Source organism: Ammospiza caudacuta, chromosome 6, assembly GCF_027887145.1.
Source record: "Ammospiza caudacuta isolate bAmmCau1 chromosome 6, bAmmCau1.pri, whole genome shotgun sequence".
NCBI classification, from domain to species: domain Eukaryota; kingdom Metazoa; phylum Chordata; class Aves; order Passeriformes; family Passerellidae; genus Ammospiza; species Ammospiza caudacuta.
The window spans coordinates 16,298,773-16,442,951 of record NC_080598.1 but is presented as its reverse complement, the minus strand read 5'-3'; the positions used below and the strand labels follow the sequence as shown (position 1 = coordinate 16,442,951).

The 144,179-nt window shown below is 37.2% G+C and overlaps 1 long non-coding RNA gene across 1 annotated transcript; it reads right to left on the bottom strand.

The window, feature by feature from the left end:
- Positions 1–37,342: 37,342 nt before the first annotated feature.
- Positions 37,343–143,177, bottom strand: LOC131559523 (uncharacterized). The gene is made up of 3 exons (XR_009274891.1): positions 142,963–143,177; positions 38,015–38,145; positions 37,343–37,478 (listed from the first exon to the last, which is right to left on the bottom strand). It is a non-coding gene; the product is annotated as an uncharacterized LOC131559523 (long non-coding RNA).
- Positions 143,178–144,179: the final 1,002 nt, after the last annotated feature.

The window sequence follows — 144,179 nt, the reverse complement described above, 5'->3', positions numbered from 1 at the left end:
TAAATTTCTCCTGAAATTCCATAAAGGAATTAACATATTTGTTTCAAAATACAGCTTGGACAATACACTGTGCAGTCAGAGGCAGTATGTTAACAACAAGAAGAAATTTGGCTGTACCAATAAACTTTTGTATCTTTTGATATAGGACCATGCAGAAAATTGCCAAGTGGAGTTGTAAGTAAAATGCTGAATTAAGTTTATGCAGGCAACTTTCATTGATTTACAGCTTTCAGGCCTTGAATTCTGACCCCTAGTAACATTCTTTTAACCAAGTTATTTAGCATACAAATCTCAAATAATATGAAATTTTCTGTTTCTGATTATTAGGTTCAGAAAGCAGTTAAACATTTGTGTTCCCGAAGAAAGAGGCCAAGTATATTTGTAATATTTTAGATTATGTGTTTTTAAATATTTCTGTTTCTGCTGCTATTTTTGTGCTCAGTTTTTCAGGAGTGTGTACACAAGTAGAACAGAATGTCAGAGCCTGAAGTGGCAATTCCAAGCAATAATAGCTTTTTCAACTGCGCTGTTGTTGATACATCTGAACGCCTGTCCAAGTCTCTATGGATTCCGTGACGCCTTAGGCAATCTTGTATCTCAAATGCACCAATCTGCCACACGTGCAGACAAAGCCTTTGAGTACCTGCCCTAAATATCTCTCAGGCTGCCGGTTCATGATCCAGTGACACACACTGCTGTGGGACTTGTCGTGCTGAGAGTGAGAAGAGCTCAGAGCTGAGCGTCCCGCTCCTCACGGGCAGTAAATGCCACAGGAGGAGTGGCCTGGTTTGTGTCCCTGTGCCCCAGTCGAACGGTCCCACAGAGGAGCTGATGGTCCTCCCACCTCTCCTCCCTGTTTCCAGGGCAAAGAGTGGTCCTGGGTTCATGCCAGCAGTGGTCAGCAGAGAAAAGTTCCATTCTGATGGCTTGTCAGTCCTAAATGCCTTCAAACAGGATGTTTATTGGCATTAGGGTAAAGCAGATGATGAATATGAAAGTTCTGTGCATCATGAAATTGATATAAATTAGTTATGAACACATTTACTCAAAGTTCTGAAAGAGCTTTCAGCAGGCAGGCAGCAGAGCTGTTTGAAAATTATGGGAGAGATTTTGTGAGAGAGAACAACTTTTATCAAAAGTATTTTGTTCTCTTGCTGCATTTAAAACCCATAATTTATAGTCATTCTTTGGCTTGGTTTGCATTATTTAATATAACTAGCTCATTGATATCTTGGAGTTTTTTTGGTGTATAAATGTCGGTGTGGGAAATATGAAGAATGTGAATCATGTATGGCTGTCACTATAGTCCAGAGTGGCTTGTCATTTGTGGGCAGGTATTTTTTGACAACCTGCATAAAGAAATCAGAAGCAAGTATTTGGCAGATGTACAAGCTAATATCTTGCTGGTTCCTTTTTTTTTGACCAGCCTAAAGACATTTTAGGGGTAGCAATAAATACCTAAAGCTGATTTTAAAATTATTCTCCACTTGTTAAACTTGAAAATAGATAGCACATTTTTGTTCTCTTGTTACTTAAGAAAGTTTTTCCTTTGCTGTCACACACCAAAGCAAACATTTTTCATAGGGTCTTAAAAGAACACTACAAATAGATATACTAGCACTGATCCACATTTCATGCTGGTGACTTCATATCAGTTAGTTGTAACTAATGTCACTGGAGCTATTTCCAAATTATTTACACTGACAGAAAACCAGAAGCAATGAAGTTATAACCAATACCTATGAAGATGAATTCTGCTCTACTCCATCTAAAAAAGTGATATTAGCTTTAGGTTTCAAAATCACAGTCCTGTTCCTGCAAGCAGTACTTTCCCCTTTTTTCTCACCTCTTCAGCAGCTCCCCAGAATAATGACTGAGTCCTGTGTCCATATGTGCTCTTGAAAGGTCCAACACAGCTACTGCTACCAAGAGTGAGTCAATGCCTATTTTGATTCTTTCAACAGAGTGCCCTAGGGATGCAACTTTTTATTAGCTACAGGCAGCTTTCTTAAAAACTTTGATTAAAATATGACTAAAGAGGTATACTGGCAATTTTGCTTTTGTTTCTATTTAACCAGATAAAAAAAATGTTCTGCTGAATTGCACGACTTCATGGACCATATTTCACGTTCCTCATTGAAATGTGGTTAAAATAATCTTGTACTTAACCGGTTCCAAACCTTCAAACAGCAATGTGTTTGGCTTTTTTTTTTTTTCATGTGTCAGCTTAAAAGATTTTTTTTTTCCCCTTGGTCTGTATTTATCAAATACTTACATATATAAAACATTCATTAATTAATATGAGCACTGTAATTCATATAAAACAATTATAGCATTTAGAGTTTTCTGAAAAGCTACTATTGCTGCCTTAGCCCTTTTAAAATATATTCTCCCCAAAGGACAAAATGTGATCTATTAATATGTATGCATTATTACTTTTTTGTAACTCTGACTGCTGATGTCTCTGAATATGGAAGCATTTAGAGGTTATAGACGGTCCGTTAGTCGGCTTGCAATTCTAAGTGCAATATTTTCTAAAACCTAAAAAGCATTATTAATTACCCTCTGTCTATATTAGAGAGTATAATATATTTTCTTCTGGAGATTTCACATTTCCTGTGATCCTGCAACAGCAATACTTGAACTTGTTAGGTTATTTAGAATAATTGGCAACACAGGGATAAAAATTTCTGGTTGACTGCTAATTGCACAAATTAATAAAAATAATTCATCTTACATCACTCTAGCCTTTAAGCAGCTTTCTTACTTTTTTTTAGGATCCAGTGATTCTGAGATTATGCATTCCCAGCAGAAGCAGTTTACCTTCTTGCAACTGAAGGGTAGGATATTTATGTGGAAAGGCTTGTAAAAGGAAAAATTGAGCTGATTCAATAATGCATACATTCCTCCCAAACTAGAATGAGGTATTTTTAATTTATTTTATATTTTCTACTTTATTCAAAAGTATCTTGTGTCCTTGCTGCTTAATTGCCTTGATAAAAAACATTTGTTATGCAGGTCTGGAACTCCAGGGAAGTGATTGGCTCCTTTTAAATGTATTAAGTGTAGTCAGTTTGCTTTTTATAAATGAAATAAAAGAACTACTTATAAAAAAATTTCAATTCTTCTCCATGATCAGTCTATTGTCACATGCATTTGGCATTCATTATATGTTAGCCCCAGGCGCCTCCAGTCTTGTACTCAGGCCAGCAGTAATTTGGTTTATAGAGATCATATGGCAGGGAAACAGACCTTGAAAGACAGAACTCTAAGAAGCATATTTGATGAATTTCCTATGATTTGAGTCTGGGTTTATTCTTTCCTGTTGTGGAGCAGACACCCTACAGCACACGCGCTGAGGCCCGATGCGCCTGAGCAAGGGGCCAATTAAATGACAATATGCGCACTGTTTTTTTGCACATCTCGGGTTGCATTTCCTATCAGAGAAAGGGAAGGGATGATGGGAGGGGGGAGGAGAGGAAGAAAAAAGGGGGGCTTGTAAAGGATCCAAATATGGGCAGGAAACCACACAGAGTGAAGGTTGCCTTTGTCATTAACAATTAATGTAACCACGAATGCTGGAAAAAAAATCTGCTGCGGCTGCGAGTGGCAGTGGCACAGCCAGTGCAGCACGTCTCCCGTCTGCCCTCCTTCCCAGCCAGCCTGGCATCCTGGGGCAGCCAGCTCCAAGGCCTCTGCTGCTCCAGCACATCAGCCAGCACCTAGTAACTCCTATACCCAGACCAACTATTTAACTCTTATACCCAGGTCTCCATCACGTTCTGAGTGTGCCTAACAGGTAGTGGAAGCCACAGATCCAGAAACTGATCTCAGAAATTTCCACAGTCAAATGGTTTTTTTGCTGTTAGCTCTTACCCTCTTGATTTGCATGCTAGAGATGTTATAGGCTGACCTATAATACATTTGGATGACATGGGAGGTGCTTCATACAGGCCACTGAAAGCCAAATTAGGCCTGAGCTAAGTGGTGAGGCTGGGTTTTGATACACTTATATACCACATCATTCTGGTCACAGCATTGATGGGATGCCACAAAAAGAAAGGTAATAACCACTGTGAGTGAATAGATATAAGTGTAGATCTAAACAGGCTGTTATACTTCCTACTTGGGTTCTTGTTCAACCTTTACACCTAAGCAGCACAACCCATGCACATGTGCACATATCTAGGGAGACTTTCACTCTGGGTTTTATTTAATTTAAAGGTCTTAATTTCTTTGATAATGTCCAGAGACTGTCCAGGTCCCTTTGGGCTTTGTTTTGTTTTTTTTTTTTTTTTTTTTGATTGATTTTAATTCCTTTTCCCTTCCTCACTTCTCCTTTCCTCTCTCTTTCTCTTCTTTCCCCCCCACCCCCCAACTTCTTCTAGTAGTTTATAAATGCCACTTTTCATTAATGTGACCAAAATGTCATCAAGTAGTTTAATGCTCTTTAATGTCCTTGTATCGTTTACGTTTTTTGAACAGTGTGGAAATGAATCCCATCTGTGGATTTGCTAACATCAAAAAAGTTTGACAGGCTATTTAGACGTGCTACTTCACATTGCATTAGCATGTACAATGTCAGAGAGGCAGGAGCCTGAGTGAGGCCATACCGCACCACCTCACTCTTGACCCCTCCTATAACTGCTCTGAAAGTGGCAGGTCACTTACCTCAGAAAATGAAAGTCAATTGTGAAGTATCTCAGCCTGGACAGGAGCCCAGAGGCCCCAGGAAAAGTGTGAAGCCTAAATAAAAAGAGGCAAAAATCTTTCTGGAAAAAAAAAAAAAGAAGCACCAAAATCAAACCCATCCTCTCTTCCTTGCTGGTGCCAAGAGATCAGTATATCATCAGCTGGGCAAGTGTACATGTCCTAACATTGTCTGATGTCTCATTTTTTACTTGTAATGGGATTTTTTTTGTTTTTCTTTCGGGTGGTTAAATGCTTCCAAAGGCATATGGTTGCGTTTTTCAGGCTACTTTTTTATTTGTTTCCTCTTGCATGTTGGCCAACCAAAAAAATGTTGATGCTAAAATAGGGGATGCTGAGCTGTCTTGTCAAGACTGTCCTCACCCTTGAAACGACTTACCAAGCTCTTTTTTCACTATTCGAAGTGATTATTAAAGTACTCCCTCTGCAATACTCTCTGCAAGTTAGTACACATCAGAAAGGAATAATTCCTTATTTTTTACCCTTTATTGCTGTAGATGTCTCATAAACAAGGCTCATGGATTGAACTAACTGTTTAATATGTGATGGGTGCATTTTAAATTTCTTTGGCTTTTTGCCATGAGAGTGACATGGCCCCCATCCTTTTAAGGCATTACTGTAAAAAGAGAGGTGGCTTTTTATTTCAGGAAAACAAAAGCTTCTGTTCTTCCTGAGACACAGGGAACAGCAGAGTGCATTTTAACTGTTAATCATTATGGATAAATGGATAATAATTTCCACCTCTGAATGCACTAGGATTTACTTGCCAGTTTTTTTAACCCTCACCCATACTGCATTTTCATATGCAAATATAATTTAATTTTTAAGTTAGAATGTAAATAAATAACCTTGTATAGTGGCACCAAGTTTCAAAGCCAAGGTAATCTCTTACGAGCATGAAATAAAAATGCCTTTAAGGCAATTATTGTAAGTGCACAAGTCCTTTAGTCTTTAGCAGCCAGGTTTGAGTGAGATAAAACACAATTGTGCTGTTTAGTAGCGTCACAGTGGAAAAGTAAAACACAAAGTATGGAAACAATAAACAATGCACCTTATTTTACTCTTTAAATTGGTAGAGTTGCGACAATTTCACTAAAGGCAGGATGAAATTGGCACATTAGGATCCAAAATTAGGATCTAAACATGAAGGAGGAGACAATCAGGTTACGTTTATATTCATTTAGCAAACACATGCATTTGACATTCCATTCTAATTGTTTGATCTCATGGTTTTTATGCTAAATGTGGATAAGTGAGATGGACCCTTTCAGATTTTTTTAATGCATTTCAGGCAAAAGAAAGCAATGGGTTTTCCTTATACATTTCATAGGAGACACAGAAACAACACTGAAGTTTATTTTGGAAGCATTTACTAAGTAGGAAAATCCAATCTTTTCACTCATGGTGGCTCACATTCTCTTACTGTTCTGATGTCTGAAACAAAGCTTTGAGTCTGTCCAATGCAGGAAGAATAAACTAAACAGTCACAAAGGTGGTTCTAGCAGAAAGCTATGAGACTTCACTGAAAATGTAGTATGCAAATTATGGGTCTGCTATCAGCATGAGAATTTATGGTTTTTGTAAGCGCATACATAAATCTGTATAGAGAGCAGAGAGATTCCTCTGGAAAACCATGAAGAAACCTCAAAACTTACCATCGGAACTAAGCTTTTTTTGAAGCTTCAGTGTGAGACAAGCCATTGTCTATCAGATTTAGATGCTTGTGTCTTTCTGAACGTGCTTTGGGGACTTTTGGAATAATTTAGTTGGTAGTTGGAGCTGAGTGGGGCACTGAATGCAGGGCCTGAAAGAGCTCACTGCTCACTTCAGGCTGATATCACACTGGGCCTTGCTTTCTGTTGTTAATTACACCCCAGCCAGTGGATATGAAATTATAGCCCCTTGAATAGCGGCAGTGAGCAGTGTGTGTGCAGCCATTAGTACTCATTAAAAGTGAGATCAGAAAGGGACCTTAACTCTGTCCTTTGCTGTGGGCTAGGTAACAGATCCAGCCTCAGCTGGCTTGATTCTACTTTGGGCAGTAAGTTAGCAGAAGTGGCATGCGAGTTTTCAGGCCATAATAACGGGGGAAAGAAAAAAAATCTGATGTGATCATAGGTAGACATATATAAAAAATTTTCTGTCTAGAAATTTAAAATTAAATGGGAATACACTGGTCATAATGCAGATGAAGACAAGCCATTTGTAAGGAATAAACTGTGTAACAAACACAGGAGGTAGAACATTTGACTGCATTTCTCCTTGAATATAAAAAATCAAATTCCAATTCTCAACAACTACTAGCTCTCTAGGCTATATGAAGAAAACAAAATAGAAAAATCTTCTACCCAAGTTGGAAAAAATTCCTTTAACCCTCATGCAAAACTTGATGGAAATGAAGAAAAATACTAATGTCTGTAGCATTTTTAGATGATAACTTGAATTTCTGTGATGAATGAGCTTGCTGACAGTTGAATGTTACACAGAAAAAAAATAAACTTACAAATGAAAACATTTTTCTCATTTGAAAGTTTCTATTAGAAGTATTCAATAGCTTGGTTATTTATTGAAAAGCATTCATTTTTAACAGAATATTTGTTTAATCAAAAGCTTCTCATTAGATTCCATAGAGCACTTGATTTTAAGCTTAGATATGTTCCATCAAAAATGAAAATGTGAAAAATGGGAGTTGTTCATAGGCTGCTGACAGTATTTTGGTATGTAGCACAAACTACAGTCACTTCAGAATAGTTTGTAAAGGCAAATTCATCTGTACTGGATTAAAGGGATATTATGGGAGAAGGCTCAGCAGCACTTTGCCTGTACCTCTGATATGTGGCAAATTTTGAGACTTCTGTAGCAGAAAAAGAAGGACAGAAAAATAGCTTTAATACCAGTTTTAATGTTATCTCCTAGCAATATTGGAGATTGTAGGACGAAGTGGCAGGAAATCAGACATGGTGTTCCCTCCATAATTTTTGCTTCTGAGAATACAAAACTAACATTCTTGTATCAGCAGATGGGGTTTGGGGTGGTTTCTACTGTTGCAGGGTACATTTGTATACCTAAAGTGACTATTTTAAATTACTATTTCATTGAACATAAAGTAAAATACACTGGTCTAAAGAACTTGATTTGTTTTGGGCAACCTGTAAGAGGCATCATGTTACAGAAAACTGTTGAGGAGAAATCATTACATTTATTGTTGTCACTGCATAATAGTGAATGGTTTTTGCTAGGTCTACAACTGTCATCTCCATCCTCCTCTCTTATGATTTATTTCATTTTCTATACAGTCATCAAAATATTGTTCTAGGCACGAATGCCCTGTTTAGTACATAACAGTGAGTTTATACAAATGAGTTGTAACCTCAGAATTATTGGGATTTATTTGTGCATAAAGAGGTAAGCAAATGTTAGTGTGACCTTAATTCTTTGACCATCACTACTTGATGAAAAGCCTTGGTTAAAAGCTAGTTAGGAGGCTAATTTGGTTGTGGAAGAACAGGACAACGAGGACTTAGAGAGTATGTGTAGGAACCCACTCTGTCAGCTGCTGCTCCTGCCACTTCAGCATACAAAAAAATTGAAGAAGAAATCCTGCAACTTCTTTCTGATCTTGTACGTAATGTTGCAATGTAGCTCCTATTTTCCTTTAAAAAAAAAGAAAAAGAAAATCAATTGGTGAAGCAGGAGGCAGATGGGGATACAAAAGGAAGGGTAAAGGACAAAGAGAGAGGAACATCTCAAGTATTAAAGAACTTGTATAAGTGGGTGCAGTGAGGAACATCTCTTGTCCCAATGTATAAGAACTGATTCAGCCTGAACCTCTGTTTCTCACTGTATCAATCACAAGTTTTTCACTTTGGTGGGCTTAAAGTAGTCCTCTGGGTCTTTGGAACATTTAATGGAATCACTTAGTTAAGATACTTAACTAAGTATACATCATGCTTAATGAGAGAGAACTTTCTTTTCATTCCAGTAATATTCTGAGGACTCACTACATTTGAACAACTTAAAAGAATCAATCTTGATGAGAGTCCCTCTTCCTTGTTAGAATACTAAATCTGGTAGTAAATAATGTTTTAAAAATTATTGTATATTTGGGAGAGCAGATAATACTTTCTTTCTCTGATGACATAAAAAACATATTGACTTACTACATTATTGTAACATCAAAACATACTTAATATTATTTTATACTTTAAAATATTTCTCCTGTTTCATTTTAAAAAATAATTTGTTATGGGACTCTATCATGACATTTATATGACAGAGACAAGAAGAGACACATATGAATTTTGCTTGAAAACCATTTCAGGAGTTGTCTTTAAATAAAAATGCAAGAAACATACAGACCTAAGTGATTTTATGTAGAATATTAATTAAAGTGTCTCCCCTCTACCCCTTATATGGAAATACAGTAAATATTTAATCCAGAGGGGTCCATACAGCGTTGACTTTGCACTCCTTGCATGGCCACAAAATAGCATTCTACAAAGTATTTAAGAATTACAATAAAAATCAACAGAGCTTTTTAATACATATATGTATGTGTTCATGCATCATGGAAAGAGAGTAGAACACGAATATTTCTATAATTATCCATCATGTATGCATTCCTAACAGTTTGTAGAAGATTGCTTAAGCAAAATTCCACAATGTCCATAGAAAGAACCCGGTAGACAGAATATAATGTTTTAACTCTAATTGCAATACATAAGGTCTGTGCTGGTTTCAGCTGGGGTAATTTTCTTCCCAGTGGCTGGTATTTGGGGGGCTGTGTTTGGGGTTTGTGCTGAACACAGAGTTGATAAGATGGGGATGTTTTTGTTGTTGCTGAGCAGGGTTTGCACAGAGCCAAGGCCTTTTCTGTGCTGCTGCACTGGTGAGGAACTTTGGGGAGCATGGGAGGGTGGAAAGAGGCACAGCTGGGACAGGTGACCCCAGCTGACCAAAGGGATATTCCAAACCATCTGACATTCCCAGTACATCAAGTGGGGGGAAGAAGTAGGAATTAGGGACATTTAGTGCGATGGTGAATATCTTCCCAAATCCCTGTTACGGCAATGGGGCCCTGCTCTCCTGGGGAGGGATGAACACCTCCCTGCAGGGGGGAAACAAGGATTAATTCCTTCTTTTGCTTTGTTTGTGTGAATAATTTTTGCCTTCTTGCTGTCTTTACCTCAGCCCATGAGTTTTGCAGCTTTTACTCTCCCAGTTCTGTCCCTGGTGTCACTGGTGGGGATGTGAGGGAGTGGCTGTGAAGGCCTTGGTTCGTAGCTGGGGTTAAACCACTATCAAGGAATCAAAGTTCCACTATGTTTTTCTCATGTCTAGAACTAATTTATTGAACTTTAAACTAGACTTTAGGACCTTTACCATCTAACACAGTTTCTTAAACCATTTAAAATGTATTTCTACCTACTTAAAACTGTAACTACACTTACTTAAAACTTAAACCTACTCTTCTGCTTCACATCTATGTAGTTTAATATATCTTAATTTCTCTAAAAACTTTAATTCAACCCCTACATTCACTCTCTCTCTCTGAAGAACTCAGAGACTTACATTCCAGCATCAAGGTCTCACAATATCAAGTCATGATAATTCCTTAGACTCAGATTATCTGGAACACTTTAATATCAAGGCTTATAGCACTTCTGAATGGACAAAAAGGTGTTGGAACCCAGCTGAAATGGCTGGAAAATTTATTGAAGAGGCATCGTTTAGCCCACCTGGCAAAATACATTTCTGATGAAAGTATAAAACCCTTTGACATTTTAGCAAGTTGTAGTACTTTTTAAGAACTGCAAGAGTATTTTACGGGGAATTGGATTCATATTGAAAGGTAACCTTGAAGACTCAAAATGAATTGGTTCTTATTATGATTTACACACTCTAATAAAGCTGTCAGCATTTTGGCTTCTCTTTTTAGCAAAACTTTAAGGGTCCCTGTGAGCTGCTTTGAATTAATCTTGGATTGGAGATTCTCTCTCAATCCCAGTGGAGGTAGTAGTCTGTGATTCATAGCATGCACCAAGCTGGAGTCTCCTATTCCTATTTGGATTTGTCAGTTTACCTGAATAGTTTTCTTTCTTGTAAAATGCCATAAAAAGTCACTTGATTTACTGAATTCCTGACAGGATTCCATGGTTAGTATTAGATTTCCTCTTTAAAAACACAACTGAAGTTGTAAAATTGACTAAAGAAGAAGCTGGTTATTGTGAACAGAAATGCCTGAAGCATGACGAGAGCATCAGGAAATACACCCCTGAAGCTCACAGCATTTGATCTGAACTGTACTTTAAGGAAGAGGGAGTGTGCCTCTTCTGTCATCTCTGCTTGGGACCCACTGGCTAGTCATCTTGAACTCCATGCCAGAAATCCCAATGACTTCAACAAGAACCAGACTGGCCCATATTTTATAAAAGAAGGTAAAATGCATAGCAGAAAGTTGGCTAAATTCTCTATGCTTTGGTATAATTTCCACTAACAAAATGGTCATTCTTCCTGAAGACCAATAAATCCAAACAACATTGCAAATCTTGGCAATTTCAAAGTCTGAAATGTCTGTCTTCACCTTCATTTGTGGCTATTTCCAATGGATGGGAGGATCTCAGAGATGCAGTGATTTACTTCATTTTAGACACAATGCTTCTCCTTCCCTTAGAACTGTGACTATACAATATGAGAGCCTTTCTTCTTCCCATGGTTTCTTTTTTTAAGATGTTAAAAGGAAGAGAATATGAATCCTTGTGTTACAGAAATAATTACAGCTGCATCAGTGAAAATGTAATTTTACTAGCTCTGTGCTACCAGAATGTTAACACTACTCTAAAAAAGTGCAGATATCTGCATCCATGTCTGAGTTTAACTGCTTGGAAAACTTTGGAATAAATATGAGGGTTCTCCCACCCCTCCAATAGCATGATGTGAGAGCTGCCACAGTACTAGTTTTGTTTCAATACAAGACCTGCACTGTGAGCCTTTGGTGGCTGAAAGGTAAATTACATTCATGCAAAACAAAACTGATGAACTACTGAAAGCTGTAGCTGTTGAAATAAATTCCTGTGTGCTAAATTTATGGGAACTATGCAGCGTGTACACCACAGTGCATTCACTTGCAGCTTCAACTTTCAAACGACTTTCATTACCACAATAAGCAGCAATATTGCAGAACAAGGTCCACCAGTGATGAGTATAAAGCCATAATTTTGTTGTTGGAAATATATACTAATCAGCATATATTAAACCTTGCGTGGATCAAGGAGCATTGCTTCTATATTTATTTTCATTTACTATTCATTACTGACATAGAAGTAATAGCAAGGCCTGAAGGCTCGGTTTAAAAGGTACTTCACTGTATTAACACTTGTTCACAGATTTCATCTTGCAGCTTAGGGCCTCCAGTGCCAAGATTTCCTCCAAGATTTCTCAGAGTCTGTTTGTCCTTTTCAAATGTACTTGTTTTCTCCGTGGCAGCATTTCCTGTTTATTTTCTACATGATTCTGACTTATTACACTGACCAGCTATTGAGGAAGACTGAAAAAAGGAGACTAAAGAATGTGTAATGTCTATTTTTCTCTGCATTATAGAAAATTTTGGTGTTTGGATTTCAGACCAGGAAGATGATTATTCCATTCTATACCCCTGTTTTCTGGAGGGTTTTGTTGAATTTTGGGTCACTGTCTCACATAAAAATTTTCAGTGTGATGCTAAAAGTGTTTCTTATATTTCTTACATCAAATAATAGAAAAGACAGCAATTATTAGACAGATCACATCCATTTAATACAGTTTTCTCACATGGTATTTCTTATATTCTAAAACCAGTGAGTTCTTAACAGCTTGCATACATGCTAATAGTTGAGATATAATTGTTAAAGTGCAGATACCGCAGATATGACATTTTGCACACTTGATTGGAAAAATACAGATTACTGAACAGACAAGACCAAGTTAAATTTGAATCTAAGCCCTGTTACACAGAATAAAGTTCTCCTTACCAATGGACACCGATTAAGTGAACACAATCATGCTTAGTAGCACTGTCAGCCCACAAAAACAAAAAGGATTTTTATTTTGATTATTTTTAAAGTTTAATGACAAATCCTTTCCCTTCTTCACATTAAAAAATAAAGGCTGTGCTGGAATCCCATTAAGGGACTGCTTTAGAGCCTGGTTCTCTGAGGCACTTACATTGTTTAAATTTTAATTTCTAGTCTGAAATTTTTATTTAAAACAGTACTTACAAACAAAAAAAAAAGTTTCTCATAGTCTGTGGCTCCTACTCTAGCAAAATCTTCTAAGCTTTTACCTGTCCCAGTGTATTCTTTGCCAGCTCCCAAAGGCATGCTTTCCCTTCCTCTGGCCTCCTTAGTCAGGGCTGCAGTGCTGTGGGAAAGCACTCTGCTTAATGCCCTCCCATGGTACTTTGACAAGGAATAGAATATATGAAAAGACAGAAGAGCTACATTCACCTTTGGTGTAATGACACGGAAGGCAATTCAAATGGCAGTCAATGAAGCAGCAGCACAGATAAATTCATTTAATGCAGCATGCTGGTTTAGGAAATTTCTGTCATGGCTATAATGTTGAGAGAAGGGACTATAACCACTACTTTATTCTGTGAGTCTCCACCTCTCTGGTGCTGTGAAGTATAATTTTCTTTGTAATTAGAAAATATTTGTAGAGTAAATTTGTGTTCATTGCAATTGATTTATTCGTTGCAATTTTCTGGTCTGTGCAAATCAATATTTAAGCTGCTTTGAGTAAAGAGATGGATCAGATGTTACAATTCTCTTTCCTAACCAGATGTAAAAACCCTCAGAATTAAGATGGGTTACATGTGGACCGCTGTCCAGAGAGCCCCATAACAGATTTCAGCATCTCGTGGTTACTCTCCTGTATTCCATTTTTGCAGTAGAAACACTGTAAGCAGATGTCTGTAACCAGATGTGTCCCTTGCTCTCTGCTTGCTCACTTCTTGCTTATTCCTAGTGCCCAGTGGGGTGCTGTTACTGAGAGAAACAGATCAAATAGTTTAAAAATCTTCCAAATGAAATGTGAACATGTATTGTTTCCCTCTGATCTTACACAGGCTATTCTCTAGGTTTAGGATTTTTAAAACTACATTAAGATGTAATTTCTCTGAAAAGTCTTGCTAATTCCTTTTGGGGTTTTTTGGGGGTTTTTTTGTTTGTTTGGAGTGGGGGTTTTTTTTGAGGGTTTTTTTGAGGGACTTTTTGTGTGGTGTTTTATTTTGGTGGTGGTTTTTTTTGCTGTTGGTTGTTGTTGCTGGTTTTCTTTGGGGTTGGTTTGTTTGCTTGTTTCAGTTTGGCTTTTTTGTTTTGGCCTTTTTTTTTTTTTTTTTGTTCAATGTCCATTGGAGTTTTGGTAGATTTATGTGATTTTCAGTTCTTATATACAAAAAAAATTATTTTCTCTGAGGGTGGTGAGATATTAGGACAAGTTTCCCAGGGAAGTTTCGGACATCCCATTCTTGGGAATGTTCAAAGCCAGGCTGGATGGGGCTCTGAGCAGCCTGCTCTAGAGGAAGGTGTCCCTGCACACAGCAGAGGAGTTGGAACTGAATTATCATTAAAGTCCCTTCTAACACAAACCATTCCATGATTCTATCATTTTTGCAGGGAGCCTTTAGAGAACCTGCAGTAAAAGAGATAAATTCCTGTCCAGCAGATACCCATATGGATGACTAACACATCAAATACAAATCTAAAATCCAAACAACCAACACAAAACATAATTCCTGGTTTAGAAACAACAGGTTTGATTTGGAGGCTGCAGATGGCTTTCCTGCATGTCTGTTATTCTGTTCTTTTCTCTGACTTTGCTGAATACAGCTGGGATAAGAGTTGTTAGTGCATTGGTCTTGTTCTTCAAGTTTAATGCAGTCTACATTTGGGTAATGCTTGGGAAATAGATTGTATTCCACAGGCACAGTTAAGGAATAAAGCTGTAAGAAATACTGAATACAGTTATATAAATGTCAACAAGAGGGAAAAATTCCGGTTTAATGCAGATATTCCCAGAGAAACCTGTTTGTCATTTCTCTTTTATATTTTGAGATCTGTTTGGTGTCTCGGCACAAAAACTGAATACTGTCACTGAATACTCAGAAGTCATAATGCAGGGATATAATCCCTTGTATTTATTCACAGATCCCTGAGTGGATCAACAACAGCTATGTCCTTGATCTGGGCATTTGGAAGGTGATAGGATCAGTGGAATTGTCTGAGAATGTGTTGAGCACACAGGCAAGGTACTGCTTTCATCCTGCTCACTGAGGCATTATGACAGCAAGTATCTATCCCTTGGTAATATTTCCATCCCTTTCTCTCTGTAATAAAATACTTCCGAATAAATGGAATTATTTTGAAACTAGCTATGCATTGTTTCTGCTCTAAATCAAAACATGTCTATGATATATTTCCAAACCCACAAAAGCTATGGGAGAAACTGAAGATGCTCATAAAAAAAAAGGATTGATACAAAACTTTACTCAAAAAATAGCTTGGAAGTTATGGCATGCCTTGCTAGGATTCTTCACACTGTTATCCTGTCCTGGTAAAAATGACAGCACCATCAATAATTCCCTAATCACCTCAGTCGTTAGAATATCCCATCTGCCTCCTGCTGAATCAAGTGTGATGCTTGGGGTTTAAATGGAATGCAAAAGAATTTTGTTCTCTTACTTTCTCCTTTCTAAACTTCTAGAAAAAAGGGCCACCAGAGAGAAAGCTGTTGAGAGTCAAGGGCTTTGGTCTGCTCTGAACAATTCAAACAGCCTATATTTCCCCAATGACTTTCCCATATGGGATATTTTCCCTCTCCCAGTATTTGTTCTCTCCAAGATGAGTGAACCATGGAAGTTGTATGGGTTTTACTCTGTAATAAGTATCTTAAAAGTAATCATGATAGGTTTAGATTTTTTTTTAGATGTACTAAAAACCAGTATGTTTGTCTGATGAGGCACAGTTCAACTATTCATTGATTTCTGGCAAGATACACCATGAGTTAATATGTCATCCATACTGAGATGAAAGACATTGATAACTAAGAAATTGTGCTAATTCACAGCCACTAATAGAGAGCATCTGTTTGAAATTAATAGAAATGCAAACAGATAAAATATGACACCCTATTGATGTCTCAGGACTACACTGTTGTATATTTTCAGCACACAAATTTTCTGAAAAAAATAATTTGTGGTACTCTGCTCTCCACTGACCTGTATCCTCTACTTCTGTTCACTCTAATTGGCACTTACAGGTCTGGGCCCTTAAAACTGGCACAAAAATGAATTAATGTGATGTGTTTTAAGCTTCTGGTCTTATCACGGTTTAATTGCAAGAATAAATTAATTTTGAATATTTTTATATACTTTAAAAACCCTCTTACTTTAAGAACCAGAAAGGGGTGATCATTCCATTCTCATTACATCCCCAAAATTGCCATGAGAAATAAAATAATTAATATCTGTGCTTATTCTTTATCATTAGTCTTTGTCCTAAGAATGGATTAATGAGAATATTCAATGAAAGACAGAACATCCTGGCATTCACTTCTGTGAAAACTCATCCTCGTGTCAAAGACTGTAATGAGGACTGAAAGAAGCGTACAATTAATTCACAGCAACCTTAAGGTTACAGTGAGAAAATAGTACATCATTCCAGACTGATGACCAAGATCAGCATATGAGAAAATGAAGGATGAATATGAGAAGACTGAAGGAAGAGCATTTTAAAGCTGAATTATAAAGCCTTTGCTTGATGGTGTGTCATTTCAAAATCCACATTTGCTTTTATTGACTACAGTTTTCACTCCATTCAGTTTATTTCCACCTCTCCTTCGCAGATGTTCCTTCAGAACTAAGCAATTATCTAGCAAACTGATTTTCTTCACCTCTCCCACGTAAGAGGCTGTCAAGAAACAAAAGATGAAACTTCTTGTATTCCACAAGAAAGGCTAAGAAATAAGAACACTATGAAGACCTTTAGAGAAATTTCCTTGGCACCTATGATTTTGTGACAAGCATAATCTCCTTTTGGCCCCGTATATATATCTTTAGGTATTCTTTGCTGCAGTGATTAAACCGTGGGGTTCTGTTAGAGCTGTGGTGATGTTTGGTCAAAGGTTGGACTCCATGACCTGCGAGGCCTTTTCCAACCTTAATGATTCTGGGATTCTGTTAGGGCTGCTCATTTTCTGAAGGGTTCACAGCCACGAGGAGGAACAGACACTGATTAGTTCAGTGGTTTCCTAAGGCCTTGTGTTGTGTCAGTTGTGGGTATTATTTCTGATCATTGTCCTCACAGTGGTGTGAGTGTTGCTGGCTTTGAGTGACAGGTACTGATATAAAATAATATATAGAAGCAAGAAATTAAATGAGCACATCTCCTCGAAAAATGTTTAAAATGGGTGCTTTGCTTTTGATTAATAATTAACATTGCTTAGTTTCTCTAGGCCTAAGGGAATTATTACAGCAGCACGCCTGTTCCATTATACTTCAGGTACTACCAGGTTTTTCATTATTAAGCCCTGTATTTTCAGTTTGTTTGGTAATGTGGCTATAAACATTGATTCCAGCCGTGAACTTGCCAGGAAAAGATCTCAGCTTAGCAGAGACTTAAAAAAAAATTATTTTAATTTTTAAATAGTTCAGCTACTTGATAGTTAGCAGGGGGAATGGAAGCCTGGGATAACTCTTCAGAGAGAGAGATAGTGATCAGAGCAAGGCCTTCTCACTGAGTATTATGCTTTATGTTGTTTGTTTCCTGTCACAAAAAAATGCTGCTGGAAGATAAGCAGAGAAAGTTGGGGTGAGGAGCGTGACAAAGGAGAGACTTCATATCCTTAATGAATATCTGGTTCAGTATCAGAATAATCAGAATAATAACTAATTACTGTAGTTCCTTGTGGCTCCTGATATGGAGGTCAGAGCTTAATTTAAATCGAGAGAAAAAAAATTGCTGCCCGGGGTTGGAGAGAAGAATTTTTACTTATGGACCATCACTAAGAAATGTGGCACCCAGTGGAAAGATAAGAGGCAGTGAGCACAAACTGAAATACAAAAAATTCTTATTAAATATAAGAAAAAATGCTCTGACTGCAGGTGGTCAGACATTGACATAGGTAGTCTAGAGATGTTGTGCTTTACCCTTGGAGCAATTTAAAGCCTGACTGGGCATGGTCCTGGTCAACCTGCTATAGCAGACCCCTCTTTGGGCAGGGGACTTGGGGTTAGAGAATCTGCACAGGTGCTTTTCAGCCCCAGCTGTTTTGTGCTTATTTGAATAATAATACTACTATTAATGAATGGATCTGGACCAAGATTCAGACTTTGGTGCTTTCTCAGCTTTGCATTGCCTTCTGCCTGGTGGAACAGCCTGACTGAGCATAGAGATCGACAAACATCTCCGTGGATGCTTATGCCTCTAAAACTTTGGTGAATTTTAACCCTCCTGCTATCCATGTCAACTACTCAAGTAATACAGAGTTACTTTATAGTTTCCTATGCCAAACTGTCTTTGAAAATCCTTTGAAGGCCTTAACCTGGCTGCTTTTTTTGCCTTTTCTTCTTTTTCTTTCTCAGTGATTTCTAGCGGGATCTGCCCTTGAAGTGAGAAGGCGGGTGCAAGAGGAGGCAAGCATTTCACAAAGATACTGGCGAGATAGTTGGGAGACTTTCTGCTCTTTTCTTCCTGTAACAAACCCCAAAGGGCTGCAGAGTTCCAGAGGTGTAACCAACAAGTGAGACAGGACTGAGATTTTGAATCCTACTGCTAGAATTGTCCATGTATGGAGCACTGCCCTGTCAGTGGCTCAAATGTAGAAATAAGAACAGAGGCTAGCTGTAAGCTGAGTAAGATTCCAGAGGGTTTAATGCAACTTTTACTGAAGTAATGTTCTTCATACTATTAACTGCAGAAACTCATGTTCTTCCCTATTATTCCAAGGATGAAAGATCTGACCAATGTTGAAGAGCATTTTCCCAGCATTAGAGACCTCCAGAAGGAATAAGACAGTGATTGTTGAAGGGTTTGCATCTTCCCATTCAACAGCAGCTTCATGTTCTGACCCACAAACTTGACAAAAATCTCTACCTTGTCAGAAGCCCAGCATGGGAACCTGGAGAAAAACCCAATTTGACATAAACAGGCAAAAATGCTACTATGCTGGAGAAAATTAGTGAACCAAACCCTTCACTTAAGATAACATCAAGGAAAACGTGTAGTGATGAATTAGTTACATCATATAGGTTTATTCTTTGACAACAATCCCCTCTTTTTCATCCTCTCTGAGCCTTTCTCTAGTGCAAAGCAATGAGACTTTGAAAGCTGCACCCCATTCCTTGCAGGAATTAGCCAAAACCACAGCCCAAGGTGGCCTTTGAAAACTGAAATTTCCTTAGACCACAATGGAACTGGTGAGTACATTTTGACACAACCTCTCTTTGATTTCTTCACTTATATTTTAAAAATAAGACTACTGTAAAACTTAACTTCTTTTCCCCCACCTTCACCTTTTTCAACTCTGGAGTAACACACACAGACACAGCAGTGTTCCAAGCAAGGGGGTTTTTTTTGTGTGCGTGTGCATTAAAACGGTACATTTATTTAATGAAGTCACCTTGGGGCTCAAACCTCATCTTGAAATCACAGTATAAAAAATTTAATACATGTATTGTGTGTGTGTGAGCAGTTGCCACTGAAATCTGTGAAAGGAAACTGAAAATATCTGCTGCACACATACTTAATAAATATTTTTTTGAATTTCTGTGATGATTCAGTGTCTTAGCACTATGATTCTGGTAAAAAAATTAGTGAGCTTTGTAAGGGGTTTTTACAGTGAAATATTCAGTACAACCTTCTCTTCATGACTTTCCTTGCATGCGTTTATGGTTTGTTAAAGTGAGAATTGCTTCCTTGTGTGTTTGTGCAGTGTTTAGCACCAAAAAAAACCCCACACAAAATATCTGGGGGATCTTTGCTCTATTTTGGAGCATGTAAAATTGTAAATAGTAATTGACAAACCCAAAAGCAAGTTACATTTAGTAAGGTAATCGCAGAGAAAATCACAAATTTAACTAAGGATTGTAACATCTCATTGTATGCTAATACAGTTCTTGTAGGTACTTTGACAGCTTGGAGAATTCAGATCACATTTAGGATCCAAGTTCTCTATGCAGTGCAAGGGCTAAGTACCAAAGAGAAAAATTCAAAAGAATGTAATTCACTTGTGGGAATAAGGAGATGATGGTGGACCAAATTGGCCAGAGCAGTTGATGTCAAATAGCAAGGAAGGATCATGGCTTTGATTCTGCCCCTTGAACAGAAGTTCTTAACTCTATGGTTAGGTGCTTTGTCTAAAATAGAATTTTCTCAAAAAAGCAGTAAGGGAAGAGTGTTTACTCACATGCCTATTCAATTCTTCAGAAGTAATTATTTATTAAAGTGAAGAGGAGCCTGGTTATTTTTTTCTACATCCTTGACTAAACACCCTAAAGCAATGGGCAACAGATTTGATATTTTCTTTGGCTCTTTTGTTGTACAGTACATAGTAAAAAACACGTTTTCTTTGAGCTTGTTCTATGGAGAACAAAACCTGGATGGCAAAATAAGCAATCTCACCTACACTGATGATAAAACACCTTTCAGCTGCTTTCTGGGAGGGAAACCAAGCCCACCTGAGTGTAATTTTGGAGGGCTGAGACTGTGCATTTGTCAAGGGAAAAACCTTTAGCATACTTCCCTCCTTCCACACTATTATAGCAGATTCTTCTGTTGTATGTATATGGTTACTCTTCAAATGGAATGAAGAACTTAATCATCCTAACAGAAATTAATTTTCAACTTTACTGGCATTGAAATCTAATCTTTGTCTGGAAACAAACCTTTCCTGAGCAGTACTTTACAGCTAAGGAGCAGAAATAAACCTCTGTGGCTTTCAGTAAACTAGAACACATTTAACTGAGTGCCCTAAGAGAGACTCTCATCCTAAAATCTGGCTCCAAGCAAGGAAATACACCTTTTGTGGAATGTGCTGAAGCTAAAGTATTGATCTTAGGACTGAGTTACCCATATGGATGCTGTTCAACACTGTTCTAGTGGTACCATAGAAGTGAACACAAAAATGTGCTCTGCTAAAAAAAAAAAAAAAAAAAGAAAATCTTATGCATCTCTGCTTTTTAAAGTGTCTTTGTGAGAGACACTTTTTTTGGATGTAACAATAAATTCTATGAATGGGAGCTGTGAGTCTGCATGCATGTGTTAGTTTCACATAGTACTGAACACAAATATCTGTTCCAGAGCCCTTCTGGGAACAGATTTATTAAACAAAAAGAATAACTCATTTTGTGGAAGGCAAAACATTGTCTACTGTCAATGTTATTACAAATAAAGCTTGAATTGTTTCTTTTCAGTTTTTATTTCAGTTTATTGCATTTCCTTCAGTTAGTGGCATTCTGGTGAACGTGATGAAAATCTTGCCTCCTGCAAGAGTACGTGTGTGAACCATAACCGAAATCCAGTTTTGTCAAAGTTTTTGGAAGTGTGAATGTTCATAGAACATTCAGAATAGTTTGGCACAATCTCCAGTGTGAACACACATGAAAATACTAGTTAATACTATCAAAATGTGACATTTTGTTGTTTCTGTTTTCATTTATAGATCCTGCCTGTTCTGCAGCTGTTCCTTGTTATACAAGCTGACTAGAAACTGAAGAATAAACATGAGGAAGAAAAGAATAATAGTACTATCTTAACCTGCTCTTTTGATTTTCCAAGTTCACACATCAGCCCTTTGCACTAAATGTGTGTCTGTCTAGTACAAATCCCATCCAAGAGCAGTTCCAGGTAACATAATTCTAATTAACAGACCCAGCAGACCGATGTTCCCCACAGAAGTAAAAAATCACCAAACGTCTGTTATTCCTGACTGGTCTGTTTTATTTTGTTAAAACCAACCCAAAAACTCACATCTGAATATTTTCAAATCTACAAATACAGTTTTGCTGGAAGTAGGGAAAGGGGAGAAGAGTAATTGGTATGGACCAAAGGTGCTTGGTGGATAAAAAGTTTCTAATGAGAAGTTATTACATGCCAACTTCTCTTGATAAGTTTTTTGCATGGGATTTTTAAAGGGCAGAACTTCCCACCTGTCTTATGCTGTGCTATAAAACACCATAACTCTAGATGGAAGGTAGGGGGGTTTGTCCACAATGCTGTTAGCTGAGCTGTACAAGCATTGATCCTTATTAGATGAAAAATATGAGAAATGTCATATTCCATAAGGTGTCAGTGTTCCTTATGCCCCTCAACAGTGCTAATGCCTCCATGCCTCCTGGGTGGGAACAATCCTGTTCTTCACCTGCTCAACACCCACACTACACAGAGAAATTATTGGATCCTTTCAAGCAAAACATTAGAAAATTTTGCATGGGAGCAGTGGTGGAGGGATGAGATCAAGGAGGCTTCTTGAATTGTTCAGCACAAACTGAAATGTGCAAGTCGGTGGTCTTCAGGACAGTACCTGCTTCAGTATTCTAAATGGCTAGATGGGAATGATTTCTTTTTCCTTCATTAAATTTGGGTCCTCTTGGACTCATGGCTTTTGAAATACTGAGCAAAATGGCTGTACCTTCACATTTACCACATGAGCCTGGAGTGGGGCTCTCCAAGTGAACTGTTTCTAAAATGACACAGTTTTGGTTCTTAGTAAATCCACTTCAAAACCAGTATCAATGACTACCGAAGAGCACTCAAATCAAGCTGAAACCGATCGTAGCTTGTGGTTCTGAGATGTCCATTGCAATTCTAAGTACTGGATTGTTTGGTAGGTTTTTTTCAGGCTTGGTGAGTTGTGTTTGAAAAGGCAATCTAGGGAGTGTTTCACGGTGCTGTCTGTCTCAGTCTGTATGAGGCAGAATTGATTTCTTACATTGAGCAAAATGTCTTGCTATGGAGAGAGACATTGAAACTTTGAAATGCTTTTTTCTCCTGTTTTGGAAATATAACATCAAGGTGTGGACTCCAAAACTGCTGGATTGGTGGGGTGTGAAGTCTTTTCATTCAGGAAAAAAAAATAAGCATGGCTAATAACACTTGTTAATGGCTAATAATAAGAAAATAGGCATGGCTAATGGGTGAGGGGGACCATAATTTATGCAGTGTACATATAATAACAGACTGTTCCTGCTGAGATGCAGTAGAATAAGCAGAGAGTAATAAAAAGTAGGATAATTTTGAGTTATTAGCCCAAATTTTAGGAGAAGGAGTCTCTCAACAGATGACATGTGTGTCAGAGCTGGGAACCAGAGCCAACAGGCTGCATCAATCACAGGGTCAATTGTTCTGATTTTAAGAGAAGGAATTGTTTGGGCAGCCTTCGAGAGCTTCACATAAGTATCAGATTGTAATTCCAGCTTTAAATTTCTTACTTAAACCAAACCCCAAGTCCAACCCCCCTGGGGGTCTCTCAGCACTGCTAATGCACCCGTCAGTGCACATTCCAAGCAGCATGTGTATCCAGCAGACAATAGGGATTGTTGTGGTGGCAGGCAAAGTATGCAGTGGGTTGCAGTAGCAGGGATCATATCCCATATATTTTTAATATGATGTATGGCTCATGTTTCAAAAACTGATTATAACTAAAATTAGGGTATAAAATATTTGACTTTGATTAATATTTGCATCCAATCTAATGCCTTCATTTGTTCTGTAGTTTCATTTGAAACAATCCTATGTACAAAATGTTATGTCAGCTGAAGCTTAGCAACTGTTATTTATCTCTTATAGTCTTGCTGGAAACTTCTCAGCAGTTTACAATATTTAGTTAGGATATTTGAAGAGACCTAAAGGATTATTATAAAGAAGCAAAGCTAGGTTTGGCAAGGAGCCTTTCTTTTGTCTCTGAAACCTTCTGCAGTAAATTTAGAACAGAAGAGCAGTTCTCTGGAGTAAAAATATATGTATTGCTGGCTACAAGTGTATGTTTGCTGCTTCACAATTTTAGAATTAGATGATGGACTTATTTAGTAGACATTGGAGAGTAAAAAGTAAAACCTCTAATTTAAAACATTCCACATTACCACATTCCAAGAAAAACATGGACCGGTGAACAAAACCAGCAGTATTGTAATAAGAAAACAACTAGGTGCATTTTTTCCAAAACCTAAACCCAGAAATCTAAATGTATGAGTTACTGGCTAAAAAATCCCATTTTCATGTCTCAGTTTCTTCATGAACTGAAAAAAAAACCCAACTCAGACTTCAGAAAATTAAAAAAATAAGATCTAAGACTCCAGGTCAAGGTTTAGAGCACAGTTCTGATATTATAAAAATCTTTTTTGAACCTTAATGTTGCAATTTTTTTGTTAATTTAAAAATGTGTGGGTTTTTTCTTTAGAGGTGATTTAATGTTAAAGCATTTTTTAATGTAAAGCTAGGATCCTTGTGGTGATTTAAAAAAATCATTTTAATACATGACTCTTCATTTAGATGCTCATCGTTAGCTTTAAGCACAGGGTAACATTCCAGCCCAGCTTTCTACAGCATCAGCTTAATTTGAGTTTTACTGAATCCTAACTGCAGTAATGCATAGAAGTGAGACTGCTCTTGAATCCCTGCTCTTATGAAGGGTGCTAAAGCTGCTTTGCTTTGACTTTCTTAAGGGATTTGCAGAACAAGAGGATCTGCACCTGTGCAAGAGGCACAGATAGAGGCAGACAGGTAGAGATCCTGGAACACAACTGCAGAGATACTTGTTTGTATTAATGGAAGGCCCTGAATATGGATAAAAACCATTGTGAGGAAGGCAGGGCATGTATGTGCAAGATTTTGGAAATCTGAGGTACAATCTCCTCCTCCTAGACATCACTGTCCTGCTTGGTGTAGCTCACCCTCTCTTGAATATTTAAGAAAATAGTTGTGATCAGAGATGGATCAATAGCTGTGTGAATGACATGGATAGAAGGAAGGATGTAGCACTGAGGGGTGCTTTGGAATCAACAAGGCTCCACACAACTGCTCTGATTTTGGCAGGAGAATATTCTTTTCCAAACTCATAAGGACTTGCCTCCTGTAGTAGGCCATGTCTCTAGATAAGCAACAGCTGCTTTCTATCAGGCAATTTCTCTTATGTCTAATCCTTCTTGCTTTATCCACATGGAAGGAACAGAAGGGATTGGACTACTACCCACTGGTTGGTACATCTGTATGATTCTACTGGTATGTGCAGATCTCTAACACGTTACAGTCAGTCACTTCCCTGTGGCAGCTTTCATGGATCCCTGCTCCAGATTTCACATTTAGTTATTTTCCTGTGCCCCAGAATATCTCATGAGGGCAAAATATTTTTTTTAAATAATATGTCACTTTTGAAAGGGTGATGGGGCAAAGGCTCCTGGATCCAGGCTTGCTCAGCTGTTTGAGCTCTTGCTGTTTATGGATAGATCAATATTAATCAGAAGGACACTGCATGTAAAATATAATCATCTTTGTGATTATATCCTTTATCTCCCTCTTGAAAATCTAGTCAAAAGGCAGCCTCTTTACTATGCTCAGTGCTTTGTACAACTTCATGACAGACCAGAAAAAAACACCAAAATGTGGTGTGTCAAATGCAGCTCCCTTGGGAGGGTCAGTGTGACTGCTCCATTATGTGCCCTGACCTTCACTGCCTGAAGGACAAGGAGTTTTGTTCTTGGATCTGTTTCTCTCAACCTCTGCCTTCCCATTTTGACACGTGTTATAAATACAAGTGCCATAAATAGCTGTTTAAAGAACCAGCCTGTATTGTTTCATTGCTCTTGCTGTGATGTGCAGGGAAAGATAGATCTTTGATACATGATTAGAAGTACATGAGTTAAACTATAGCCCTTCAAGGTAAAAAATATGGTTTGATGAATAATATCTTCATATTTAGAAAATATGGCATCCAATTCCAAGTTAGCTGTAGATTTTTTATGTAATAATAGGATGAATCACTTAACAGTTATGAGTTCACCTGATAAAAGTGGTATGAGGTTAAGCTGATGCTCCTAAACTGCTTGGGAATGCACACAGCAGGTTGCCACTATTCAAAGTAGTCCTGACTGAAAAACCTCCAGCCCAGCATCTATAGGGGCACATTGCTTACTGTGCCATAGTGGCAGCACTGTGAGCTTTTCCATGTTGGAGCTCACTTTTGGGAATGTGCAGCATTAGCTCAGCAAGGCAGTGGACCATAAGAAAAGTAGGTCACAGCTACTGGGATGGATAAGAGGGATACTTCTTGGAGTCCAAGTTTCTTAGCTGGGTGTCTAAAAGTCTTGAGGGTTTTAAACAAGTTTGTATCCAAAGAAATTTCATGTATGACCTGGGGTTAATACCACTGCAGAACCTCAGACTGGCATGAAAAACCAGTGTCAATCCATGCTTACAAGTTAACTGAATTACTGTCTGTATTCAAAGTTTTCTCCTCTAGCCTTTGGTCTCTTCTCATTTTTTTTCCTCTTCTGTTTTCACCTCAATTTATATGTGCTGTATTTTCCATTAATTTCTCCTTTCCCTTTCACTGGCCTCTAGGTAGGAGATGGAACAGGTAATGTTGTTTGGGTTTGGACCAATATTTTTCATATCTGATATTCAGTTCTTTTAAATTAGGCAAAACTTATTGCAACTAAGAAGTGGAGGCATCTTTAATTCAGACACACAGGTTATTGTTATGAGGACTGCATCTGCGGTTGATATCCTGCTAAGTGATGCAATTATTCCACATTGCTAGGAAAACTGGAGTGCAAAGCACACCCACCATAATGCTTAAGGCAGTGTGCAGTATGAAATATTTACTACAAAAAAAGTCTAACATCTAAAGAGAAAAAGAAATTCAATCCATGCAGTCCAAATGAGATTAAAGTCTACCTAAGAAAATTGCAAAAAAAATGCAGGGAGTCTGAAGCCAATAAAATATATTTTTGGTTATGACCTAAGAAACTATCATGTAGTTGCATTACAATTGAATAAAATAGGAATCTGGGTTATTGTCTGAGTGATAAACCCTTTGTGAGACGTTGAAGTTCACTGAAGATTATTCCTGTGTTTTCCCTCACATAACTGTACTATCATTTTATGAGTTGCAAGCAAAATGTGCACCTCAAGTCATGCACTCTTAAAAATACCAGCAATATAATCTATTTAGAGAAGGCCTGAAGCATTTTCAGAACAAGTACATCATTTTTTAAGTTTTTCCATGGGGAATTACTTATAAAAATATGTATCTTTTGGGATTTCAACCAGGATATTTGTTAATTATTGCTGACATGCCCCCCATAACACCATAAGCTCCCTCAAAGGGCAGGAAAAGAGAATCGGTCTCCCTTAATCACCAAGTATAAACCAAATAAACTTAGCAGCTACCTCTTGCTATCGAGGCAACAAACTGATACATTCAGAGTTCCCTAATGACTTAAATGTATAAAAACTAACAGGAAAAAAATAGTGCTGCATGTTGTCAGGTTGAAACCTCAACTGGTTTCATTTTTTAGGGCACTTTCCAGAGCTACCCACTGGCTCAGAGAGCTGCAAGTGGGGTGAAACCAAAGGTTGTCTAATCAGTCAGAGGGATCACTTGTGTCACAGAGGGAGCTAAATTGACTTACAGGTGTAGTGAATGAGGCCTTCAAGGAATCAGGAGAGGGGACAAGTCCTGAATGCATTTAATATCTAGAACAGCATTTTGAAAACATGAGTTATCTTGCTATTTTGGGAATTTTAAAAATAAAGACTAAAACCCAAGGATTTGCACAAAGAATTGGTGTAGAGTATCCATGAAGAGTGCTATATGTCATCTTAACTTTGTGCAACTCCTCTGAACATCCAACATTTGTTAAATCAAGTATAACATGCAATTTTGGTCTATATGACTATTTTCCTTCTGTTTATCCTCATCCATTGATTTGTGTTGAGTTCTTCAGGTAGGAATAAAGTGAATACTTACTTAAAAGAAGTTTTCTAGCATGGTTCCATATTTTTATAGACTGATAGTGTGACAGCTTTGTAGACTCCCAGGGGGCACTGAGGTTACATTGCACTATTTGCTTTAAAAATTTCTAAAAGAGACAAAGCCACTCCAGGTTGTTCCTTGCTATTAAAACTGTATTTGGCTATGAGAGGGAAGAAACGTAACCATGTGCTTTACATGTAATATATCAAAGCCATCCATCAACACCAGCTCACTTGAATCTTGTCTGATTTTGAAGTCCTGTGTTTTGCAGAAAAGGGCTTGAAACCAGATGAGTTTTATGACAAATGTTTCTCACAATGTTAGATGCAATCCTTGTGTATTTATTTATGTTTTTATCCTGGAGAACGTTTAGGTTCTTATGGGAATGGGAACTCAATTCCAACTGACTTTATTTAAAGTTATGAATCTGCATTGGTTCAATGACCCTTGCACACAGGGTTTTAGTACAGAAGGAGACCCTTAAAATCACTGTCAAATTACACACAGGCCTTTACACTTGCACCTACTAGAAGAAAAATTTGTTTGGTGCTTTTACTTTTCTGTTTATTGTTATTTTTTCTGACAATTTAAAGGAATAAAAGACTGATGTCCTTTATCTATACAGGAACAGGTAAAATAATTATAATCATTGTGGTGATATTCATCCAAGATTATTTAATCCAGTGATTTTACTTAAAGAATGTACTTTTAAATTTTAATTTTCAAATGCTTCAGCAAAGAGACGAAGGAGGATGAATGAGAGTCTTGTTCCGCTGCAATCTTGAACTTTTGCAGTTCAAATTTATCAATCTGTTATATTGTGACAAGTACAGACTCAGACACCATAACCTTCCTCTGTATTCATCTGATTCTTCTGCTTTTGCCTTACCGGTCTTTAGGAGTTGTCTAAATAGTAGAACTTTTGTTCAGGTACATTTTAATGTTCTTTGGAACAAACTTGAAAGACGTTTAATGCTTTATCCACAGGAAAAATTTAATTAATTTACTCTTTCCACTTCAAAACTCCTCTAAACCCCTGTTCAGTCATCTGCTCACCCTGGAGCCAACTAAGGTTCGCAGCTACTAGATTGTTGCCCAATGAAGTTCCTAAACATGTATTGTTAAAAATCTGTTAAGATTGCACAACAGGTTGATTCCATGTCTGGGGCTTGAATTTTGGAAATTTGACTTCTAGGTTTCTAATTCAATCAGTGTGTCTATTGTTTCACATATAAATATATAATATATATGAGGGAACAATAAAGGGAAACCAAAAGAGTATTTTAAAGTTCTTTTCTAAAAAAAGAGAACCCTTCTCAACACTAGAAAACACGACATTTCATCCCTTTCTTGGTCTGAATTAAAGAAGAAACAACTTCCAGCTGCAAAAAACTCAATGATTTTTTTGCCTTATGAAACGATAACTTAAAAATCTTTTTACTCAAGATTTTTAAGAACTTTTAAAACTTTCCAAAATATTATCATCACATACATCCCTGAGGTCAAAAACCTGCACTGTCACCAGAATAATTTGAGTCATCATCCACAAAAACAGTGCAGCAAGAGAAATGAACCATTCTTGCAAAGAGCATACATCTAATGACACTTGAAAATCCTTGAAGTAAGAAAAAAACTTTACTATTTAAGGTCTTATTTGAAATTTAAATTGATTGAAATTGAAATGCTTACTAATTGAAACTCAAATGCTTACTTTTTCGGGAGTCTCCCTGCAGGATCTACAGAGCAACCTATATTTATCTAATAATTTTGGATATTCACTTTCCTAAAAATTTATTTTTGTACTTCATACTTTTATTTCATAAACTCTTTGTTCACTCAAGTTATATCTCACTTTTCATTTAAGTACATATATATTTTTGACTGAACAACCCTGTTACCTGATGTCGCCAAACAGACCAAACTCTCTCCAAGGGGGAAGGCTGTCTCCATGCTGAGAATTGCAGGCAGCAGTCTTAGTCAGGAATTCCCATTTCTTTAAGGGTTTTTTATACTTTTTGATTTTTCCTTTTTTCTTTTTTAAGAAAACCCTATGTAAATGCAGTAAACAAATAATCTTAGAATCCCCCAAAAATCCCAGGGTTTATGCTACTGTTCCATATCACACGAGGGTGTTAGGCCGTCTGCCAATGTTAATCCATTCCATATTAGAAACCTAAAACCTCTCAGATGTATTAGGCAGCCTACCAACACAGCCGTTCTGTGCTGGAATTTGGCTTAATTCCTCACAGTCATCCCTTTGCACTTCTTCAGCAAGGAGAAGGCTGGGGCTCCTAAGAGCTGTCATTGGTGGCTGCTGAGATTTTTGGTTGCAGCGGAGTTTCATTAAAGCTGTTACTGGAGCCATGGGCTTTGCCATCCAAACTGCAGTGGTCACTACTGAAAAACTGAAGGTTTCATGCCACGGAGTCAGAACATGCTATATTTGCCAGCACATACCACAGTTATTTCCTTTCCTAAGCCTGTGGAAATAGACACAAATGATAATTGTTAGCAAATGTCGTGTGCTGTACTGTTTGCAGAGAGGCTTACATAATTATTGTGCAGCCCAGAGATACTGGTGTTCACTGAACTATTGTTAGTTTGAAACACCTCAGCACCTGTTTGCTTTTTTTATCAATCTGTCTTTATGAAGCTTTGAAAATGATGTCACAATGACACCAACACACAGAGCAAGCAGTGATTTTTGTTTTCTGGATTTCACAGACTCCAGGGGAAAAGTAGTGACTACTGATTTATTCAGATGAAGCAAACATTCCATTTTAAAATATAAATGGGTGTTAACAAATGTTAGCCAGCCTCTAGCCTGATATCCCTGTTTAACATAGTCCTGCTATAAATTGTATCATGATATCATGGTCCTAAATTGTGAGGACACTAAAAGAATCCATTCCATGGGCTAGATGCAATTTCAAGGCTTTTTTTTTTCCCCTTAAATTCTCTTCATGCCAGAGGTGAATATAAGCTAACTGAATTATTTCACCCTCTACATCATCAGCCAAACAACTTGAAGAGCAGTTGCCATTTTTAGATAATTAATACCCTAAATCAATTCATGTTTATCTGGGTGTCCCTTACGCAATCTGTTTCTGTTATCCAACACAACAGCTGGGTATAATTTATTTCTGGCTTATCTGGCAGCTTACAGGCATAGAATTTAAACTTACATATTCTTCAAAAGTGTTGTAAAATAGTTACCATGAAAGTATCCCCTTCTAGCACAGAGTTCTGTTTTGTCTGAGTTGTGTTGGATATTTTGAACCTTTTTTTACCCAACCTAGGGGCCTCTAAACACCTATGTATTTTGTAGGACAGGAAAATGCCATCAGATGATATTCCCAGTATTTACCCAGCTAACAGCTTCATAGGATAGAGCTGAGATTTTGGGAACATGCATAAGTGTATTTAAGAAAAGGATTTAAATGACAGAGCTGCAGACCTGTAAATACTGTCAGGTGCTGCTCTGCTTAAAGGAATTTAAGATGGGGCTGAGGAGTGGCAAATGGGATAGAGCTGCTGGGGAATGGTGTCAGAGCCTGCCTAAGACCTTCTGCAAATCTGGTCTGAAGATGTTGTGCTATAAGTGGAAGCACAGCAAAGCTCTTTGACAGCCTTGACAGCACCACTTGAGGAGGAGTGTGACAGGAGTGGTGACAAGGAGTGCTTTACATTTGTGGTCACACACACCTTATCCCATGCTCCAAGTTTCTCTACATCCTACCAGTGACCAATGGCATGGATCCATCTGCATGATGCTTTTAATAGCTTTAAAGCACGTGGAATCCAATATCTTCTTCTGGCTGGCTATCCGTGTCTGACAGGATGTGCAGGGCTGCTGGCCAGAAAGCTGATTGACTTTTGGTGTCTTGGGGGCCGAGGCTCAAAAGGCAAAGAGGAAGACTGGCCCAAAATTTCTAATCGGCAATGAAAAAAATAAAGATCAATCTCATTCAAGTGAAAAGGTAATTTGAAAGAGATAAATACTACGTATTCATGAATGGTATTAAAAAATATACCAAGTAAAGCTCATTTTTCAAAAGAAAACATGGAGTGAAAAATGTTTGTATTTAAAAGTTGCTGTAGTAGGTTTTTGTTTTGTAAAACACATTTCTTAAGAAAAAGAACATGCCATATAAACACAAACATACACACACACACATCTGCACACACATACTTCTCAAACCCGTGAGATGTCTGTTTGAAAGATGTCAGTTCTTTCAGTGACTTAAAGTTTCTTCAAGGCAGAAAACTATGGAAGATACAGTATAGCCGAACATCTGTCTTGTCATGTAGGCAGATATTAGGATTAAATTAACTAGAAATGAATAGAATGATATATGACAGGGTGCAGATGTCCCAGCCACAGTGTGATAATTTCATTGCAAAACTATGTAATGAATTCCATACATTACAGAAACACAAATATACCACTTTAGGTAATTGTGATGAAAAGGTATAATATGGAATGGATAAACAGATGGTGTACCCAAAGGCATTTCTCGTTTACTGTTGCTCTCGAGTCATTTTGAAATTACTTTATTTGGTTTACTGTACATCTATTATTACATCCTTTTCCTTCTTTTAAATTTTTTTTTATCCTCTTAGCTCTCCTGAATCTGGATTCCATGAGGAGGTTTAAGGGCCATTTTGCATGTCTGCTTCTGATAGATTGGTTAGCTCCTATTTTCTTTTGTAAACTGTACATAACTAAGCTACATCTGAAGCCAACATTTCCGTGACTTCAGCACAAATTGGATTGATTCTGGTAGCCTTTTGCCTGTACATATTTTCTAAATTGGCACATGCTGCATCTGTGCTACTTGAATTAGCAGTACCGTTCATATTTTATCACAGATTATTGGCAAATTTTCCTTTATTACCTGGAAATGGATACTTTGAATAGCATGAGAGGTTCAGTTGAGGCCTGATGGAATATTAAAATGTGATTACATGAAGATATACGTTACGATATGATTATTTGACCATCCTGAAAAATAAACCCCCTTTTTTACACCTGTCAACAGGTGTTTTTTAAGTGCTACAAATAGTTAAATCTGCAACATGGCTTTCAATCACTGGCCTCCTTTGGAGAATATATCCAGCTCTTGAAATTTGGATGTCCATAGATGAACTTTAGGGAGATCAATAGCTGAGGTGCTCCATGTAGAAACTTAAAATCTGTTCACTGCATCCATATTTGCCTGTTCTTGGAGGCTGGACTGAGGCCCATTTGAAAATGCAAAATCTTAGTTCTGCTGTTAACTACAGATTAATTGGCTCATCAACCTAAAAAGTGATATAAAAATATTTTCAAATGCAGTAGAGATCAGGAAAAAACCATCTGCAATAAATTATTATTTATTTTTGCTGCTATCATCTTGATTCATATTGCAGTATCACAGCAGTAGTATCTGAAGCATTGGTGTTCACTTGCAATAAAGAGATTCTGAGGTTATCAAGAGCTTCAGTTCCAATTTAGTATTTAATCACCTGCCAAAGATATTTATTGCCGTGTATTCTCCAATTCCATGGATGTTCCCTCTTAATTATTAACCATGTCTCTAATTTTAGATCTATTTTTTAAGAGAAAAATCTTTAGTAAATGAAACAAAACAGGCGAGTGTTGTCAGCTGATTTTATTTCTATCCTAAAGCAAATCAGTGACTAAATATGGCAGCATTTTTATTGCCACCAGTGCAAACACAAGCACCCTACATATTTCAATCATTTCTGCAGTGGTTGGTTTTATTGCTGGGTTTAATCGCTTTAATTCAATGCAGTTTATACAGTGGTTTGATGTAGGTCCAGTTCCAGTACATTAAAATGTTAACACACAGGTTACTAGAGTTTTACTTCATACCTGCTTGTTTCATTTTCAGGTTCAATGTTACTTTTTTTCTGTTTCTTGAGCTTTCAAAGGAAGGGAATCTATTTAGAAGCATATGTTTTTAAATATGGAGACAGCACAGTTCATTTTCTCACGATGAAAGCATATTTTGGATAATCATTTTTTTCCAAACAGATGCCCAGTTTATCTCACTTAAATCAACTATTTCTGACTGGACCAATTCCTGGATGAGTTAATTGAGCATGGCTAAACCCAAAATGCTGGACTAATCCAAGGAAATAGGAAGAGGTGATGACTGTGAAGATTCTCAGCTTTCAGTAAAGGTGTTTAGTTGTTTACTTATATTCTCACAACAGAAGGAATGTAACAAACTCAGCCCACTGGAAATAATTCTGGATAATCTCACTCCATTACTTTCAGTGAAATTGAGTCTGCTCACTCTACCCTTGTGAACCAACATCTCGGGGAAACAAGAAGGTAATAGCTCATTCAGGCAGTACAAAATAAGTGACAGAAGGAAAGGCAGACTGAAAGCTGTGTGTCTCTAGTTTTTAATTCACATTAGTAGTCCACCATTAATGTATTAGTTTTTCAATACCTACACTGAGCACAGGAAAACAGTGAAATGCTGTCAGCGTTGTTGGCAATGTTGTTCATTAGTGCCAGGCTGTCTTGCACACATCACAGCTGTCCATCTATGCTCACTTTTCAGACTTGGAAATTTTAGTTTGGTGAATACTGATATCTTGTTTGATCCTTTCCAACCCCAGCATCTCCCATGAAATCCTATTCTGAGAAACACATACTCAAAAATTCAGATTCTTGAATATCTTTGCTATAAAATAGCTTACTTTCTATTCTCAGTGCTTTGTATACACTCATCTATCATTTCTGTAATGAAGTTCATAGGCAGACAGCCCATGGGATCCTTTTGCACTCCTGACAGAGGGCACTGTGACTTCTAGATGGAATATAATGTTCTTCCTATTGGGTTTGGGTTTGAGAGATCTCATGGAGAGATTTGCCTGAAAAGTTCACACCTTTTCTGAGCAGTACCAGGCCAGTGCTCAGAAAATTCACTCAGGCTATGAGAATCATGACAAGCTCTTAGATGCCTGACAGCTACTATAAGTAAAACTGAAATACCTGAAATTCTAGCTTTACCTCTCTCTGCCATTTTTACATCTAAGGGTGAGCATTCCATCCTTTTGAAATATTAATTTTCAGTACAAAAAAAACAAACCAGGCAATCTTGTATTTTTCTTCTAGAAAATAAAAAAATTACTTGAAGGATATCAGTCTACCATTTGCAGGCAAGTTTACAATGGCACAATGAGGTTTGTTTGCATAGAAGAGAATTTCTCAAATCCTTTCACATATATTTCACAGGACTACTACAAAGTGAGTGCTTCTACTATGGAATGGTTCTGCTAAAAGAAATATATTGCTTTTAGCAAACATGCCTTGCAGCATGGCTTTGAATTGCACAGAAATTATATTCTTCTTCCTACTAACCTCTGCTTGTGATTTTTTATATTTCAACAGGTTCCTTTTTCCAAAATACCATTGTTAAGCCCTTATTAGAAAAGCAGAAACAAAAACTCTGAAACAAAAAAATCATTAGCACTTCAGTCTGACCCCAAGCCCTCCCCCTCAGAGAAAAAAAAAACCCACAAAAAATCAACAATTCTCTTCCAATACTTTGTTAAGCAGATGCGCATGTAATAGGCTCACAGTTGTCACAGTCTGATTTTTTTTGGACAAGGCAACTTGACTGGAGAAGGAATTAGGAAATCACTGGCACAGAGGAGGAAGAAAAAAAATAGCCAGGGGTTCATTCTGTGAGGACTTGTTGGGTCATATGAGGTTATCAACTGAACAAGTTAATGGGATCACACCCTGCTTGAAAAACAGACAAGAATATGCTTATGAATGAGCAAATGCAAACCCCTTTTTTCCTGTTTATTATTGTTTGCAGACACAAAAACACTCAAGCAGATTTCTGAGGCTATTAATAAAAAACCTAGAAGAAATTTAGAGGTTTGGGGCTTTAATTTTACCTATTCCCTGTGTGGCTATTTACAATCAGTACTTTTCTGATATTAATGACAATGAGCTGCAAAGTGGATTTGTGACCATGAATGAGACCAGCAGAGCTAGGCCTTTAAAAGTGAACTTCTGCCTCTGAATAATAATAAACTAGATTGTTTATATTAGCTTTTTTATCTATTTATTCCTGTTGTGGATGTCTTATTAGGATGTCCATCCTAATAATCATTTTGACTCATGAATGCAGAAAAAAAACCTGGGCAGCAACCACCAAAATCATCAAATATCATCTCATTTTTATCAGGGTGAGGTGTGTTCAAGAATCAAGAGTCAGGGCAGACACTTCTGACTGCAATATGAGGAATTATAACTAATTACAGAAGAACTCAAAATCTTTTTTCTATTCTGAGGCAAATGGAGTGGTACTACTTATCACATTTCTTAATTTTTTCTCTCTTTCCTCCTCCCTCACCACTACTAGAAAGCCAACAATGGACATTTCAGTGAAAATGTGAGACATCTTTAATGAATTTTAATCTAAAAACTGGGTTTCAATGCATCTACAGCTACCAATAGGGCCTGTTAGCTGAAACAAGGCTATGCAAAGAGCTAATGTCTAATATTTGTAAGCTCAGTTGAGTTTGTGTCTCATCTGAGGCACTGTTGCATAAAATGCATTTCATGTTTTGAAAAAAAATTATGACTACAGTCTTTAGTTATATTTAATGCAGACTAGGGGGCCATAGGGAATATTGTGATTTCCAAGATTTCTGATAAGAATGCTTCTCAACACACGTGCTGGAATACATTTCTGTAAGTCTTTATTCATTTATTTATCATGCTGCAATTCTCTAAAAAGGAAAATACTTGTGCTATAGTGGTATCACTGCTCATACAGGGAACTAATCACAGATTAAATTTAAATAATTTATATGTAAAATTAATTTGCCTAATGGTATAGGAGTTCAGTTAGCTGTACAGCAGCTTTACTGCTATCCTGAAGCCCTTACTATGCTGAAAAAGGAAAACAAACCCAAATGCAAAACATCAGTGAACACAATCTGAGATTTGCATAAGGACATTTTCCACATTCAGGATGTGATCTTGGTGCAGGAGCAGACTGGAGTGCAGAACTGGTTGCAGTAAGTGTGTTTTATCTTTTCCAGGTGCCCAGCCTGACAGAGGCAGAAATGCACACAAGCTCAGGCATTAGGTGCTTAGGCCTGACCCACACTGGTGCTACCTAAAGAAGCCTTTCAGGTCATTTTTGGGAGGCATGGATGAGGGTTTTAGGATCAGAATCTGAGCAATGTGAATACAGCAGCCTTCACGCTGTGTTTTGGTGTAAGGCACTTGGCAGCCCTGTGTGCTGTGGCTTCAGCCTGGAAACCTTGGCGTCAGCGATGAACTCTGTGAAACGTTCAGGCTTTAATGAAGGAAATAATGGGTTGCACTAGTGGGGTCATCGTAGGGTCAATGATTGAAATATTATTATAAAAAATACTGATACCCTGCTGCTGTTCCAATTAACCTCCCTCTGAAATTACCTGAAGGTCTTTGTTAATTGTCCTAAAACTGGTATTAACAGCATAGTGAAAAAAAATCTGAGGTCCAACATGCTAGGAGATGGATTTCTTTTAAAATACTATCTTGGAAACAAAAGCTTTTATTTTTCTGTAATGAATTATATCTACCTAATAAACCACTGCTTTTGTAACTTAGGAATATGACCAGTCTTCCTGGGACATGGTTACTTTTATTGGAGACTCCACTTGAAATCTTTACTTCTTTTGATCTTCAGCTTAAAAAGTTGAAACAAGTACTTCTCCCAGAAATCATAAAATCTCTGCAAATATATTAGGGAAATTGTATAATTAATAAATTGAAATATATGCTTAAACCAAAAGCAAAATTCTAGACTCTGGGTGTAGCAAATGAGTACTTATACAAAAAAAACCCCAAAACCCAAAAAAAAAACTCCAAAAAAAACCCCCCAAAAAAACCCCAAAAAACCAAAAAACAAAACAAAACACCAAAACAAAAAACAAACCCACACCCGCCCCCCCCCAAAAAAAAAAGAAAACAAACCCCAAAAAAACAAAAAAAACCCCAGTAAGAGTGGAACATAGAACCTGGAAAGAGAGGGACAAAAGAGAGGTTGTGTCTATTTACTGTTCAGTGATTTTGTAAATTCTAAAATTCTAAACATGGGAATTACTTATGTGATTCCTTCCTTTCTGTGTTTTTATTTTCCTTTTCTTTCTTTTTCTTATCGTGCTCAGGGTTCAAAGAACCATCATCACCACTGCTAGCTTTTCTCCAGGCAAGCTAGGAGAAGGATTCAGGAAAAGAGGCCTAAAAGTCAGTTTAAGAATGTGTCACCTTGTCCACCCTGCCAGGGACCACATTCCTTTCCTGCTGGTCCTCATCAAGGTTTGAGGTCTTTGCTCTCTCAGGATCCCCATGAGTCCAATGGCAAGGACTTGTTAGCTCAAAGTCTTCTCACACCAACCCTGGAAAGAAAGAGAGCACTAGAGCTAAGAAAACTACCAAAATAAAAGAATAAAAGTGTCTCTCTTTTTTCTTTTCTTTTTATTTTTTGGTGTGTGTTTGTGATGGATTATATCAGGGAAGGTGAGAAAAAAGACTGCATTAATTATGGTGAAAACAACAATCTACTGTACTGCAGTACACTGAAGTAAATGCGTGAAGTAGCAAGGAAAAACATTCAGTTTACTCCACAAATACCCTAAAATATTTCCTGCATTGACATGAGGTGCTTCATTTTTCACCAGAAGTTGTGTAAAACCATGTAACCCGTTGCACAGGACTTTCTTCTGCCCTTGGGCCAAGTCACATGCTTTCTCTTTGAGCAGCACTCCGATTTCATTCCCTAGCATGTGCATAATGTGCAAACAAGCTGAGGCAGAGGCTGCTCTGGTTTTGGCTCATTATAGGTGTGTGTGGATGTATAAATATATAATTTTTTATTTGACACATCCAGAAGTACAATAGTGCAAACACCAATGTCGGAAGGCGCAATAAGGAAGTTTTTAAGGGGGCAGGGAGGTATTTCAAGAGACACATTGTTAATGCAGGCATCACTCAACAGGTCACTGCAAACCACCTAGTGTGTAAATAAAAGATGCTGATTTGGTACATAATCCTGTTTGCCTGGCAAATTGTCAGTTTGTGACACAGCACTATAAAAATGAAGAATGAAATGGAACACAATGTTGAGAATTTCAGTATTGTTAAAAGAATAGTAACACCAGCTTTAAAAGAAGCAAGGTGGTAATTTTCTTCCCCCATATGACATAAAAAAATTCAGGAATGATCCTGATATCAATAATTTTGCTAGGAAAAATCAGAAGCAGCATCAGCTTTTGCAGAATAAAAGTAAGCGAGATCCACAGCTAAAAGAATGCAGATGACCAAGGCATAATTTTTATATGAATGTATGAGCGTGAATAAAAATAAATAGACACGGCTTATAGTCAGGGACAGTCACAGACACACAAACACATCCCATGTGTATGCAAAATGTAAATGCACCTGTCAGGTAGCACACACTCATTAGCCATGATTAAACATAAATGACATTTCCTATGACACATTTCACTAACTGCAAGAATACTCATTTTTAACTAGTATTTTACACTAGTCATGAGGATTCTGCTAAAAGTTGTGGACAGACTATTACAAGATAGAATGGTCTTCATACTGCCTCCACTACAATGGTCTTTGCTCCTGATAGAGCTTCCAAAATATTAGATCAGCCCAAAAGAAGTTGAAGAAGAAGAGGTCTTTAGATAGAAACATACAGAGCTTCTACATTATGTTTCTTTCTTTTTTTTTTAAGAACGTTTTAGATTCTACACTTTGAGAATTCACAACCCATTTAGGAGATTGTGGAATAATAAAATAAATACCTATCAGAAAAGGTTTTGTTTTTAATACTGGTCTTCACTGGGATTTGGTTTCCTGGTGGATAAGTAAGAGAAAAACACTAGCAGTCCAGAGGCAGCAGCAGCTGCAGAAACAAAAAGGTCATGAAATGTAAGTGCTATGCAAATAAAGGAAATAAAACAAACAGATCATTTAAAGTATAAAAGAAATAAAAGAAACAGCCATAAATCAACATGCTTGGGAAAGAAAATTAAAATAAAGGGCAGTTTGAAACAAATCAAAATGTCATCAAAACAAAAAATGGCAGAACCATAAAGAACTAATAAAATAAACAGTAATTGGAAGAAATTGCAAATAAAAATAAAATAGAACTAACAGGAGCAACAGGTGGTTGCTCATGTTACACCAAAGACTGAGTGGAAGCAAAAGCTTTTGTATTTCTCCAAAAGACAGGAATGGTGTTGGACCAGAGGGCCTAGCTTGTGAGAGCATAAGAAATAATCAACAAATCTTAAAGTTTTATTCCAACCATGTTTGAAATTTCTGGCAGTATGGATGCACAGTTGACGACTGTTTTCCCCCCACTATTTGGTAGGCTACAGAATTAAAGAGAACCAAATCAATCCCTCCAGATCCCTCTTCCCAAAGCCAAAAGCATTGATTCAAACACCGCAGAAGCCAACAAGCAGCTAAAGTCCTGTGTGTGTCTCTTGTGAGTGAAGCTGAATTTCAAGTCTGGACACGAGCTGGGCTGCTGGAGTTGCTCTGCTCATGTTGTGGAGCGAGGCCAGGGAGCTGGGTTTAGTTCAGATCCCTCTAGGAGGCCTGTGAAAAGCAGTATGGGGCACAGGGACAGACAGGTAGGATGAGACAGGCCCAAGAGGAGAACATAATCACCAGGAGGTGTGCATGGAGAGAAGAAAATTACCAGCTCATAAATGACTGAACAGGCAGGATTTCACTTCTAACTAGACACCAACTCCTAAAGGAGAAAATCAACAAATTAACATGCTATGTCTGTTTTGCTAGTTGTGACAAATGAATGACAAAGAAACAGTTGTGGTCTAAGTGTTTGAAATAAGTTTAAATTGATAATGGGCCATAGCTGTGCAGGACAGAGGTGCAGCAGAGGGGCTGCTGGTGTGATGTATTCATCTGTAATAGCCTAAATCCAAGGGCAGCCTTCCCAAAACTTGTGGAGTTGGGATCGATGTCCTGTCACCAGCTGCTTCCCTGGCACCTGCCTGCAGCTGGGCCCTCTGCCATGGGCACCCCTCGTGCCTGGCAGGCTGCAGGGCTGGGTTTGGGCTGCTGGGGCACTGCAGAGGGGCACCCTGCACTGACATTTGTCACCCACCTCCATGGGCTGTGTGACACCTGCACAGAGGGCTGAGCAGGCAATCCCTCCACACCACTGTAGGGAATAGAGCAAAAGTGACTCGGGGCTGCAGCTGCAATAAGCTGCAGATAAGGACTAATTTCCTAACCACAGTAATAGATTAATAAAGTAGCTGAACAGTACATGTTCATCAGGCCTACTAGAAATCCAACACCGTGCTTCAGCAGTTTATTTTGCCTTTTTTTTTTTTTTGTTCTAATATATCTGTTCTTAAATGGCCCCTAAACCCACGCTGTGCAGTAATTTATACAAATATTCACAGGCAACTCTACACTCAGTATATATAATTTTATTGTTTTGACTTAAAAGTCACAGGACTGAATTAAAAATGCATGGGTGGCACTTTGCCATACTGCACCTAGAGAACAAGAGGCTGTCAGCCTGAGCTCTGTGCCAACAGGTTGCTGTGTACTAGACTAAACTGAACAGCAATAAGTCTACACAGCAGAGCTTTGCTGAAAGATGTGATCACACCTCCTAATGTGACTCCATGGCTCTGTTACTTACAGCTAAATTACATTATTATGACTTCATTGTTGAATCCCAATTCTCCTAATTATAGCCTAGAGATCTATTATTTGATTTTGTAACACCAAGTGCTTCTTTTCTAAATCATGTAATCTCTTGTAGCTTATTAATGTCAGGTTTGTGCACACGCAGGGACTTGGTTGTTTGCCAGGGAGAATCAAATTTTCAAATTTTCACTGTGTTATGTTGCAGGGGTTTGCTTGTTACAATCTAATTATATTGGCACTGAAAGCAAATTTATATTATAAAGCACTTTAACTCTTTCACGGAAACGTATTTGCATATGTAAGTGTCTCGCCATTGGTTTATTAGCTTTTTTCATTGGGAAATTTTTATGGGATTCTGTAGAAAAGAATAATAATTCTGAAGCCATTAACTATTTATTTTCCTTTGAAAATATGAAGGTTTTAATTTAAAGTGATGCTCATTGTAATAAACCCGTGAGTGAAATGCAAGTAGGTGCCACACACGGAACTGGCTTTAAGCTTTGTAATGACAAAAGCGGAAAAATTGAAATTTATTGTTTTTTTAAATTGCATAAATTCTAAAATGCCATTTGAAATTGAGACTCTATTTCCCCAGCATAAAACTGTCTGACAGGTGGTTTGGATTTTATTTACATAATTCCCAATAATGATAAGTATATTTGGTTACAGGTAGGGTATTTCATACTAAGAGTAAGCTTTAAAGCTTTTAAGTCCCAATAACATGCCTGTCATTAGCTTCTGCTGAATTCAATGGATGTTTAAGTGACTCATGATCTTCCAGACTCAGGGAGTGAAATAAAAGACTGCAATTCTCAGTGACTATGGTCCGCTTGTATGAGACTTGGGACCATGAGTGATTTTAAAGCTCTCTTTAAACTTCCTGATTTTGTAATGTTTCTTCAGGGCTGTGAGGGCTGTTGCTCCCATGACATAAATAAAAGGCTGCTGGTTCAGTTCCCTCCTCTTCTGTTGGAGCTGTGAGTGGCTCCTGAAAGGAATGGGTCTGCACCACCCCACTCCAATGGCTTCTCCCAGCCAACATGCCTCCAACTCCTTTTGCATGAGGTCAAATAACATTGGCTGCAACATAGGTTACACAACTGCCAGTTTGGTGATTTTTACTGTTTTTTCATGTCCCCCTGCCCTCCTCCCATCACTTGCAATTAGATCACTCATTTGGGCTGAATAGGAGGCCACTCAGCTCAGTCCAATGCAAGAGAGATGGAGAGCGGCAGGAGAGGGGCTGCTGCTTCCTGCAAGAGCTAAAATGGGTTAGACAGAAGATAAAACTGTCCCCCAAACTCTACCCTGTCTGTCTGTCTCCTGCACCCCCTAACCTACAGTGTCCAAACTCCCTTCTCTGCTTCTGACTCCCAGCATTTGGTTGGTTCTGCATTAAGTGTCCATCATACAGGAAAAAATGTTCCACAGGGAATAATTCTGCCTAGTATGTGATATCTTTCTGCCATCAGGAAGAAAAAGAAAGGATCAGCATTCAGCAGCAAGCCTAGTTCTAAGCAGCTTGGGGAAGATTTTGTCATTCACCATATATTTATAAGAGGCTTAGTAGCATGGGGCACAACCTTGCTGCTGTAGTCAGGCAGAGGTTTGCATACTAATATGAATATGGGATTATGATGGAGAAAACATATGTAGACACAGTTGCCAGTAGAAGTAAATGGATTGCACATTTTTGCTGCCAACCTAACAGGCTCTGACCCTGTTCCCCAAAGAAGGTAGGCCCAGAGGTTTAGTCAGAACTCAAGAGAACCTTTCCTATTGGCTTCAGTGGGCTCTATTTCTGCTCCAGGTAGCTAATGAGTTGTGGCAACCTGCAAAGCATTCTTTGATGAATATCAATAAATACTGACCATGAAATATGAAACAACAATGATGTGTTTCTCAGAAACAGTTCATCAGTACTGATATTAATGAATACTGTTCTATTTCTCCTGTATAGGGAGAAATACACCCCCAATTTTCTTCTTTCCAGATGTACATTGAAAAATACAAGCTGAACACTTTGCTTGCAAGCTCACCCTCCTGTCATTTGAAGAAGATCCCTATCTTTACTTCTAGCTCCTTGTTAGATTTTCCATTTATTTCTCCAGTCCATGGCCACCAGACCAAATAGCAGTTGACATCTGTTTATGCAGTTAGTGCTCCTTACTGAATCAAGTCCAGTGTCAGTCCTACTCAGTGAATAATAAAGTGTAGCTTTCAATGCCTATTAAAAACACCCCATTGGTGGGTTTCCCTGCTGCAGAAATGTGTAAACTCTACAGCCAGATTTAATGGGTTGGTTTATATGTGGATCACCTTACACTGCACGTCAGTACTTTTAATATTTACCAGGATTATCATCTCCATTCCAAGTATGCATTTGGAATGAGAAGGACAGAAACAACCACCATTTCTGTATAGTAAGGTGGCTTTTCTCTGCATTTTTATTCTGCAAAAACATCTGTGATCACCAGCAAAATTGGTACCAGTCAAGTGAATAGTAAGAATAAAAAGAGACTTCCATGAGAGAATAAGATTCCAAAAGGAAAACTGCTACCAAGATACAGTGGAACAAATGGGTGTCTTATGCATCTAAATGCAAATGTTAATTTTGATGGAGTTTCAGGAATTTTAATCTCTTTGAGCTGATCCCTGTAAAATTCAGGCCTCATGTTAAAGTTCATCTTTAAATGAAAACTGAAATTAGAATTGCAATGCAAGTGACATAGAGATCTTCTGAGTTTCCCTACAGAGTAACTTTATGCACATACACAGACCCATATTACTAAGCAACATAAGCACTATGAAATCTAAAAGAGGAACTCTTGTGTCTTCTGTGGTGTAAGTATCAGAGATTGGACCAAGGAAAGCTACAGTCCATGATAAAGAAGCGATGAAAAGCAATTACACAGGAAATTACCCTTCCATGTGGGTGTTTAGTAAGGAATACTGATCTGTAATGCAATTTGCAGCAAATCATTGATCAAATGTATGGATACATCCAAGGGTCCCTCTTACTGTGCTATCAAAGTAGCACATTTAATACCTTTATTTAGCTGTCTAACAGGAAGGTGAACTTTTGATGCTAAATGAGCATCAGAGCTTACATTTTCCTTGTGGTAGATCCATAGAATTATGATCAAATAATGGATTGTGGTATTTCTTGATTACACAGTTAGGGAGCAATCACCTGCCATGTTTGCTTATCTAGTTTATTTTCCTAATCAAGCCACACTGTAATTGAGGATTTTGAAACAAAGTCAGTGCAACTGCTGGAGAAATTGCCACAATTTTGATTCTGAACTTTACATCAATCAGACTAGCTGCTCCCATGACAGTTTGCTTTTGCTACAAATAGTAATGAACTTTCTTCTTTTGGATTTTGTTCCAGACAGTTGATACTACAGGGCTTTGTGCTTTGCCTTGCACTTCTTTTTTTTGGTGAGGTGTGTATGTATATCCTGGCCTAATCACATATACTGATGCACTTCATTTATTGGAAATTGCAGCAGAGATAGATGATACAACTTGCTGGTGAATCTGCAGATGTTTAAATAACTTTGGAAGAGTAGTAAGGTCTTCTGTGCCCTACAGCTGTATTTTTTTCACTGTTGCTTTTCTTACCACTTATAAATATGTAGTTGATCTCAATCCATTAGTATTTTGTCTCAAAACTGTGCAGTTTCAGCTGGATTTAATGCACATGCACTTATGTATTTTTTTCCCTGCAAATATATTTAATACAAAATCAATTATTAAATAAGAGGGGTGTGAAGAAATTGAACCACAAGGAGTCACCCAAACAAACCCAATTTTTGTTGGCTGCATGACTCACTAGTGAACCTTACTCAGTGCCCCCATTGTGCTGAGCGCCTCATAATGAAACACACAGGGTTAATGGCTGCAGTGCAGCGGGTTTAAGTGAAACCACAGCAGGTGTGAGCCTTAACGAGGCGTTAATGGGGAGACAGGTGCATGTAAACACAGAGCAGGAGGGCACAGGAGCGGCCAGGGGAGAGGGCAGAGCTGTGCCACCACAGCGCTCCAAGGGCAGCCTTCAGCCCCAGTGTCTCGGATACTGGCCAGTCAGACCTAAAAGACTTCATATCTGCAGCAAAACATTCTGTGCTAACCCTTCTGTGGAAGATACTGGCACTAGGGAAGCTCCAAAGGCAGCTCTTGCTTCTTTGTGCGTTGGGCTAAATGACCTTTCCTAGGAAATACTGTGGGAAGTTTTCCCCGGATTAATCGCTGGTCCTTAACTTGGTGTGTGTGGCTTGGCACACAGGCATGTCACACAAGGGGGTCACATCTCCACCTGCCTTGCACAGACAGCATTTCATTACACTCCCTTCTAAATTAAAAAAAAAAAAAACAAAAAAAAAAAACAAAAAAAAAAAAAAAAAAAAAAAAAAAAAACAACAACAACAAAAACCCACCAGATATTGATAGCAAGGGCCCTAAACTGATGAGTGAAGCAGCAATAAGAAATGCTGCAATAAGAAACCCAGCAAACTCCAGTACCCAGCCTGAGTGCCAGGGAGAGGCAGTGCCCTCAGCTAAAATCCAGGTCTTAAAGTAGGAATTGATTCACATGTTCTCAAATTATAAGAAACAACATTTTTGGGGTGGATAGCAGCTGACAATTGCTTCATTGTTGGGGGGCCATTCCACAAGTATCCATACTCTAGAAAAGCACTTGCCCAAAGTTAGAAAGTTGAAGCCCCCTTTGAGCAAATTAAATTGTTAGTCTTTGCTACTAAAACTGTGACCTCTCTTATTCCTGCCCTGGGAGGCAAGCCTCCTTTTATCCTTTCATTTGACTTTGCAAGCAATAGTTAAGGTTTATTGTTGATGGTATCATTGCTCCGACATGTAACCAACTAAAGGAGGAATAAATCACATATCAAAATTCTCTGAGCTAGTCCTGCCACAGAGATCACAATTTTTCTCCTGGCTAACTTCTAATGGTGGAGTCCCTTATTAACCCCCTTTTCAACCCTGAAGATAGAGGCTTCTTTTTCAATAACAAAATAAAAAGTAGAGACCTGATTCTGGGAACTAATAGTCCCAAGAATATGTTTTCTTGACACTGTGAAATGCCATCTTGTTGCCTGCTATACTCTGTTTGTGGCACACATTAACAATGTTTGGGACAAATCTAAATAAATTCCTTTAGAGGATTCACAATGAACAAAATCCTTAGAAAGAACAAGTTTTTAATAGAACTAATAGAACTTTTCTTATTGTTTGTTCCATTTTGACAGTTTCATCTTCCTCTTAGCTGTGAAATGAGAATATAGGATAAGTCAGCTCTAAATATCATCCTCAGGGTATTTTTTTAGGCTCCTGACATAAGTAACATTGGCTCAGATTACTCAATTACCTGCTGGCACTCTGAAGTTGCCTAAAGAAACAGCAAGAATATATTGCTGGAATTTGCATTAAATGTGAATGGGTAGTAAAAAGAAATCTGGATTCTTTGACCTCTTTGTGGTTTGTATTAAAAAAAAAATCTAACTAGGATCTCTTGTGTTAGAACAGCTGCATGCTTTAAAAATGCTCCTAAAATTTATTTACTTTTAAAAATGCCTTTATTTATAACTTTTCAAGGTTAAAAATTAAAATAGTCTATTTCCATTAAATTACACTGAAAAAAAAATTAAACAAGAGAAATACAAAATTTAATGACCCTGCTTGGGTCTTATGGAAAAAGGAAAAATATGCTAAGCTCTGAAGATTGCTTGTTACTCTTTCAGGTAATTTTTTGAGCTGTCCATTTTTTTCAGTTTGTAAGGCAAGCTGACAGGCACGTTGGACAACTTATCATGACACTGTGAGCCATAAATGTGATGCAGTGCTTCATAAATGTGACAAAGTACTTCCAAAACAAGTGTTGACTTTTAAAGGCATCCTACTTCTCTAAAAGGAGGATATTTACTCTAAGTGCAGTTTGTCGGGATTCTCAGCTAATTTGCTACCTACGCATCTTTAATATGTTTGTGAATTCAGAAAATATTCATAATTGTAAGTATCTATGAGATTACTGTATTTTCAACCAAGCTTGACAGCACAATAGAATCCAATAAATGAAAGCATCTGTTGTGCAAGGGATGCTTGAAAAGAAAGACAACTTGAATGCAAATAAGATAAAAAAAAATAAATTGACAAACTGAAATGGCATGTGTATGTCTGTACTTCATCCTCTCCACGCCATCTCAAGAACTAAACATAAAAATACTATTGTTATAATAAGAAGGGTTCTAATGAAAACTGAAGTGTAGAGGAGTTAAGATAGAACAAAATGGTTTCCCATCAGATTGGTACATTAATAATCTATAAAAGATGATGCATATTTAAATTTTCCTAACTGCTTAAAATTCTTTTCCACTGCTTGTGTTACATGAAGAAATTTTGCTGAAATAAAATACACTTCCAGCTTGATGGCTATCTGTGAATTCAGAGTGTGTTTCTCAGCAGATTGAGAAAATTCCAGCTGCATCCAGCCTTACACTGGAAGAGATCAAGTGATATTTACAACATTTAAATGCAGTCAAACTAATGGCTTCAACAAAACCTTCCCACTGTTATTGTCATCACATATCAGATGACTCACAGGTAATACTACTGCATGAAACTTTTTAATGTGAGAACAAGTTATAGCAAAATTAAACGGTGCCTGATTATAGAAATATATTCACCACTAAAGCTGAAAACAAAAGTATACCTAAAATCTGCTCTGTGTCTGTTTTCCAGGTATGGTCCAAAGCAAGACATTTGCCACTTAGGAAAACTCTTGGCAGGTGGAAAAGGCAGCTACACTGTACTTTAGCTTCTGTTACTTCTATATATCATCAATTATCATCAAGGAAGAGCTCAGGAGTGGCAATACCTGCCTCTTGAGGCACTGATGAAGGCTCTTTTGTTGATCATTTCTAGTCAAGCTTGGCTAAGAAGTTGTGATTCCCCTCTCCACTCTGTGTTTCCTCACCACATCACTGTGACACTGCATTGGGGCAGCTACACACAGCTGGACCGGAGCAGCTTCAGCTTATCCATCTTTATAAAAACTTTGGTTCTTCCAGGGATTTCCAGAAGCAACCATCAGGATAAGCAGAGGAAGAGATGAAGGTCTTAAGCCACATTCCATATCCATGCCAGGGCTTTTATCTTTACAGCTCTGTTCCTCAAACTGTCTGCCATGACAATCCAGGAAATTCATCCAACGGCATTGACTTGTTAGTCTAGTCAGGAAACTTTCAAACAAGGCTTGAAATAAGGTGATGATAAAAATCCATCTACTGCTATAAAAATGATCCTGGAGGTTAACAGGGAATTACAAAAGAGAAAAACAAGACTGTGGTAATAAGGAAGGAAAAAGAGACTGGAGATGAGTTTATTTATCCAGCCATCTGTGGCAAAAAGGAGCAGGTCCCTTTGGCATGTAGTGTAGATGTATTTCAGAAAGTGGAGAGAAAAGCTCCAGATGTGATAGTAAACCAAAAGAGTTCAAGGCATGCAAGAAAAAAAAACAAACAAGAAGGTGGTGGGAATAACAGGAGCTAGATGGCAAACCAACTGAGGGATCTGGTAGACAGATTCTTATAAATAGATTCAATAAATTGTATGAAAAATAGGACCTTGGAGAAAGTGGTGGTTACACCATTAAATATTAAAAGCACACTTACCACCTGTCTCAATTGAGACAAAAAAGGAAATGTAACAAAGCAAAATAAAAACTTCAAGACCTTTATAGTATAAGTCAAAAGAAAACAAGGACTAACAAAATAGAAACAGTGTTGACTACATATATGTACAAAGATTGACATGTCAGGTTTAGATAAAACAAGTCAAAGTACAAAATCTAATCAGTATCAAAACAAATAAAAGGTGATCAAGATAGAAAATGTTGATTCATGATAAATGAAGAAAGAGAAAAGGAAATATCCATTACTGAACTTAGAAAAGAAAATGAAAGTAGGTGTCATGAAACAGACTAAGGTGTTTTCTGCCCTTTTTAATTCCTTCTCCATCAAAAAGTTTAGTTGCACAGCTAGATTTTTCATTTAATATGTGTACAATCTGCAATGCGAAGCACGTGAGTAAAGTTGGTTTAGAGGAGTTAGATGCATTGCAGGCCCTGATGGAAAACCCACCCTAAATTTTTTCTAAAGCAAGTCGGAGTAATCACTAAAACAGAAATTATTATTTTCAAAAAGGTGGAAAGGCTGGGGAAAGTCCTAGAAGAATTAGAATTAAAGAAATGGAAGCTGTCTTTATTGAAATAAGAGGGGAAAGGACTTTTGAGCAGACTGGCTTTTAGAAAGGCACCTGTCTCAAAAAGCCAGGAAAACATAGCATGTCCTAAGGTAAATACACAGAAACCAATGTTCAGTTCTGAAAGTTACACCTTGACATTACTGGAGACCCAAGAAGTTTCTCTTGGTACTTTCACAGATGTAATTGGATTGGCATGGTACAATTTCCAAGAATAGAGAAACCAACAGAATTTAAGAAACTTGAGATGTGTTCCCTCTCAGATGCAGGACTGAGTCTTCAGCTTGAAGACCTCAGTCCTGGGGGCAGATCTAGGAGTTTGGGATTACAGCAGGGGAATTTGCATGTCTTTTCATTTGGGAATCTGATTCAAGCTGGCACACCACGATTAACTGCAAAGTCTCAGATGGTTTTTATTTTTACATATTTATTTTTCCCTGCCACAAGATACAAACTAGGAAGTTTAGTTAGAAAAACATGTTTAATTGTACTCTGCATAAACTTCCATTTAGAAAGAAAATGTTTTTCAAATAAAGTTCTTTAAATGTTTTGTGCAACATCTGGACTTTTTTTTTTTTTGTATAAAGGATCTGAAAAGAATTTAGAATCCCAGACTCCTTGTGGTTCTCACATCTTCATAAAAAGGCAGATACTAGAATGTGCTTGCTGCTGGGAACTGACACTTCACAATTAATAAGGGAGGAAAACGTCTCCTACTAAGCACAGGTTTGATCCTGTAGTGCCTAGGAGTTTTGCCTGAGGGTCTTTCTGAAGAGGACTGGGAATTGTATGCAAGATGGGGAAGGGAGCTTTAAAAGATGGTTTCCTCCTGCTATCCCCTGGTGCAGGGGCTGAGCCCATTCATCCTGGCATGGCCTGTGTCGCAGTGTGCACGTGCAGCATTCCTGTGGGCACCGGAGACAGGAGGGCGTCCTCCTGCAGCCACCATCCTGGCAGGTGCAGCACAGAGCAGGAGCCCATACACACAACAATAATGCAGATTATGTTCCCCAGACTACTTAGATAAATGCAGTATGATCCAGTCTCCTCACTTTATCACAACTCCTAAACTCTATTTGTTGCTTCCCAGGAAGATCTGATTTCTGAAGGCATATGATGATATGAAATCTTAATCTTTGATGAAAAAAAAAAAGAAAAAAAGGAAGTATCTTATAAACTCTTACACTTCTGAAGAAGGTATAAAAAGCACAAGCTGTAAGGGTTCAAAACCAAAAAAGGCAAGAACCAAGTTTTTAGCATTTCTTCTACTACTTTGGAGTTAACCTTACCCCTTTTATGGGCTAGATTAACTGAAATATTGTCTTGGGCTTTCAATCCATGCTCTACTCCTATTCTCTATAGTTTGAAAATTATAGCTGCTTTGAAGATAAATGAATTCAAGTCCAGGGCTAGAGTAGAATAAAAACTTTCAACAGTTTTCAGGAATACCAAAAATTTAGGTCCTATATCCCTTAGAATGGCAGTGGTAGCCAAGTGTTTAACTCTTCTAAGCTCCTTTGCAAATCTTACCTGAAATCTCTGTTATATGTAAGTGTTTTGCCTGTTGAGCTGAAGGACCAGAATCGACTCTTGCACAGTATGTTTCTTATAATTACTCACAATGGGAGGCTGCACTGACAGCCAACTCTGGGAGGTATTTCTGAGTCTCTGATTTCTAACATTCTTCACTTTCTCACCCTATGGTATGAACAGACTGCCTTATATTGCTGACAATTTATGTTTTCCCTCTATCACCCACCTACGTAACATCTATGTTGAGCATTTACGTTTACACTAATAGCCCCTGAGAATCAATTACCATAAGAAGATCTGTTTCTTTACACTTCAACTGATGAATCAGTCATAGGTTAAAACAAGAGGAGGTAAAAAGCCAGCATGTCTGCACAGATTTTCTAAAAGCCCTTTACTTAAAAATACTCTGGATACAGAGTTCTTTTTTTTTTTCCCTGTCATGTGCATGCTCAATATTATTTTACCAGCCTTAGAATCTGCTTTCATAAATGAATTGAGCAGAAAAGCACTCAGGATTAAGTGTATATTTTACACACTCCACTACTGTGTAGTATCCCCATGCTGCAGAACACAGGCTGTTTAGTTGGCACTCCCTGGTGGAAGGAAGCATGATAGCAAACCGAGCTTAACTTCAGGCCTGAAGTTGTAAATATGGCACTGTGAGGAGGACAGAAAAAAATATTCTGATTTCTCAACCACCACTGATTATTGACCAGCCCCAGACAGAGTTTTTCCATGGAGATTTTGTCCGTCTCTCACACACAGAGAGGTGTTTGTGGATCTGTTGATGTCTTTCCCCCTCTTTCTAAAATGCTCTCAGTGATAAAGTTCTGCAACAATGAGTCCTTTCTACCCTTCCCAAAGGTTTTTCAGATGTGTGGAACCATCACCTGTACAGAATGTGATGTCTGTCCTGATTTTTCTTTCACAGAGCAAAAATGGCTTAAAGAACCTTACTCAGACTTCTAAAATAGATCTCAGACAGCCAAAGTTGCCCAAAACCTGATTATTATTTTGCCTTTTCAAATATTGTTTAGAAATGCCTTCACTTTCTCATTGCTGACCAAATACTCCTTATTAGATGCAGTTATGTCCCATCAGTTTCCTGGCATCTGTGTGCATTTCCAGAATCATTTATACTGTGGCCATAATAGTCTGAGTTGCAAAGCAGTCTAAAGACAGGCACCTGCCCAGTGGCCTTTCTCTGCTGCACATAATTTCCTTACAACAAAGACAATCCAGGCCCCAGGTCCTGTCACCTCACTGGCACATTTCCATAATCAAATGTACAGATGTACACTTATAATACTTTCCTGGGAACAAATAGCTTCCATTCACAAAGTATTGAGAAGAACTTGGATATTCATTGACAGTGTGACCCTATTAGCCAAATACTGCCTTTCTAACCTTGATTATATAGGTACAATCGCAAAAGAGGTGCTGGATGAACAAAGGCAGTTGCCAGGAAACACTGGCAAAATGTTTCCTAAGCACAGGCAAAATCAGCAAAAATTCATATGTTAATGCAATTTAAATGCCAATCTCAAAGCTCTCAAGATCTTCCTAATTCTGAAGTTCACAGTGAGGAATTTATAAAACTATCAAAATAATCTCTTTTTTTGGATCAAATCCATTTCGATTTAATTAAACATCCTGAAAAAATATTTTGTAAAAGACAAATATTTTTAAAGTTATTGCAAGGCAACATTGATATGTTTGATTTCCATCTGAGAAGTATAAAAACCATATGACTGCTGTTCATAGTTACAGTCTCTCAGCAATTTCCCAATTATAGCTCCTTATTTAAGAAGTGAAAAGACTATTTTCAAACCACTTGTCTCTTGTCTTATACATTACTATCAGTATTGAAAATGTAAAAGAAAATTTTATGGTCAGCTTTTAGCCTTAGTTCCAGGTATCTAAGGCTCATATTGTGACAATGTCTAGAAGACATATAAATCAAATCTCCCTTTACAATGCAACCACAGTTAAAAAGAATTGGAGAAATATCTGAGTCACTAAAGTCCGTAACATGTTTGACTTAAAGCACTTGCAGGGCACATCTGCTTAGAGAAGAGATTGCCTTTTTATATAAACACTTATTTTTGGAGTTGAACCATGATGCAAATAACTCCAAATAAAGCAGGGGGACAACCTAACTAGAATTAATGTCTTGCAGAGCCAAAAAATTGATGACAGCAGGAACCAAACTACAACTATAAACAGGCAGCACTGTGCACAGCACTGAGGCAGTGGAGGTGTGGCTGGTTTGTTACTTAAGAGACTGCAATGCATGGAGTCATCTCCTCTTCCTGCCAGATTTCCTGTATTGATGGAGTGTTCTGGGCAGAGGGACTGGGATCCTGCTTAGGTACTCCTGGGAAAGGTACATCTCTGCAGCTGTCATGCCCCATTAAGGGAACTGTATTTTATTCCTAAATCAATCAGAAGAGGGGGAATGCTAGGGTCCCCCATACAGTGATTTAGCAAGATGTTATCCTTCTCTTTACTGCTAAGTAGAGCTGCATGTCAGCTGCAAACACTCAAAGAAACCCCTATTGTATTTTTGCCTGTTAACTCAATTTTCAAGAGAAAGAGCTTTCAATATTTGTGTTTTCACAATGAGCGAACACTTATATACCTGCCTTTGTCTAGTACTAATGACATTCGTAATTAATTCCAGGAAAATATCAACTATGTCTCCTTTGTAAGGATTTAAGGATTTTGGCCTCCACAAGTGGCTGCTTTCTCTTAAATTCCATGGGCAAGATCCAAAGTCCATAGAGTCAATTGGACTTGGACAAGTGTGTTTTGGCTGGGGTCATGCATGCCCAGGTTACTTGGCATTCATTGTTAGTGAAATTACTCCTCTGCTCTCATGCCTGTTATCCATTTCCCCCCCATAAAATTATGCATTAATCTTTCCAGTACTAATTTTCAGGTATCCTTCACCTTTTTCATATGGTCCATGGACTCAGCTCACATTTACATTTGCTTGGTGTTCACACATGGCCGTGGTTGAGTTCACATCCTCCTAGTAACACATTTACCTGGGGTAACCCGAGCGTGCAGCTGACCCTTGGCTTTCCACATTGTTACATTCCAATTTGATCTCTTCAAAACTGTTCTTTGTTATAATAGTATATTTGCAGTGCAGGTTCACTTTCCTTTGCTCTCATCACCCAAACATGCCTTGGGTAAACCAATGAAATTTAGTCCTCAGGGTTGCTAATTCCACAGTTTTTCATAAACTGCAGGAAATACCACTTTGGTCTACTTACTCCTTCTTCACCATTTTGCTGACAGCCATGCTTAAAGTAATGCAGGATATTTTAAAGTAACATAAATAAATGGGAAAATGACACTACATCAGCCTAAATGCTGTTCAGGAATGATGCAGAACAAATAGGGAAAATATCATATATGTAAGTCATTTGTGAAATCAAGTTAAAATTAATGACAAACAAAATTGAGTTCCCTTTGTGGTTGATTTCCATTTAGCTGCACCCAACAATAAAATAGTTATCAAAGAAAGCTACCAATTAGATTTTAATTCAAAACATTTCCAGAAAAAACAGTTCCCAAATCTCAATTGATATCTCTCCAACAACCTCTTAATTGCAGCAAGTTGGTGGTAAAGGGGAAGAAAAAAAAAAACTGCTTTAAATGAAAAAAAATGTATTCCGTCTGCTGGAGCATGCAGGATCCTTTCCTTAATTATTCCCAGGATTTCCCCTGTACATGAGCTTCCGCTGAAGATTATATATAGACAGATAAATATGTCTGTGTTGTCTGTGCATGTGCATACACACATGGATGTGCGCTGAGGGAAAGAGGCAGGAAACGTTATTGTTTCAAAATCTAAGGAATTTATCCAATGTTCCACTGATTTCTCATGAAGCAAAGGTTCTACTGGGCAAAGATTAAAAAGTCCACAGTATTCAGATCTCAGGATTTTCTTCCATTTAGTTTTATCAAGTGGCATGCCTTCTTGAAATGGTCTTAAGAACAGTCAGGAATTTGTAGTCACCTATAATGAGACTCTCCAGAACCTGTCCAATCTGACCTTTCACTGTCCAAACCCAGAGTAAAATATGTCACCTTAGCCAGGAAATTCAGCAAAATTTATTCTTCCTCTATTTTCCTGTCTGAAGTAGACAGACCCATCCCATGATTATGCCTTTATCTAAATGAGACCAGACTCTTCTGAAACCTCTCAGTCCTTGCCACTTTCCTCTGTCCACAATTGAAATCTGTTGACAGCCCTCTGCAAAGTCCTAAAATTGAGAAAGATGACACTGAGACATCTAAAGCCTGATCTGCCTGGCAAGAATATGCTCCACATGATGGAAAACCTTAAAATTATTCTTTATGTTTTAAGCAGAAACTTCCAAGCAGATGATCAGTGATGTATTTGAGACATGCAAAATCAGCACTACATTATCTAGGAAGAACTGAAGATACTTGACCACCTTCTAGACTGCAAGGTAAGAGTACTTTTTTTTTTTGTTTTGTTTTATTACAGGTCAATGTGTAACAGACAATATCTCTTGCTTTCCTGCTTGGAAACCGTGTAACCCTCTATAAATATTTAACCATTCTGAGCTGGATTTTTAAACATCATCTAGCATTTGAAAATATGGTTATAGTCCACATTCCAGTCCCCCCAGTACAGTAGTATTGCACTGCTGGGAAAGATGGATTATCAAACTGAGGATGAGGCAAAGGCAAGAAGACATTGCTGAAAATCCTTTTCAAGAAAGGACTTGATGATCAGCATGCAAGGAGTGCAACAGATATTTATCAGCTGATGGTGTCACAAAATCAGGGAGTTTTTTTGCAGTACATGCATACTCTAAAAAATAATCTCAGTAACACCAGTCAGCACACCTCCTGAAATTCCCCTTGCATTGAAATTTTTAAATCTGATTGAAGCCCTGGAGAAACTGGTGCCATTGATGTTCTTGGCAGCTACAGTTTCTGGGAGATGAAGGTCTCATCAGCTCCCCTCCAGCTCTTAGAGTTAAAAGAGAACAATGTCTGGGTAGATTATGATCTAGAGTGGAGCATATTTTAGGTTCTTCTCACAGGGTTCTAGAAGCATCACACCAAGCTTCACCAGGGGAGGTTTAGGTTGGAGATCTGGAAGAATTCCTTCATGGAAAGGGTGGTTGAGCATTGGAATGGGCTGCCCAGGGAGGTGGTGGCATCACTAACCCTGGAAATGTTCAAGAAACAGCTGGATGCAACACTTAGTGCCATGGTCTATTTGACAATGTGATAATTGATCAAAGGTTGGACTTGACAATATTTGAGGTCTTTTCCAGCTTTAATGATCCTGTGATTGCACGTATGGTGTATTGGTGGGCTTAAAGGGTCCTACTGTGATAATTTCCCACATAACACTTCTAAAAGAACAATTGAGGGATGTCTGAGGTCCTACACGTCTGTAGAAGAAAGAATTATCTGAAAATTATAGCAGTAAAGAAACAAACTTGGGGCGTGTTCTCTTTATCACAATATACCTGCTTTACTTTCAGAAGGAACTCAACCAGTGTGAAAGAACCTTGATCTTCTCAAAAAGGCATTCATGAAGAGTCTGGCATCCTTGGTACATATTAAATTAACTCTTGCAATTTCAAAAAAACTCAGCTTGTGTCTATAAGATGCTTGTGTCCATAACATGCCATCTCTGTTTTTCTGGCTTGCTTTTCCAGTTTCGTTTAATTTTCCATGGTTAGGAAATGTATCTTTAAATACCAGAACAATTTATGATTATGTGAAAGGAATTTTTATAGATTGTGCTTTCATTTGTTTAGTAGGAAAAAAAAAAAAAGAAAAAGAAAAAAGACAGGAAAAAAGATACATGGTGTCTCCAGCAGAGTAACAGAACAGAATGAAAAAATGTCAGTACACTCTTGGGCACATCCAATTTAATCATTATATCCATTCAAAGAAGTTCTAACACTGTTCTTTGTAATGTCATGTCCCCAGCAACCATTTCTTGGTCAAATCCACCCACAGAAAAACACAGATTGCTTCCCTTCCATGTAAAGATATGTTAAACAAGTGACAAAGCAATGCCTTTTAACAACTGCAAAGGCTGTTTTAACAGGGATCCTACTTGCCCCCCATTCTACAGCTAAAGTCAGCAATGAAATTTGGTTATAAATTTGAATATTCATGTAGTTCTAAATTATTTGAGTTCAAGTGTTTTGATCAGAAGTGCCTTTGGTGTTCCAATGAATGCGATAAATAAGGAGCCCTGCCCAAGTGTTAAGTCTCAGCAGAAACTAAATTTACCAGCTATTGTCACAGCCACACATAAAACAAATGAGAGGTGGAGCTGCCTCTTATAAATATTTTCTGTCTTTCATCAGAGGAGTGTGGTCTGAATAATAGCTCTGACAGAGACCAGCATGTCTAAGATCAAGGCTGCAACACATACCAACAGGCCAGAGGGGAAAATATCTCATCTAAACACCAAACAGAAAAATCCCTTGTAGCTGTGATTATCAGACAGACAGAGAACTGCACTCTGGAAGGTTATTGAGGCTCATTGTCCCACCCCCCTACTATTACACTCTATCTACAAGAAAGACACGGAAGTCACACACCAGTACCCACAGACATCCGCAAGTATTGACTTCATTAAAATCATATTGTGCTTTTTTTCTCTCTGTTTTTTTATCTGTAGGAAAGTGTCCTCTCCGGATGTTTTCTTCCCCCATTTCCCTTTTTAAGATGCTGAGGACTCTGCCTCCTTCTTCCCGTGGGTAACCAAAAGAAAACCCACAAGAAAAGGTCATCATTCGATCCCTGCTTTGTCTCTCACTATAATAATATGATCTTCCTCTACATCACACGTTTATATGCTTGACATCTATGCTTGACATTTAGTAATAAAACTGAAGTCATAATCTGCTTTCAGTTAGAAGACTCATCTTGAAACCCTTTGGTATTCTTGTCAAAAATAATAATTGCTCATTGTCAACATTAACCTCCTTGAGCCCACGGATCCATCATTCCCATTGCACGACTTAACAAACATTACTGCCTACAAAAAGCTGCTGTTGAGGTAATGGATGGCACACCGTAGCTGTTACAGCTTACTAGATGTTCTTATAGTAGTACTTCATGGTAACATTATCTGGGAATGGTTCAAAACAAGTCCTTAGTTACAGTAAAAAAATAGAGTTTTTGACAGAATTATAATAATTCACAAAAATCCTCATTTGTTAGACAGTGCCACATTAATAACATATTAATAACAATATTAAAATTAAATTAAAACAAAGTGCCACATATTAATAACAATACCCATGCAGGTTCGTTCTTTTAATGTTTTTAACCAGAAAGTGAAGTTGTTGTACCACATAAAGTATTTATGTGAAGTGGGATAACATTTGAGATAATAATCTTTCAGAGTTTTCCACAAAACTTTTCCAGTGTGCTTTAGGTAATAATGTCTCCACCTCAATACTTTAGGATATCTGAGGTACATGAGGAAAGTTGGAAACATGAGAGAAAGGTCTAGTATGTAATTATTGAGATCAGTTTAGAAATAAAAATAATTAAATTACCACCAGATTTTCTAAGAAACTAGAAATCTGGCTAGATGTCCATTTGAATAGATGAGAAAGTATAATACACTTCAGGGTCAGAAATTCTGCCCATTTAGAAAAAACCCAAAGAATTACAAGTGCTTTCTCCACAAAACACTCTGAAAAGACATTAATTCTCTGGGTAAAAAACCCAAGCAAACAAAGAAACAAACACCCCAACCCAAAATGGACAAATTGTAAATGCTGCTCATCAAATTTCAAACCAAGAATTACAGTACAATTATTTTGCTTCTTCTTGACTCAGTTGTCTTTATGCTGGGTAAACTGAAGGGAAAATTCCTTCTTCTGCCCGGGCTTTTTCATTAGGACCCAGGAAGTAACTGACTACAAGAAAAATGGTTTTCCTAGAATTGTTTGAGACTCTACAACTTGCCTTGCTATCTATTTCAAACACTTCTTTGAGTTCAAGTTTCTTAGTTATGTTAGTGGAACTACATGCAAAACCAGGGCTGTGTAAGACAAGAGATGACAATGTGACTGGTACCACACAACACTAATGCCAAATGTATTTATACTTCTACAGTGTAATTAGTCTAAAAATATTTGTGTTTATCACAGAGGTATGCCATTCATAATAAAAATCACAATACTCAATGATTGTTGCTGATCCACAGTAAATGTAAAAGTATGAGAATTTGATAGGGGTTGAAATTTGAAAGGAAACATGCTGTGTGTAATGATGCTAGTAGCACTTATGGTGTTATAAAATATCATTTTAGGTTTGTATTTTCCTAACTGGAAAGGTGTCATGGCAGTGAAATAGTAATTTTTGTTGATGACAAACAGTGGCAAAAACTTGCAGATGTCCTGGATGTATCAATAGTGGTCAAATACGTGGTTGGAGATTTTATTAAGTCATTGAATGCAACAATAACTTTTTAACAATATCTGCTGGGTTTACCACACAATTGTCATTTCACTAATTTTCAGTCTGAAAATGAAAGATAAATGTCCCTAATAAGGATCTATCCATAATAATGAAACACCATGAAGCTCATTTTGCAAACACAACCATCTAATGTCAGTTGTGTTGTTACAAATAAAGGTATCAATTGACCAAAAAAATTGGACTAATATGTGAAGGGAATCAGTACAGTTTGACAACTGACACACAAATATACATTTTCAGTCTCACTTTATTAGAAATCTAACATCTCACTAAAGGAGGTTATTTAGTCAAAAAAAATCAGGCTGATAAATTTATGCTGATTGAGGAAGAAAGGGCCACCTCTGATAAATTCTGCTCCTTCTCCCTATGTCCCACTGGTTGGGATGTCAGATTTTCCCATACCACATGCAGCAGAGCCATGCAGACATACAGCACACCCATTTACAGGCAAAAATACCCAAGGTACTGGCCCCCCTATATTCCTGGTTTTTGATCTGAAAGACAACCAGAGGTGTTGACAGCCTGGACAGGCTTACACCCATCAGGGGTGGCCACTGCTGAGAGGAATGCTGCTCAGTGTGCATGTTCCTGTTATTCTAGATCCCAAATGCCCCCTCCTATGCTGCACTGGAGGAATCAGTGCAGAGGGTATGTGATCACAAAGTACCACTTTCTCTAAGGTCAGTTTATTGCTTAAAATGAGGGAGCTTCAGAATCACAAAATACCCTGGCAAAAATCAAGACTTTTGCTCAGGCTAGCCATCAGCAGTGTGCCCCCAAAAAACTCAAAGAAAGCTGTATTCAGCTACAAAAACCACATTCAATTCACTTCACAGAGAGTTTAGTGTTGATTTGGTTAGTGCAAATGTGATATTTGCGTCAGATTCTTGTGTCTTTAGAGTAGGTAAGGGAAAGGTCAGCCAGAAATTATTTCCTAACTGTTTTTTTAAGAGGGGCTGTCTGTATGTAGGGCATTACTTCTAGAAATGCCAGAAAAAAATTGTAGGATGATGAAATTATATAAAGACTATCTAAATTTATTATCTCTCATGTTAAATCTTCAGGAATTGCAGTAGCAATGAACAACTTTGTTTCTACACCAAATTACTATGGCTCCAAAAAGGGGGCCGTGCTGTAACTTGTGTCTGAACCTGGTAAGGGCTTTCTCCTGTTTTCTGAACCAAAAGCCCATTGAACTGTGCAGTCTCACTCTCTCCAGCCACCACTGCTTTTGAGTAGGGTCTCATGTTTCTCCTGCTGTCACTGTGTGCTAACTGTCCTGCCTGCTCTTTCCCACTCTCCAAATCCTGTGAAAGCGCAAGAGAATTCTTTGTATTGAACTTGTGCTGGACTGTGTTAAAGCGACTGAGTGAGATTTTTGAGGTGTGCTGCTGCACCACAATCTCCTTTTGTTTTATTCCTCTACTATCCTCACATTTTCTTTTAAGTTCTGAAAGACTTGTGCTGGGAACAGACTTGAACAAAAGCCTAAGTTTTATTGTATCTCCTCTCTCTTTTCCAAGTTTCTAATAGGTGAGATTGGAGAGGAACTAAATAACATGAAACTGCTCATTACTCTCACAATGACAGCTTTGCAGCTCACCTCTGTGCTGGTTTTGGCAGGGGCAGAGTTAATATTCCTCATTGTAGCTAGGGCAGGGCTGTTTCAGATTTGCACTAAAAGGCTTTATAATATAAAGATGCTTTCATTCTTGCTGAGCAGCATTTACAAGGAGTCAAGGCCTTTTTTGCCTCTATTACCACCACCCCAACCAGTGAGGAGGCTGAGGGTGCACAAGAAATTGGGAACAGATAGAGCTGGGACAGCTGACCCAAGGATGTCCCATAGCATGTGGCTTTATGGTCAGCACATCGAGCTGGGGGAAAGAGGAGGAAAGAGGGAATGTTCAGAGTGATGGCATTTGCTTTCCCAAATCACTGTTACACATGATGAGGCCCTGCTTTTCTGGAGATGGCTGAACACCTGTTTGTGTTAAGTAGTGAATGAAATCCTTCTTTTTCTTTGTTTGACGGCACAGTTGTTGCTTTACATATTGAACTGCCTTTATGTCAACCCACAATCCAAGTTTTGTGGCTTTTGCACTTCCAATTCTCTCCACCATCCCACTGAGGGAGACCAGCTGAGTGGCTGTGTGGGGCTCAGTTGCCAGCTGGGGTTTAATTGTCACACTTCAAGATTGAGTTACAAGAGGCTTAAAATGGGAGCCCACCAGCCCAAATAAAAGATTTACTTATCACCTAGTTAATGCTGGCTTAATCTTGCAAGTATTTGACAAAACATAATCACAAACAGGCCTGCATATGTGAAGAAGCCAAAAAACATCCAAGGATCAAAACACCAGTAATTACAATTTGCTGCAAACGTTGCCAATTTATATTACCTGCATCTTAAGTTATCAGTTTTCACCTCAAATTAATATACACTGAAAGGTTTTATAAATGCTACAGATATGTGTCTTTACCAAAGTTTGTGGTATCTGAATAATCCTTGTAAGCTCTACAAAGTGTCTGTTTCCAACAACATTTAGAGGAATTATAAAGACATTTTTACTTTTCTGATGTTTGAAGGTTTCACATTAGCTTGTTGATTTTAAAATACAATACAACCACTGACTATATTACAAGCTATTGAAAAAGCCACTTTATATCAGTCAGATCCATTGTCCAAAGGGATGATGGTTTTATTAGCTCACCTTTCACCTATGACAAAAACCTTGGATGCTTTGATCTGGTAAAAAAAAAATGCAATTCTAGTAAAGAAGAAATATCTTCCTTATTAAGAAACTTCTGCACAGAGAGAAAAAGAACTATCAGTAGGACAGGTGCCAATAATTATTCCTGGCTACTGAAAATGAGAAGTGCCTGAGTAGTGTCATCATAGAATTGTAAATCTTCCTATTTCCAAAATGTTGCTTTAGAATATATTTTTGCAGTAATGTGCTTTCTAATTCAAGTTGCACTGGTTTAACTGGGGTAAAGCTGTTAACATACACAGTTAACTACATGAGGAAGGGTTATATGAAGGGTTTTGTGCACTGACTGCCTCCACAGCTTATGCAGGTCACTGAGGAGTATCAGACTAATCACAAAAGTAATTTCACTGGTGATAGCTTATACATACAAAAAGACTTAAGACTTAAAGATGCAGGGGTTTTTTGCCCTGCTGAGTTACCATGCATCAATAAAAAACTTACACAAATTACCTGGTTTTAATTTGCTACAAGCTAAAGTATACACTCTACCATGAGGTATTTAGTTAAATTACAGTATTCTTGGTTGTCTCTGTATTTTTGACCTTACCAACTTGTAGTTAAAAGCAGTTATAAAAGTTTATAAGACAACTGGTGACAAATATTTAATCTAACTTATTTAAATAGCAAAAGAATAGCTTTTTTTTTTGCAAAATCATTAACAGAAGACAAGATTCTCTAGACTCTTCAGGGAAGAGCTATGCAATGCTTAGCAAATAAAAAATATTTGTTAATTGCAACCACTGTCTCTAATATTTAATGGAGTTTTTTTTTTCCCAAGCACAATGACAAATAAGATTTTACCAGGTTTTTTTTTCCCTTTTTAAAGCAAAACTTTCCACAGAAAGAGGATGCTCCCTACCTATTTTAGCTGTCATCATAGAAGACAGTACACAACTCCATACCATTTCCTCTCTGCCTTTCACAGCTTGAAGCCTGATATTTAAGGCAGGGGATTAGACTGAACTCAGCTGTCACAACGTTGTTGTCTGAGTGTGGCTGGCAGAGGAGCTGGCTGTGTCTCTGGGGCAGTTAGAGCAGGGGATCACACAGCACAGGGGCAGATCTCTAGCTGGCATTAACTGCTGCCATCCCACTGAAGCGCCTGCTCCCGTGCTGATCCAGGGTGGCTGCGGCTCTGAGCTGCTGCCCAGATAGATGTGCTCCAGCCTCTGCCACCACTGGGCAACTCTTCCTGCAATGTAGGGCTGGGAGTAACCATGGCAATTTGGATTCCACTTTGTGAGAGCCGCTGGCACCCGCCAACTTTCTAATGGCAGAGGAAGAAAGGAGCACCAGCAGCACAGTCTGCTCACGCTGCTTCTGTTTGTGATGCTGACACTTGATGTCCTGAAAGCCACTGCCACCGCATCCTTCCCTGTTGGTGCCACTGCACATCCTTAGGATAAAAGCCAAGCACTCTCCTGCTGAGATAATTTTAACCCCTACACTCCCCCAAAATAAAGAATCACTGATTCAGGCTGAGACACAATTTCTGTGGAACTCCCAGCTTACTTAAAACAATCACTCCAAAGGCATGGAAAGAATTTACACAGTATCATAGGATAAGCAGTCCTATTAATTCACAGTATATTAGCTGAAAAGCTCTTGTTCTGTAGTGACAAAAACATTGATTTTCAATTAAGTTGTTGAATGTATTATCTCATCTCCTCAAAATATTTCCTTTTTTGTGTTGCCTGCCTTGTTTCCTGACTTCCTAGTTACAACTGTATATTCACCTGCTTACACTAGACATAACAGTAGTTTCCATATTACAGATGTTTTTCCTTTTTCTTTGTTTCTTTTTTGTTTTTTAGGGGAAGAATCTGAGAAACTCAAGGGTTTGGCTCTGTAAAACCTCACCAATAGAATTTTGGAGTTTTCCAGACCAAGAGGACACATGGAATTCTTGTTCAGGTGCTTGTTCTGACTGACTCACTGAAACTGGAACTAGTGGGGGTAATTGTAATGTGCAGCTTCTGACCACCTCCAATATTTCTCAATACACAATACTCATGCATCTTTCAGCCTCTCTGCATATTTTAACCACCTGTGTTTGTCACTTTGGGTTTTTGTGACTATTGCTACTTTTTCCCTGTGTTCTCTTTTATCTTCCCAAAAGACTTAAATGAAAATTGATAATCTTTTCTATATTTAAAAAATATCTGTCAGGCTGTAACAACAGGAGATATAATTTTTCAGGACCTTGTTTTCCCAGCTAGGGACTTTGGAGGAAAGCTGGCTAGGCTTTGAGTTTGATTGGAGAGCTTGAAGTGGAAATGGATTATCTGAAGATTCAGACAGCTCTTGAATCTACTTTGAAATTCCTTTTTGAAATGAGCTATCTTATGTTAGGGGACCTCTGTGAATGGATCACAAAAGCACTGTTAAAAGGTTTAGTGGACAAATGCAGTTTTTAAATAAGGATTTATGCATGGCCATGCAGTTAAAATTATTTTCATATTTAATTTTGGTTGGCTGGTGGGAATTTTTTTGTGTTTGGTTGGTTGGATTTTTGTGTTTGGAATTTTTTACCGTCTCTTAAAACATATGAAGTAATTGTTGTTTTTCCATCAAACACATTATCTTTGAAACAATGACTTACAGCTTGCTTCTCATTACACTGGTCAGTAAACACCAGGATAAACTCAGTATATTTTTCATTAAGTAAATATTTCTAAACTGCAGTTCTTTATTGGTGTATATTTTTTCCCAGCACAAAACAAAAGAGAGTAAATATTCTTTTGGCTGATGTGTTTTTCAGGCAACTCCTTAAAGTGCTGCTTTTAAAACATGCTACACTGGCCTATGAACACCAACACAGAGATTTGAAATAAATGAAATTAATAGCAAGAAGAGAATTTGGTCTGAGTCACATCTGTACTACGATCGAAACACTGAGGAAAGTCTACTTTAAAAAAGCTCAGTTATTTTAATTATTGAAACATTCCAGCAAATGCATTGAACAGATACTTTGAATATGTAATTGAACTTAATGCCCCAAATAAAAAAGAAAGGCACTGGTGCTGTTAACATCAAAGCTTGCATTCACAATCTAGGCCCAGCAACTGATAAGCTCCTTCTGGAAAAAAAAAAAAAAAAAGAAAAAAAGGAAAAAAAAAAGAAGAAAAGGAGGAAAAAGGGGAAAAAAATCTGCATATTTCAGTGTCACTTGAGTAAAACTGACATGATAAAAGCAAATATGTGAAGAAAGAAAAAGCAAAGTGGGGTCAGGTTCCAGCTTCCAGCAATACTGTAGCATACGAAGTCTTAAGTAATGAACTTCATTAAAAAGTAAATTAAGTATTTCTTAGGCAGCTACAAATGAGACTTTTTTTCTATAGACTCTATTGAAACATTGCTACCACAGTATCAAAGCAAATAAGCAACAGATACACAGAAAGCAATTCTGTTCAGATAGAGATTTCTATGTTGCTGCAAAGCACTAATGGTTAATATATAAAAGCCTTTTTTTTTTCCTGTCAGATGATTTACACTAGTTTTGGGGGTTAATAAGAGAATTAAATTTCATTATAATCCACAGAGGGATTCTACTACTCAAGCGATATGTTAAGAATGACTAAAAAATATTACCTTAAAAATCAGTAATGTTACTACAAAATTTCCAGAGCAATTTTTATATTAGGCATATTATAGCCCTGAACTCTTTCCAGAGATGCCAAGGGCTTTCCCATTCCTACTATTTCTGTGGAAGGTAACATTTCTTGTCTTCCAACATGAGACTTTTCATGTAAGTACAAAAATACGTTATATACTACATGCAAACACATGCACATTTCCTCTTAAATATATTCAATGCACTTACAGGTGGATATGGATCCATCAGTCTTGGATATTAACTGTAATCCAAATATTGCTACTAGCTCAGGTAAACTTAACTGAAAGACACATACACACCCTGGGTAAAGGAAAATTCTCATCCTACTTCGGTAGAGCTGCAAAAAATATTCTCAAACCAGACATCTAAATAATAATTCCCTCTCAAATAATTTGCTTGGCATTATAGGACTTGTGAAATCCCAGATAAAGAAATGAACAGGAATTACCTTACTTTTTAAAATAAAAGAAATTAACAGGAATTACCTTACTTTTTAAAATGAAAAATCTATATACTAAAATACATCTATTTCAGAAAATATCTGTTCTCCTGAGTCAATCTTGAAAGCACAAGCTATTTTTGTGTGATTTTTTTTACCCATAGAAATTAATAAAGTCTGATTATTTACCTCTTTTTCAAAATTATCTTTTCAATTTCAAGCAGATTTTTTTTCCTTCTAAAGCCCTTTTAATTCTGTTTATAGGACTAGAAGTCAAGAATACAATAAGCATGCAACTTTCTGAAACAGGGGAATATATAAACACAGAGCAAGCCAGCTTTCAGTCTTTCAATAACACACACCACCCATTACCCACAAAATGAACAATTGCCAAGGTATACAAATATCTCTAAAAGGTAGATTTAGTGTGGTCAAAGAACCATGTATTCTTTCAGGGGGTAGGATCTGAAGAATCCAATGGATTAATCATGAATACACAACCTCCCTTGTCCTTATTTCTGAAAAAATAGAAGTCAGCCCAGCACAGGGGCACAGTGTCTGGATGACTATGCTGAAATTCACTTCCACTTGCTCCAAATGCAGCAACTGCTCTAATATATTTCTTCATGGGAAGCACACAGTCAATTGTGTGCTTTTTCACAGTCCCAGTTATGACAAAAATATTACAGTTATCATTTTGAATTTCAGATAGCCCATGCTAATATATCTCAAATCAACAAAAATAATGATATCATGAATATTGTATTTTTATATATATTGAACATATACTTAACAGAAATAAGTCTCTGTATCTTGGCTTGACTGATAGCCATGATGGCAACATCAGTATCTAATGTGTTTTAAAAAATACTGTGGCTAGCTATGGATCAATTATTTTTTCAAAAATGAAAGAGCACATCTCTAATTCTTTCTCAGGGGGAGGAAAAAACCCTTAAAAACAACATGGCTGGGCCTACTTTCTTTTTAAAAAGGCATTTTCTAGGTTGGCAGAGAGTTGAATTGCAATTCAACCCTTGCCAAGAAACAACTTGCTGTTCATCCAGAGTAGTAATTCAATACATGGAACTTGACACAGCAAAATACTAGAACATCTACTTAACTTAAGCACGTGTTTAATCAATTTTCTGGGCAAGACACAGATCTGCTCACATGCTGCATTTAACTGAAATCCATTGCTTAGCAAGCGGGTTTCACTCTCCATCACTTTGTGGAGGGCCAAAGTTATCCTTGCAGTAAATACTGTTTTATTTATTAAAAGTTATTAACTGATCATAGAATCAACACTACTTTACTGTGATCTAATCTTTCTGAGGACAAATACATAGAGATTATGTATATAGGAACACTATATATATTATTACATATGTATTATAGTTGAAGGCTTCAAAGTGACCTAATTGCAGCCTTCCGACACCTGAAGAGAGCCTACGAGAAAAAGGGAAAGACTATTTACAGGAGCAGGCAGTGACAGGACAAGGGGGAATGGCTTCAAACTGAAAGAGGGTAGGGTTAGGTTGGATATTTGGAAGAAATTCTTTCCTGTGAGGGTCGTCAGGCACTGGCACAGGTTGCCTGAGAAGCTGTGGATGCCCCATACCTGGAATTGTCCAAGGCCAGGCTGGATGGTCGTCTGAGCAGCCTGGAATGTGTCCCTGCTTATGGCAGAGGGGTTGGAACTCTCTGGTTGGGATGATTTTTAAGGTCCCTTTCAACCCAGGCCATTCTATGATGGTGACTCTATGACATACACCTCTCTACATTTTATATATTTAATACATACTAGGTATATCAGATGGAAATACAATTACGCTCCGTCCAGTGAAAGTTTTGCCAAAGACTACAGAAGTGCCATGACAGTGATGAACAAGTTTCCTGTGTTTAAAATGAACTTCTCCTGAATATAACAGATACACACAATTTCTTTTTAAAGAAAGGATACATTCAGTTGATAATAGAGTCAATTCCCATTACTGATTCAAAAGCAGTTCCAGGTATTTTATATCCATGTCTGAATGTTTGTGACAGATTCTTTGAACTTTCAATCATAATTCACATATCCTATAAACACTTTTCAAAGTCTTTTTATTCTCTCATGCTGTGTGAAAGACCTTGTGAAACTGTGAGAAAATAATGATTTTTCACAATATACAGTGGATTACAGAAAGCATATTGGGGAAAATTTAAAAGTAATAATTTTGAGTACACAATTTTTTTCAGATGGATTTTTTTCTTTTGGAAGTAGATCAAACTAAACAAGAAAATTCTACACCTTTCTAAATTTAGATTCTTAGTATACCATAAATCTTTTCCAATTCACCAATACAGAAATATGGTTGAAATCTGATTGTCTTTAATGTTTGTGCCAACTGGCATATGACAAAAATGTTCATGATCAGAACCTGATCCAGTTTCTTTATTAGCTTCACAGAGAGCTGGACAATTTACTACATATGTGGGGCAGAGAAGAGAATGTAATTCTAGGCAGAAATGTCTATCTATTAGAAAATATGTAGCAGCAACTATCTAAATATGTAATGCAGCAGATATGTACACTACATGCAACAAGCCAGACATGCAGCACACACAGGTGGAAAAAAGCTCCAAATGGTGTGGCTGCACAGGTGAGGAGGGAAGAGTCATCTCAAAGGCTTGTACAACAATAGCAGGGACCAGGGGTCCAAAAGATCCTACATGTTTGTAGAGTTGGTAATGGCAGTGAAGCATAATTGTCTGGAATGTTGGAAAAGCATCCTGGGTTGCAAGATGTGGTTTGGGGGTACTCTGTTTCCCATCTGTTAGAGGTGGGGCAGTTGTCTTCTGTTAATTGGGGAGTTTTCTTTATCTCTTCCATGACCCATCTTCCCTCCAGGAGATATCTGCTGCTCATGGGCCATGGAGTGTCCCTGCATGACGGATAAAATTACACCCTCCCATTGGGAGATGCTCCGCCCAGGGGGAGGAGCCAAGCATTCCTACCTGGGTATAATCTGAGATTTGGAACACCGGGGTGGCTTTTTCCCGCTGGCTTCCCAGAGGAAGACCAGAGATATCCACATCCTCACTTGAATTCCAGAGGAAAACTGCACCATTCTACGGGATCATTGCTTCAACAGAACCACACCTGCCACTCCAGGAGGACTGCAGCCACCATTTAATGGGACTGCTACCAACACTCTGACCAACAGGGTGTCAGGTTGTATTCTGACTCTCTCAGTGTTATTTTGTATTACTGCACTGTTTCTTTTATTTTTATTTTGTTCCCTAATAAAGCAATGTTATTCCTACTTCCATATCTTTCCCTAAGAGCTCCTTAATTTCAAAATTACAATAATTCATAGGAAGGGGGTTTACATTTTCCATTTCAGGGGAGGCTCCTGCCTTCCTTAGCAGACACCTGTCTTATCAACCAAGACAAAAAGAGAAAGTGGACAGGGCTCAGACTTACAGGAGGATCTGAGCCTGGCACTGAGGCATTCAGAGGGGCGGAACGCTCCTGCGAGCTCAGACATTTCATGCTCTTGTTTCCAGGCCTGAGGCCCCTTCCCTCCAAGGGGCACTGCTCTGGGTTATGTCAGCTGAGCACAGAAGCACTGGTGAAACCCTCAGCAAAGCCACAAAAGCTCCCTGAGACCTGGCATTTCACATCTCCTGCAGAGCCAGTCCGCCCACTGCTCCCCTCTAAGTGTTCTTACAATTAAGGCACAATAAAAGATGCTGACATGCTGTGTAAGCATTGTTCCTGACTCTAGTTATCCCAATTATTTTTTATGTTTTCCCCTTAAATGAGAAAGACATCAGGTGGTAACTCAAACACTGAGATAGCTATTTATGTTTTAGAACAAACAGTTTAAACAGTATTATATACAGATGTCTAAATATTTTGAAAGTATTTGTTTATGGAAGTAAAATGGAACTACCTGTTTAAATTTAGAGAATTTTATTTAAAATGTGCATGTAGAACTGAAATTGCTTGTTAGTTGATACACAGTGGCAAATGAGGCTTATTTGCAGAGTATATGAAGTGCTTGGATTTCTGTTTGAATCGGGAAAAGCAATACATTTGAATTTTCATTAGACTGCTCCATTTTTACAAAAATGATTCATTGTATAAAAACAGTAGTAAGTGGCTTACTCTCTGTCTTTGTCAACAGACAACTGGCAAATTGCTGGCTGCATAATATTTCTGTTAGACTACTTGTGTATGGAAATCTGACTGCTTTGCAAGCAATTTAATCAGCAGTGCAAATAACCTGTGTAAAATAACCAACAGCACAAATGCCTTTAAATAATCAAGGCTCTTTAATGTACATAAAATAGGCTTTTGTACCTACAATAGACTTGATCTTTATAACCATAGATGGTTCTCACCTATTATACCACATTGTGCTCTGCAGTAATCAATGCAATATAGAACCTTGATTCTCAAACCTACTCTTTGGTAGGTGGAATTTTTCACCCGCAGAGAATTGTGTCCACAATCTCACACTACTAATAAATTGCCAGAAGAAAATAAGATAGGATTACTGATGTAAAGCTGTGAGCTAGGACTGAAAATTGGACCGCATGAATAAAAATCTATCTATAATAACAAAAAAAACAGGTAATTTGCTAATGTTCTTGAAAGCAGTCTCCCATTTTTCTTGGGCAACGAAAGTTCTCTGGGCTTTACAATGTGATAGAAGTTATTCAGATGTTTTATGCAGCATAATGTATTTTCAAGTTTTCCCATCTTAATGTCTATCTATATACAAATGCTGAATATGTTCGTCATTTGCTTAATTACACAAAAAAATGAGTATTTCTCTATGTTCCCTGGCACATGACATCACACACTGAGAGGAAATAGAGCTGGAAAACTAGTAGGCAGGTAGGAAAAAACCTTAGGATATGATGTTAAGATGAAACAAAAAAAAATTGTTTCAGCAAGGCAACAAATTTAAATAGTTGTAAATATAATTGTTACCCACTTAGAGCTTTCTTTAGACTCTCAGAATAATCTTATATCTGAAAATCAAGCTGTGCTGTTCATTTTGCCTTAAATTTTCCTTACCTGCACATTTCTATCATGTGCATTTTAAGATACCTTTTTAAATTAAAGTATTTTTATCTTTTAATTTTTTAAGATTACAAAAATTGTATGCAAGGATAAACTTATTCAGTCTTGAATAACTCTTTTAAAAGAGTTAGAAACACCTTCCCTTTTGTTAAAAAGGAAGTTATTGAGGGTGAATGGGTTTAAAAGAAGAAGCTTTCAAGGAAATTAACTTCAGTTTTAGGCAAGCTGAGCAGTAGAATGTATTAAGATATATGAAAGAGCTAAAGATACTTATTACCAATTATATGAAGTTAAAAGTTGCACATTACATGAGCTTTAAGGTGCTAACAATGAGCCCAACATCCCAATGTATAACACAGTCATGTATGTACTTTTTTCTAAATGTTAAAATACACCATTTTGACTATAAATCAACCTAATTTTGTACCTTTTAATTCTATCTTCACCACACCTTCTCTTCCCAAGCACCTGCAATGAGTAGCTCTGCTCCCAAGTCAGGGGCCAGACAATCAGTCAGACATAAAATATATCAGTCAGATATATATATATGTCAGTCAGGTATAAAATTTGGGAAGAAGCTGAAGTTCTTTCAAAGGCAGTATTTTGGAAAAGGAAGTTCATTAAAGATAATGACTGGTAAGATCAGCCCATTGCATTTCTGTCTTTCCCTTTTCAGTGGTTTTGGTGTTTCATCTGTTCCCTCCCCATACACACCCACACAAACAAACAAACAATTTAATGCCATAATTCTCTAGGCATAAATGTCTATACTTATACCTCCAGGTCAGTGAACCTGGTACTGATTCACAGCTCACCACAGTGTACCTGAGTGCAGTACTTTTGTAGTGCCTGAATTGTGGTGTCACTAATTCATGGGAGATACTGAGTGCCCAATACTGCCACTGAGGTTTACTAAAAGGTTATTTTACTGTGGTCCAGCTATTCAGATACTCTTACTCACATTCATTTGGGGAAACAGACTGGATTCCAGATGGTTCTGCTGGCTGTACTTTAACTGAAAATACTATGTTAAACAGGTACTTGTACCTGTCTACAAACCCTGCATGTCTGCTAGGAGCAAATGAAACTATTTTGCATTTCCACCATGGGTTGTACCACTACTAGGACTGTAACCACCTCTGTCTGTAGCTAACATCCAGTGCAACCAACACAGACAATCTGGGTTATTGCTGCAATAATTACTACAGTCAATGACTTCAAAGAAATTGTGATAAAGTAAATTATCATTGCTTGCATTTATCTTCATGATTTCTATTATTACTTCTCCAGAGCTCATTGAGATATCAGAAAGACACCTGGTTGTATGAGAGGAGTTTTCTTTCATGTATTTCAGGTTTATAGCAATCATAGCTCGTACCTGTCGTATACTTTTTTCCCCAAAATTATTTTGATACATTGGCCTAGAAACCAGAGCTCTTATTCGAGAAAAATAATCAAAGTTATGTTTGAGTAGATCTAGGCAAAACAGTGAGGTCCTCAGCTGAACTGGAAATCATCTTATCTCATCTTAGATGTCCATATTGCACAGTCCATTCCTCCACTAAACTGTCTGGCTTGTGCCTACATCAACAGAGAGATATTTGCCATCTAAAGGTACAGATCACCTCACCTATTTTCAGCGTTTCTTTGGAAATTAATCACTACCTGGAATTTCCTTCACAGACAAAAGAGTGCATCAGAGCATGTGGTCCAGATACAAATATCGGTGCTGTAACATCCTAAAATAAGATTAATTCCAGCTGTGGATTTTTTTCCATGTTACAAGACCATCTTCTGCATTCTTTAGTGGAAATTGCACCAATGGTAGCCCTTGGAAAACAAATCAGTGTAGCCATAAAGGATTAATGTGTCCTCCGCTCTCACACTGGACACTTTCTCCTTTCACAAGAAGCTCTTTTATGGAAATGGAAAATCTCAAAATGTCATACACTATTGCAATGGGAAAATGGTAGTGTTTCTGCTGGTCTCAGAAAGAAATTATGTAAACAAGACTCAAAGTCACTTTTACTTTTTTTACTCTGTTCTTACTTAAGAACCCCCACATTTAACCTGAAATGACTACATAAGAAAGGCTTACTTGATTTTTGAATCTGTACTAGACTATTTGACTTTAATACATATTTCACTACCATCGTTGCTGGTGTAGCACTTGGAAAGGGTTACTATTAAAAAAATGCAAGCAGGTAATTTGGAACTCTGTCTTTCCAAAAGTTACAGCTTCAACTTAAACACAGGAACAAAGTAGTGAAGAAAAAGGTTGTTTTAAGTTGATTTTATCTGAGAGTAACAAAAAAAAGGAGTTCCTTTCTTTTCCTGGTGGTTTGGCCTGATTTATGCAGTCTTTCAACATAAAAAGAACCTGCTGTTGAGAAATATGGCAGTTCAAAAAATGGTTAATTTTGTGTTACCCTTATGGTAGCTGCATCCCCTTCCGACATTTCTACTAAAGGCTCTAATTAATGCCAAATTCCTGTGTATCCTGCTGAGACCTCTTCAGGGCTCAGAGATATGAAGTTCATTGTGATGTTTGTTTAAAAACCCAAACCACGAAAAGTTTACGGGTGGAGCTCAACAAGCTGCAGCAGAAGGTATGTGTATTCTAAATAAAACAGAATCTCCTCCTGTGTGCCAGCTGAGCCTTAGCACCAGGCCTATCCTACCTAGTCAGCAAGAGATGAAGACCCAGCTAAGAATACCCAAGTGACAGGTGTTGTTTGCATGTTTAAAAAGACAAGAGAGGAAGGTGGGAAAGCAGAGCCTCAGGTTGGTTAAGAGGATGAAAAAAATCTGAACTTCTCCTTGCTTCACAAATTCTTCCAAGAAAGAATGAGATTTACCCTTATCCCACCACAGAGTTTCTGTTCAGCCTCTGCTCCATGCCTATCCCTTGCATAAATATTTTCAGTGAATAAACAACTTAGGCAGCAAGCTACTGCAGGAGGGTCGAGAGTGCACAGCAGCTACATTTTTTTCTGACCATTGACAAATAATTTAGAGCTCTGTTAAGAGCAATAAAATTCCTCTTAAGATGAGTTGTTCTGGTTTTTGTCCATTATTGGAGAATGGTAAAAGCTGTGCCTTATTGCTTTGCAGGTTTCATGGGTTTGCATAATAAAACGCAATATTACAATAAAACATAAAAATAAACATCATTCAAAACGCAGTCTACACCCATATGTAACAGACTGCTCCTGAATACAATAGGAATATTTTTCTATCATTATTAATATTTGAATTGTACCTGAATATTAGACTAGAAACATTTTGGTTTGTAAAACTAGATATCAGCTTTCTGAACCTAATAAGTCATATTGTACTTATATTTTTTTTTCATATCCTTCCCACAAGAATTTCCGTAGAAATGGACAGTTTGTTTTTTACACATCTCCTGTTCACTGCCTATGACATGCTTCAAAATTTTCTGTTAATGGAGCTGTTTCCTCTATCAACTCAGTTTTTTACAGACTAAACTTAAAGCCTGTTTTATTTTGATGTTTTCTGGGTTAGCCTCCTCTCAACCTATCAAAATTTGAATAACAGGTTTTAAACTTTTCAGTGTAGAATTAGAGAATGTCTTGAGTTGAAAGGGATCTATGAGGACCAACAAGTCCAACTCCCTGCTCCTCACAGGGCTACCTTAAATTAAACCACATGACCACATGACCACATGTAAATTAAACCACATGATTCTGAACGGCTTGAGGTCATGAAGACATGGTCATGGGGATCCTGGCCACCTTCTTGGTGAAGAACCTTTCTCTAATGTCCAGTGTGAACTTCCCCTGATCAGCTTCATACCAATTTCCATACCAGGGTTTAGACTACCTAAGAATTTCTAAAATAAGGATATCTGGAAAAATCTGCTAGTAGTGAGAGAAGCTAGGAAATCTTTTTGACCAGACCCTTAGCTATTGCTGTCTTTATATATGAGCAGAAGAAATAGGTAAAAGGGGTTTTTTATAAGATCTGCAAAAGCTTTTCTAATCCAGGGTCATTTAGGACTTCTGATTTCCAGCTACCAGGGAGTTTTATGAGGCAATCTGGCAATCTGCATCAAACAGCTGTTCAGGCAGTTTTACTGTGCAGAATAAGCAGATCCTATGCAGAACACAGCAGCTTTTTTTGACTCATGGCTCAACCAGCAAGGAAAAGATTTGTAGGAATAAACTTGAAGGAATAAACTAATATTTTCACAAGATCTCAAATCTTTGGTGAAAGAGGATGCCTCTGTTTCAGAGCTGGAGATGGCTTCAGAAAATGTCTGATGGAGAAGACTGGCATTGGGATGTCATGAGATCATCCACAAGCCTCTTGTCTCCCTCATGACCTCATTCAGTATGAAGAAAGCATAAACTAAAATGGCATAAATATGATGTGTTTCCAATGACTCATAAATAAACACAAACATGGTGAGGTGCCTTAAACGGTGGGGGTTACGTGGTTTTGGGAATCCTAATTAAACTGAAAGTTAATGCATGTTTCCTTACTACACTCCACTTTTAAAGATGCTCCAGATATTACAGGACCTGTTATAAATGACATATAGCTCTCTGACTGCTTTCCAATTCTTTTTATTCAGCCTTTGGGCAAGATATTAAAATATATGGTGAATATAAATTTTGGAAACATATGAGAAACCTGTGGTGACAAAGTGGATTTTTTACACTGAAATTTTTCAAAACTGCTGAAAATTGGACTTGAGAATCACCTGCAAAAGACCAGAAGTCTTCCACACTAGCAACCAGTGTACTGTAGTCAACAGTCAGTAAGAATGACTGTCCTTGTCCTCATCATTTCAGGCTTCAGCATTTGGTTTAAAGATTTAAAAGGTACTAAACAACTGCCATAAATTTTGTGAAGTCTCCCAAAAATTCAACTGTATAGCAGCTGTGAAAGTCAGATACTACATTTACTTAACTGAGTAGCCTGGACAATGCCATAATTTGACAATGGTTTTGCGACAGCGATCATGGAGCTGAAATGCTTTCACACATAGAACAAAGTGTTTTTTTCAAGTGTGTTTCCTGGCCTCCATCTTCACAAGAGTCTAAACGTATTTCAAAGCAAATGAATACATCATCAGATCAGATCAGATCAGACAGACTGAGCGTCTTGTGTACAAACACAGCTGAAAAGGCTGGTCTAGTCAAGTGATTTTTCTCAGCTTTGGAGTTCCACCAGTTTTCAGGGGGGTCACAAATCCCTAGAGAGTGATCAGACACCTGAGAAAATGCTCATTTTTCTCTGATGATCTTCCCAGGATGGCTGACAGTGTCCAAGACCACTCCTCCTCTCTGCTGGTAACCAGCATTGTGAACAGATACCTGCCCAAATGCAAGATTGCCCAGAGCTACATTATACCCCAATAACTTCTAAATGAATGCAAATAGAGATAGTTTGTGGTAAAAGCACCATTTGGCACACAGATTCATAGCATGTAGGATATGTGCATACACATAACCGTGCATTTAACTGGCAATAGAAACCTTTAGAAAGAAAAACATCCAAGATTCTGAAATACATCACTCTTCCTCTACAAGAATATACCAAAACAAACCAGTAATATCTACAGAAAGAGTGAAGAGATAAGCATTGTAACATCATACAGTCCATAAAATAGGTGTATATTTTGCTATAGTGCATTAGGATGCCCCAAAACCAAATTCTAGACATTTCATATGTGGGAATGGGGCAAAGAATTAAAAACAAAATTGTCACAACTCTATTACAAAGTCAATACTGCTTACAAACTGAAAAACAGATTCAGTATTCCTTCTCACAGACTTTAAACAGCATTTTTCATGTCTGATTATTGAGAAGCCTTTCAGAATTGCAGCACAATAGTACAGTATACCTAATTTGGGCTTTTTTATTTTCTTTCCTCAAGCACTACGGAGGGTCAGGTACACACATCACTAACATGTAGCAAGAACATCTGAATAACCAGATAACTGAGGCAGTATGGAGAGCTGTTCTCCATCCTTTCATCCCTGTAGACAGTATTTGTCCCTTTGATCCCTGAGCAGATCAAACAAATCCACTAATCAATTATTTCCTTTTTTGTCTTTCAGATGCTGCCACAGGCCTTCAAATACTGATGGCTAAGTACTTCAGGAATATTTTATTTGTTTACTTTTATAAAACAAATGTTTACCACAAAGGAATATTTTTTTCATCTTATTATTTTTCCCACCATCCAAAGCCATAAATTTAAATACTCATATGAAAATATTTGTGAAAGCTTTTTAGTATTAATTGTTGTGAATATAAATTTTGGAAATATATGGGAAACTTGTGGTAAGAAAGTGGATTTCCTGCACTGAAATTTTTCAAAACTGCTGAAAATTGGACTTGAGAGTCACTTGCAAAAGTCTAGAGGGTTGGGCTTGAATGCACTATTTGAGGGGCAGCAGAGGAGAAAACATGCTCCTGTAACTCAGAGTTTTAACAAGAATATGAGGAATAGCCTGCACAAAAATTAGAATAAAATTTAGTGACTTGATCTGCCCACTTTTCTGTGGCATTTAAAGTGTCTGAGGGACTGACAACCTGAGGGGCCAGTCCATCACATGGCTACCACCTATGTTGTGGTTCCTTACACATGCTGTGTGTCCATCTCAGAGCATCAGTCCTCTTCAGATTCTGACACTGCAGGACAACACCTCAACCTAATCTAAACCCCTTTACTAAAACTCAGAAATGTCTATTACTGCCTCATATTTTTGTTTGTTTTCATTGGTGCTGCAGCTACAGCCCCAAAGGTTCCTCTTCGACTACTAAATCAGAAAATGCTGATCTGAAAGGTTCAGTCCTGAGAAGTCCCATATGGCATTTAGTGCTACCAATATCTCAGTAAACTTAGGCTTAAAAGCTCCATTGGTAATTAAAGATAATAAACACTTAAAACTTGACATATCATCCCATTTTGTTCTGTAGGAAGTTTATGAGAATAGAAACATAGTTTCTTTAGACTTTGAGTAGCAGAGATCACAAAGAAAAAAAGAAAACTCAATTAAGGAGGAGGAGCAGCTGAGTTACTGCCCTGTAATCTTCAGGGTGAGAAAGGATACACATTGAGGATGGGAGAAGTCTGGGCAAAGGGAGGAACTCTGAGTTGGAAGTGCAGCAGTGGGACTGGGAGGACAATAACCTGACAGCTGAAGAGGTTACTCACCATGTGAGGGCTGAGAGAAAGCTGGAAGTTGTTGTAGGTGGGTGTCACAGAAACACTGAGGGTTAAAAGGAAAAGGTACACAACAAACTGAATAAAGTTCAGGTAACTTATGAGGGAATTATTTCAAAATAGTGGAAAGAGGAAGAAAAGAAATGGCATGCACTGGAAAAAAATTAATAAAAAATGTGCAAACACTGTATATTTTTAACTGAAAAAAATAAAAAGCTTTTATCCCACAAGAATGGGGATTACCATTACTACCTAACACATTTTTGGAAAAATTTCTGTTAGGCTTCTAATTTTTGGATTTGTTTGAAACACTTCTAAAGACAATGCAGATTATTTAGCAAGTAAAGTTTACCCCAATAAATCCTATCCCAGCTATTTTCACAGATATATTTCCTAAAATTCTGCAGTCATTGATATGATAACAAAAGACTATTAACAAAAGCAACTATTCATTGTGAATAAGGTAAAAAAACTTTTCAAAGCAATAGCACAGAAGAGGGCCTGCATATATTATTGTTTAACTCAGGTTTTTTTGTTATCAAGAACAGAAATTAAGCACCAGGATGGAATTAATTGATCTGCAAAATGCTTTAGTTTAGGAAGGCCTGATGGAGGCTATGAAGTCACCTTCGCCTGCTCAAGGAAGGGTTGAGTTCAGAGGTAACTCAGATTTCTCAGGATTCATACAGCCAGGTTTTGAAAATCTTGAAGAGTACAGAGAGTAAAACCTCTCTTCTGTCACTTTCAAATAAAATATATGAGTTTGTCAAGGTCCTACAGACAACTTTAATTTTAACTTTATATGTTAAAATGCTATTTTTTTGATTCAGCTGTCAGAATTCAGAGGATCATTTATCCCTACAGCAGCTGTCTAATACAGTTGGAATTTTTTCCTTTCTGTGAATATCTATCTCACCTCCCTTGACACAAAAAAGGTCCCAGAAGAATAGTTTATGTGAGACAAGTAATTTTTACAAAACTAAAGTTATATAGGATGGCCATAATGAGGCATTATGATGTTCAGGCCTGAGCTCATTACATCTTCCTCTTATATGTGGGCCTTTCCAGCAGTCTATATTACTCATGGATTCAAAATGGAATTTCTTTTGGAGAGAATCTTGTGGTGCATGGCAGGGACAGCTTCATGCATGAGAGAAAGCAAGCACCTAGAAGAAAATCATGGGAAACGGCGAAATGATTTGATGATGCCTTTTCTAATGAAGGAGAAAGGGATTGCATAAATTAGGTTCAATTTTATCACAGGGAGATTAAAAGAATTAAGAATTTAAGAAAACTCAGCTGAGACACAGCACTGCCCTGGCACTATGCTACAACTCTATAATTCCATATGAATAAAGAGAGGCAGCAATATAGGTCATGGACAGAGCTGTCTATCTAGCTAGTGCACAAACTCATGCCATTAGAAAAAGAGCCTAAATACTCCTTTGATGAAGAATTACTGGGTCTGCTTGGACCAGCCGTTTCCCACTTGCAAGACCTGTAGATTCATTGGGATTAAGCCCCTCAGAATGTCTGCAGGCTCCAGCAGGCACCTATCCCTGTGATAAAGGGTTTTGCTTAAAACACATTTAGATATCTTGGTGCCATCACACAGCTCCCAGAGCCAGAATCCATGCTGAGATATCCATGTCCTGTGAAGGTGTAGGTTAATGAGAGTCAGAGCTGTGAAGAAAGGGAACAGTTTGACTGGGTGAAAGGAGAAGTAAATTCTCCCAGTGGAACACAGGGAAGAAGGCATACTGCTTGTAATAAGAGAAGGACTTTCAATGGCAAGGGAAAAATTACCAGCAAACTAACTATAGGATTTGCACACATTTCAATTAAAGAAGCTCTTCTTCTGATCTATTGACATTTGTCCATTAAACTGCAACACCTCTATTGTGCATTTTCATTTTCCAGACAGATGGACTGAATCTAAAAGAAAAATAAAAGTGAAATAAAAAAAAAAGATGGTACAAGACTCTAGTGAAGGATTTGGGTGATTATTATCCTTTATTTTATTTTTCATTGATCATATTTCCTTTTGAGTTTTCAAAACTAGCTGTAATTCAGCTGTAATCCCTACGGGACAAGAAGAACCTTTAACTGTGTGTCTGTGACAGGATTTTTTCACCAACCATATTTGAAAAAATTACATATGCTCAGTATTGCTTCTCCTCTATCTAAACCAAACCCAATTTCTGCTGTAAACATGTGACATTTATGAGCGTTCTTAGTTATTTGCTATGTCTTTAACAAATACTTCATTTAAAATAATTCCATCATATCAGCTACCTGAAAGATTAATAAACCTAACAATACTTGGAAACATTTGCTGTTTTCCACATTGTTTATATACATTCTCAATCTCTCTCTATGAATCAGAGAAAAGTAAATCTCTTCTTCTTCTTCCCTTGCTTCTCTCCCTGCAGTTATTTAGAAGACCAGTTCATATATTGTGTCCTACTTTGATAAGAAAGAAATACTATTGATATTTTTATTTCAGTTTGATAAAAAGCATGTTTGTTTTCGTTCATAGATTTAAAGCCCCAAAATGGACCAGTACCGTAAATAAAACATGCAATCTCATTTTAAAAATTTATTACAAGGAATTTTGTTTATGATTTCATGTTCTCCAGTAATAATTAATTGGAGGTCTTCACTGGTCCCCACAGACTATCATTCAAAATGCACTAAAGGATGATCAACACACAGCAGCACATCTTCAGCAGCGAAAGTAACCATATGTATTTTTACTACCAGTTTAACATAAATTTAAAACAAGTCATTTTACAGTGTGTGTGTTTTGCAAACACTGCCCAAAAAATAGCTAATTTGCCAGTTTCTAAGAGTTTGAAGCTTTTTTACTGAAGTTACAAGGATTACTAAATACTTGAATGAGAATGCTTTGCACTCTTACTGTGACTCTCATTGAAGCCTTTGGAAAAACTTTAAAACTCAGTTGATTAATTAACAATAATTAAGTTCAATAACATATTGAAAGGAATTCATTTTTTATTGTACATGATTTTGACTTCATTTTAAACAACAATACAATGAAGGCAAAACCAGCAACAGTTTTACCTCCACTGAAGCAGAGAAGAAATTTATCCAGAGAATACATGGCCACTGATGCCTCACGTTTTAGCTTTTATATTTTTCAGATTCTGTACTGCTTTAGTGTAGTTCTGAGCTTCATATTAGGGGATGGTGAGCTCTCTTCACAGAGTAGGGAGACAAAACGATTTCTTCTCTAGCTGAGGACAAATGATTCAAATTTCAGGCCCAAGAGCATAAACAACATGAACTGAAGAGAGAAAAACAAGGATGGGACTTCATAACATAAAGCTGTAATTGGGAAATTAACTCCAATATTCAAAGGGAGCAGTACTTATAATAGTGAGTGACCCTGTGACCAGCCATGCATTTTGTGACCATTTTGATTCATCTTGGGTGTAACCCTTGCTGGGCTCTTGTGCTGCCCAAGGTGTACCCATTGAGGCCTTCTAATAAATACCTATTTTATTCTTTAACTCCATTTAGTCTCTCTTCTAGGTCACCCTTCTCAAGGCATCACCACCATATACTTCATCCCTCACATGAAATCCCGAATTCTTAGAACAAAGATGAACTTGGTAGCACATGCCAATTAAAGAAAAATGCTCTCTAATGCACAGAAACCTTATTACCCTCTCTTCCTGTAGAACAGTTCCTGCATGAAGAAGGTTATGAAAGTTAGGAAGCCTAAAGCAAACACTGAGGGCTATTCTGCACTTCCAAATCAGACCTCACCTCGATTTTCACATATTGTAAATGTGTTTTTTGTTAGCAATTTGAATTTAGCACAGAAAAATAGAACACAAAAGGTATCTTGGCATCCTGAGTCTCTCTTTTCCAAAGTGAATTATTTATTGGTTGAAACAATCCTTTCATCAACCTGTATTTCTAGCTTTTCATGCCATTGCCAACTCCTATTTATGCAAATTCTTGAATTTTCCCAAATCAGTCATATTATTCCCTACATGGTTTTAACAGCTTAAATAATGTCTTTGTTATTTGACCTAAAACTAATTTTGGAAATGTTAATTTTTCTTTTTGTTGTAGAAGTTTCCATGCTTTCTTCCATTGTCTTTTTGAATTTTTCTTCATTTTTCTGTTTATGTTGAGGTGCATGAACCAGCCAAGCACGCCTGGTCAGCCTGTCCCACCAAGGATATTTTGGAATGATGAATGTTGAATATTATTCTCTCTTCTTCACTGACAAGCATGAAGTTACATTTATGTTTTAAAATGTTCGATCCCTTAGGCAGACCAGTGCTTTAACAAAATAAAATTCTCCCTAATCATTTCTATCTTCACTAATTTCACAGATGTCCACGCTAACTGGAGAACCAGAGAGCAGCTGAGGTGTTGTTCTCTGATACCCATCCTGCTCACAGCAGGGTCAGTTACAGCAGGGTTATGTCCAATTCTGCTTTGAACATCTCCAAGGACAAAGATTCCAAAACTCCTCTGGGCAACCTGTGCCAACATGTGACCTATCTGCTAAAAACAAAAAAAAATCCAACTGATCCTGGTCAACCAAGCAAATTAAGTCTTGTGTTGAATTTCTTGGATTTCAGGAAAGATGAACAAAGGAAAAGAGATCACATCTTTTTTTTTCTTCTTTACCTCTGACGAGGAACATTTGCTGCACACTAGCCCTTAATGTTATGCTGATTTCTATATAAAGCAAGAAGAATATTTCAGCAACACTAGCATCATTCTCTGCCTAGCATTACTGAGATTGAGTCATGACCTAAAGAACTACAAAGAGAACATATGATTATATCAAACAGAGTCATCTGAGTGTGAAGTATTTGTATTTTCATGGTACATACTGTGTGTTTCACTAAAGGGTCAGAGAGTTCTTGCAACGATTAAATGGTGTATTCTTAATATCAGCATTTCCCTCCTGCAACTAGTTTGTGTGACTGACTAAAGCAAAGGTTCAGCACTTCACTAGGAAAAGGATCTGACCCACTGACAAGAAAGAAAATGAGATGAAAAATAACAAAACATAGGACACCAGTCTAAAGAGCTCTTCATCTTTGAAATAGCTTAATTAGCTCACTGAAGTCTGTGCTGTGCACCATAGAGCTCTTAATGACTGGCTTGTGGAGCAAACTCCTACAATTTATTCAGGTTAACCACACTTTTAAACACATGGTATTTATTTAGCTAAGATTAACTGCATTTTGCAGAAGTGCCAACATTAGGAAAATGCGTTTTCCTAATGAAATAGTCTATGATCCCATTCCTATTTTGCTGCTGCTTATTCCACCTTGTTTTTAACAATAGAAAGAAACTTCCATCATTAGTTGGCTTAACCCCACAAGGTACATAACCCTAAATGGTTTTAAGGGTGGGAGCTTTTCACTGATTCTAATGAGACACCTACTTAGTTCAGTATTAGGGAATTTAAGCCAAGAGCAGAAATGTAAATTTCTAACAGTGTCTTGAATGCACAGGAACCTTGACCTCCTCTCTCAGGGCATGATGTTCCATTCCTTCCTTACCCTTTATGCTTACATAGTTTTATAGGTTAGCTTTTAGTTAATGCTAATTGAGAAAATAGCCTCTGCTCATCAGAATTAACCCTCTAGAAGAAGATATAACATATATCCTATGTATTGCATATCCCATGGCTCTTACACATCCATGTTGTTCCTGCAGGACTCGTGTAGCATGGATTTGAACTGTGGGTTTATGAGTGAAATGCTGTCATCTTCACGTGCCAGCCCTATCACTTTAATATTTATTAATCCCTGTTAATATCAAACTTTCCTCACCATGCTTCTAAACCAAGCTGCTCGTTCAACAGGAGCAGAAAATGGAGTCATTGACAAATCTATAATTTATTATACAAAAATTAAGTATTTGATATATTATGTAACTTACTAGCTAATTTAGTCATTATCTTAAGAGATATACAACAGTTGATTTTTACCACACATATGCATTTAGAAATTAAACCAAATCCTGTAAAACTTAAGGATGGTCTGCATGGAGTATATCAACTCTGCACAGCAACAGATTTTACTCATTAATGACTAATTACACTCCATTTTAAGAACTGGAATAATTTAATTATTTAAGAATCTTGCAGTACATTCACTACAAAGCAGTGATATTCGTAATTCCAATTTCGTATTATCTTTGAAGTTTATGCAGTTAGAAAAAAAAGATATTACAGTGAAATAAATCAAAATATGTTGTTAAGAAGAATCTACTCACCCTAATCTTGCCTCTAACCCTTCCTTCCCCCATCCAAAAAGCATTTTCTTTCATTAATTTTATTTAGCCCCTTGCTGCCTGCTGACAAGCAGTGAATGTCCAACAAGAAGCTCTGGGAATGTAGACATACATCATGTAGTCTGTTTATTCACAGGGAATTTATAGAATGCTCTGTAAAGTTCATTTAAAAATGCATGCAAGACAATGTGAAAAACTTAACACTCTTCAGTTTTGCTGTGCAAATGCAGGCAAACCCAGTTTTATTAGTCACATTTGCCTTTTTAAATTTTATGATTTTTGTCTCTTAAGCTTGTAATGGATTTTCAGAATTTTTCTATTTCTTGTTTATAAGGATCTTGCCTGATAAATGATATAGCATTCAAGAATTAGGCAAGCTGGCTGCAGACCTCTATAGGCTATTTTGTGGTCAGAAAGATGCCATTTTATTCTGGAACATCAGATATCCAAAATGCACTGTTCTGGAGACTGACAATGTGGCTAGCATTTTATACAATATTAATCTGAAAGTACTGACAGTGTGGCAGCCATTCACTTACATTTCAAAATGTTAACCACATAATTGTACAGGAGGGATTCCTAAGGGCATCTTTCCATTTAAGAGTATTGCAGTGGAATTTGATGCTTCTGTTCACTCCCTAATGGAAGTCATGCAGGTACAAACCCAGAAAATACAGTTCGGTGTTTTAAGTTCCACATACTGCAGAGCAGGTTAGCTACACATTGTTCCCAATTAAATGGAAATTTTACTAACTGTACAGCAGACATCTACATACTTTCAGTCTCAGCATCCATTTGCATGATTTTTTAAATCAAAGATGTTTTTTCTGGGATCTTCAAAAAGCCCTGACCAGCAACTACCAGACACTAAACATGAAAGTTTTCCCACATTCCTAATTGATTTTTACCTATCTTGTCAGAATATTCTCCTGTGCTAGAAAGGTCACCAGACACAAGGGCAAAACACAGCTCCATCCTAATTTTCCTACTCAGTCATCTTTCCCACAGCAGAACTGCTACCAACACACAGGATCACTCAATCACTAATACCTTTGGCCAAATACACCAGCACTGGCACATTGAGGATTTCCAAAGTTTTTTTAGTTTTCATTGATCATGACAGCTGCTATAAAAACAAAGAAATGCTATTTCATTCTGAAGGACAGCCAGCATGAGTATGCTGTGGCAATAGTTATCTTCTTACCACACAGGCTTCATAAAGCCATGTGCTCATTTCAAGCCCAGGTAGCTCCACTGATTGTGTGGGGTCTTGCTAAAGTCACAGCCAAAACTTTCTGCAATTTAAATTTGAATACAGAACAGACATATACAGTCTGGGTGATAGAGATGAAAATGTTTTAGTGATTTGGTGCTGATGATGGCCATAAAGGTGCTCAGAAATCAAATACAGTAAGCAACAGACCTCTGTAAAAAAGACCTGCCAGTTCTGTTTTACCACACATGCCCCTTCTTCCTTCTTGTTCCCTTATTGGAACAAAATACCCTCTTAGGTATTTTACTCTTTTACTTAAACCCTTTACTCTCTCTTTTACTCTCTCAAATCCTTTACTTTCCTTTACTCTATATTAGAGTAGGGTCATTTTTAAATGACCCTACTCTAAAATAATGTCTATTATTAAAAAAAAAACAAACCAACTTTAAGTACTGTCTTTTTAAGTTGTTTCACTTAAATACCTTTAAAAAGAGAACACTTACTGCACTGTACAGATACATTCAGCTTTTCTGCCAATCCCTTACTATCAAATCCTTTTACAGTTCTTTGTTGTGAAACCAACTATAGTGTTACATTGTCTGTCCTTACACACATTAGTGCTGGATAAAGCCCTTGGTTCCCCAGACTAAATCTGTGCTGTTCCCTGCCCTGGTTTCTCAATGCTATCTCATTGCAGCAGCTCACATTGAAAGCCTGCTATTCCCACACCCACCAACACAGCTCTTGGGATAAGAACTGCACCATTGATACAGCGTGTATTCTTTTCCATAGGTTCCCACCAGCATGTTGCTAACAATTTCCTGGGCCTTATCAAAAAAAAAAAAAAAAAAAAAAAAAAAAGAAAAGAAAAAAAAGAAGGAAAGCAGCAGAAAAAAGCCTTTGAAAAGTGAAAACAAAGAATCAGACTCTATTGTTGCTCCACTTTCACTGCCCCAATCTGTTTTCCATCACACTACATGTAGAGACTACAAACATCACCTGATACAGATACCCCAATCAACAGTTTACCATGGGCAGTTATTGTTTGCTATCTGTAATCTCCCATCCCAGTGTTTGTGGTTTTCAAATCGTCCTTTTCATTCCCTTTTAGCAACCTGAATCGAGTTGAACCTCATCCCCTGCCTCCCCCAAAAGAACCTTTTGCCTGTCAGCAGGAGTAACAACTGAGTCAGTTGCAAACTTTGGACTTGATTCATGCAGGCACAACATACAGATCACATGCCTCTGCTACGGAAATTACCCAGAAACAAAAGTGTGGAGCATGCCACTTTGATTAAGTGTACAACTGGGATCCCTTATTTCTCAGCATGAGCCCTTTCCCCTGAGCAGCACTAAGGGCTTCTCAATCACACAAGGAAAATACTGCTAAATGGGCAGGGGAGCACCAGGAGGAAGTGTGGGGGAAAAGATGATGTTGGCTCTAGTGCAGAAAATCATTTCTTTTAAAAGTGGGGGTCTTTCTTTTCTTTCCCTCTGCCCCCCTCCACCCCTGAAAAAAATCCCTATTAAAAGCAAGCTCACCTCAGGGGATATTTTGTGGTTCAGCCATCCTTCTCAAGCCTTAATTTCATTATTCAATACATCAGACAACTCAGATCTAAAAAGTGATATAAAGCAGTAATAACATGCACAGTAGTGCCTCAGGAAACACTGGTACTTTTTTTTTTGCAAAAAAAAAGTGGCAGGTAATGTGCTTAAGACCAAGGATCCTCCAGCTCAATTCCTGTGACTGACACAGATGTGCTAAGCAAACACAGCAAATTTAGCTGCCCTCCCTCAGCCTACATGTATTCATTCACAAAGCTAACAACACATAACAGCACATAACAACAAATTGTTTATACACTTCTGATGGTTATCTAATATCTCACTGCTGGCAGACAAAGCCATTGTGATAATGTGCTTATCTCTGAACAAAATGAAGGGAAAGATGAAAAGTTTAGATGAGGATGCTCAGACTTTCAGACTTCACCACTCAACATTTTGAACAGAACTGCATTAATATAATATGAAAACAAAAATGAAACCTTGTGTTATTTTTAGTTTTACAATTAGAACTAAAAATGTCATTGAATGATAGGATTTTTTCTAGCAGCGATGGAATTGAGGAATACATAAATTCTAGTACAACCCCTGTTCTTTCCTTCCTTGGATTGTGAGGGGAAATCTTTCTCAGGACATTTTTGAAGGCAGAAAAAATTAAAAACTGAGGTTTTTTTAACGAGTTCATTTCGTCATATTTTGTGTACTTTTCCACTCAAATACAGGTGTGTGCCCACACAGCCTGGAAATCATGAATAACCTTTGAACCATGAGGTTTGCTTTATTTATTTCCTGATCATCGTTAATACTATTTAATGCTTTTAAAAACCACAGAAATTATGGAGAACAATTTACTTTCTTTATTCAGACCAATGAAACATTTGGGAAGGATGCTTAAGCTCCTACTGCCACTTTTTAATTTTGTCTTAGGTTTCCTGTCTCTTTGACACCATTCAGATTTTGAAGAGAAGCAACTTTAAATCTAAAGGTCAAACAGCACAATTTTCAAAAGGGGATGGATGATAGGGTAATGAGAGAAACACAAGAAATGAAGTCTCTTTAGCCCTCTCCTCATTAAAGACTAAATTTTTGAGAAAGAGAAGAGGAAAAGGAGAAGTGACAGATGCAGCTATAGACTGCTTTTGCTATAGAGACTAAAAAGTGATAAAAGAAAAATATTTATATTTGTATGGCAGAAATCTTATCAGAGAATTGTAAAAGTATTAAGTAGGCATATAAAACATGGCATTATTATTATATCGCTAGTATAAAACTTATAAGAAGGCTTCTACAGTACTTTTATATCCCATCCCCAATAACAGAATCATATAAACCAGCTGATCAAAAAGCAAAAAAAAAAAATAAACTTGAAGAAGAAAATACTGTGAGATTTTCCCCTCAGTTTATTATTTTTACCAGAGGAGATGCAATACTGTAAATTTTTAATCTAAATGTGTGATTCATAAGAAAACAAAAATGACATGCTTGGCAGGTCATATAACAGCTGTGCACATGCATGTGCTAAGCCAGAGTCAAGTGTGGTTTTGTGTGTGTGCAATTTTTATGTGTGAGCTGGAACAGGTGACAGGAGAGGGCTTTTTGGGGTAGGACTGCTCAGGGGTCCTGTAGTCCAAGCCCCTTAAAACTACCCAGTATTTAAATTAATAATTTAAATGTTTGGAGGCTCTTTGAGGACAAATATTTAAATTAATAATTTAAATGTTTGGAGGCTCTTGGAGGACAAACCCTTTGGCCATGCTTTGTCCTGTGTGCATCCTGAGACATCTCTCAGTGTGGCAGGGCACTGACACCTGTGTCCTGCTGCTGCTCCTCTCGTGCCCCTGAGCAGCCCTGGGCTCTGCAGGCATGCAGAATTCTGCAAAGTGCCCCCTGAGACTGGTTCCAAAGGGATGAAGGCAAGCCAGAGGCCACGTCAGTGATGCTCACTAAGAGGATGGGACCTGCTCTGCCTGGTTTGACAGCCCAGTCCTCAGCTGCTGCTGCTTTTACCAGCCTGAGTTGACTTTTTTCTGCCTCCAATCCTTTCCAAGATTTTTTTAGAACTCCTTTCTATTTCTGCCCCTTCCCCAATGCTACAATTTCTGTCTGGAAGAATTTTTAAAATCCACCTCTTCGGTATTGTTTGCTGATCCTTCTCTTGTTTGAGATGCAACATTCAGCTTGAATGTTTCTTTTAGTCAGTTCTGTGAACATCATTTATTAAGCAAATCTTTCTCTTTACAGATAGAGCTCTTTTCCTTACAACAAAGGGGGACAGACTATATTTCTTGTAATAAAATATTTCTAGAAACAAACTAAAGTTTAAAAAATTTTAAAGACTTACCACAAAACAAATATTTTTAATATGGCAGACAATCTGAATAGAGAAAAAATGCAAGCCACACTCAGATTTTAGGAATGCTCCATGTCATATTTGACTGACATAGTTTAACAATAAAACCTAGATCCAAATAACTTAAAAACATTTGAATTACTTAAATGAAGAGTAGAAAATAGACATATAGTGTAAATGTGTTTAAAGGCTAAGGGAAACTGAGTGAAGGGATTACAACTGAATGCAAAGTTAAGTTGCTGTATTAAGAATGATTCAAATAACAAAGTGTGTACTAAAATTCCTGCAGTTAAGGTGACATGTGGCAAGACCATACATTTACACCAGGTCCTTTGAGCCCATGACTTAAAATACTTTGGAAATTACTGCAGTATGCCTCCCAACTTCTAGTTGTTTTTTGTGAAGAGAATTTCCTTTGGAATACCTGCAGCTGGTATGGCATGCAGCCCTGGAATAGTGGGCAAGGATACTTGTCACTCCCTGACTCCCTGTACCTGTGTTTTCACAAGTAGATGCATCACCCCCAGAGGCTCTACTCTCACTTCCACACAGGCAGGTATGGATTTAAGGTGCACATAAGCAAAGCAGTCACTCAAAACCCTGTATGCAAACCTTGCTGCAATTACCAAGGGGGGCAACTCGGAGAGCAGAATGTAGAAAATGGAACCACACAGCCCTGTGTAATAAATTAATCAGTGACAAAGACAGTGGCATTAGTGCACTCAGAAAATTTACAGATGACTCCAGGCTGGGCAGCTGACACACCTGAGGGAGAGGACATAATTCAGAGGGACCTGAAACAAGTTCAGGAAGGGAAGCCTTGGGAATATCATAGGGTTCAAAAATAGCCAAGTTAAAAGTTTTGCACCTGGTTTAGGGCAATCTTTGGTATCAAGGCAGGCTGAGAACATCCCTGTAGAGACAGACTTGGAATACAGGTGGATGAAAAGCTGGACATTTGCTGGCAATGTACACTGACAGCACAGAGAGCCAAAGGTGTCCTGGGCTGCACCCAGAGCCCCTGGGCAGCAGGGCAGGGAGGGGATCCTGCCCCTCTGCTCTGCTCAGAGCCCACCTGCAGCTGCATCAGCTCTGGGGCCCAGCACAGCAAGGACAGGGACCTGCTGGGGTGAGCCCAGAGGAGGCCACAAAGATGATCAGAGAGATGGAGCACCTCTCCTGTGAGGAAAGGCTGAGAGAGTTGGGATAGCTCCTCCTGAAGAAGTTCTGAGGTGGCACTTTGTGATGTCCCAGTACCCAAAGAGGGCTTATAAGAAATATGGGGACAGCCTTTTGGGTAGGACCTGTTGTGACAGGATGGGGTTAATAGTTCTAAACTGAAAGAGAGGAGATTCAGATTAGACACAAGGAAGAAATGTTTTACTCTGAGCATGGTGTAACAAGGAGAGAACTGGTAGATGCCTCATCCCTGGAAATATTCAGGGGCAGGTAGGACAGGACTCTGAGCAACCTGCTCCACTTGAAAATGTCCCTGCTCATCTTAAGGGGCTTGGACTAGAGGACCTTTAAAGCTCCCTTGCAATTCAAACTCTTCTATGTTTCTGTGAAATGTGTTGAATGAATGCACTCTTTTCAGCACATGCTATGTCATTAACTCACAACCCTCACCATTCGCTTTCTTTTTTCTCCTCTCTTTTTAACCAATTTGCCTCATCTTTTTTCCCCTTTCCCCTCCTAATGTTTTTCTTCTTTGAGGGAATTTCTCTCTCTGTGTGATAGATAAGGCAAATAAAAATGAAAGAGATTAATTCATTTTATGAAAAAAATATTTTTCTCAGCACTAAAGAAATAGGAATGCCTAAGGTACTAAAGTAGTAGATTTATGGTAAATAATGATACATTAATTTAAGTGTTCTATAAATTGATGGAATGGCATGACCCTGAACTTTCTGGTTCAAGTTCATCTCTGGTATAATTCTACTTGATCCAAAATAGAGTTGCAAGAATGAAAATGACACTCAAGGCTTGATTAATTTTAAGCACCATGTGCTTAAAAAGGTACATTTTTGTTTCATAAGCCTTTTCCGAACATAATTTTTTAGCAGATTCTGACAAGCCTAAATACCAGCAAGGTGACAACTTTTTATGTCTAACAGCAGCAGCTATAGCAGGACATCGACTTCTGCACAGAGGAGGAATTTAAAGATTAAAAGACATTGCCATTTGTTACTGTCATAAATGCTGTTGAACTACCCAGTATTTAAATTAATAATTTAAATGTTTGCCTAATGAACTGGACTTGATTACATTAAGACATTCTCAATTAATTCTGACAGATCATCTTCTGAATTAGAATACAGAACCAAAATGTTTTATGGATTCCTGGCCAAAGTGTTTACTGACTGAATATTTCTTCAACAATTAAAAATAGCCCTGTTCTATAGCAAAAATGCTTAAAAAGCAATGAGTGAGAAATTCAGAAAAAATAGAAACAAAAATAGGAAGCAAGGGTAGCAAATCCTCCTCTCAGCCATCCTGTCAGCTGGAAATTGGCAACTAGAGGAAGTAGAAACAAGAAGTGACAAGTAGTGGAAGAGACATGCTACCTCTGGCAACTATTAAAAGTAAGTTAAGAGGTTAGATTGTTTTTATAATATCACTCAAGAAAATAGCTGGAAGTTTTGAAGAAAGACAAAAGAATAAGCCACAGACCTCTGTCAGATTACAAGAAATCGATGTACGGTTTTGCCTCAAACCAACAATTTAGTGAGATGCATTGAGCCTCAGAACTACAAGCAGTTTAAAAAAGAAAATATTAGGCTAGTTAAACCCGTTGTTCTTATTCTCTGCAATGGATCAGGTTTTAGAGGTGCTTTAGGTATTGCACTGGACCTGTGAGATTTCACTTCAGAGCAGTTTAGGGACCTCATTCCGGTCTTTGATTTTATGAAGAATTAAAAACTGCCGCTAGTCAGAGTTAAATTTTCATACCATATGTTAACACTACTTTCTATCTCATTCTCTTATTCATGCAACAGTTTATTTTTGGGCACTCTGTGTTCTTTGGACAATCAAATTACTCTTTTTGATTTACCCAGTTAAACATCAAATGTGTACAACAGGATTGGGTTGTGGAACTATTACAAGAAGAGAGACAATCACTCACATCATGGCCAGGAATGAACAAGGCAGAGACATGATGGTAGCTAAGAAGGCATGTGTAGATAGTTTTGATTTTCTAGAAAACTGTTTTTTTAAAAATTATTCCCTAAATATTCTAGAATCAGGAAGGATAGTTAGAGATACCTTATGAAAAGACAAAATAGTTCATAGAGAAAATGATCACATTACCAGAAGACACTTTCTACTCCTTGACTTAATATTATCTTTTTTACCAAACTTAAAATTTAAATACTGTCTTTCAGAGGGAGCAGACTCCTTATACAGGAGTTCAGTGTTTCACAAAAGTGTGTTTCTGTTGGCATTGTGTCAATAAGGTGAGTCCTTCATAACCTTCATGGTGTTTTGTCTAATTTTGGGGAGGACAACAAGAGAGAAAAACCAAAATTACACCCCAATCTTATTCTTAAAGAATTTTTAGGAGGAAGGGAAAATTGGTGCTAATATTAAGCCACAACTGTCTTTCCAGTACCAGACAAGTAGCCATGTATTCACATACACATTTAAAAACTGAGATCGCGTAGGGAGGTGGGGAAGGATGCTGGAGAACTTTCTGTTCAAGAACATGCCACCTCCTACTCACATTTTCTACATCATTCATCATGCCCAGCTCCAAGCTTATTGCAGGTTTGCAAAAAAAAAAATAAAATCAGAAAACGAAGCTGTTCTCATGGTTAATAATTTTCTGAGCTTTTTTCCTCTGCAGATCTCCACATCCATGGCATTCAGGCAGAGCACTTCTCTGTGAATGCCATGCTGTAAATGTGGATAACTATCCTCCAGCATCTGCTAAACCAGCCTTGGCAACTCCTCTCCTCAAGCTGACGTGTTCCACCACTGAGAGTCACACCAACAGCCAGTCCATGGAGACACTGATCAGGCCAAATTCAGCCCTGGTCTCGTTTCATCCCACCAGGGAACCTGACACATGGTGTCTTGTCTCTGGCAGACCAAGAAAGAGCAGCAGAGAGGCTTTGAGAGAGATATTCGGGTACTCAGAATTCCGTGGAGAATTCTACACGTGTCAGAGCAGAAGAGCTTCAAAGCATAAAAGGTGCAAAGCATTTGTGACTTGCAGGAGGCCAGTTGAGAACTTTTAGCCTCCAGGCACTCCCTTACCACTGCTGGGATGTTCTCAGACTTCACCTCTTTCTGCTTGTTTGTCTGGGCATAGGCAAGTTATCATACCTGGCCTTCAGGTGCAATCTGGACTGGGTGTGCACATAATGGTCACTGACACAACAAGCAAAATTCATGTGTCCTGCACACTTCTGTGCAAGAACAAAGATGCCGGCATGCTAGCAATAAATAGAACAAAAAAAATCCCAATTCCTAGTTTATTTGTTTATCTTAATCTACTAAAAACATATATAAATCAATTACAACTTATAGGGTTTTTTTTTTCAAAATAACTAAACCACATTCTATTAGACAACATCACTTTTTTTCTTTTCCTTATTTTTCTCATTTTTTTATATCTGAATTTCATACTTTATTCATCGACTTACATCAAAAGTGCTATACAATTCCTTCTATATTATAAAAATCTGGAGATATTTGTGGCATTGCCCATGAAAGAATGAGGAACTCCCAGACACCTAAAAATAGCAACTTTCTAATTTAAAAAAAAGATAAACAACTACAATTACTTGCAGCAAGAATAGTCATTGAAAGACTTACAGCACAGAAACACTGATGGTTAAATCATATGAATAGAAATTAAATGTACAATACTGAAAGGTAAACCACAATAGAAAAAAGAAGAACCTCAAATAGAATCAGACAAGAAGAATTCAACATTTTAAAAGTATAAGAAAAGCCATAAATATCAACACAGAAAATGGAAAATCTGGATATGTTACAGAGAGAATTTTGACATATCTTGGGAAATACTGGTCAAGGTTTATCACAAGTGTTATTTAGTGTTGCTCTAGAGAGCAACACAATTCTTGATGCATATTAACACAAAACAATATCAAAGAACAAGATATAGCACAAAAAATCCAAATTAAAAATGCATTATTTCAAAGTAAAAGTAACTAAATTTCATTGGCCATATTCACATTGCTAGCATAAAATTAGATAATGAAGAAGTAAATCAAGAAAGTATTCAACCATGGTTCAACAGGGGCAATTATTTCCTTTTAGTTTCAATGTGAAGTGGGTGTTTTCAGGAAATTATTGATACTTGGGGTTTAACTTTGGAGCTTTTACTTTAACTAAAGACTCAATAAAGTGTGTCATTTTCTTGCATCATTTCCAAATTTCAATTTTTAAACACCGTGTAATCATTTCATCACTATCAGTTTTATCAAAACACTAGTCTTAGTCTCACAGAAACTTAGCTGATGGGTAACACAATGAGATGACAATTTTACTAGTACTGAGTCAATGGCAAAAATCCAACTAACTTTGAGTCATCATTATCCCTGTTTCTGTGGATTTGCTTATACTTGTTTTTAGTATAAACTATTAACTCACATAAAAGATAATATCTATTAATGGGTAATGTTTATGATTAGAGAGTTAACATTTGCACAACCATATACCTTAACTTAATGGTTTCGTACTACTTAACCATGTGAAGTATGGGGAGGCAGAGTTTGGCCCCAAAATCATAAACAGTTTCAGTGGGAGTTTTACCTCAGCTAGTCCAGGTCCAGCAATATGCGTGACCAGGGTTCTCAAAACACTGAGCACTAAACAGCTTCCAGCTGCATGGTTTGAAAAGTCGGAGAATAAAACAGGAAACAAGTGAAAACAAGGATTCCTAATTATTGGTCACTTCAAAGTATCTGAGATGTGAGCTAGTGGATGCCTTGCACTTCTAAAAGTCTTACTTGGTCCATTTGGAGGACAAAATACAGTGGTGAAAATGTGAAAATCAGCAGTGCTGACCAGGCACTTTCTATATAAATCTACCAAGCTAGATTTTCAGATAAGCAAGAATCAAGAATCAATAATAAACGAGACTTAGAAGGTTCTTCTTGGACAGACTTTTTCATCCAATTTCACATTCTGTATACCCTCAAGCACCCATATTTCAGGTGTGCAAGGAATGTAAAATCAGATCTCTGTTGTGAACTTCACAAATCATCCTCCCTCACAATCAACTTATTGAAACCCTTTTAATATTCCACACTGACAACATCGTGCCCAAATCCTCTCCCATCCAACTGTTTTTTATTTCATTAATTACAAAGGTATTTTCAAATGCCAGTGCAATATTGAAAATTAAAATAAACAATTTCCAAAGGAATACAGATAAAACCAAACTGGCAATTTTCTTTCTCTCTTTGTAAATTGAGTTCACCACATTATCCTAACTTGCAGAGCTGCCCTGCAGAACCTTCTCCTGAGTTTCAAACCTTTGATTTAGTTTTCTTACATGGACTCGGCTTCTTACTTATTTACAGGAAAGTGTGCTGTATTTCCATCTTCATTTGACTCCATTATCAGTTTAATTTATTTTCATAATGCTTTGCCAAAGCTACTATTTAAACACGACAATTTAGAAATTCTGTTTGACAGTTCCTTTCTGTTTGATATATGCATAACTCAAAAGCATAAAACGCTTGGCCATTTTTAAGCTTCCCTTAAAGATGTGATGACATCTAGACTGTATATTCTTGTATATTCTCCACTACCCACTGCCACCTACTGCAGAATTAGGAGCAATGCAAATAGACCTACTTTTGAAAAATTCTGAAGTTGAATTGTAAATATAAACTTAAATGCTTAGTGTATAATCTATGCAGATATATGCAGCGATATATATGCATTATGGACTATTTTAGACCTGAACTCAGTAGAATAGTTAGAATAACAAATGGTTAAGCAGTTAGCTTAGATCTAAAAGCCAAATTGTTTCTCTGAAGACGTGTCACTTTTTTCCATAAATAATTAGTTGTACTGTTTCTAAAACATTTGTATAAATTATTGAGTTTTGGTTTATGTTTATTTTTCAATTTAAAAGTCCTTTGAAGTAGTCAACCTTTTCGTGCCTCTTTAGGGTTTAATGCATTTCATTTCTAAAATGCAATTGCAAATGTGCAACTACCCCAGCTAAGACAGAGGACTTGTAAAACTACTTCAGCCCCATCTTTTCATCAGGTGAATTACTTCCTAGGCCTTAATGACAAATGCCATAGGTTATGTAAGTATATATGTTGATTTAGGCTTATTTTTCATATTAAAGAAAGAAAAATCAAATTTTCTGGGAGTTAGACAACAATTTAAAATGCAATTTTCCTTTGTCAATATCCCAGTGATAGGCTTTTAGAAGCCTCACAATGAATTAAACACATTTATCTATGGTAATAAGGTAAGCTTATTTTCCTTGTAATTTTTTTTTAACATACATCTTATTAAATTAAAATTATGTGACAAAATGGATCTTCCTTGTCCTCAAACCTATAAGCTGTGTTACATTCTGAGTTTTCTTTACCCTTCAAAACCATGAAAAATTAATTGGTTTCTAAGTCAGTTATTTTCTATAAGGGGTGTGCTCTTCCAGGTACAAAGACTTGACAGATTAATTTCCCATTTCTGGTCTTCATGTTGGAATACACATCAGTTTTGACTTCCTGCAAAATTGTTTTTTGTTTTTAGCTACTTTTTCAGTGTAAAAAATTTAAGGGAGATTTTATCTTGCACATTTAAGAAAATGATATGCTCAGACATAACACTGGCAGAATAATTGTCAATCATATAAAGAATATCTGCATTAAAGCTGCTGCTTCTGTTTAACGCCTACACGACTACATCACCAGTACCTTGGGTAAGAAATAGCTGTAGACCAAAGCTTCTTAACTATAAACTGGTACTAAATATTCCTTTAAGATAGAAGAATTTTTTTGTTTTGTTTCCAGAACCTAATAGATTTTGAAACAATTTTTGAATGGATGAAAAGAGATATGTTATAAAAACCTTTTTTGAGAGCTCATGTTTGCTATTATTATAAATGTCTTTAGCTTAAAAAGCAAGTAATAAAACACTTCATGTATCCTATATTCTTATCTATATTTTTATTACAGATTTTAAACCAAGTATCTATTCATTCTCGTTGCAGTTTCCTCTTGGTGAAAATTTTTGTTTGGAAAGAAGGAAAAGAGTTTGCTGCAAACATAAAATTTTCTTTAATTCACCAGCACAGAACTAGTAAAGACTACTTAATAGATTTGAGCAATGTTAGACTACACTAACTTCAAAGAAACAAGAACATGTACACTAAATCTTAATCCCACTGGGCTCAATGAAAACTTTCCTCTTAACATCAAAGAAATCAGGATTTGGCCTTTATGTCAACACTAACCCCTGTACCTCAGCTTTCCCACTGGACTTGGCACAAAGTAGTACTTCTGTTGAATGTATGTGTAGAAGTTTTTGGGCTTCACACGTCAGAAAATTGTAAGGATCATGCACAAGGATGGATTATTTTGTTTTTACTGAATGTATCAAAATAGTTTTCCTTTAATTTTTTTTAACTAATAATTCATTATAATTTTCACAACACTTCATGTGAAGCAACATGGACATAATACTGAGTCTAAATTCACAGAAATATGTGACCACAATTCTCATGGGACATCCACAACTTCTCTGGGCAATCTGTTCCAGTGCTTCACCACCCTCACTGTAAAGAACTTCTTCCTAATATCTAATCTAATTCCACTGCTCTTTTCATGAAGTGTGACGAGAAGGGTCAGAACTCAAGACTGTCTTCCTCCTCTTCCACTTCCCATTCCCTCAGACATTTGTCCCTGTTCAGAAGTTAAAACTTCATCTCTGGAGACGCTGGCCTATTCCCATCCATCTGTCAGGTTTTAATTGCATCCATTGGATTCTATTACACAGCACCTTGGAAAATAATTAACTCTAGGATGAGGACTGCTAGCAGGGGCAGATGAGGGAAGAATTCTAACCCTCACCCTGTGAATGGGTACCTTCCTTTTGTGGATCACTTGCTGGCTGGTTACCTTCAGTAACACCTGACATGACTAATTTTTTTTCCCTAGTTGCTGCCATAGTTTTACATAGGTTATGCCCAGTGTTTTACACCTCCTGAGTAGCCAATTAGTGGTTGTGAAAAATAACTGGGGAAAACAAAGACCACCTTTATAAATGTGGATCAAGGGCTCTTTCTCCCTTTCTTTTTAAAATTGCACATTCCATTACCTAAATAGGACCTACTGGAAAGACAGGGAGGGAGCTTTATAAGGGAGTGCAGCAATGGAACAAGGAGTAACGATTTTACACTGAAAGAGGTCTGATTTATATTAAATATTAGGAAGAAACTCTTTCCTGGGAGGGTGGTGAGGCCCTGGCACAGGGTGCCCAGAGAAGCTGTGGGTGTCCCATCCCTGGCAGTGTCCAAGGCCAGACTGGATGGAGCTCTGAGCAGCCTGGGGTAGTGAAAGGTGTCCCTGCCCATGGCAGGGGAGTTGCAATGAGATGATCTTTAAGATCCTTTCCAACACAAACCATTCCATAGTTTTATAACTACGATTTAAATTTACTTCCTGCTTCCAAGCACATCTCCTGTCTCTGACATCAATTTCTCCCCAGTTTGGATACTTAGTTCATCTATTTTTTCAAGAAAGGAGTCATTTTGAAACAAATTCCTACCCTGACTCAAAACTGGCTTTTTTCTCTGTGTTTGCCTTTTAAATAAAATTTAAATTTGTGTTTTACTGCTTTTTAATCATCTATGGATAAAAATGTTAAAATAAAATGTCTTGATGCATTCTAGTTTAATTTAGATTCACATGAATTAAAGTTTGAATTTGCAGTAACAAGTCTGCAAAACTGCAGAGATTTTGATGATCAAGAGTGTTATGGTATACAGATTAACAGAGTACATAATATACTGGCATCCTACATCTATCCAGCTAATCTTCATCCCTTGACAAATGTTTAAACGCAGTATTTTCATAAAATTACTTCTTAAAAAATGTAATGTGCTTAGTGGATACAAACCACATGATAAAGACATCAAAGTATATAACCTTTTAAATATATTCTATGTAAAATTACCTTAAAAATATGGTGGAGTCTCAAATGTTCAATGATTGTGCTCATAGAAAGCTTTAAATTAAAAATTAAGGTATAAAAACACAAGAACACAATCTCTTAGGAAACAAGCTAATACAAACGACCAAATCATGTCTAACAACCAGATAGCAATAATCTTCACTGCATTTATTCTGATTCTTGTTTACAAGGATTTTGGCATTCCACTGAATTTGTCCCCCCCACCATTTGGAGAACTTAATTTTGTAGATGTGGCCATCCCTGAGCACTGCACAGTTCTTTCAGGGGCCTCTTTTCCAATTGACAGAACAAGAGTTATAATTTCAGTTTATCTTCTGACATGGAGTTCTTGGAAGAGACAAACCACAATTTTTAACAGTTAAAACTGTTAATAACCCTACTCCTCTGTGCTTGTTTTGTGTATTTGCCTATGTGGGACTCAGATAAGAGAAAAGCTGCTCTGCCTTTTGGCATTAGATAACATCTCACATCTCACTGAATGGGAAACTGAGAAGCTGAGTTCAGGTGCTCTTGATTGGCAAATAGAGCTTAAGATTGAGTTCCCTTCAGTTTCTGCAGTCCTTCTGCCAGAAGGACAAACAATAGTTTTATCAAAAAGCTCTGGGGTTGTGTCTCCTCCTCTTGTAGAGAATAACACATTTTATTGAACAGTAATACTTGAAAATATATGTGCATATATACATCGTGAAATTTCCTATCTTTTGCAGTGTTATTTTAGATGAGAAAAGCTTTAATAGTCCTAGCTTTTAACTTCAGATATCTTATTTTGTAAATCTCTCATTTTACAATATATGCTTTCTTAAGGTTTTATTTTTTTCTCTCTCTCTCTGTAGGCTAGTGTTACCTAGAAAAAATTATTTATAGAAGCAACATTTTTTTAGTATTTTGCAATAAAAAAATGGTATTTTAAAAGCATACACCATAATGCAGTGGTAGGAAATAGAGACTCATTCTTCTGTGTTTCACTAATTTAAAGATAGACTGCAGCATGGTTGGCTGTATTAATGCATTTGAATTATACTTTCTTGTGCTGCCAAAATTTCCACAGTTCCATTGTGATCAGTGGGGATCACATGTCAGATCTGTCCTTTCCTCTTTGAACATCCCCACCACAGCCTTGATCACAGTAACTGAATTGGCCAGACAACAACTTGGTTTCAGAAAGTGCAAACTGAACACTGCGTTTCAGATTCCTCTTTGCCCAGGTCATATTACAGGGAAAATATCAAGAACAACTCTGAGTCAAAGTGCAAATACTAATAACAGCCTCACCATTTTTCTGTGATATGGATAAAGATTTCTCTTTGCTGTATAGAACTGTAACTGTGTGGAAGAATCTTTTTTCCTAGTGATTATTAGCTGCATTCTTCAATCAATTTGGGAAGCATTCTTTATGGTAGCCTATACTTCTTTTAATCAATGGAGAGAAAATTGTTGTACATAAGTTACTTTTACAGTGTGTAGTTGAATATCAGTTACAGACTGGAAACAAGGCTAGAAAAAGACAATTAATAGGACTGTGAAAGATGAGAGTTATAAGAAAATAAAAAAATAGAAAGCAAACCACAAACACCCTTAATCAGATCAGAGTTTGACTCCTGTCTAAGTCTCTGCCATGCTGCTGTGCATATGAGCTGAATATATATTTTCAGACTTAATGTAATTATCTACAAAAATTCTTAATATCACATCCCGGAGTTCTGCTTTTTTAAAAGAAGTTTTTCTCAACAGCCTGTGTTAATAATACAGCTTACTTTTTCCCCTGTGCAATACTTGAGTTTATCAGATAAAATCAAAACCGTTGACTATGGAAATACTGAAAGACACTTTCCATACCCTAGCAACAATTTATTCCCACTAACATCTCTGAGCAAGTAAACGTTAAGTTGAATGTAGCTGTTTGGCAAAAAAAAAAAACAAAAAAAAAAACCTTTAAAAATCAAGGCATTAAAAAGGCATAAGCATATAGCTTAGTTGTGAAAAATCAGGAAATTTCTAAAAACCCTTGGAACTGCCTTTCATTCTCCAGTGAACAGAGAAACACATACATGCATGGAAGATCATCTTTGCTCCCAGGTCTCCTGCCTCTCCTGCAGTCCATAATCCTTGTCACCTGTTCACAAAGCACTGAAAATGTGTCAGCCCCTTCACGTGAGCATCCTGCCTCTACCACGACAGCAACCCTGAGTGTGGGCATTGCTGAGACCTGAGCTTGATGCAAAGTGTTTCTGATCTCAGATGTACTCACCAGGTGATAATCTCTTAACAGATGTGACGCTATTTCCCTCAGCTAAAGAAAGATAAATCTAGATTTAGCTGGTTATGGTGGCCAGCTCTAAAAGGAGCTAGCTATACAATTAGCAATAGCAGCAATGAAAACTTGCAATTGTTCTAGCATTTCCTTTGCATATATATTTACTAACACACATATCTGGGGGACATGGCATGTTTTTTAAAAAAACAAGCTTCTCCTCTCAGATGAAAGGGAGGGAGAACTGAAACCAATTCATGGCTTGCAATCATCATTCATCCTGGAATAAAAATGCATGTTTGCTGGTTGGCAGTACTCTGTAGTTCAAAATTCAAGAATGCAGTAGATAGAGCTGACAATGAAGTAAATGTTTCATGACAACTAGAATCTATAATACTTAAAGTGTGTGTATGGTTGCAGCTTACTCAAACAGGGCATTGCATTAGAAAGCTTACACAGTTCATACTAAAACATAATCAGATGGTCCAGCAAAAAATCATGGATCTCATCAGCAAGGATACCATGCATTTGGTTTGCCAATTGATCTTTTCCTAGAGGCAGATTCAAGCAAACTTGCTTGATTTCACATTTTTAGTCTTAATTACAACCTGAAATGCAGGACAGAGTTAAAGGGAGAAATGAGTGAGGGGGCAGGGGAGAACAGGACTTGTGCCTTCAGTGTTTGGATTGATTTGTAGTGCAAAGATACAAATCTCTTGGTACCTTTGCAAAGGATTTTTTGCCACTTTCAATCTTGTTGCATGCATATCAGGAGACTCTGAGAAGCCAGCCAGCAGGATGAGGTTCTGGGGTAATTACAGGTCAGGAATCAGTGGCAGCCCTAACAGCTGGCTGTTGATTAAGGATGAAACTCTAGCCCTGTACAGAGGGCCTGAAAAAAGAGCTATACAAGACTTCAAACAGTGCTTGAGTCCTGAACAATGTAACTGCACATTTGTAAAGCCAAGTACTACAACAGCAGTCTCTTGTAGAGCAAACCAATCATTCCTTGCACTTCTTGCGCTTAATGGCAACTAAGGGCCTGAACCTGAATATGACACTCAAATTCTTTTTTTGGTTTAGTAAATGCAAAGTAAAAAATATTTTCTAAGACAAAATGTTTGATCAAATGATGAATTTGAGATGTTGCTTTGCAGAGATTTACCAACAGAGAAATAAAAATTTAATGCCTTTTTTTCTCCTCATCCTGTGTTAATGCTACTGCATTCCTTTATCTTGGTATCTAGAGAGTAGAACCTAGCACCCCCTTTTCTAATCTGTTCATCCAGATGTAATTTCCTCTTTGAAATATATGCTCAAGTTCTTCAATACAGAAAGAGAAGAAGCAAAATTGTAAACACTTCCTACTTCTTCCAGATAGCACAGCAGGAGCTGTAAGTGATGAATGATGCCCAGAGTATGGAGTGCTGTACATAGAGGTACCGTGGTGAGCACAGCCTTTATAATTATCATTCACAAAGGGCAATAATATCTCACTGAAAATAAAAAAGTAAATCAACAAAACAACCAGAAGTAGGTTTTCTCCTCTATTGCCTTTTCCATGAGGTCATCGTGCCTCCTTATAGATCTGCCCATAAGTAACAATGGAATTGAAAACAGGATATGAAAATTCTGGATTGTATGTAGCAATGGTCTCTACCTACAAATGATAGTACCAGTTCCTTTATAGCAGCTTTCAGAAAGAACCTTTCTAATGTTCTATATTCCATCAGAGCAGATAAGAACCAACCAGAAATACAGCATAAGTGACAGGATGTACTGAGGCATACCCTATACACTGATCTTAGAGTACATGCAGGAGACATTTTAATTTGCATACTCTTTTGTAACAGATTTGGGAATCACAGTACATACACAGGAACACCAAGGTACAGAGGCACTTCACCAGCCCAGGGATAAAACCATGCATTTGTAACTGATGGACACAAGAACATTCTGCTGAAAACTATATATATGAATGTTTTATGTACATGGAGTCTGAGAAAGAGGGATAAAACAATGCATGAATATTATAGATTAACTTGACAAGACAGCTGATCCCATTGTGCTCACATTAAGTGAATATGAGGTTCACTGAATGTTAGCACAAGAGAAGGAATTATTTTCTGCAGACACTGCACAGATAAATCGTGGTCAAAGTATTATTACCCTTGCATGTGAAACGAATCTCTTGAAATGATATAAAAGTTGTATTTTCAATTTTCTTTAATTTTTTTTTCTGACATTGATCTTATTAACTAGTGTTTAAAGTCTACTTTTGTAGGGCATTTTGTAATAGCACAGTAAGTAAGATCAGGGTAGTGATTGTCCCCCTGCACTCGGTACTGGTGAGGCCACACCTCGAGTGCTGTGTCCAGTTTTGGGACTCTCACTATAGCAGAGACATTGAGGGGCTGGAGTGAGTCCAGAGAAGGGAAATGCAGCTGGTGAAGGGTTTATAGAGTGAGTCAGTGAGAAGCAGCTGGGGGAGCTGGGGGTGTTTAGCCTGGAAAAAAAAAAAGAGTCCCAGGGGTGACCCCATCACTCTACAGCTGCCTGAAAGGAGGGTGAGGCAAGGTGGGGTTGGCCTCTTCTCCCAGGCAACAAGAGGACACAACAGCCTCAAGATATGCCAGTGGAGGTTCAGACTGGACATCAGGAAGAATTTCTCCACTGAAAGGGTTGTCAAGAACTGGAATGGGCTGCCCAGAGAAGTTTTGGAGTCACCATCCTTGGAGGTGTTTGGAAAACAACTCAGTGTGGTCTGGTTGAACTTGATGATCTTGGGGTTCTTTTCCAACCTCAATAATTTTGTTCTACTTTTTCATATTTTGTGTTCTTTTTCAAAGTGAAAAAAATGTTAAGATCACAAGTAAAATTGTGTGAGTAAATTAAATGGTTTTAAAAACTCTCAAGTAAGTAAAAAAAAATAAAGAAAAGCATTAAATAACTATTTTTTAACAAGTTCCTTTTGGGACTAGATACGATGAATAGCAAGGTCACTTTTAAGGAGTGGATTGTATAACCACTATTTGGTAACACCTAATTTTACTCATATACACACTTTTCATGGTCACAATAGTATGAATTATTTCCCTTTGGCTTGTTGTCATCACCTTTGGATATTGAGAACTCTAAAACATGTATGTTTATTTTTAATTTTTCTAGTGAGATTACAATTACAATCCAGTGAGACTACACATGATGTTGAGCTAGGAATGAGCTATTTTTGTGGTCATATATCTACTCTTTACTAATACTTTTGGTATTTTAATAACAGAACATGGAAATTAATTGCCACAATCTTAGAAACAATTAGTATTTTAAAAGGAAAATACTGTAAATTGTTTCTGAAATAGTCTTCCCATTATTCTAACTAGAAGCTAACATAAAATGCTGCAGATCTAGATGGTAAAACTGTATAAGAAAAGTATCATAACTTCTCAGTGTTCTGGGCAACTTAATAGCCAAAACAAACCAAACAAAAACCAAAACTGCCCTGAATTTGTTCAAGACCTGCTGCTCCAGCTGGATGTATCAAGTTATGGGGCCCAGTGGGATACATCCCAGAGTACTGAAAGAGATGCCTTTGTGTGACTCCTCAATCCATGACTTTTCACCATTCTTGGGAGTCTGAAGTGGTCCCAGTTAACTGGAAGCTGGGAAATGTTTTCCCAGTTTTCAGTAAGACTCGGAAGGAAGACCCTGATAATTACAGGTCTCTCTGTGTCTGCTAAAATTTTTGAGAAAGTTATTCCAGGACTTATTTGAGAGACAATACCACCACTGATGAAAGACAATATGAGTTCATGAGGGGAAATTCCTGCTTAATGAACTGAATTTCCTTTTATGACTGGGTCACAAGTTGAGTTGGCCAAGAGAAGTCAGTAGATGTGGTGGGTTTGGATTTCAGTAAAGCTTTGATGCTGCCTTTCAGAGTAACCTTCTGGACAAAATGTTTAGCACTCAGGCAAGTCCAAAATATGCTGGGTGAACAATTGCCTCACAAATCAGGCTCAAAATGTTTTAGTAAGTAGGATTATGTCAGGCTGGTAGTGGGCTCCCCCAGGCTCAATTTCAGGGCTAGCGCTCTTGAACATTTTTATAAATGGTCTGGGTGCAGGAACTGAGTGTACATTAAGTGAGTATGGCAATGACACTAAAACAGGAGGAGCTGTGGGCTCCTCTGGGAGGAGAGAGAGGCCTTACAAAGAGATCTGGGTAGAATAGAGAGCAGGGCAATCACTAACCATAAGAAATTTGAAAAAGGATAAGAGCTGGATCCTCTACCCAAGGATGTAAAGAAGATACAGCCAGGCTCTTTTTTTGTGGTGTCCAGTGACAGACAAGAGGCAAAGGGCACACACTGAAGCATAAGAGCTTCCATCTGAACATCAGGAAACAATTGTTTACTGTGAGGGTGACTGGGCACCAGAACAAGTTGTCAATAGAGGTTGTGGAGTCTACACCCTTGGAGATATTAGAAAAACATCTGGAGAGGATCCTGGGCAGACTGCTCTAGGTGGGCCTGCTTGAGCAGTGGGATGGCACAAGGTAAACTCCAGAAGTCCCTTTCAACCTCAAGCATTCTGTGATTATGTGGCTGAGTGAGAACTGAAATGAAAACTACTCTTGTAATTCTACTAAAATTATACAGTGAAAATAAAATTCACCAAGCTCATCAAATTGGACAGGTTTTTCTTTGAAAATATAATGCAACGCCCAATTAAAAACTTAAATGTATAATCAAAGGTGATCTCTAGCCCTGAGATATAGGATAACTCTGTTCAGATCTTTAGCAACAGACAATTCATTGAGAGCAATTAGAATCCATTTTGCATTGGTAAATATTTATATCTGCATATGCTCTGTTATTTAAACAGGAATAGAATAATATCCCTTTTGACAATTTCAAACCCCAAAGTTAAAATCAAGTAGAGTGAAGAACACCACTGAAAAGCTAGAGACAGGTCACAGTAAAGTGCATTTCTCCTTGCACACCAGAATACACTACTCATTGTATGTTTATTTTAGACTCACAGTAGCATCACACTCAACTGCATGAGTACAAAAGGAAGAGAAATGGAACAAGTGGTTGATAATGGAAGCTGCTTAAACTGTGACCCTTTACAAAAAGTTGTGTTCAAGAAACTAGAGCTCAAGATCTGAATCATCCTCTAGTATATAGTCTTCTTTGACTATACTTATATCAAATGTGATTAAACTCTTTAAATATACTTAGTCTAACACTTAAAGTAGCCATGGCTTAGGTTCTCAGCACTTTCATTAAGAATAAGCTGAGTGGTACTTGCTGAAGTGCTAGGGCTTGTTGGCAACAACATTCTGTGAGATGCTTCTGCTCATTTTCCTCTAGCAGAAGCATGAGCCATTCAGGGCAGAAAGCCAGAAAACTGTGACATTCTTTCATATCTCAGGAAGTCCTCTCTGTGTATCAGAAAATCTCATTTCTATGGATAATTTAGGAAGAATGGATACTAAATATTAACTAACAAAAATCAATATTGCTTAAAGGGAAAATGACACTCAGCTTACTAGAAGAGCTTTCCAAGAATCTTAGTCACAAATGTGAGCAATTCCTCCAGAAAATTAAGCTGGAGACCCTTCTCTTTGCTTGTGTCATGTAACCAGGCTACAAATGTAGTGCATGCTTAATACTCCCTTTCTTGGATATGACTTAACAAGACATGCAAAGACAAAACAGGCAGAAGATAAAATGGTTTCACAATAGAGAAGGAAACAAGCTGCCATAACCTTTTTATCTACAGCTATTTATCATAATCCCCAGCAGCTATGGGAAGGGAGCAGACAAGGTCTTAAGTTTCACATGGGTCAACTGCATTTTCCATAACAAAAACTTCAGAATAATTTTTAAAAATCGTGGAAAATAACAGACAAATAGTACAGAACTTGATATATGAAAGCATTTATAAGCAAATCGACAAATTATAGATTTATACTGGACAAAGGTTAATAAAGGGAAAGATAAATGAATTGACAGTCATAATTGCTATATGCAAGGAGAAAACAGGACACTGGGTTCACTATGCAAACAAAATCATGCCTGAGCTTGGGACTTCCCTTGATTTATGAAAAAATATCACTACAATATGGTTTTAAAAGAAATTCATCTTTTTAAGTCAACTGCTTGAAATCAATTGATGTCTGCAATTCAAAAGATATCTAATCACCATTCTGCAGGAGATAGCCTTATTTCAGTGATGGAATCTGATTTATGTGACAGGCTCAAATGCAGCTCTGATACCTCAGCCCATAACCAGACTCTGCTGTTGCTTGGTCAGGGAGGCCCTGCTTAACACTCCATTAGAGAGTTTTGTCCACCTGAGATAGTTTATCAGCCCAAAGGAAAGCTCACACACCTAGCTGCAAAAGCACCTTACTGTTTCATGGAAATGCCCACACCTGTGCTGAAGAGAGACAACCTAGCTACCTCTAATTCCCTGACTACTCCACAGAATGGAATACCTACTGTTTGCCACAACTTCCGGCTGACATTCCAACATTACACAAGATTAAAGGGAAAATTACATGTGTAGATAGTCTAAGAAATTGATGCTTAAACTCTTTATTGACAACAAGAAAGGCAGATTACCAGCAGACATACTATGAAGTGAGACATGGTCAAGATGGTGTATTTGTATGAGAAGGTCCTATTGTATTTCATATTAAAAAAGGAAACGTTTCTTAACCCAGTCTCTCTTAGAGGTGCAGAATACTGCATTTCCAATTTGGTATGGCAGGGAGGCTCTCTGCAAGACCTAGGTTACAACCCAACATTCAGAACTCCCTGTTGATATATTAGTACAAAACTTTGCACCACAGTTCAGCTGAGCAAAGCTCAGTCTTGCCTTTCCAATGTAGTTTGAGGCTGCCTGTAGAAGCAGTGTGTTACCAATTCAACTCAACTAGGTTGAATTCTCACAGGGTCCAAAGATTTGCCGTGGTCCCATAAACGTTAACCCAGTTGTGTTAGCAGTAATGCTTTCAGAGGATGCTGCCATCGTGCCCTTAAAGAGTAGTGCAACAAGGAATTATACTGGCAGGTGAGCCAAAGCCATTTCCATGCAATGAAATAAACTTCCAAAAGATGATCACTGCAGTGATCTGGGTAGTATCTGCAGTGCTACTCTATGACAGATGTTAGGCCTTGTTCAAATCTGCCTCAGCAAGACCTGCAAAAGAGCTAGAAATGATAGCCTGGAGCTAGGTCATTATTCTCACTGCATCAAACAGTGCCTGCTTAAATATGTAGCCACAAAGTATGTTTTTATGCCATTTAGAGTCCAATCTATACTCTCTAGATGTAGTTAAGGGCCTAATGGACTGGACATTCAAAAACTCCTTTCAGGATCTAGACATTCCATCAAATGCCCAGTGAAAATTAGAAATATAGAATATTAGAAATATAGAAATAAGAAGTAGGAAGATAAGAATAGTGTGTTTGGAGCTCTCTAATAGAAAATAGAAGTGCATAGAGCACTTTTTTCCTAACTTCCCTGTTTTATAAGATTTTAGTATCAGACTCAGAGACTGATACTTATATTCAGAATTTAAATTACTCCTGTAGATCAAGAGATGGTTGGGTTAGTTTCCTAATTGATAATAATTCTACTGTGTGTTTGTGTTGTGGGTTTTGTTGTTGTTTAGTTTTGGGTGTTTTTGACAGGGTAGCAATTTGATGTGAATTACAGAAGTAATTTACAGACAGAAGACTGGAACTGCAGGCACCTTTCTCTCACCAATTGCATCAATCCCTGAACTATGGCACCTTGACCCTTTCTGCTCTGCCTCTCTTTCCCACTGAATTAGGAGTTCATTCCTCCAAAGTGATTCTTGTCCAAAAGGAAAGCAAAATGCTGCCATACACAAACTGCCCTGGCATAAGTAGAAGATGTAACCTCAAAGAGCTTCTGTTGGAAAAGACAACTGTTACCCACTTTCTGTGTGAGGATTCTAAACACTATGCACTGCTGTAAAAAAGGAAGGCAACATCAGCATCACCGCTTTCACTTTAAAAGGAAGGAGCAAGATTGGATCAATTCACTAAAGAATGCCTGGAGTCACCTATTTTCAGCAGAGATGAAGGCTCTGATTCCCAAGGGAACTGAGATCAGCTGTGAGCCTGGCTCAGAGCCTTAAATGTACATTTATTTGACATTCCCCATTTAGATTCCATAGTTATAATTTATACCATTAGCTGTTTCTTAATCCATGAGATATAATTCATAATATAGGTTGTTTCTTTATTCATGTGTTTCCATCATGATATGCCAGCCTTTTTCATCCAGTGTGGGAATACAAGCAAGCTGCTATTCTCAACACATATTTGTGACTTTGGTCAAAGTTAGGGTATTTTGATTCCTTTAGGATGCCAACTCTAATCAGTCATTAAACAAGTTCAAACAAAAAAATTCCATGGCTTTCAGTATTAATATTAAAATAACAACTGAGGATAAAGAAGCAGCAGCTTTTAAAATTAAAATATAGAAGATATCTGCATGAATAGAGATATTTGCTGCTGCTGTGAGAATCCACTGATTCTAGCGAAGGCACCTGAAAAAAATTAGGTCCAAAATGTTTGTCTTATCTGAATTATGTTCCATTAAACACCGAACCTATTTCAACCTCCCAGGTCACTCTGGTAAAGAATTGATGGCGGTCTGTGCTTAATTATAGAATATTGTCTGACATAAACTGAAATCAAACCTTTGTGTGTCTCTGTTAACTAATGAGATACAGCAGATACATTTACTTCCCTCTCTTGATTTTAGTCAGATGTTAGAATGAATTTTTAAAGCAACTGCTAAAGTAAATAAAAGTGAAGAGTTGACTGATAAGGCCAACACTGAAAGAATCCTTTGGGAATATCAGCACCAGACTGGGTGGAACATCACTTACAATTCTGACCCATATTTGGTATAATAGCTAATCCTTTCCCTCTGTTCTAAAAACTCAGCTCTCATCCATCTACCATGAATTTAACTGAGAAAGGAACTGGGTACTATGCAAACAAACAACCTTTGAAATAGAGGTCCTCAGATTGAAACACTCACCTGTTTCAAGTATGTCTTGAGATAAAGAAGTGCTAAAACACTGTGGCATGTGTCATTGCTACTCCTTCTGCAATTCACTGAAATTAACTTGTGACTTAACTGCTTCATAATACCAGCGTTTTTCTCTTCCTGAGCAAAAATGAATGCACTGCACAGTAGAACATATTCTCCTATTATGAGCTTTCTTTTATACTCTGAGGTTTATCTCACTGTTAAAATTTGAGCAGTCTGCACCTTTCCCTTTTTATCCAACAGAAGTTAATAGAAACAACTCCATTACAAAGTTTTGAAATCTTGAAAAAATGCCATAGGAAACAAATGAAAAAAAAAAACAAACTCTGGCGACAGTTTTCTTTCCAAAAACATCTGATAGAAAACGTGTTTATCAGCCCTAGTGTGTATTTATAAGCTAAAATAATTAAAATACAATATCAATTAAAGAAACAGATGTAGATGTGGGAAAGGACTATGGCATATGTTTGGAATCATGTGAGCATGTTCCTATTTGTGAAAGATACTCTGTCAACATTTTTTTAAATGTAAAGCCAGCATTTCAACCACAATTATTAAATGTGGCTACAGTCAGAAAGTTACTAGGCAAAAGTTTTATTCAGTAGATCTGTTCTCCATATGCAGTCAGCCCAAATGTACTCACTTAAGTGATAAAAATAAATTGTTACCATTTTTTACTCCTGTTAGCTCTGTACAGCCAAATACAGCTAAGAGGAAGTGAGCTGTATTATAACTCCTGCTCCACCACCAGATGATCTAGATGTCGGATCTGTATTATTGATGATACCATACAAGCCAGAAAGCACACAGCTTGACTGTGCAGGAAGACATGATGCAAAGGATGTGGTTTAATTAGGCAATGGCTTTATTAACTCATCTGGCAGCACTACCCAGCAATGTGTCATACAGAGCAGGTCATCGCTCTTTCACCGATTGTTCCAGCCCGTCTTGAAGGTTGCTGTCAACTTTCCCCCTTCTAGACTAATTCCAGCTGCTGCTGGGGCCTCATCATCTCCTCATCTGTACCCTCTAGGGTGCTACCTGCATGGCCCACTGTGACCCTTACACAGGTAGGCAGAGGCTCCAAACCATTGGCTTTGATCAAAGCGTGTCAAGGAGTAAGGCTTGTTTTTTTCTTCCCCCTGGACCTCATGGGAAGCAGCAAACAGCACACTACATACAACAGGTCAGAGAAAGTGAATTACTGAGGGTTTCCTATCTCAAGAGAGCAATGCAAGAACTAAATATGGTTTCCAACTGGCAGTATGTTCCAAACTTCCTTACCCATAGATTTCAAAAAACACTTCTAGATTTCGCTTTGCAAATGGGCACTGGGAAATGGGTTTATGTTCTCTATGTGAAGGTGAATGAACATTAGCACATGCTGCCAGGGAAGCTGTGGAGTCTCCATCTTTGGGGATATGCAAAAGTTGTCTGAATATGGTTGGAGCAAGGGGTTGGGCAACATGACCTTCAGATGTCTCTTTCAGCCTCAGAGAGAGATATCTGTAATTCAGAGTGCAAACATGAATTGGGTGTTAAGTGGCAAAATACATACATGGCCTCACAGACAAGCTGCCATTCTCAATTTTATGCTTTCACCAGCAACTGAGAAACTCAAAATTCATACATTATCATAGCAGTTAGAATTCCTGAGGAATTTTTGACCTTTTGTATGGATAATGGAATGCAATTGACAACTGAATGAGAGTCAATCAGCAGCTGGCCAGAAGTAACTCGATAGATTAGGAAAATATGAGCAAACAAAAATTCACACAGAAAATCAGAAATCAGATCTTATGGCACCAACTTTTTGCCTCAACCTCATCTATTATGCTTGGAAAAAAATCTTTTCTTCCTCTCTATTGACTATTTGTATATATATTTTTACATACATATATAGTGCATTCCATTTTTTGATATATATAGAAAAACATTGCAGGCACTAGTTTGGTATTTGAAGCTTGTATTTAGAAGCCAGCTTCATGTGCAACACTGCTGCTTCCCTCATGACATATTAAAAAAACCACAGTAGCTACAATATGCTTCCACATGCTTAAGATGGTTTGTGTTTAACTTGCTGTATTTTCAATGAGGTACATTTAAAAGAAGAGGATGCCTGGCACCACATGCATAATTTTGATGAATAGACAAAACATTCTCATCTGAAGTATGCTCACTTTATTAAAAAGCGTAATCTAATCTTAGCCTTTATTCTGTTAAATCAGTCATGTGTGACCCATTACTAACCCACTAACATGGAATGTAACTCGAGAGCCAAAGAATTATTCCCACCATATTGCTTATCAGAGAACTGAAAAATAGGTATATACTATATTTTCTTGTTTAATCATTCCCATTGGTGATTTATTGGCAAAGAAACTATATTTGTGCATCTCTCTGAGCCTCACTCTTCATCTGTTAATTCTAATTATCTTCTTCCTATGTTTGCCTCTTTCACATGCCTTATTTGTATAAATTCATACAAAGCCAGCATGCCAGCAAACAAATATAAAAAAACTATTTAGTGACTACCCGAGCAAAAAAGTCTGACACTGGAGGAAAGCCTGGCACTGTTTCCAGAAACAAAGATGAGAATCAAACACAACCTTTTTTCACCTGTTACAAACAGTCAATTGTCTGGAATTTCTAGACAATTTTCCTGGGGTCCACTGAAGTTCCTAGAAGGTCTGGAAAATGGATGCTAGATTTCTGAGTTTATGGTTCAAGAGGAAAAAAAAAATTCTAGTCTTGCTGAAGACAGCAGTTGCACTTATTTCTTTGCAATTTATAAAATGCTTTGAGACAGCCTTAGAAGAGATGCACAAGAAAAGCTTATAACACTCATAACAGGGAACTGTACAGTTTACAGATCTTTGGAAATCACAGAAATGCTGCTGTATGTCAGGCTTTCTCTTGGGGATTTATTGACCTAATATCTGGCAAACGAGCAGACTAATATCGTGAGACAAATATTCAAAACTAGAATTTTGAAATGTGCTTTTAAGACTGTAGAAGAAAGATGTGCTAAAGGACAGCTAGAACAAATCTGAGTGAAAGAAAAGTTGCTGTTGGGGTCTTGGCTTTTTGTTTTATTTTTTTAATTTCAAAACATAATTTAGACATTTATCAATGCTTTCTCCACCTTATCCCAGACAAAAAAACCAACAAATTGAAATTTTGGTTGCTTCAGTAATGATTTCAGAAGTTGCTTTTGAACAGAGGGACCTAGGAATCTTCATACAATATAAAAGTTAGGTCAAACTAAACTGCAGGTTTCTGATGAAGAGATAGCATGGATCTTCTCTTTCTTAAAGAAACCAAAAGCAAAACAACATACCAACCAAAAAACTCCCAATACAACAACAAAACCAAGCTGTAAAATGTGTTCATTTTAATACTAAGTATCTAATTCATATGAAGAAAAAAAATACAATAAAAATTGTTTTACTTAACAATGACTGTGAATAGACAATATTTGCCAAATGCAACTGAAGTGTTTCTGCCTGGATGGGACTGCCTTAAAAGACAAGCTAGAGAAATGTTATTCCAACTCAGAAAGGCTTAAACTCTGCAAGAACCTAAAATAGCATTTGTGCATCTCTAGGAACACCACTACACAGTAGAAGTAAAATAAACAGGATAAACAGGTTTCCAGGGTTCTTATAGAGAGAGATGCATTACAACTTGTAGTGGAATCTTTTTAGCTGTTCTAATCATTAGAGCTACAAGAGACTCTGCTATTTATTCAAAACAACTTAAAGCAACTCTAAAGGCCCCAGTGTGATGTTTTCACTTCTAATTTTCATAAAATGTTGATAAGAGTGGAATCAAACTAGTTAGTTATCAGTCTTGATGTTGGCATAATGTGACTGGAAATGTACAATTTGTAATTACTTGAAAGGAAACAAATTACCTTTAAGAGGAAAACCATAGGTAGAAATTGCAGAAATTAGATGTGTTAGGCTGCTCTTAAAAAAAAAAAAGTACCTGTTATTTAACTTGTATTCTATGAGAAAGAATATGTATGCAAACCAAGGGCAAGTATGTAGTGGTAGAAACATGGAGCTGATGGCTGAGCAGACACTTTTTATCTATAATTTCCATTAAAAACACTAACAGAAAGTAACTTTTTCATGAGATTTATTCCATGTCTGAGTTCTTAGAAACATGACAGAAGACGGAAGAATTGCCTGATGTCAGACTTTAATTTAAAACCCCTCAAAATCAGAGCTTTGGACTTTAGACTTTGAAATAAAGCTCAGACAAAAATCTCATGAAAAAATCTTAGGTCACAAATAATTAAGCACGTGCTTAATTTTAAGCATATTTTCAGTCCCTCCTAATCAGTACAGTTAACCTTTAAAGGCACATTCTGATGGATTTGAGATCCTATGCAATCCTTTGGCTAAGTGGAAATGGATACCAAGGAAGAACACAAGTCTCCAGCTGTATCTGGACTTAAATTTGTCATGAAAACAGACAAGTATTTTTCTAGTCCAGGAGAAGCACAGAATTTTGTACAATTAATTTCTTGGTTGTTGAAAAAGCAAATTTTCCTTAATTGTCTCTTCTACCACTATTATCTGCCTAGCAATCTTAAGGTGGGCATGTAGAATATGTTTCCTGAAGTGGAATCATCCTGGTTATTGTATTTTATGTTAGCAGACAACCTGAGCAAGGAACCACTTAAAGTAAATTCTAGTCAGTCACTATAGATCTCTAGAGTCCAAAAGCCAGAAAGAATCACACTGATTGTTTCATCTGACATTTTTATAAATAAACCATAGAATTTTCCCCAGATGTGGAATGAAAGCAAATAATTCTAAAAATTCAAACAAAGGAGTCAGAAGAGAGGAAATCTTAATCTAATCATCCTGAGCCAAGATTTTTTTTAAGAGCTGTTCATCTTTCCTGAGGAACACGTAAGTAAGAGCAGTAAAATGATGGCTGGGGGACAACTCCCCTGTAAAGTATGGTGGCTGCAAAGGGAGCTGAACTCGTTGAGGAGAGTGTGCAACAACAAGATCACTGCATGGATTTTTTCCTGGACGATAAAAGGGAGGGACTGTTTCAAAACACAGCAATTGCATTCTACCATAACCACCCCAGCCCAGCCTCATGCTGCTGAGCACACAGGGCTGCTCAGACACTTTTCACAGTGTGGAATAGGATGGAAATTATGTCATATTGCTCACCTCCCTGTGACAGACTACTCACCATGATACTCTGTTTTTCCATCACACATTTCATCCTTTAAATGCAAAATATGGCCCTTTGCTTTCCCTAATCCAGAGACTATGACTCAAGAGGAGCTTGAACTGTGAGACCACCTCCTTTCCATCTCTCATTCTTTGCTTATTGATTGGAAAACTAGCTAACTTCAAATCTAAGCAACTAATTAAAAAATAACCGCAGCAACACCATAATCCCAGGACACTTAAGAGCAATTTTTTTCCTGTCTGAAAATACAACTGTCCAATCTTTTATCTCTCTGAGTAACAAAGGGACAAAAATATTGCTTTACTCTTCCCTTCTTGGTGCCTATATTTCTTCAGTGTTGGGGTCTGACCCTGGCCTTCCCCACAATGGCATTTAGTGGAATAAAGCACCACTGATCCTAAAATCTCAAAAGCCAAAAGTTTAAGAAGGGATCATCACCAAACAATATAATGTTGTGAGACAGAATACCTGAAGCTAAACTTCCTTAACCCCTGGCCTGTGCCTAAACTACAGGGAAATTGTCCTTATCAAGATAAAAAAAGGTTTAGTGAGGTGATAATAATAATAGTCTGCTCAGAACAGAACTCATTTGCCTGAACAAGATGTGGTTGGAATGATCTCATGATGGAGCAGGAAATATTATTGGTTATACCTTTTGCAAGAGCAAATCCGTACTACCAAGGCAGAGACTCCTTCAGACACAAATTCAAATCCTTTAAATACCATACTCCCACTTCAATATTTTTACAACAAAACATACATTAAATACTTATAGTAACAATAGAATTAATTATACTGATAAAAAAAAAAGTGACAGAAAATACCTTTTACCAATACCTAACCTGTGCATTATTTTTTTTTTTGGTCAGCCTTCAAGATAGATCACTTTTTAGGAAAATGGCTACTGTTACGCGAGGTTGTTGAAGTAAACTTTCTATCTAGCCTGGGTAATACCAAGGTATTTATTTTTCTTACTTTCTAAGGATACAGCAGTTTCCTTTGTAATGACCATGATCAGATTGGCCCCACTCTAATCACTTCCTATTGTTTCTGTACATGTGAATGTTTAACAACTCATAGACTCTGTTGGCTGAGAATTGGCTCAAGGGAAACAATCTAACTCATCAAGTGTAATCAGCTGTTAATTGTAAGGAAGTGGAAATTTAAAATTGAATGTCACCTTCCACTGAGTCAGTATAACAAAGGCTGTTTATAGGTTATGTGAGCCAGAAGCTCTTCAGAGACTCCAAACTCTCCTTAGAGGTGGACATCAGTAGCTATTTGGTTGCAGAGAATACCACAAGTATTCCTGGAAGAAGCATGTTTCACTTGGGAAATAATTTTACTTTCCAAAGAGAACAATCACAGGAAACAGGCATATAGAGTAGATGCAACTGTCCTGAATTCCAGACAAGAATGGGCCTAAGAGGTCTTAATAAGAAAATGTCACAATAACTTTAGTTTCCACAAGTCATTCTGCATGTCCAAAACAATTTCTCTTAATAAAAGATCAACCTTAATATTCTTAATATCAAGAGACAGGACAGCTTCAGGACACCCCATCAGATCCACTTCTACATTGTTTGTGCATGTACTGAAACCTGTCTCCAGTCCACATCTGAAAACCATACTGCATGTCAGTAGCTGGAGCAATATATGTATGGATCATAATAATAAAACTAAATCATAATGGATTTAGTTTTTCTAAAATTACTCTGCTTTCTTTAGAGAGATTTAAGAAGAACACTTTTCAGAAATCTCTAGGAAAGTCTTTTATGACAATCCTGTACCTTTAACATACATCACCCTGAGTACCAAAAGACAGTAATCACATTTGTGCTATTAGATTCTTTTTCTTTCTTTTTCCACTTGATTCATGGCTGTTCATGCAGACCAACTTTTATTCATGAGTGAAATGCTACCAGCCACCATGTTAAAACCAGCAAATTTTCATGAAGTAATGTAGTCTGGTCCTCAATTCATGAAGAACATTATTATTCCTATTTTTTACAAGGGGGAAAAAAACCCAAACCAAACTCCTAATTCAGGGAGTCCTTCAATATGTATTTCTGTACTTAGAATAAACATGACATGTAGAAATAGCAACAATGATGCTATTGCAGATGTTCTGTCCTATATCAGGTCTTGGAACCAGAGACACTTTGTGTGGAGTATCTGCATGTTGCTATGTATATATGCAAAACACATATGATGTCCTCAGACTAGAATGTGATGTGAAAGCTGTTGTGGGAACAAAACCAAAACTTTATGCAATTTAGCTGCAATGAAAACTACAATAAATTATAGCCTGAATTAGAAGAATTACTCATGGTGCCCTAGTATTAAAGGTAGTAAAAACATATCCAGCTTTTGAGAAAGAGTAGATTTTAAAAAGGCTGTTATAGCAAATCTAGAATGCAGGGATGCTGCTGGTTTGACAAGAAAATTTTATATGGCAAGTAAGGAAAGGGGTCCTCAGACATAGCAACCTACTCAAGCACCTTTCTACTTTAACTCAATTAAATTTTTTTCAGAAAGTGTTAGGGGGATTTATTTTCACTCCATCAAGGAACACGTGCTGAAACTTCAGATGTTGCCACAAAATTAGATTTTCATCCTTTGGTCAGATCTACCATAATTTCTTGCCTGAATCCTTTTCTGTGGTAATTGAAAACAAAAATGTTAATGATTACATGCAAATGTCTTTTTTTAAACCGTTGGCAGTTTAAAGGAAGAAAAGTTAGGGGTGTATTGCTGCTAACCAAAATTCATATGCTGTGTTAACTTTTACTGCTTGACTTCCTGAATTTTTTAGCAGGGGAAACTTCTTGAGACAGTGCCCATAACCACACCATTTCTGAATGAGTGAGATTCATATACGAGCAGCTTTCTAGAGCAAAAATGAAGGCTGGCATTTTGAAAAAAAGAGCTGCTGTCTTTGTGAACAAGACATAGATAGAAAAAATATTCAGAACTCATGGATTTCATAGGTATTTCAGTAGAAGAAGGCTCCATGCATAGCTCAATCTATGGAGAGGTTACCAGAAGTGTGGCCTTCTCTCCAAAGAACACAATAAAATTTACATCATGGTTCGATGACAGGGAGCTCAGTAGCAATGCTGGTTTAAAAACTCAAGGCTTTTTTCTTGCCTCTTGGCAAAGTTTGCTGTCAGTCTCATTGTGTTGACAACTCATGGAGCTGTGCTGTGAACATTTCATAGAACCTGAAAAAACAACCCTCTCCCTCTTTCTTTTTTCCCCAGATTTTTTTAGCTCTTAAGTTATGCACTCTGACTTCCTGCAAGAGACAGAAAATGGGAAGCAAATCTTCACTGCAGTACCCTCAATCCCCAGTGGGCTTTCAGCTATGGGACTGACACAGACATCATGTCCTCTCCAATTTCAGACAATATCAGCCTGAAGAAACAGGATGATAACAGCAGACAATGCCTCCTGAGAGCAGGCATTGCTACACCCCCAAACAAAACATGACACCTACTTCAGCAATCACATATTGCTCCATAGTCTCTCCACAGAAATACAATGGCCAGGCTTTTCCATCTCCTGCAGCTCTTTCAGGGAAGGGAAAGAACATCTTTAGCCAACCCCAGACACCAAAAAAGGAATGGCATGAGATGAACAACATGGAGAACATTCAGGATTCTTTTGGAGAGTCCACTAGAACAGGGGGAGGTAAAGATTCAACCAGCACTACAAGTTTCTGACAGAAGAGATAAAAAGGCACTGCTCACACTCCTAAATATTACAGGCACCACCTCTTTTATTTCACTAACTCATCTGTAACCAGATCTTGAGGAAGTTTTTTTTTCCATATAGGCAGCAATTTTTGTGAGCAACAGATGAGAGAGGACCAGAGGACCCTCTCAGACCCAAGTGTCCTGGCAGAACATGTCCCCTGGGGTTTACATCAGAAGTAGAGGAGGGTTGTGTGGAGAATAAGGATGGAACTGTACTATATTCTAGTGATTCAAGCAGGAACCTTTGTGACACTGTTATCAAGATCAGCCCAGAAGCAGTGTTTCAGCCCAACCAAAACAAACGTATGACTGTATGAACTACCCTGATTATGATTTGAATCATAACAGAAGATTAATGGTAATTTAAGTGTGAGATTTTGCAGAAGGTGCCTAATAAAAAAGTGCAAGTCATGCTGTTGGAAGACCGTTTTAATATGCAATGGATCTTCAAGGCAGTGAAAATAAAACATTTATGCACCTTTGATGAAGATGGTTGTGGTAGACTTACAAAACTGTTATATTAGAGATTTATATAAATCTGCTTCATTCTCTACAGCTTCTGCACAAAATAGTCACATAAGAATGATCCATGAGTATTTGCAGCTAAAGGTTCAGATGAGGTTAACTTCAGTTGTGCATTCTCTTTTCTTATTTGTTTCTCATTTCCTCAGAGGGCCAATAAAAAGTGGAATAAAGATTTCTAAAGTGTCAGAACCACCAACTCAGGCTACTGGCTGTAGTTTTACATGGAAAAAAATGGAAGTAACTTTGCAAGAGAGCATCATTGCTATGGAAAGTTTTCTTTCAATTAAAATTAACTGACAGCAACTCTGAAGGACAGCTGTGGACAAAATTATCCATCAGGGGAACACTACTTATTGGCATGAAATGGCAAAACAAAAATGCCTGTGTAAAAGGAGGGGTAATTATTACCTATTACAGAGGGAGGGTTTTGTTTTATTTCCAAGTTTAATATATAAGAATTTTTTACTTTAAAAGTTTGAATCACAACATCCATTTACTGAGAACACAACAAAAATGTCTAAAACATACAACAGAAGATCCATTTCTAATTTAATGTGTAGTAGTTAATCCTATATCTTTTACACCACAAATACATCATCATTCTATAACCAGAAAGAGAACACTAATTTTGCTGTAGAAATGCTTCTTCATATCTAAAAGACAGAAATTTTCCCTTTAAATTAGAAAGTCAGCTCACTGATAAGGGAACAGTGAACAGGACTTCTCAGATGTAGCTGAATGTAGTCATATTAAAGGAGGAACAAAAAGAAAAAGCCTACTTCATTGAACCATTTGCAGGAAATAATGTGTGATATATTCTAGGAGATTCATTGCTTATGCAAAAACACCCATTTGTTAAATATGAATATGTTAATCTTAATAGCCTCCATTTTTCTGAGGCTCTCCTAGGTTCCAAAAGATTCTGACTAAGAAAAAGACAGAAGATTTGTTATTATGAGAGTGGCCTAGCTCATAAGTGCTTTAATTAAAGGAATATGATCAACTTAGAACAGCTTGTACATAGATGTATAATAGATTGTTTTATCTGTTGTCCTAAGCAGCATTTTTGTAAATATAAACTAAAGGTTTTCGTGGGAAACCACAGTGTATGCATTTTGTTTACTTTGTATATTTGACATCTGTTTGGTTTAAATTAATTTCACCAGATATTCTCTGTGTAGCACTGCACAAGTGGGCTCTCCATTTCTCATCTTCTGATAGAGCTCCCAAAAAGTAACAATGTGAGAACCCTTTTTTTCATCAGAAAAATTACCACAAATCAGCAAAAAGTGTCACACAGGCTAAAGGGCAGAGTGAGTACCTGTAAGTTCTTTTAACAAAGTTGACAATATTCTTTTTATCTTGCAGTAAATTTCAACTGAGATAATTAAACTGCTATTTTTAATGTTTCCAGCCAGTGTATGAGAAAAATACAGACTAGACTGCTAGCCTGAAGAATAGTGTCCAGAAGCATTTTGTTACCCTTGACCTTGTCTGAAAGCTCAGTTTCCAGAGACCCCTTGTCTTCTGAGAACTTCCTAGCAAAAATACATTAACAATGAGTTCTGCTCTGTATCATCCTGCAACACCACTCGTCTTGCACAGAAATGAAAACAAAAATGCTTTCTTGCATAACCCACAATGCCATTTTCTTTTTGTTCCCATGGTCTTTGGTCTTGGTTAATATGCTTATCAAAAGAACATTGGAATGTTACCAGCTCTGCTTGAAATAAGCAATATGGCCTCTTAAAAGAAAATGAAAGGCTGTCCACTTCTCCTTTGATTTAGATATTTATTTAAAAACCTTATTTTTGTACTAAGTAGCCAGCTAAAATCATAACTGACAAATCAAAAAGGTAAGGCTGAGGCTATTAGTGATAGCTCACCACAGGTAAATTTGGCCCAAGCACTTCTCTCTTTTGGTATTTGCAAGAATATGTTCCAAATAAAAGCTCTCTGCTTGGACATAAACTACAATAATTTCCACTGATCTGAGAGTCTGATCCAGAGCATCTGCTTTGCTGCCACATGGGCCTCTCTCAGGGTTAATGTCATTTGTGTGGCTTGATCAATACTGAGAGGAAAGATCATTTTTTCCCTGCTCCCATATTTGTGAACTCTGACTGGAGCTGTTCTGAATTCTGCTGTCATGGAAGTTGAGGATAAAGTTAGACTTTTCCCTGCCATTCCAGTGCAGGGCTTACACCATCCTGTCTGTATGGCAGACCCTCTGGCCTATATTTAAGCAGTAAGACATGACAGGCAGTGCATTTTCTGAGAATTATTATATGCTTTGGATAGTGTGATAAGGCAAGAAGCTGAAGGCTTTCCTTTAGGTGTCTTTTTGCCATTATGAAATGGAATTTTTAAATCAAAACAGAGAGAGAGAAAGAGTCAGAGTCCTGCACTTAGAGGGCATTATTGACACAGCTGTGACATCACTGACAGCCAGCCAGGAAGCTCTGACTATATTCAGACTTTTAAAAGCATTCTATAAACAGAACCAAAGGAGATTTTTACCTTCAAACTTAGCATGAATACAGCAGTGAGAATTCACAATGGACTCTATGCCTAATTTTTCTTCAGATATTATCAATGAATCTGGATACAACTGAGGCGAGGTTTTGATTACTTTTGCTTCAATAGTGTGAAGTGGTCAGAGTTTTATTATGATTAAGAAAGAGCCACCTCTGCATGCAAAGCTTAATCTTTAATCCCCATGTCAGCCAGTACTAAATACAGAATACACAATTAAACTTTTACTGGAGTTTTTGTTGATTTTTTTTCTAAGAACTTCAGTGAACTTTGGTGCTGTCTAGAAAATTACTGCTAAATAATGCAAAGCAAAACTTTAGGCTGATGAATACGCAGAAAACTGTGTTTGGAAACTTATTTACCCATAATTTGTTTTATTAAAAAGTTTCAGCTGAGTTCACCCATTCAGCTACGCATGCTATGGAATGCAGTTGTGCAGATACTGTGAATATAAATGAAAAACCAGCTGGGGTTTTCCTGGTCACTTTTATTCATTATCAGCAATATTAAAAAGAAGAGATTTCGAATATAAAAAATTCATTAATCAAATTGGAAATTGGAATACAACAATGTTAACTACTTTCTTAGATCTCTGCCTGGGTGACAAGATAGCCTAAACTAACCCTAAAATACTGGTGTTTTTTAAATTTCATTTGATTATTTTGTTTGGGTTTTGTTATTCACAGTGTGGAATCTGACAGAATTTAGTATACCAAATTGCTTCCAATTGGGTTTTCTAGCTAATACATTCTCCCTGCACATCTCCTGTCACTCCCCAGTCCTTTATTATGAAAGGTCAAACAAAACTTCTCCCTCTGGTTTATGACATATAATTTTACCATCAGGATAACCTAAAATTAATCTTGTAGTCTGCAACCCCATTTAACCATTATAAATTATCCTGCAGTGAGCCAGCATTTCCATCTGGGTTCTGCAGCCACTCTGCAGGACTTGGCCCACCACAGAGCTGGGTCATGATGAATGCTGGCCACAAACATTCCAGGAGGTCAGCAGCCACAGAACTCGGCTTCACTGGGGAGGAAAAATGTTGTTTTCCTACAGCTGGTAGCACTGACTTTCACTTCTGACACTTTTCCTGAAACCTGCCCAGTGGAAGGACGTGTGACACTTTTCTGGAGGAGTACTGCTCTACAAAGAAATTCAGCTTGTACACAATACTGCCAGTAAAGCATGAGTAGGAGAGAGAGAGCTGAAATTCTAGAAACCACTTTCAGAATAAAATGTCTGTTTATCTGTAGGTGGGCCAGAATTCCTGGTAATTTTCAGATTGTCAGATCTTAGGAAAGAAATTTTCTCCTAATCTCTCATAGGTGAAGTCCCAACGTTCGCTGAAGTCTTAGGGGTTTTTATTTGGTTTCCAAATAAAAGAAATTAAAGAATTGTTTCCAAAAGAAAGAAAGTGAAAAATATTCTTTGGATTTCTATATAGATCTAAAATACATTTATCATTGCTGAAGATTTGCCACTAAATTAACTTGCAGCAATTGAAACAAAACCTAAGCAAGTTGAACAAGGACTCTGGTGTTGCCTGAAGCATATCCACATATTTACAGTGCTCTAACAAACTTCTCTTATGCTGTTATATCTTAAATAAAATTAACTACAACAGAACTTTCAAACTAAAGTGATGTCATACCCAATGTTATGTCTTATATTTTTCTTAGCATCCCTAGATCTTCCTCTATTGGCTGTCTTAATGAACTAAACATGCACATGAACCTAAGATGATTTGTCTTAAAACAAACAGCTACAGGACTAATTATAGGTCCACAAGTCATTTAAGTGAGGAAATAGGAGATATTGTGAGAATTAGCATGAGGTGAAGAAGCAACATGAAATAGTCAGTAAAAAATGGTAACACATGAGCAAGAAAAATATTAGGTGAAATATAAAGTGAGTTTTCTGGGTTTCCCACTTCTTCCTACAGAATACCACAAAATTCCCTAGGTCCAGAATTCCAGGATCTCATTCATAGTATTTTATTTTCCATCCATCTTTGATCAGATATCGTCAAGCGTACCCAGTTTGCTCTTTGCAAACCAAAGGGAAACAATCAGATCTATCCTCCTCTCACCATTTTGCACAGAATTGCGGGTTTCAGATTCAGTCCAAGCTGCCAAAGACCAGGCCTTGGCATTTTAGCTCCAGACACACAGTGCACTGTGTTGAGCATGAAGCTATACACATCAGTTCCCATTCACACGTGTAGGGAGTAGATGGATCAGAGTTTGACTCTTAGTTACTTCTCTACAGACATAAATTTTGCATATTTTTGAAACAAATTTTCTTCAGCTTGAATAGAAATTTAGACATTACCATAACACATATTACTCATACAAAGTAAGAGGCTTAATAGTTTTAAGTGCAACACCCACACTACTTCAGAATTCAGTAACAATTGGGTTTTAATCTAATTTTTATTGGCCTATTAATGACTGAGGCATTTTTTATCTGAATTTTGTTCCTTAAGAGAATACATTACCTTTAGATTGGACAATGTGATGAAGAATCTATTTTTTCAGGCTTTTTACTTGGATGGGAACCAGTGTGTTCCTATAGAAGAGCACTGAATAATCATGTGCAAAATAGGACCACCCAACATGTGTTTATATTCACTTGGAAGTCAGTTTTATATTTCTCTGCTAAAGGATTTGCAGGAAACTTATACCGAATACATGGGTGGGGTGGGATAGAATCCTTCCTCTTTGCTTAATCACATTCAGGGAAAAGTGATGATCCATTTTGTCTGGTTCGCTCCATTACTCTTTCTAAAATTAACTCACATCTGACATTATAACATATGTTAAATATTATGTAAGTGGTCTGTTCTATATTTGGTTTATTCAGTCATAAATCCTGGCATGCACGCACACACACACAAAATAGTGCTGTGAAAAAAAAAAAGAAAGCCCACACCAAAAACCCCCACAACCTTGTGCAGACAAAATGAAATTGGTAAAAGTTGGATTATTCCTCCCAAGATCATCAAGGAACTGTAATAATCCACTGACATGAAAACTGGCAAGACATCATCCACCAGGGAAAACATTTTGCAGGTGGATATGTTCTTTTACTTGGTAGAAATAGAATTTTCACAGTCCAAGAGATCTTAAGTGCTACAGTAATTTATGCTGAACCAGGCTCCAGTCTGGCATGAACAAGGTGGCCCATGAGCATGTGAAAGCCAACACAGAGTGGCCACAACAGTGAGTTAGGAGCTCTCTCCTTGCCTTTCTTACTGGTCTTATTTTCTACTGGTTTGCCAAGAGTATGAAGATATCTCTACAACTGCAAAAGTACAGTTTTGTCTAGAAGTAAACTTGGGGTTTTTTGAACCAGTCTCTCAGCTTTCCCAGCCTATTTCCCAAAAGCTGTGCACTGTTTAGTACAAAATTTCCAGCACTGTTTTATATCAATATTATTGGTTTCATTTGATTTGGCATGTCTGAAATAAAATACAGACACTAAATTATACATAGAATACCATTTGTATTCTAAAGCTTCTGACTTCTCTTTCTAACCAGTGTTTTGAACTATTTAAGAGCTGAAGGATTTCATACCACAAATGCTGGAGTGAATGTGGGCTCTAACAGCTGCAGAAACGCTTTGACAATGAGAGGTAACATAAAAAGCCTGACTTCCCTTCTTCTCCTTAAATGCCATTTTCTGAAAATAGCTTGGAAGAGCTTGCTTACAGGGGTGGCCCTCCAAGGACAGACAGACAGCTACAGCACAGCTGGCAGCAACACACAGCTTAAGGCTGTTACAGCCATTTCAGCCAGCTGACAGCAAGGTGCCCAAATACCTTCAGCTGAGGGCTTAGATTGTCCAGTCCCTCTGTTTCAGGAGTTGCCAGGGGCAAAAGCAACTCAGAAAGTGAGATATTGTCTAGCACTCAGCTCTGGACCAGAGGCAATTATCCAGAAATATCTGCTCTCCTTTCCTCCTGGCAGGCCCCAAGGCCTTGTTTCTCAGGAAGGTGTGCTCACTTTTCCTCACAAAGCTCCAGAGAGCAGTCTGTGTCTTTCTTCGATACAGATGTCAATTCCTGTGGCTCCAGACTCAAGCATTTTTCCTGAGCTTTCTGATGGTATGGAGGACTGATCCTGATGCCTCAGGCTTTAGCTTTTATATTTTTCAGATTCTGTACTGCTTTAGTGTGTAGTTCTGAGCTTCACATTAGGGGACGGTAAGCTCTCTTCACAGAGTAGGTAGACAAAACAATTCCATCTCCAGCTGGGGACCAAGGACAAATGATCCAAATTCCAGGCCCAAGAGCATAAAAAACAGTGAACTGAAGAGAGAAAAACAAGATGGGACTTCATAACCTAAAGCTATAATTGGACAATTAACTCCTATATGCAAATGAACCAGAACTTATAAAAGTGAGACCCTGTGACTGGTCGTCCATTTTGTGACCATTTTGGTTCATCTTGGATGCAGCCCTGGCTGGGCTCTTGTGCTGCCCAAGGTGGATCCACTGAGGCCTTCTAATAAATCCCTACTTTATTTTTTAACTCTGGCCTAGTCTCTGTTCTAGCTCAGCCTTCACAAGGCATCAATCCAAATGCTTCTAACTCAGGCAAATATTGTATGGACATTTAAGCAACAAGGGCAAAATATACAGATCTGTCAAAGAAACTTTAGCAAGTAATTAAAAAGCTTTGAATCATCAGGAAGGTTATCTCTGCAATTAATTAGTTCCTTCTATCACAAGCCCTGAACTGAAAGAGCTGTTCTTAAAATGTGAACAAAACCACAGGTAAATAAGATTTTTATGTAGTGAAAGTTATCCCAAATCTACATTTACACCTCCTTTATATCAAATTATCTCATAGCTATAATTATCTCCTAATTACATGTTTATTTCTGAATTGAAGTAAGTCAAAGCCACATATAATTACTTCTTCTCTTGGTCAATGGTGCTGAAAAAAACCCCAACTTTAAAATTGAAACAAAGAAATTGTCATGTGCCAAGGTTCACACTGAGAGACACCAAAGCTCAGTTTCAAAAGAGCACCAAAAGCCTTATCCTGACCCACACAACAAAGCAGGACATTGTGAGAGCCTGGTTATATTCAGCAGCAATTCAGGGCTGAAGGGATGGTTCATATTCTAAAGTGATTCCATCATGCTGAACTACAGTAAAAATATTGGAAAACAGTGCCACCATCATTTGGAATGAGAAATATTTTGCTTTTTACTTATTACAATATGACGGATGATGGTCTAACATGGCATTACAGAGCAGCAGAGATCACCATATATATATGCTTATATCACCATCATATATGCTTAAATGTCCATTTTAGCCAGCACAGGCTGCAGGAGTGAACACCAAGCACGTCTTAGCCAGCTTTATCTCCCTTGACAGGCAGCTGAGCCTTCTACCAATATTATTCTCTTACTACCATAGGAGATACTTCAAATCAGCATGTGTAGAGCCCCCAGTCCTGGCGTAGCTGGATTTAAGAACTGAAACTACCTAAGTTATCATGCAACAACAAAAGCTACTCTTTAGTCCCTAAAAGTTTTCCATTGTCTTTTTACCCAAAATCAGCCAGAGCCTCTTGCATGGGACTCTTTCCTCGAGTATGTGGAAAGCTGACAATTATTATTAACTGACCTAATACTGATCTAGGCTCTGTTGCTGCCTGGTGGGCTGAGTCACACAGAAAGTAGCTAATTACCATAGGAGGGAGAGCAGAGATTAAAGAGATACTATTGGAAAAACAGCATTGAAAAGCAATAGCTTGAAAGAACAAGGTATTGTTCTATTGTACCAAAAATAGGTAAATACCTAGAGAAAGAAAAAAAAAAATGAATCAAGAGTTCTGCTTTGACTTAAAAATAAGATTGGTACCATTAATCAATCTGCTACAGCATCTTATGAACAAATTTCATAATATCAAAGAGACTATGCATTCCAGCTTTACATATAAAAATATCTCAACATAGCTCACTGTAGAGGGGGGAAAAAAAGAGAAAAACTCCCATAAACTTGTAAATTAAAATGACAGAGTAAATTATTTCTTTTAAATCCCTACAAAGTATATTTAATGCACGATTTGAAATCACAGGAGGCGTAAAAATTGAATATTTGCAGTATGGAACAAGTGAAAGGAACAAAATTAAGCCTGGGTGGGTAGTCTTAGTAGGGTGGAGTGACAATGATGAAGAATTATACAAGGAAGAAGGGAGCTCACTAGCTCCCTAAATAGTTCACATTCAGATGCTTCAATATTTAGATTTCTTTCAAATGTATAGAAGGCTTTAAAAGAAAATGTAATTTTTATTGAAGGAGTGGGATGGAGAGAGCAGGAAAAGGAGTAAAAGCAGTCATTGGGTGGATGCCACCTAAACCAGGCATTTAGACTTTGTTCCATTTCATTGAAATCATCCCTCTCCACCCTGGCCCAGCTGACAGACACACACACACACACACTCAGACAAATCAGACAATGTACAACACACACAGGAGGCTGTAAAAAGCTGCTGGCACAGGTGTTATGCCAAAACATACAGAAGGACCTTACTGAGAGCCTTGTGAGAGGGCTAACTATGCTGAGGAGCAAAATCACAACATTTTTGGCAACTATTATACTCAAATCAACAGAGCTTCTCTAGCCCAAGCAAAATCACAATCAAAAAACAACACCAAAAAGCAGCACTGCAGGTTCATCTGCTCCAGGGTTTCAGCTTAAACATCTTTCTACTATTTTCACTCACTCTCTCATTCATCAGCTACTCACATTAAGACACAGTGTGCCTTGAAGGTCTTTGTTTAAGGCCTTTTCTACACACAAAACCTGTATTCCTTAGTGATTCTGATGTAATAAAAAGGTGCAAACCTGCTCTTCCTCAACATATAGACACAGTTCCTCCGTATATATACTTCTGTCAGTCTAGCTTCATGCCAAATGGGAAAAAAACCACCTGTCAGTGGCATATCTACATTCACAGATATGGATTATTACATTTGATTGCACCAGAAAGAATCAAACCTGAAACATCCTACTGTAACCCTAACTAGCTATACCAGAATACAATGTACACAGACCACCTTAATGCAGATAAAGATATGTGTAGGAAGATATGTATCCTAAAACCAACAAAATGCCATTTTCCAGAAAAAGTTTAGTTAAAAATGAGGAATTAATTAAATTCTGCTAGAAAATAATACAAGAAAACAATAACACCCACTGTAACTAATATTTTTTTTTACACAGAAGTCTGCTACAAAGAAATTATTTAATAATAAATTTAAAACACAGCTCTAGAGAGACCAATAATCACACTGGCTATGAAATACTCAGGAAGAGGTAAATTTCAGAAACCCACACCCAGAAAAACAGAATATTATCCAACATTAGCAATGCTCTACTTGTATACCATGTCCCTCAAAAGTCTGATCTCCTGAATAGATGTCATTGACTGACAACAGCCCAGTGCCACCTTCAGTTGAAGCCCATCAGTTCAGGAATATTTGCAAGTCACATTTTTGTATTTCTCAGTAATAATTTCTAAGTAATTATGATGTTCTTGGCAGAGTTTAGATTTTTACTTACATTGGATTCTTGGAGTATTGGATTCCTATAGCAGAGTACAGCACAAAAATCTGTTCACGTTTGATCTCCTGTTCACTTGTACAGCAGAGGTTTGCTGAAAGCAGGATCAAAGATTACTCAACCTTTTTTTCCCCCTTTTTCTGTTTTCCCTGATGACAATTCCACACCAGCCTTCTTTTTTTTTCTGGTGGGCAGCAAATTTTGTACTAGTCAACACCTGAGCTGAATTTGTGAAGCTAATTAGCAAAACATCTACAGGTGTGGAGCAAACAAGGCAACACATTTTAATTTCCCAAGAATGTGAAAATTCAAGTAAACTACCAAGAAATGAAGCTCTCAAAGGCAAATGAATCCTAATAATCTCAATTCCACTATTTTGTGTTGATATTGTTAAAATAAGCTTTAGCTCACATGGCTATAGTTCGTAGTGGTTCCCTTTACTAGAATGCAAAACATGTACGTTAAATGAACTTAGCACTTTACAATGATATAGTCTTTGTATTTATGCACTCACAATTAAAGTGCAGAAAAATGTATTTATTGTTTCAGTAAAGAAAAAAATATTGAAAACTGATTTGGTTCTGGTTCTTTTGCAACAAAATCTGGTGGTTCTGGATGGCCATTAGGTGAGAAAGCAGCCTCTTTTATGCAGGTAATGCAAGTATAAAAAAAGCCCTGAAAACAGACTCAGGAAACCTGTACTGTGGATGGACCTAACAAAATATTTCTAAAATGAAATAATGAGAAAAGCAAAATAAATTTTATTGTCTCTTTCAAGTGTAATACCTCCAGATCCTTAGTAAGCTTTGAAATAGTGACATTCATGACATTCAGCATTTTTGATGTGTTCCAATGAATGGTACAGTCCTGTAACAGGAGCATATCTCTTGTTCAGCATTAATGCCACAAAAACGATATGTTAAAATGAAAAAGAGAGGGGGAAAGAGTGGATAAAATGTAAATTACATGAAATAATAAATCAAAGACCTAAAGTCTGACATTTAGATTTCTGGTGGTCCATATGTTTTACATATTACGAAACCATCCCCATAAACAATTCTTGCTAAAGAATACAATTCACATTCTTCCTAAACCATCCTATCTCATTTGTTTACAGTTTTCTTCTCAACAGCTTCATTAAATTGAAGACAGCATGAGCAAGTTGAAACAATTCATAAAGGAAAAAAAGATCTCTATTAAATAATGTCAACATCAAAGGCAACAATAAGTAATCTCCTGCAAAGGGAAAGCTGTGAAAGCATCTTTTGAGCTGGTTAAAAACTGGCAATTATCAATTTCATTTTGACATGAATGAGAAGGAGGAATGTTCTGTACATGCTTTAATCTTCTAACATATATTTTATAAAAAAAAAAAAAATTCAAAACACCTTAAGATATATTTGGTGAATATTTAACTAAGTCTGTACTAGCACAAACAAGTTTGCACCACTGAAAGCATTATGCCTCATGTCTTTGCTTTATCCTTTAGTTTTTATAGAATGCGTTTTATGGAATGGTTTTGTTAGCAGACAGTGGTCTAGTATTTATTTAGACAAAAATAAATACTTTTTTTTATTTAAAATAGATCCATTGGAAGAGGTCACTGTGCAGGAGTGCAGGTTGGTCACAGGGTGCTGGGCAAGGGGCTGGGGAGAGAAAACACCACGTGCCACCTTTTCTTGTCACTGTAAGGCCCACAGAGTTTAATAAAATAGTCACGAAATATCTGATCTAACTCACACTCCATCATTCACAGGACACTATTGAAGCAGCTCTATCCCACCCACAAACCAGCTGATCCAAATTTTCCTCATCTTTTAATCCCTGATAATAGTAATGGAGAGAAAAACAGAGGGAAATACAAATTAATTTTTTTTTCACTCAGTTCTAATCACTACTTCATAATCATATTATTTTTTCTTTTCATTTTTCTCTTATCTACAGAAGAAGAACTTTCCAAGACAAATATATTTACTGTAGTTATTTAGAGGACTTTCATATTTCAAGAATGTTATATTAAAATTATGGTGAAATAAGTAAATGTTTGTAAATTTAATATCTAATAAAATAACTGTAAACAACAAAACTATTTATTTTCAATTGGTAGGTGTTAAAGACCTCTCTATACATTGTTCATATTTCCCAAGCTGTTTAACATAAGTTTTGCCCATTTTCTAATCATATTAAGGAAGATCAATAGTCATGGTACCAGTGTGATTCTATTTCCTCTGTAGATTCATCTTCATACAATACACAACACTTCCCTAGAAAATGTGTTTCAGTAAGGCTGATGGGATGGGATCAAAAATTCAGAAATTACCCCAGACAAATTTATCCTATTAGCAATTTAGGAGAAGAGAATTTACTGTGGAAATAAAAAAACCATGGTGGTCAGCTCTGTCAGATCTGAAAGATTCATTTAAAACAATCATTTTGAAGGGCTTGTGTGCATAAAAGCTACCCTCTTATCTTCAGCTTTCTCAGGTAATTTAATAAAGGGGTTTTTTTCCCACAAGCCTCACTAAGGAAGGGTGCCAAATTAGCCTTGCACCTCAGTCATGGCCTATGCAGAAATATCTTGAACCTCACCAGGCTTTTCATCTGACATGCAAAATGGATAGGATTACCTCATTTAGATAACACAATTGGCACAGCAGAGCTACTTGCAGAGAATAGCCACCCTTTTCTTCATCTGTTTTATATATAAATATATAAGTGCTATTGCTTCTCAAACCCCCAGAATTTTTACTTTATTATGCTACATTTACATATGACTCAAATGGTTTAGATGCTCTTTGATCGATGTTGAACTTTGCAAGGACCCTTACAACAAGTGAGAAGATTCTCTCCTTTATTTTTTCTGAATCTTGAAACCCATGCATGTAGAAGAAAAAAAAATGCAAAAAAGCCACTTTGCAAAGCTCTACACAGAAAGGCAACTTATTTTCTCATAATTTGTGTGTATACATCCCACACATTTTATTGGGAGGTCAATCTGAGTCAAAAGCTGCTCCATAATATGAACTTTAATTTGCATTAAAAAAGTGATTTTATTTGTGTCAAAATTGTGATCACTGCACGATCTAGGTCAAGAATCGGCGGGCACTCAACATTTTCTTATAAACACATTAAGTTTTCAACCATTTTGTCTTTAACTCCCTCTATGTAATTACCTCCTCCTTATTTCTATGCACACTAATTGATTCTCTGAGGATCCACATTTCTATTTTATCACATAGGCAAGATAAAATGGAAAAATACAACAAATCCTTAGGTTTTCCTAGATCTCTCTCTGCTTCCTACAGTATTCAGTGCTACTGTTTTCACAGCACAAACTGCCATTTGTGGATATTATTATTACTACCATTTATGGATCTGTAAATGTAGCCCTTCTGTTCTCCAAGTTTAGCCACTTGTCTATCAGGAGTGAATTGTTTTAGGAAAAACACTAAAGAAAGCAAAAATGTACTGCAGTAGTCACAACATATGGATGAAATAACAAAAGTTGGCAGGCTCAAAGTAAATAGTGATTTTTTATATTTTTTATTTTTTTACCAGACTAAAAGAGGTACTTTGTAGATTTCTTATTAAAAATTTTGATCCTATATATCACAAATTTATCAGTGCCCTCCAGCACTTGTTACCAACTCTACACCAAAGTCACTTTCTACACCTCATCACTTTTCTTTATGCAATCATTTAAGGAAGTGTAGAGCTTTCTATTCCAGTTACACTGATGCAGATGCTTAGGGTAGGTGGCTGTAAAGTTGTGGAAAATATTTTTATCACTGTATTACCTGACCTATTCCAGACTACAAGGGGAAAATAGTTTCAAATCAGATAAAGATGAGAATATAGCTCTAAATACTCTTGGTTTGAATAAAAGCTGTTCAAAGATGGAGGAAACCCTTTTGCAGTATTTTTATTTAGTACAGTACAGTACAGCAGGAGCAGTGTAGACTCTTCCATGCCGCCTGGCCAACGTGTCTGTTTCTCACTTAGGAGAGTAGGAAAGTTCCATCTCTTGGGCTATTTAATCCTCAGCATCTTTGCCAAGATCGCCAGCAAAGCTATCAATTATCACATCACAAAAAGAGAGTGAACAACCATCCTGCAGAAGCTGGCATGAAACCATCAGCTCTTTTCACATACCTCTTCATAGCTATCAGATGGTAGTAGTTTTGGGTTGCTACTGAATTAAATACTTCAAAGTGCTCAATTTTTTGAGGAAAAAAAGAAAAGGAAAACTTAGTCCCAATGACGTCACAAGGTCTTACTGGAAGTCCATCGCAGGACATTACCCAAGGCTCTGATGGCTCCCATGTTTAGACATATCAGTTTCTGTCCTTAGTGCAGCATCCTGATCCTTCCCATGAATTTCTAGGTGGGAGCCCAGTGGGTCAGTGCCAGGAAGCACGCTCGTGCTTGTTCACCGGAATACAGAGTGCTGGCGAACACTGCGCTGAAACTCCTCTTAAGGGTCTCAAGTGTATTTCAGCACACTCAGGGTATTAGAGCTTTATATCATTTGAAAGAATCCTTTATTTTTAGTGCTAAATCAACAAAGCTGTTAATGTCATTTTCAGTCAGACTGTCATCTACTGGGAATTCAAAATTACACTCAGCTGCAAACTATTGACACTCCTCTTAACAAAAAAATGTTTTTAATAAATCTTTACATTAGCCTATGAGATAAAAAAATCTTTACCATGAAATATACAAGTGTATAAGTGTTTTATGAAAGTTTTATTAACTTTACAAAAGAAGAATTGGCAGTGAACCATGAACATCCTGTACTCCTAACACGTGGTTATAAATTACATGTTCTTTCCAATAACATCTGAAAAAGAGACTGTAATTTAAATTTCAAAACCACTTGGCATACCTACTATATAGTGCTGACATGAAGTAAAGGGAGGATCTGGAGAGACTCAAACAAAGAGTGAAAATATAAAGACATCCTTAGCTAAAAAGCTGCTGATGAATACAATTCCTTTCCAGCTGGACAGGGATCAAGTACTTGCTTGTCATATCATTCAATGCACTGTTCAATCAGGGATTCTTCCTTTCAACAGAAAGAAAACTTAAGTGCTGCTAATCATCCCTTGTAGAACTTTATCTTGCAGATACCTTCTTTATGTCAGGATTTCTCAATGACCATTGCCAACAGTAGAAGGATCAAAGTTGTTATTAAACAAAAATGCCTTCACTGATGGGGAAAAGCTATCTTCTGTTCTCACACACAAGATTTTCAGCTACTAGCAGCTTAATGATATTTGGTGTGAAGTAAAGAAAAATCCGCATGAAGACTCTGAAGAAAATCTATAGAAAACATTTTACTTCCCATTTCTAGATGACGATGATGACTGCTCAATACAACCTCTTTATTCTGATTTCCTGTAGGAAGATATATGCCACTTCATCCATTTAGGGATGTACTTTAAAATGATAACACATTCAAAACTGACTTTTTTGAATAGACCTACAGTTTGCTGTGCCACATAGCAAACCATACTCTCATATGGTATGGCATTTTTAAAGTCCTAGAAATGTCTTTAATAACAGACAATGCATATGCTGACGGGAAATGTAAATTTTTTGCAAGCAGACTGGATAAGTAATTTCATGCAACTCATCCTCACAGTGCTGTCTGGTTAAAACTGGATTTTGTGCCTCCCAGCAGTATGTGAAAAGCCAGAGAGAAGCTCGCTGCCAGTTGGTTTAGTGGCTTGAATGGAACACAAGCCTAGAGAGAGAAAGCCAAGCCTCAAATAATCATGCAACATCAAGATTCCTCAAGACCAGTCCTTAGCACAAAGCAAACACAAGAGCACTCTTGAGAAGATCAAGAGAGAAATTAAAAAGCCCAAACAAAAAAAAATATTAAATGTCTAAGATTTAAAAAAAAAAAACACTGCTGGCATGCAACCCTTTTAAGAAAAACAAGTAGCAAGATCACCAACATTTTCTAACAGTATACTCACCAACTTTGCTGAAATATTGTTAATGTCCAGTTGCAGATCTACTTTTGTTAGAGAAGGGAAAAAAGGCTAAAACAGTGAGAAAAAGGACTTAATTTAGAAAACTTTAAACAGATTGGGGAGGCAACTCTATTTTACTCCAGCCCCTACAGTGATGTAATATGTTCTTAGAACCATGAAATGTCCCGTTTGACATATGAGAAAGCACCAGAAGACAGGACCAGTTAATTGGATAGTTTGGGTCAGGTAGGAAAACAAATTACAAAAAGAAATATAGTATTACCTCGGAAGAGTGTGTTGGGAAAAATGATCAACATCTAGTAAGACCAGTGCACCTTTCTATGGGGCATCAGTAACATGCTGGAAGCTGAAACAAAATTCTAACTCATAGCAAAGATTCACAACAATCGAGTCAGCAGCCACAGAAGAAGCCTGGATAGCAACTGAAAATACAGGCAAATTTTCTCAAAGTCTATGTATATGAGAGACCTGATGCTTTGAGTCCTGCAAATAACTGATGCTTATATCCATCACTTATTTTGAAGAATAAAAAGAATAGTTTGATTTCAAACCATAGTTTTAGAAATGTGTGTTAGTCAAAGAGTTGAGGAAGACAGCATTTTGGTCATTAATGTTTTGTTCAACATCAGGATCAAAGCAGTTTGGCAAAGCTATCAAGATGGCAGATTTTCATTTATGGAAATATGCTTGGGAAAGTGGGCTCCTCTCAGATCCCTCACATTAAAACATGGCTTAGGGGACAAATATCAAGAAGATGTGATTCACAAAAAATTATCTAGTAACAGAAACAGTTTCTCTGATGCCTTAGCTGAATTATGGGGCCAACAGATATAAACTGGATGTTAATGCTATTTTGATAGAGTACAGTGACATTAATTGGAACAATAACAGTGAAATAAAATATGCAGATATTACTCAACCAAAATACTTTGCAATTCTGGAACACTTCAAAATCCTAGCTAAAAGAGAAGAAAAATGTTGGGATTTCCTCAGAATGCAGTTCCTTTACCTTGCTGGTTGTATTTTCCACCACAGCTCTCAGTCATTTTGCTTAATAACTGTTGTTTTTTTCTAGACCACATATGTTTCTGTGTTGATCCTTCTTTGCAAGCTTAATTTTGAATTACTGTTAGAATAATACATGTTGGCAATGTTAGAACACCCAATCATATAGCACTTGAAAAACAATGTAAGATTTAAAAAAATATTTCCTAATTTATTTAATTATATTAAAATTACACTCAATCTCTAGAAAAAAAAGTGATATTTCTTGATTTCCTGAAAAGATCGGTCCTATATTTTTCTCATTTCCAATATATCTAATTAATTTGCTATTTTCTTATATAGTCATCACGTCTGAGGACATGGTTTGACAATGCAAAGCTGATGGGAACAATACAACTGAAATGGTTCCTGTGCACCTTTTTTGTACAACCATCCCAACTTCTGAGCTGAGGTGCCAAAACTCTTTTTGGAACTGCTCTGAGGTAGATCAGGGAATTGATCTAGGTTAGAAAAAGAAGAAAAAACAAGGCTGAGGTAACTGAGGAGAAAGAGGAATGACTTAGGCTGAGTGATTGAATCATGGCTCTGCCATGAGCACAATTGTGCTTTTGTCTTTTTAAATCTGTCAGGAGCTGCACTGAAACAATCAACATGGGCACACTGGTGAGTTTGTCCAACTTCCTTATTTAGTCTCTGCTACACTGCAAGGGGACAATTTTCAATTGCTTTAGGATGACAGAACATGTCAAGCTTAATCTTTATTACTATGATGTTTAATATTTTATTTACTGCCCATTCATTGATGAGAGAAACAGAAAAATGCTAAATACATACATAAAATGGAGCAAAAAATAACAACAGTCCAATACTTGAAATCTTTGCAACAAAACGATTTGGATGCTAGGAAATTATCTGCTCTTGATTGAAGACCTTGGAACCTTTGACCAAATAAATTAATTTTTTCCAGTTCTGAATAAGTGATGCTTGCTACAAAGTAAAACTTGCCCTTCTATGAAATGTGTTAAAGGAAAATATCATGCATATAGCGAGAATGTTGGATTTCAAGGGCATGATGTTAATCATAGCAGATCACAGTGCTATGCAGAGACAAAAATAAAAGCAGCAAAGACAAGGAGAAACATGTACCACGATTTAAAATAGAACTCCCACGCTTACAGCAGGATGAGATTGATGTATTAGACACAAAGAACTTCTGGCAAGTGACCTCTAACACTTATTATATGAAACACTGTACAAAGACTGTTGGCAAATGAAGTTATTTAATATGAAAATCGGTTCCTTTTTAAAAATCTGTGTCAGAATGACTATCTTTAACAATAGCTCAGAAATATTAATGATAATGTGAACAAGTTACAAGTAGGAAAGGAAAAGCAGAGAAGCATTACCCACAACTTAGCAGCCTGACTAATCATTCTAGAACTGGAAAAGTGCAATAATAAAAAATAAATGGTTGTCATATCTTTATTAAATTTTAATTTAGGTTCATTTTGGAAGATATAGACTATAACTACTTCTGCAAGTGATAAATTAATTTATTTTTTGCTTGGTCACAGGAAGCTTATCTTAAAAACAAAACAGAAATATAATAAAACTTATTACCATTGAAAAAATATATATGGAAAGTTAAGGGTCAAATAATGCAAACACTACAAAGTCTCTATGACCTTTGGTTTCAAATTCCTTATCTTTACACCTGAAAATAGCACAGCTCCTCTTTGCTATTATTCCAGAAAAAAAAAAGTAAATGACAATGGTTTAGTAGTTCTACTTGTGAAAAAGGGTTATTACAAAGTTTAGAACTAAGATGAGCTAGAAATTTTCTTCCTCTGCATATCAGATCAGCAATCCAGTCAGCATATCAGATTTATGACTGCTTCCTTCCTTAGGCATAGATATTTCACACAAGAAGAAAAAGAATAAAAATTATCTGAGACACCAAGAATCCCTTTCTAGTCTTGACCAGATTATTTAAGATGGCTGCAAATCTGAAGGAGAACAAAACATGGCACAGAATATCCATGGATACAGAAAACAAAGAGGATTTACAGTACCACAAGTCAGCTTCCTAACAACAGTTAAAAAATATTTTTAAGCAATATCCAAGTAAAATTCTTTGTTGAAAAGTCCTTCTTACCCAAACTCACAACAAAATAATTTGTGCCATATCTTGATGGAACTCTTCTAGGTAAGATTTCTTTCTAATCTCCTATTTTGACTTGAAATAATTTCTTTGTTTCTTCCTTCAGAGGAAATGTGTCCTGGACTTCACTATACAAATGACAGCATCCATACACTAAAAAAATAAATTTGTTCTAAAATTAAAAAAAAAAAAAATTGGATTCTAGTCGTATAATTATTTTGGATTTGAAAATTTTATGACTGTGGCCAGTTGCCAAGTTGTAACAATGTACTGACTTGTGGAAACTCATTGTTTCCAAATCTTTCAAGGAAAGATGAAAAATAACTTGGTAGCTTAAAACTTGGCAACATCAGTGCTCCAAAAGGAAAGTAGGTAATGAGGAGGAGAAAAAAAGCAGCTACAGCTGTTCTAGGTGGCCTGACAGAGCTTCTGCATAAAAATGCAATCAAATATTCTGGAAACTGTTCACAATTGTTCTGCAGGAAAGTTAATGGTGCTTTTCTAAACCCCTGCCTTCTCTCTCAGTGTAAGATGACAGTGGAGCTCATGACAATTCCTTGTAGGAAGCTGGTTAGCACATCATGCGTCAGTGAATACTTTATTGCCCTCTGTGATATTACTGATACAAGAGCCCGTCCTCTTTCCATCTGCTTCTTATCACTAAATACAAAAAATGTGATGAAAATATTACCTATCTTCCTAAATGGATTCAGATTTGAGCATCCACAAGCAGAATAAAAAATTATTGAGAAGGCTTTCTTATCACAGGCTCTCAAGGGATTCTACCCAAAGACTTTAAGACACCTTTCATATTCCCCTTTGCCTGTCCATAAAGTGCTGGGTGACCAATTTGAGGACATTACAAGAGTAGCAAATGCCACCAACCAATAGTGACAACATCACCAGGCAAGGCTGTACTGCCAAAGTACATCACAGAACCGAACTTTTGTCACTTCTGACCATTTCAGAATGATTATTTCAGAACGAAATAATTAAAATTATTTTCAAGAGTTCAGTTTTGCTTCCAAGGTACATTTTTATTTATGATATCCAAGTCAAACACAAGTATTTCTAACAGCTATTAAATATCTGACATATATTAAATAATTTCAAACAAATGTTAGATTTGATGAAGTTTTGAATAATCAAGATTTTTTTCAAAGTATTAATGAGAATAGTTTTTAATTTAGAATAGAGAACAATAATACAGAAATTGAAACCTCTCTGAACATACAACTGTTTCTGGCTTTCTTTTGTCTACTTTACAATCTATCAAAACCACTCCTTTTACTACTTTTGTTTTCCATGTCTCTCCAGCTGTACCTAGCAAGGTTAGTGTTCCTTATGAACTTCAACATTCTTTGCAGCTACCAGGTTATTTCTTCCTTATTCTATCCATGTTTATATATCTTCTGGAAAGATACTATTTTCCAGAACATCAGCATTTGATATGATTTACTTTTTATAACCTTCTACCTCACTCTTATTTTCTCTGTTTGCTTAAATCTCCCCACCTATTCTTTCATTCGTATCTCTTCACATGTGAGAGAGGATATTAAGTCCAGGGCTTTTTTAATATTTTTTTTTTTTTCACACCATGGAAATGCACAGGTCCTAGGCACATGTCATGTCAAAGGAGAAGCATTTTTCAGCAATAAAAGAAAACATATAATTCCACCCTTTTCTTTGCAGAAGAAGACAAAGGCAATGAGGAAATGAGGTAAAAACCCCTAACCTAGACAAAACGTAACTGTGACTGATATAGCTGACTTCAAAAGTGCAGTGAGGATATTTTAAAGCATTAGAAAATATTCTGGAAGTGTATAGGTAGTTGAGAATGTTAGTGAGAACACTGTAATCTTGAAATAAAATTCTGGTCTCCCACATTCTGACTGGAGTAATTTTATCTCAGATGTGTTTTGCATAAGATGTGGAGTATGTTTTAATCAGTGAAGTATTTTTTGTGTGTTCTTTTTAACATCATAGAAAACAAAGTACAAAAATTAAACATTCACTACAGTAAAACAACTGGAAATATCCGTGACTAACAGTATCAGTTCCCCTTCTCCTTAAATTCAGTTACCTTAACAACTTTATGCCATTTAATCAAGAACATCACACAACTACTTAATTTTATTCTAGATCTCATTAATGCAGTTGATTTTGCCATCGCCTTAATTTATGAGTCATTTTAACCACATCAGCAGACCCATGCTGTGAATCACAATTTGTAACCTTTATTCTGGTTCCAGTTACAAACAGCAGAAAAACAGCCAGTAGCTCTCATATGAGTTACTTACCAGTAGAGTGGAACTTCCATTTTTGGAGAAAAAATGTCCAGTTAGGAAAACATTTCTTCCAAGGAGAAATATTCGCTATTAAAAGGCCTGGAATGGAAACAAAAATGTTTCATCCTGCTTCCCATTATTATCTGGATACAAACTAAGTTCAGAGCCTAGATAACACTGCCTATGATTTAAGTTAGGGAGAATTAATGTTCTTCATCTTGTTTATGTCTCCTGCTACCACAACACTGTTCTGCTCTTGACAGCGTCAGAAGAGGCAAATATGCAGGGCAAGATGTGTCCAAAACCCAGCTATTACTACTGGAAGAACAGGACACAGAGAGGAAGAAGGTTCAAAAATAAACAGAGAAAACACTGAATCAAAGCTAAAGGGAATTTTATGTAAGATGCGGTCAATAATTAGCATTTGAAGCTGCATAAGGGGTCTGGTTCCAGTAAACATTAATAAAATAACACATCCTCGTTTGATATTAACTTTTCCTTGCAAATGTCTGATCTTTTTTCAAAACATGATTGCAAAGTTTTAGGTGGTTCTGATTAAACATTTTCTCGATATGTATAAAATAATTCCTCTATTTTATTTTTAATTTCAATATACAAATGCAATATATATTTGCATGTGGTCAAAATCTGACAATGTATCATTTCAATAAAATCACAACTTTGAGTACAACTGACCAAGTATGAATATTTACTGAAGATGGACATTGAATAGAATGATTCAGCAAGGTAAAATTGAAAAGGCAAAGGAATAACTTCTAAAAATATGAGAGACATTTTAAAATAAAATTACGCCAAGTTTAGATATGCAAACATATCTAAAAAAAGAAAAATGTTTTATGCATTCAGTAGTGCGAAATTAACACTTTGTTTGTGAGAAATTATATTTATAATTTAAAACCACTTGCCTGAAAACCTCAAGGAATATAGCCAATTCAATAGAGTGGCCACTGTTACCAATCTGCATCCACCAAATTCTGCTTTTTCTCCTTTATGTGCAAAAGAAAAAGATTTTCATTTCCTTTTACTAACTTGCTAATGGATAACCCTAACAAGGCAGAGTTACAAGGCTAGGAAAGAGCAATGAAGGTATACAAATATAGTATTTTTCCCATGTTATTTTGATGACTGCAACAGATCCTTGAGGGGAATAGAAAAGGAGAGGGTAATATGTCAAATAAATATTGCCGTGAATGACAGAACTTTGCTAA